Source organism: Seriola dumerili, unplaced genomic scaffold (genome assembly GCF_002260705.1).
Source record: "Seriola dumerili isolate Sdu_G_001 unplaced genomic scaffold, Sdu_1.0 BDQW01000330.1, whole genome shotgun sequence".
Classification (NCBI taxonomy): domain Eukaryota; kingdom Metazoa; phylum Chordata; class Actinopteri; order Carangiformes; family Carangidae; genus Seriola; species Seriola dumerili.
Genome location: NW_019174585.1, coordinates 1271441 through 1406826, shown reverse-complemented (window position 1 = coordinate 1406826; position 135386 = coordinate 1271441). Strand labels below are relative to the sequence as shown.

General features: G+C 40.2%; 8 protein-coding genes across 13 annotated transcripts in view; 2 read left to right on the top strand and 6 right to left on the bottom strand.

The window, feature by feature from the left end:
- Positions 1-13781: 13781 nt before the first annotated feature.
- On the bottom strand, positions 13782-46296 carry rpa1 (replication protein A1). The gene is made up of 17 exons (XM_022759678.1): positions 45434-46296; positions 44981-45028; positions 44338-44416; positions 43759-43867; positions 43478-43566; positions 43223-43297; positions 41897-42011; positions 40633-40735; positions 40447-40515; positions 39934-40126; positions 37769-37905; positions 35832-35980; positions 25546-25675; positions 21257-21433; positions 20219-20326; positions 19780-19866; positions 13782-14605 (listed from the first exon to the last, which is right to left on the bottom strand). The coding sequence occupies exons 1-17, from the start codon at positions 45461-45463 to the stop codon at positions 14501-14503; spliced, it is 1803 nt and encodes a 600-aa protein (XP_022615399.1). The 5' UTR covers positions 45464-46296; the 3' UTR covers positions 13782-14500.
- A 96-nt stretch (positions 46297-46392) lies between these two features.
- Positions 46393-50219, bottom strand: serpinf2 (serpin family F member 2). Of its 2 annotated transcripts, XM_022759680.1 has the most exons (10): positions 49991-50219; positions 49513-49614; positions 49295-49363; positions 49114-49188; positions 48683-48968; positions 48396-48539; positions 48034-48222; positions 47707-47849; positions 47371-47575; positions 46393-47194 (listed from the first exon to the last, which is right to left on the bottom strand). In XM_022759680.1, exons 3-10 carry the CDS (start codon positions 49346-49348, stop codon positions 46839-46841), a joined length of 1452 nt encoding a protein of 483 aa, XP_022615401.1. In that variant the 5' UTR covers positions 49349-49363; positions 49513-49614; positions 49991-50219; the 3' UTR covers positions 46393-46838. The 2 variants fall into 2 exon arrangements, with proteins under 2 accessions (XP_022615401.1, XP_022615400.1); XM_022759679.1 differs by lacking the exon at positions 49513-49614.
- Positions 50220-50710: 491 nt separating this feature from the next.
- On the bottom strand, positions 50711-64343 carry wdr81 (WD repeat domain 81). 4 transcript variants are annotated; one of them, XM_022759685.1, is made up of 12 exons: positions 64127-64343; positions 62827-63342; positions 58331-61905; positions 58139-58246; positions 57774-57973; positions 57403-57584; positions 56935-57100; positions 56432-56597; positions 55472-56305; positions 55213-55358; positions 54864-55046; positions 50711-52580 (listed from the first exon to the last, which is right to left on the bottom strand). In XM_022759685.1, the coding sequence occupies exons 2-12, from the start codon at positions 63186-63188 to the stop codon at positions 52254-52256; spliced, it is 6249 nt and encodes a 2082-aa protein (XP_022615406.1). In that variant the 5' UTR covers positions 63189-63342; positions 64127-64343; the 3' UTR covers positions 50711-52253. The 4 variants fall into 4 exon arrangements, with proteins under 4 accessions (XP_022615406.1, XP_022615407.1, XP_022615408.1 ...); XM_022759686.1 differs by having other exon boundaries at positions 62827-63243; XM_022759687.1 differs by having other exon boundaries at positions 64134-64343.
- A 4558-nt stretch (positions 64344-68901) lies between these two features.
- Positions 68902-77017, top strand: LOC111232330 (solute carrier family 13 member 5-like). Its single transcript, XM_022759789.1, has 12 exons — positions 68902-69130; positions 70225-70353; positions 70448-70584; positions 70842-71062; positions 71186-71366; positions 71458-71580; positions 71717-71929; positions 72051-72157; positions 72271-72392; positions 73434-73595; positions 74704-74841; positions 75300-77017. Exons 1-12 carry the CDS (start codon positions 69032-69034, stop codon positions 75423-75425), a joined length of 1758 nt encoding a protein of 585 aa, XP_022615510.1. The 5' UTR covers positions 68902-69031; the 3' UTR covers positions 75426-77017.
- A 4157-nt stretch (positions 77018-81174) lies between these two features.
- Positions 81175-87336, top strand: LOC111232298 (multidrug and toxin extrusion protein 1-like). Its single transcript, XM_022759746.1, has 17 exons — positions 81175-81406; positions 81534-81635; positions 81731-81799; positions 81919-82067; positions 82148-82190; positions 82716-82760; positions 83304-83401; positions 83497-83594; positions 84280-84393; positions 84481-84548; positions 84644-84752; positions 85104-85179; positions 85570-85639; positions 85761-85893; positions 86060-86154; positions 86244-86286; positions 86832-87336. Exons 1-17 carry the CDS (start codon positions 81275-81277, stop codon positions 87032-87034), a joined length of 1647 nt encoding a protein of 548 aa, XP_022615467.1. The 5' UTR covers positions 81175-81274; the 3' UTR covers positions 87035-87336.
- LOC111232297 (multidrug and toxin extrusion protein 1-like) lies at positions 87334-92715 on the bottom strand. Of its 2 annotated transcripts, XM_022759745.1 has the most exons (17): positions 92119-92715; positions 91636-91737; positions 91369-91437; positions 91114-91262; positions 90159-90201; positions 89983-90027; positions 89737-89834; positions 89550-89647; positions 89305-89418; positions 89143-89210; positions 88867-88975; positions 88683-88758; positions 88503-88572; positions 88217-88349; positions 88015-88109; positions 87808-87915; positions 87334-87658 (listed from the first exon to the last, which is right to left on the bottom strand). In XM_022759745.1, exons 1-17 carry the CDS (start codon positions 92290-92292, stop codon positions 87359-87361), a joined length of 1851 nt encoding a protein of 616 aa, XP_022615466.1. In that variant the 5' UTR covers positions 92293-92715; the 3' UTR covers positions 87334-87358. The 2 variants fall into 2 exon arrangements, with proteins under 2 accessions (XP_022615466.1, XP_022615464.1); XM_022759743.1 differs by having other exon boundaries at positions 87808-88109.
- A 605-nt stretch (positions 92716-93320) lies between these two features.
- Positions 93321-97979, bottom strand: LOC111232300 (multidrug and toxin extrusion protein 1-like). Its single transcript, XM_022759749.1, has 17 exons — positions 97785-97979; positions 97344-97445; positions 97046-97114; positions 96780-96928; positions 96568-96610; positions 96402-96446; positions 96180-96277; positions 95993-96090; positions 95769-95882; positions 95567-95634; positions 95232-95340; positions 95048-95123; positions 94889-94958; positions 94642-94774; positions 94418-94512; positions 94128-94235; positions 93321-93939 (listed from the first exon to the last, which is right to left on the bottom strand). The coding sequence occupies exons 1-17, from the start codon at positions 97950-97952 to the stop codon at positions 93649-93651; spliced, it is 1836 nt and encodes a 611-aa protein (XP_022615470.1). The 5' UTR covers positions 97953-97979; the 3' UTR covers positions 93321-93648.
- A 20025-nt stretch (positions 97980-118004) lies between these two features.
- The window catches only part of pitpnm3 (PITPNM family member 3), an 89185-nt gene continuing 71803 nt past the window's right edge, over positions 118005-135386 (bottom strand). The window contains exons 10-19 of the mRNA XM_022759723.1: positions 134865-135035; positions 128024-128227; positions 127257-127405; positions 122174-122290; positions 119900-120016; positions 119653-119801; positions 119266-119415; positions 118845-119028; positions 118511-118639; positions 118005-118355 (exon numbers count right to left, since the gene is read on the bottom strand). Coding sequence (XP_022615444.1) covers positions 118005-118355; positions 118511-118639; positions 118845-119028; positions 119266-119415; positions 119653-119801; positions 119900-120016; positions 122174-122290; positions 127257-127405; positions 128024-128227; positions 134865-135035 — 1721 coding nt within the window. The remainder of the gene's footprint in view (positions 118356-118510; positions 118640-118844; positions 119029-119265; positions 119416-119652; positions 119802-119899; positions 120017-122173; positions 122291-127256; positions 127406-128023; positions 128228-134864; positions 135036-135386) is intronic.

Here is a 135386-nt window from a genome sequence, read left to right as displayed (position 1 = left end):
GGAGAGGATGGACTGGAATTCTGGTCCTGATACAGACAAACGTGATAGGACAATTAGTTTAGATCATACAAGTTCTTTATATCTAAACATGTTAGGTCTGTTGTGTGTGTATCATAAATAGTAAGGATAGATATTGATATGCTAAAAAAATACAGTAATTAGGCAGTGGATCCTGAACCCGCTGGTTCTGGATCAAACAGTCTCTTTGTCTTACTTTGTATAAGGAAGTTTCTGACGCATCTAGCTGGACAACAGCCACAGGAACTGGCTGTATTCTACTAAATCCCTAAAACGGCTGTCAACATCATTAATTACATTTATGGCAGTTGAAGTGTATGTATGCTATAGATCAGATCAGATGTTTACTCACCAGAGAAGTTGCAGCTCTGCATCAAACGGCATCTCTTTATTCTGCCCGGAGCTATCTCCAGCGGTGGAAAAACACCAAGGATTTACTCGTTTTCTTCTTTTCTTTGCCGTTGAACGTGGTTCCTTGTCGGAGCAGTCCTTCAGGATGGAGATAAAGATTTATAGGCGCTTCAGACATCTGTGCATTTCTGTGATGTTAGTCAGGTTGTTGTGTTGGTTTTTTTTTTTGTTGGGAGCTGTAGCGTAATTTCAGGCTCCGGAGGAAGCTCTTCTTCTTCGTGGGACTGAGGGCAGACTAGACGCTACACTGGCTCACACAGCATCTACTGTCATAAAGTAGTATTACACATGGCCGGGATGCAGCTAGTTGGTTAGCATGCTCATTTCAGTAGATATCTCTGAATACAATAGATGGAGGTCTTGGTCATGACATGATCACTGCGGCTCCTTCCCATACTATTGATAGTGTTAGTTTCATTTTTTGAACATTTTAAACTAAAATTCTGGCCAGATCTTTACACATTACACTTTTAAGCTTTTTTTTTTTTTTTTTTTTTTTTTTTTTACAGCTTTGGTCAATATACAATCTTTGTCTACATAAGGCTGGATTTAGAGCTGTACAAAACCCAACAGGGTTTTCATCTAGGGCTGGGCAAGGGATCGGATGATTTTAATCAATATCACAACTATATATCACATATATGAAATATTTAACATTCCATGAAGGTTGTATGACCACACCTAGGAGGTTAATAGTTCTGTGCAACACCTTGTTCTCTATCTCTCTATCCTGTCCTGATTGGTCACTGTTGTCCATTTATGTCTCTGAAATGACACGGTGTGCAATTGTGCCGACAACGATCCTTGAGATGACCTATTAAAGGCTCATATTCATGTGGCCACATTAAACTATTAGATGTTTCCAGCTAATGTTGCATTCATAATCTCCACTAGGATCCTGATGGGCTACAGTGTCATCATAACCTATAATAGGTACATTTAAAGGACAGTAGCTTGTAAAATATTGAAATTTCCTGAGAGTATTAATAGCCTGGCTCCGGACCTCAGAATGGCTGCCCCAATATTGTCACTTTTTTCCACATATCGACTATAATAAAGTGACACAAAATGGCAATTCAATCTAATTACCAGAATGCAGAGGTTACAGAATGAAGATATCAATGAAAAGAAAACAGTTTGCTTGATAGTAAAGTCCTAGTAATGATTAAAATGAGAAGGAAAAGGTTGTAAAACATTTCCCCCAAACTATCTGTCCTCATTTTTAAACATAACCTTTTTCATAATGTGTTATAACTAAAACTGTTATTACATCTAACCCTGTTCTTCCCTGTAGCAATGTTTGAGGTAAACTACAATGAGAGCGAAATTCATATCGCTACATGAATAAGCCCCTCTCACGCACATGATGGAGATAAAAGGTTACTGAATGCTGGATTACAGGACAGAATTTAAACAAGTAAATAAATAAATAGACATAGACAAAATAGACATGTGCTTTTTCAGTGGAGGGTTGAAGGTACGAAAACAACAAAAGAAAGCACTTGGCTTATTATACAGCCATCTAACAGGGGCAAGTGTTTAACCCAGAGATCAAATCAGGCTGTAAAATATCAAACGATTAGACCTTTTGTAGACATTTTGTACGCTCTTACCTTAACTGTTTGGAGCACAGAAGATTGCAGTGAATAAAAAGTATATTATATCTTTGGACTAGAGATGCTACCCATACTCACAAGGTAGAATTGTTACATAGCAAGTCCATCCTTATTCTAGTGTAGTATAGTAGTTGTGAGGGAGAAACAAAACAAAGAACTGAAAACAGTTCATTGAAATTGAATCAAAGCAAAGTGTGTTTTTCAGGACCTCTAGCTTGCCAATGACAATCAGACACTGCTGAGAAAAATCACAGTACAAAACTCACTAACATGACCTTATAATCTACTGCTTCAGAAGACAAACAGAACTTTATCTATACCCAAATCCAATTCAAGTGGAACAGGATAGGGGCCTGAGACACATTTGTATCTACAGATTCAATCTGTGCTGCTTCTCAAGAAGCAACAATGGATTATCACTTTATTTGATTGCAACAATTATTGTAACAATCAGCTTTTCCACCTGCCAGACATTTTGACTGTCAGTGCAATTTTCCATCCCCCATTTGAAAACGGAGCACAGATCCTGCCAGACACACTTATCCTCACTCTGTCTCACCAGCTATGTTGCATCCACATGGCCAGTGTTTGCTCAACAGGTCCCTCTCCTTGACTTAGCTGCTGCGTATTCAAAACACAAAGTCTTGCATCTGTCTCTTCTTCATACAATTAAGCAAAATACCCTGGCCCAGGAAAAGAACCAGACCCATGAATCTTGAGAAATACACACATTGCTTACTCCCATTCATTACCACATTACCCCAGGGGCCTCTCCTTGCCCATTTGTCTCCATGGTGTCAGGGACACAGACTCCACAATGCATAAAGTCTTCACCATGTTCCACAAGTCCAACGAGAAGCACCAGCAATAAAAACTAAAACAACCAGCAGACTTGCAAGGCCATGGCTAAGGTGCTGCCGACTGCCTCTGATCAAAATAACTCATGATGATTTGCAGATATGCATTAAGAAGACCCTGCAGTGTGCTAATGCATTGTCAGTACCAAGGACTTCATAATGTTAAAGACTATGCTGGTAATTAGTTCTACTCAACCCCCTTGGTGGGACTGGGTCCACATTCAGTTAAGCTGCAATACAGACTGTCACCAACACAGTAACGTCTGTAATGACACCATTAACACTGATGTATGTAAATATCAGTTTGTATGGGATTAGTTTCTTCATTCCCAAATTAACGTGGTGTGTGCTTTAAACAAAGATGACCATTCAGACTAGAGAGAATTTTCTAATGCTGTAAAACAAGTACTATTATGTACATACTCACACACAATAACATTTGCTTAGGCCAACATGGGAAATAAAGGCATATCAACTTAAAATGTACTAAACATTTCCTGTTGAGAACAGCAAGAAACTGATATTGTTAGTTACAATGTCATAAATAGTTCATTAAGTGTTGATACACAGTATGTGTGTTAATATTCAATATTTCAAGTGTCAAAGTATGTGAAATCATTAGCCTAATTTATGTTATCGAGCAATCAAGCTGGCACAAATATATAAGCTGTTGTCTCTAACCACCTCCTGAGAATGAGTTTAAAAATTAAACTTTTTTTTTTTTTTTTTTTTTTTTTTTTAAACAGAAAAGAAACCTGTCATTATGTGAAGCAGAAATGCCAATGTGAAAAGCAGTTGATTAAAATGGAAGGTGTCTATAACCACACAGCATTTGATCTCGAAAAAGACCAAAGCTGAAGACCAAAGCTAAAGATCAACACATCTGGAGGAGGAAGCCGAAACAGGGTGACCGGACCAGGAGCCGTCAAGAATTACAATGTGGCGTTATGTGTTAGTATCTTTGGGCATTGGCAGATGTGTTAAACTTACAAATGATATTTTCCCACACTGAGACAGAAAATGTCAAACCATAAACACCTGAGTAAAACAGATGAGCAAACCAACATAGCAATCACATAGCTCAACAGGCTGGCATCTCTTACTGATACTTCAGCAGCAATGCATTTGGTTTATCAAGTATAGTATGCTTAAATAAGTTTCAGCAGCAAATAAAACTCATACTGGTCAAAACCGATGCCAGTGGTGCATTTGCGTTTAAAAGTTTGATCAAGTCGATAACCTTACTCTGTGTTTGCTGCAGGACTCGTGCTGATGGTCATAACCTGGTATGGTCATGGCAGCCTCTAACATCACATTTTTGGGAAAATTATTCAAATGTCAGAATCATTTTTTAACCAATATATATGGACCAGCCACAGAAATTCAAGTGGCCCAAGCATTGAAGACCTGATTAGTTTAGGGCACGCTAGACAAGCAATCCTTTGAAATCAGGAGCTTTCAACAGGGCAGCTTTTACCTGCATTAATGCCTCTAAATGTTTATCTGTACAAACCCACGTCACATTCTTCTACAGAAATTTTGTCAAGAGGCAGCCACAGAGGCAAAGTTCAGTAATGCAACAATAAAAGCCACACATAGCCTACCAAACATCCTCATTAGCTGTGTGCAAGTAGGAGGGACAGGAAATTCAAGGGATTGACAGGACTTTTGCAGCACTCAGTAGCACATCCTACCACCAAACAAGATGGCCCTGGTAAGTCTCCTGTCTTTTGACAAATTTAGACAGCTCACCATCAGACCAGACTCCGCCAGTCAAACAAACCCTAATTTGCACAACGTGGACTTGCTACAGGTTCACAACATCGTCATGGTTCAGTAAAGAATTCTGCAATCCATTGCTAACAGTGTTTTATTAACCATTGCAAGGTTGTTGGTTAATTCTTCACACAAAAGGAACAACCTTAAAAATGAAGTAGACCTCATGAATGACAAAAGCAGATATCCACCTTGCATGTTCTGGTCAGTGGAACCTGAAAGAAGCCTTTTCAGCAGATGACCTTGGACAAACTTAGCCTAGCAAACCTCGTCAATACAATCCTCTAAGCAAGGGAGTGGAAACAGCATCTTTTGGTTAACATTGTTGACCTTTCCTAAAATCCACACACAATCTATCAGTTTTTCCCCTGCTGAGCCCTGCTGAGACTACAAAGAGCTTCCAGGCACCATCAGATGGATCAGTCACTGGATCTGCAAACATGCACTCTACCCCTACCGTAAACTACCACCTTCTTCTGGGGTGGAAACCAAAATTCAATGCTTAATAGGATCTGCATCCCCCACATCAGCATCATTTACTGCCTTGTGCATCATTTCATTCACACAGACTTCCACAGCACAGAAACTACAGCCTCATGACCCTCATAGGCCTTCGCGAACGTAAAATTACTTTCGTTAGCGTAGCACTGGTAAAGAAACGGCTTACCGTCCACTCTGAAACAAATTATGAGTACATGTAATACAAACAGTATGTTTTTATTTACCTATAAAAATATGAAGGCAAGGGGATACTGATGTGTCATGCAGTGTCAGGCTACAGCAGCATGAGGAAGGGATGATGACATCATCAAAAAATAGTGAAACAGAAAATAAGGTTTATTGCCAGGTAGGTTTTTACTTAAAAGAAATTTAGCTTGGTGTTTAGAACAGTATCCAATAAACATATTAACAGGAAAATACAATAAAAAGGTAAACTACCGCAATAGTCAAAAAGATAAATATACATAGATACACATATTAAAAAAAATAAAACAATGAAAAGAACTATGTACAAAAGTATTGACATAACCTGCTGAGCGGGATGTGCAAAAGATCACAGTACAGACAATATCTGTTATGTGCAGGGATAATGCTCCAAGGTGTTACTGTAATGTGGCTGTTGATGGTTGATGAGGCCAGACGCAGAAGAAAAGGCAGGTGCTGGTCCATCACTGGAGAGGACTGGACTGGAATTCTGGTCCTGATACAGACAAACGTGATAGGACAATTAGTTTAGATCATACAAGTTCTTTATATCTAAACATGTTAGGTCTGTTGTGTGTGTATCATAAATAGTAAGGATAGATATTGATATGCTAAAATAAATACAGTATTAGGCAGTGGATCCTGAACCCGCTGGTTCTGGATCAAACAGTCTCTTTGTCTTACTTGTATAAGAAAAGTTTCTGACGCATCTAGGTGGACAACAGCCACAGGAACAGGCTGTATTCTACTAAATCCCTTTGTCAGTATGGTTTGTCATATTTTTGTCATTTGCACTAATGATACTTTTCGCTATAGATCAGATCAGATGTTACTCACCAGAGAAGTTGCAGCTCTGCATCAAACGGCATCTCTTTATTCGCCCGGAGCTATCTCCAGCGGTGGAAAAACACCAGGATTTACTCATGTTTTCTTCTTTTCTTTGCCGTTGAACGTGGTTCCTTGTCGGAGCGGTCCTTCAGGATGGAGATAAAGATTTATAGGCGCTTCAGACATCTGTGCATTTCTGTGATGTTAGTCAGGAGTTGTTTTGGTTTTTTTTTTTGTTGGGAGCTGTAGCGTAATTTCAGGCTCCAGAGGAAGCTCTTCTTCTTCGTGCGACTGAGGGCAGACTAGACGCTACACTGGCTCACACAGCATCTACTGTCATAAAGTAGTATTACAACATGGCCAGGGATGCAGCTAGTTGGTTAGCATGCTCATTTCAGTAGATATCTCTGAAATACAATAGATGGAGGTCTTGGTCATGACATCATCACTGCGGCTCCTTCCCATACTATTGATAGTGTTAGTTCATTTTTTGAACATTTTAAACTAAAATTCTGGCCAGATTCTTATGCATTACACTTTTAAGCTTTTTTTTTTTTTTTTTTTTTTTTTTTTTTTTTTACAGCTTTGGTCAATATACAATCTTTGTCTACATAAGGCTGGATTTAGAGCTGTACAAAACCCAACAGGGTTTTCATCTAGGGCTGGGCAATAGGACGATGATTTTAATCAATATCACAACTATATATCACATATATGAAATATTTAAATCTCCATGAAGGTTGTATGACCACACCTAGGAGGTTAATAGGTTCCTGTGCAACACCTTGTTCTCTATCCTCTATCCTGTCCTGATTGGTCACTGTTGTCCATTTATGTCTCTGAAATGACACGGTGTGCAAGTTGTGCCGACAACGATCCTTGAATGACCTATTAAAGGCTCATATTCATGTGGCCACATTAAACTATTAGATGTTTCCAGCTAATGTTGCATTCATAATCTCCACTAGGATCCTGATGGCTACAGTGTCATCATAACCTATAATAGGTACATTTAAAGGACAGTAGCTTGTAAAATATTGAAATTTCCTGAGAGTATTATAGCCTGGCTCCGGACCTCAGAATGGCTGCCCAAATATTGTCACTTTTTTCCACTGATGCGCTATAATAAAGTGACACAAAATGGCAATTCAATCTAATTACCAGAATGCAGAGGTTACAGAATGAAGATTCAATGAAAAGAAACAGTTTGCTTGATAGTAAAGTCCTAGTAATGATTAAAATGAGAAGGAAAAGGTTGTAAAACATTTCCCCCAAACTATCTGTCCTCATTTTTAAACATAACCTTTTTCATAATGTGTTAGAACTAAAACTGTTATTACATCTAACCCTGTTCTTCCCTGTAGCAATGTTTGAGGTAAACTACAATGAGAGCGAAATTCATATCGCTACATGAATAAGCCCCTCTCACGCACATGATGGAGATAAAGGTTACTGAATGCTGGATTACAGGACAGAATTTAAACAAGTAAATAAATAAATAGACATAGACAAAATAGACATGTGCTTTTCAGTGGAGGGTTGAAGGTACGAAAACAACAAAAGAAAGCACTTGGCTTATTATACAGCCATCTAACAGGGGCAGTGTTTAACCCAGAGATCAAATCAGGCTGTAAAATATCAAACGATTAGACCTTTTGTAGACATTTTGTACGCTCTTACCTTAACTGTTTGGAGCACAGAAGATTGCAGTGAATAAAAGTATATAATCTTTGGACTAGAGATTGCTACCATACTCACAAGGAGAATTGTACATAGCAAGTCCATCCTTATTCTAGTGATAGTATAGTAGTTGTGAGGGAGAAACAAAACAAAGAACTGAAAACAGTTCATTGAAATTGAATCAAAGCAAAGTGTGTTTTTCAGGACCTCTAGCTCTGCCAATGACAATCAGACACTGCTGAGAAAATCACAGTACAAACTCACTACATGACCTTATAATCTACTGCTTCAGAAGACAAACAGAACTTTATCTATACCCAAATCCAATTCAAGTGGAAACAGGATAGGGGCCTGAGACACATTTGTATCTACAGATTCAATCTGTGCTGCTTCTCAGAAGCAACAATGGATTATCACTTTATTTGATTGCAACAATTATTGTAACAATCAGCTTTCCACCTGCCAGACATTTTGACTGTCAGTGCAATTTTCCATCCCCCATTTGAAAACGGAGCACAGATCCTGCCAGACACACTTATCCTCACTCTGTCTCACCAGCTATGTTGCATCCACATGGCCAGTGTTTGCTCAACAGGTCCCTCTCCTTGACTTAGCTGCTGCGTATTCAAACACAAAGTCTTGCATCTGTCTCTTCTCATACAAATAAGCAAAATACCCCTGGCCCAGGAAAAGAACCAGACCCATGAATCTTGAGAAATACACACATTGCTTACTCCCATTCATTACCACATTACCCCAGGGGCCCTCCTCCTTGCCCATTTGTCTCCATGGTGTCAGGGACACAGACTCCACAATGCATAAAGTCTCACCATGTTCCACAAGTCCAAACGAGAAGCACCAGCAATAAAACTAAAACAACCAGCAGACTTGGCAAGGCCATGGCTAAGGTGCTGCCGACTGCCTCTGATCAAAATAACTCATGATGATTTGCAGATATGCATTAAGAAGACCCTGCAGTGTGCTAATGCATTGTCAGTACCCAAGGACTTCATAATGTTAAAGACTATGCTGGTAATTAGTTCTACTCAACCCCCTTGGTGGGACTGGGTCCACATTCAGTTAGCTGCAATACAGACTGTCACAACACAGTAAACGTCTGTAATGACACCATTACACTGATGTATGAAATTCAGTTTGTATGGGATTAGTTTCTTCATTCCCAAATTAACGTGGTGTGTGCTTTAAACAAAGATGACCATTCAGACTAGGAGAATTTTCTAATGCTGTAAAACAAGTACTATTATGTACATACTCACACACAATAACATTTGCTTAGGCAACATGGGAAATAACAGGCATATCAAACTTAAAATGTACTAAACATTTCCTGTTGAGAACAGCAAGAAACTGATATTGTAGTTACAATGTCATAATAGTTCATTAAGTGTTGATACACAGTATGTGTGTTAATATTCAATATTTCAAGTGTCAAAGTATGTGAAATCATTAGCCTAATTTATGTTATCGAGCAATCAGCTGGCACAAATATATAAGCTGTTGTCTCTAACACCTCCTGAGAATGAGTTTAAAAATTAAACTTTTTTTTTTTTTTTTTTTTTTTTTAAAAAACAGAGAAGGAAAAGAAACCTGTCATTATGTGAAGCAGAATGCCAATGTGAAAAGCAGTTGATTAAAATGGAAGGTGTCTATAACCACACAGCATTTGATCTCGAAAAGACCAAAGCTGAAGACCAAAGCTAAAGATCAACACATCTGGAGAGGAAGCCGAACAGGGTGACGGACCAGGAGCCGTCAAGAATTACAATGTGCGTTATGTGTTCAATCTTATGGGCAATTGGCAGATGTGTAAACTTACAAATGATATTTTCCCACACTGAGACAGAAAATGTCAAACCCATAAACACCTGAGTAAAACAGATGAGCAAACCAACATAGCAATCAATGGCTCAACAGGCTGGCATCTCTTACTGATACTTCAGCAGCAATGCATTTGGTTTATCAAGTATAGTATGCTTAGAATAAGTTTCAGCAGCAATAAAACTCATACTGGTCAAACCGATGCCAGTGGTGCATTTGCTTTAAAAGGTTCTTGATCAAGTCGATAACCTTTACTCTGTGTTTGCTGCAGGACTCGTGCTGATTGGTCATAACCTGGTATGGTCATGGCAGCCTCTAACATCACCATTTTTGGGAAAATTATTCAAATGTCAGAATCATTTTTTAACCAAATATATGGGACCAGCCACAGAAATTCAAGTGGCCCAAGCATTGAAGACCTGATTAGTTTAGGGCACGCTAGACAAGCAATCCTTTGAAATCAGGAGCTTTCAACAGGGCAGCTTTTACCTGCATTAATGCCTCTAAATGTTTATCTGTACAAACCCACGTCACATTCTTCTACAGAAAATTTGTCAAGAGGCAGCCACAGAGGCAAAGTTCAGTAATGCAACAATAAAAGCCACACATAGCCTACCCAACATCCTCATTAGCTGTGTGCAAGTAGGAGGGACAGGAAATTCAAGGATTGACAGGACTTTTGCAGCACTCAGTAGCACATCCCTACCACCAACAAGATGGCCCTGGTAAGTCTCCTGTCTTTTGACAAATTTAGACAGGCTCACCATCAGACCAGACTCCGCCAGTCAAACAAAGCCCTAATTTGCACAACGTGGACTTGCTACAGGTTCACAACATCGTCATGGTCAGTAACAGAATTCTGCAATCCATTGCTAACAGTGTTTTATTAACCATTGCAAGGTTGTTGGTTAATTCTTCACACCAAAAGGAACAACCTTAAAATGAAGTAGACCTCATGAATGACAAAAGCAGATATCCACCTTGCATGTTTGGTCAGTGGAACCTGAAAGAAGCCTTTCAGCAGATGAACCTTGGACAAACTTAGCCTAGCAAACCTCGTCAATACAATCCTCTAAGCAAGGGAGTGGAACAGCATCTTTTGGTTACATTGTTGACCTTCCTAAAATCCACACACAATCTATCAGTTTTCCCCTGCTGAGCCCTGCTGAGACTACAGAAGAGCTCCAGGCACCATCAGATGGATCAGTCACTGGATCTGCAACATGCACTCTACCCCTACCTAAACTACCACCTTCTTCTGGGGTGGAAACCAAATTCAATGCTTAATAGGATCTGCATCCCCCACATCAGCATCATTTACTGCCTTGTGCATCATTTCATTCACACAGACTTCCACAGCACAGACAACTACAGCCTCATGACCCTCATAGGCCTTCAGCGAACGTAAAATACTTTCGTTAGGCGTTAGACTGGTAAAGAAACGGGCTTACCTCCACTTCCGGCTCGACGTGAACCTGTCGCTCTCGGTCTTTTCTTAGCTGTAGACATAATACATCCATGGCCGTCGACTGTTCCAGCTTCTTTGGTGAGTCCTCGGCTTGACATGAGTTCATTTTAGAGATAAAAGAAACAGAAAGAGTTGGCTTCAGTCTTCAGAGTAGCTCCCATCACGCGGCCAAAATCTTACCACCTGTTCACGAACATGCTTTGTAGCCATTCACACACCTGAAACAGCCCGCCCACCAAATCCAACAGCCAATAGCTACAACCTTAAAAATCAAAAGGGCCCCGCCACAGCATAACCCTTTTTATATAGCCTTTGGCATAAACGGAAATAGCACTGGAAATGCCAAAATCCTAGTCACAGGTGTCACATGACAGGATACATTTTTAAAGCATCATGTATGGTCGATAAATAAGTTAAAGAAGATAAATTGTGGTTGTGTGTGTATGTACAACAACCTCCAAGATCCACATACACACAGTGACCTAGAAACCAATGATAACTCTTGTGCTGGAATAAAACTAACTTAGGCTACGCCAGGTTTTCAGTTTATTGGTAAATTGATAAAACAATACTTTCATTAGGAATATGCTCCAAGTTAGACCAATAGCTACAAACTAAAATCCATCAACACCCAGTGAACCAGGATTTGTTGTCCGTGTTTTTAAGTTCGTCATTGCAGTGGATTTGATTGGTCAGGGATCCATGTAGGTCCTTGAATCACTCTTTGTCAAACTCTTTGTCTGGGATCAGTTCACCTTGGTGACCCTACAAAGAGAAGTTGCCCCCTACAACCACACTGAGGCAGCGATTCTCTGAAGAAAAAATAACCTTGTAAATTCTGCAAATTACACTGACTAAACAGACTATACAAATCTAAAAGTCCATATCCCAATGAAAAATGTTTTACAAGATGCAGCAGGTCATCAACATTCTGACTCCAACCAGTCAGGGTCATCATATTGTGAGTTATCACCTAATTCATAGCATGTAAAACAGTAAGATGTTAAAATTAAACTAACTACCTACCAGAAACAGTGAGAGAGAGAGAAAAAGATTATTCGTATTACAAAACAACAAAAACAAGTTAAGCTTCTCACTGCCTGCATTGTTCAGACTCCAAAAAGAAAGGGGTTTTCTAGTCAAACTTCTTAATTACTGCATGACAAATATTTAGTGTAGACATGTCAAAGTTTTAATGCCACAATTTAACTTGTGTTTACTGGTGTCTCACATTTAATAATGGGAAAATGTTATAGTGCAGTTATCCCTTTGATTCCTATTGATTGTTGACATTCAATACAAGTCTTTGGTCATCTGACAACCATAAATTAATATATTTGGTCTAAACTTTTATTAGAGGTGCTTTTAACTAAAGATGTTTTTTTAGTATTTTTCAGTATAGTCTAGATGGTGATAGGATGGAAACAGTCCGATGACCCAGGCAGAGCTTCATCTCACAAATTATAATCACATTTTTAATTCTGACCATGTTGTGTGACAATTTCATTTAGCCATGCTCATCTACTGCTAATAAAACAAACAGCAAACTATTCCTGGGTAACAAATGTAATTCAGTCCAGTTAGTCAGCCAGTCTCATTTTAACAAATGCTAAATCAATTATAAATGCATCACAATCTATTTTTTCCTTACTCAACTGGAACTGTGTAATCAGCTTAATCAGAACTTGAAAACAGCTGTGAGTATTGCATTATTAAGTGACTTCCCTTTAGCTGAGGCTTGAACAGTTAATTTTCCTGTTTCATATAAAAGACTATGGGATGCCAGGTGTAAATAAAGGCAGACTGGTCCTCACTGGACCTGAGTCCCAGGGGAGACTGTTAGATTTACCTTGGCCAGTACAAACCTTTTCTCAGCAGTTCTATGTACATAAGTAAAACATTTCAGTTCAGATGGCCAAAGAGCTACTAGGTCTTATCATCTGTTGTTATTGTATGATTAACTGGGAGTTTGAGGCAGGAGTGGGGTTTGGTATTACTGGCAGGCTTTGACACCATCTACCACAGCATCTGGCTTGTGGTGTTATAAAAGATGTATGTGTATTGGAACATTTAGAAGACTTAAAAGGAAGCACAGTCAGATGTACGGCTGAGATGTAGGGCGATCTCAGGCAAACTCCAATCAGTATCTCCAAACATGGCTGGCAAACTAAAAATAAACAAGAAAAACTTAGCCTTCCTTACCATTAAAGACAAGACTAATCCATCTCAGCACACTACAGGCAACAAATGCAGCACTCAGCAGAAAACAGATGTTATCATAAGTAAAACGGGGAGGTGCAACCTCATTGATGTTCTGCTTTAATACAACATGAAAGGTAACTTTGCAGGGGAATTTGTTGCACATCTGAGCAAACCCTGAGGAGACAGAGGGCATTGTGTGCCAGTCCTTAAATAAATCCCCTAAACGTAGTGTAACTCCTAAAAACAAAATGGCCACCATGTTTTTGTTTGCTTTTAATAGGTACGGGCGAGGATCAGGTGCTGCAAGCCAAACAGATTTCTGCATTACTGTTACACATTTCTGACAGAGAGCCAAGTATCCACTGTTAAACAGACAATAACTTGGCTACAAACACCTTTATTCTCACAATTAATCTTCATGAAAAAAATAACTACAGAATTCACAAAACAGTTACAGGCATTGAAAATACACCTTCTATCTACTTAAATATAACACAGTACATTTCCCCTTTGGTTTGCACTGTGCATGTGTATATGTGCTTATGTTTGCAAGTATGTGAGAGACAGAGCAAAAAAGAGTGGGAGAGTAAACCGTCTTATCAGGGATGTGCAGGTCCAGCTGAGCCATTTTCAGTGCACGTCAGAGGGTGAAAAGAGGGCTAGCTACTGTGCTGGTCGTCTGCTGAAAGCAAGCACCACTCCCACATGACCACAGTATATGCAGGAACAACTGACTGACTTAAGACAGACAGTGATCATTTATTTTGTGGCTTACTGACCCACTCTGCTCTGCTTTGCCACATAGAAAGAAAGAAAAAAAATCCTTGTCTAATATGTTCACCAGAAAAGACAGCTTCCAGAACCAGGCCACCAATCATTATTTCACAAAAGAAAGGTGAACATTCACTCCATTAGTACTCCACTAGTACCTTTGAGGATCAGTCATTTACAAGGGAGGTAAAACAATGACTTAACACAGATACTTTATAAGCAAAAATCTGTAATACACTTAGAGCTTTTTATTGGCTGTACAGTACAGAAACAAAGGAAAGCCTGAAAAAGAAAGCAAAACCAGAAGACTTGGCATAGATTGCAGGTTCCTACTGGGCAGCCAGTTTCCTTATGTTCATGATCAACCTCTTGCTGTAATCCTTGTGGTCAACAGACTTCACATCCATCACTGTTGCCTTGATCCTGGATTCATCCTGTACGAGAAAACAACAATAGTAATTGGTTTGACATTAATTAACTTCTTTCACAGTATACGTATATACTCCGTTGGCATTTATCAAAGGTAATAAAAAGTTGTATTTCACTCGCTTTACAGGCATGAGTTAATGTCAGCCTACTGTTATTTGATGACATCAAACTTTGAGAGCCGAGAACAAGTTTATCTGATTGCTGTTCCCACAATTCACTCCTGTAGAGATGCACCAGATTTGCAATTTTCTTGGCTGATTCTGATTTTTTTTTTTTTTTTTTTTTTTTTTTTTTTTTTAAATCTGACCTGCCAATTCCAATTTCTGATTTTCTTTCATGGTAGTTCCTCTATGTCAGGAAGGTATCCTATAAGCTACAAAATGTAAAAAAAAAAAAAAAAAGAAAAAAAACACATCAGACCTTATAATAAATAAATATATTTAAAAAAATCATGTGCAATATATTAATAATCAGCTGGCAACAGATGCAGACATCTTCCCTTCTCCTATGACAAAGTGGGTTCATGTGAGATGTTTTGCCTTGAGATCTGAATTGTGTTGGCATTCAAATTAAAAGAGACAGCTTTTAAAGCCATAACCATCTCTACAGCTGTCTAGACAGGGGAAGGTCATTTCTACCAGAGCCATTATTTTCTGCATTTAAAAAGAGGTTACACTCATTTTGTCTCCATTAATCCTCCGCTGCTGAAGTGGGTGAAATGTAAATCATATTCCTAGTGCCCACATTCTAAAGAATAACCTGCTCTATAGCCACTTCTCCTGTTTGTATTGTATGATGCAAGAGAAATATGGACATGTTAAACACAAAAATATGAAATAATGGAGAATTACATCATCATAGTTTGACATATTAGAATGAACAAGAATCAACTGTCACATCAATATAGTTTAACAAACCTGCTACTTAAACAGTACATCGTATTGTACATAACAAATGTTTCCTCTGGCCACCTCTTGACAAAAGTGAGGAAATGCTTGCAACATAGGAAACAGGCTAAATACTTCCAGTAGAAGGGACACGTATGGATAGAAGAGCCTTTGAGGATTAGGGAAATATCTTCGCTACAGTGGTTAAAGGTCACCTGTGGAGTTCGTAATGCAGCAAAGCACCAAAGGCAAGAAGAGGATGGCAAGCTAGCAAACCGATACCAATATTGTATGACTTGGAATATTTTAAAGCAATCAGTTTTCCCAAATGTAAGAAATTAAAATGCATTCATCATGTTTGTCAGGTCTCAAGGATGCATGCAGGGCATATTGGTGAGTAACACTGAATGTAAGCAGAAACTTTGTTTACAGGAAAACACCACAGGGCACATTTAAGTGCTGTTAAATGACTGTCTGGGTTTCTAAAAGGTCACTGGGGATTTATCTTTCAGAAACACAGATGCTTAGCTCTGAGACTCGAATGTCATCATCAGTGCAGACGTTTCTTTTGTAATAACTCTTTCATTTAAAAAATAATTTAATAACTTTGAGGGTGAAGCCCTAGTTGAGACCTTTATGCCACTGTCTGGCCAGCTACATTTACACAGTGCAATAAAGTCGATGTTGCAATGTTATTCCAAACATTGATATGTTTTTTTAGTTTAATCAAGTCTAACCATAAGTTCAACAAGGGTATACAGTGCCATGCTAAAAACAAATCTATTCTCCTTTCTGATCAATGTTGTGCAAGCCTTGAAATTAAATATGTGCACTATGGAAATAAAACATCTCCAGAACATTTTTAAATCACAAACCAAATGAATTAAATATTACAGATGTCACTACAATCTCTCAAATTGCTAATATGATAATTTTCTTAACAGATTCCTGTAAACTAAGTTGGTTTTAATCTTTAATAGAATAAAAGCAGGGTTTTCTTCCCCAAACATCAAAATGTGGGAATAACAGTTATAGACTCTCAAGCTACTAAAAATTAAGCACCTCCACTTTACCTTAGACAAAAAATAGTGAATTATGAGTAACGATTATTACTGTGTTTTTCTTGTATCCTACATCCACCATATCCACACACAGTAATGCTGACTGCAGTTGACGAGTGGGTGAGTTTAGACAAGGTGTGTGTGAATCCATAAGCAGCCAACATCACACAGCCAAGTTGGGTGTTGATCAACACTTTGACAACCTGCTGGGCCCCCTACAGCTATCACTGCAGGTGTATATACACATGAGCACAAGCGGAACAACACACATAAATTTGCTCCACTGTGACCTTTTTCTAACAACTTTAAACTTGCCAGGAACACTTGCAGCAAAGAAGAGCCAAAGAAACTAACTATTTCATAAGTGCAAATCAAGGCAAAATTAGCTCCTGCACAGCCTTTTAAAGAGAGCAGCACGAATGAGGAGTCGACTGAAAATTCAGTCAGACACTCAGACACTAGCATCTAATGACTGACTGAAAAATCAGTCAAATTTTCTCTTTAAATCCCTAGCTTACATGTTACCTGTATATTTGATCCTTTTACACAGAGATACACCAGTGGTTATTTCCCAGCCTTGGAAGCTAGTTAAGTTCAATAGATCTTTAGTGGAATAAAAACCCAGCAGTGCTCAGGGGGACAAGTGTTTGGAACCACTTCACTATTCTCGACACTCACACTCTCACCTTGCACCGCAACCTATAAATAGTGTGACACACTCCATCACATAATTAGTGATGGTCACATCTTGTCAGACAGACTGGATTTATGAGGGCAGCATAAGAAATATTAACCACACAGCTATTTGCAAAGGAAACAGAAATGTGGTGGAGATTGGGGCAGCACTGCAATGAAAGGCCTTGAAAGGAGCACAGTATCAATATCCCCTTTTTCCATCAGTGTCACCCTTTCGAGACACTTAAATCACTTACAATGTCTGGATACAGCCTACAGGGACAATGAGACCTTAATAACAGCACAGCAGTTTGAATATTATACCTGCAAGCAGGCAATCCTGATCCCAGTCAAGTTAAAGATTTAAGACAGTCAAACAGTCAAGTAGTGAGTGGTAATATTTAAAAGACTGTGTTTTGACAGGAGCAACACAGGTAAAGTAATAAAGTCATTCATCTGCTGACATATTGAGAGTGCCAACACAATTGCCTATACACATGATCAAAATAATATCATTGTTTTGAATGCCTACATGCAACTTTGATTTTGATTTGTGCAACAGTAATTACAATATGCATCACACCCACATGAACCAACTGCACATCACATTTGTTTTGATAAATAAACTAATTAATCATGGAGTGTTTTGATTTAATAGTGTCAAGTAAAGCACATTAAGTGACATCAAGTGACATAGCTTAACTGACATATTTAGTGTGGCTCTCAATGCTGCCCCGTATTTATCCTTAAAAAGACTTCATGCTCATTTATTGAAGAACTCTGGTGCCAGAATGAGATTAATTATGGCTGGACACACTTGAATGTTTTGACTTTATCCTTAATGGGACACTGGTAGTCTCTGTCAACAGTTTTGCTTAATAAGAATTTCATGTTAATTTGAGTTTTGGATCAGTGTGATGTGGAGCAACAAATGCATCACAATAGTTTAATTTGACGAATACTAATGTCCAATGAATCCTGAGCATTAATTCGACATTAATATTATCTCCTACATAACAGTATACTATATAATAATGATAGTAATCAATTTATTAGCTTTAGTGATATATCATATACTGAATAGGGCTGCGAGATTCTCACTATCAACTTATCTGTGAATCTCATTTTCTTTTTTCAATTAATCACTTAAATCGTTTCGTCTACAAAATGTCAGAATTGTAAAAAAAGGCCCAACACATTTTGACACTTCAAATTGCTTGTTTTGTTTGAACAACAGTCCAAATCCATAAGATTTTTTTCTTTTTAAGATTATTCTTTTGGCATTTCTGTTTTATTTTTATAGAGACAGTAGAGATAGACAGGAAAGTAAGGGGTGGAAGAGTAAATGGCAAGTAGCAATGAGCCTGGGCCAGACTCAAACCCAGGCCACTGCAATTAGGACTCAACCTTGACACACAGTACTCGCCCTACTGGGTGCCCCCCAAAACCCTAAGATTTTAAGACAGAGAAATGTTTTTGCTTAAGAAAGGACTAACAGTTCATCAGTAATCAAAATTGTTGATTTTCTCTAAACTGACTAATTGATATGTTGTGTCAGCTTTAACATAGTAAGCGCATGCATATGGCTAAAAATCTGATGTTTACTTTCCTAACATTAGGTACAGCATGGGTGACCTTTAATGCGCTAACAGTCTATTTTACTGTCGTAATAGCATTACGGCACAGGTGATAACTACATCCTACTATATCATGTGACTGTGGCAGGGTCTTGATTCAGTTATAAATGAGGGTATAATTCTCTTAACTGCTCTGATAAACCTTGTCAGAGAGTTCTTGTCAACACTTTAGTCCCACTGTGACACAACAGGATGGATGGGTGCCATTAACAGTTAAGGACCTGCTTTGTCCCACATCAAGCCTATACAGCACTGTACACATGATAACATGTGAGAGCATGCCACAATGGTTGGCTTGTTGCATTTAGGAGAAAATAAACTGAAAGAGGGGTTGCAGGTGTCTCTGTTGAAGGAATATGGGGTTTGGAGGCAGCAGCCAATACCTGCTTGTAGCAGTGCCATTGGCAGTTAGGATGCTGAGTTGAATGTGACAGACACAGTGGCCTCTTCTGTGTGTTGAAGGCGGATACAGCCTCTGGCTCGGCTCCAGACTTCCTGCTCAGAGTCCCAGCCCAATCAATTCTTTTATGTGCTTCCCTCAAAACAAACCGCTATCTGTGTGGCCTACAGGAAATAGTGACCGCGACTAATCTGTGTGTGCACCCTTCACAAAGCCACTGAAAATGAGCAGCATTCTATGGCAAACACTCAGAGTTTTTTTTAGAGATGTTTCTGTCAATCAAAATGAAAGCTAGGTAGTTTTGTTAATGAATGGGAAAACTATCAGAGGAAAAACATCTAAAACATAAATAACCTGTTTATGTGCTATAAATTTTCAGCTTACAAAAAGGAACAATGGTGGTTTAGGGGATCTTTTTTTCCCTCCTCACACAAGCATATTCTCTACTGCGCATGCTGCGGTGACAACACACCCATTTGCATTTTATTTTAGACTAATTACCATTAATCTTTCACTTACATTATACGTTTCTAGCTTCACTCTGTTCCGGAAGACAAACGTGTTGAAATTGGCTTGTTGGAAGATCTCATCGAAGGCAGTTTCATTCTGAAATTGAGAAAAATATGACTGGCTCAATTCCAATGCTAGAAGTACACATACTCTTTTAATCAAATGTTAGTTTCATCACAGTCTCAAGTGCAAAATAAAGTAGGTGTCTGATAACTGAACACTCAGACACAACTCCTGTGATTTTCTAAGTAATTATGCCTGGAAGGAACAAAGCTCAGTAGGTGTCTTCAACACAAACTTGTCTATGCAAGATATTGTGTGCGTGCTTGCGTGTGTGTGTGTGTGTGTATGTGTGCACATGCACGCATTTTTAGCAGTAACAAAGCCTCTAGCTCTTGCTCTGGCCATTTCCTGAGGCCAGTATTATATTCAGGAAGGGGAGTCTCACCGAGTCCTTGAGCTGCCCCAGGTAAGCTGCATTCTGGCCCAAGATGGCCTCTGCACTCTCCTGGAAGCAAGTCACCCACTGGTTGTCTCCGTGATCTGCAATGTTGGCCTGACAAATCAAACAGATACAGAAGACAAAGAGTAAATAGGAAGAAAAGTGTAATGCATACACAAGTATAAATTAATGTTTAAATTTTGTCCAAGTGTGTCTTGATCTGTTGTTTCCTTGATAGAGTAGTTGTTGGATGCTTAAAGATGGTATGTTGTTAACTAAACACATTTCCGCTCTTAAGAAGTCATTACATCCTCTAATTAGCCTATATCCTGCTGGCAAGCCCGGCAAAACATGCAGAGTCACGGTTCACTCGTGATATATACAGTGAAGACAAATTCGCAGCTTATGCTACAGCTTGTGAAGAATAACAATATGTCGACTGGTAAGTGCTGCACAACAAAAGCTGCTTATTTCAGATGCCTGGCTGCAATTGCTCTGATGTTGACAAAGAATTTTTCTATTTAAGGTTGTTGTTTTTTAAATTGTTTGTTTGCAAATGAGCTGAGAAAGGGAGCTTGTGTTCATCGCTGCACATTCTGTGAAATGAGGTAACACCACAGTATGGAAAACTGCAGCAATTAACCCGACACAGCTCTAACGCAAGTGTAAAGACAATCTAAAATTAAGTCCTCATTACGCTGTGTCACAGAAACAGCAGAATTGGTTTTAAATGTCTCTAATTTAACTTCAAAGAGCAGTCTGGGGCAATGTTGAACCACAAGGGGCTCAGCCATACAGCAAATGAGTGGCTTGTGTCCCGGGAGACAGAAAGATGAATAAGAACAGTAAGTCAGGAGAAAGACAAGGCAATGAGAAGGACAAGAAGGATGACACCTGCCTCAGCAGAAGCATCTGTTCAGGACTACGTGAGAAGAAGAGGGATTAAAGATATGTACATTAGCATATCAGATCTGTGTGCATGTGTGGCACAGCTGAAAAAGATTCAGTTAGAAGTTTTAGGGAACCCATTGCTGAGTCACTTACAGACAGGATGAGGCGGTACTTGAAGTTCGGGAACTCTTTGTCACACTTTTCACAGCGAAACATGCCGTTCTGTTGGTCTACCACTTTCTTGTTGCAGTCTTGGCTCGGGCAGGCCTGGTAAAGGCAGTTTTCCTTGCGCAGGTACACAATGGTAGCAATGCAGGTGTAGTAGTCAGCCTAAAAAGGAATATAAACAAACAAAAATCCATATAAACAAAAGTTCAGTGCCAAATAAAGTTACTGAAATGTTCTTCTTACTAGATGCTCTCACGACCTTTATGTTTTGTATGTTAAATATGTTGACTGTTAGCATGAAATTAACATTAAGATGACATTTTCAGAGGCATGAAGAGTATGTGAACAGTCAGAAAGCAACATTTACGCAGAAGATGCACTGTTTACATTCCCAACCAGAAACCAAATGGCTCTGACACAAATGCAAACTAGTGAGGTAGCTGCTGTTTTTGTGAGGGAGAAGCAAACTTTAGAGACTGTCTGCACATAACAGCCTTCAGGAAACGTTCCTAGTCAGCATGAAAAACACCTAGGTGACATGAATTTCACATCGGACAGAAATAGATGAATGTAGAAAGAAACTCTGGATGTGCTGTAATAAAGAGATGAAGAGTTTCGCAGATGAGTCACATCACCTCTCTTCATCCTCATGCAGAGCAGGCCCTAATGCACTCAACTGATGTCACATCCTAACTGCTGATTGTTTTGGGCAAAGACCTCGGGTCTTACTAACCTCAGAGTCTGCTGTAACAAAAGAGAGGAGACTCGGTCCGTGCACACTTTGATAAACGTGCCTGTTCATGATCAGGGAGCAGAGCAACAGGCCTGCAACCTTGGGGCCTAAATGTCTAAGTGCATCAACCAATTATTAATGCCACTATGGAAATGCAATTATGTTAACTGTGAAAAAACTTATGATGGCCACAACTGTCAGGGAATTTTCTCTTGTCTACCTAATGAATGACTGACTCAGGGTGAAAGGTCAGTGTGAGGCCCTAGGTTGCTGTGCCACTGCTACTGCATTAAATCTTACAGGCCTTGAGACGCTCAGCACCTGTGTAAATCATGCTTCTTTGTTTATGGTTAATGGACCAATAGTCTATTCACACATCCGTCCTTGCCTCTCCTTTTAGATATTTGACCAATTATGGAATGTAAGCTATCTATAGTAATCTTTCTAAGTGTATAAAGACTAACCACAGGGGTTCCTGCTTCAGATTTTTGAGGTGACATCATGCACAGGAGACTATATTGAAGATTCCTCCTTTCTCCTTGGCCAAGCTTCAATAAACATCCTCAACATAAGACATCCTGGGCTCCAGCGCTCTTTCAGCAAAAATACCTTGACCAACGATGATAAGAATTTCTCCCTATCAACAACTATCTGTAATTAGAGTTTCTCCAAAGGAAAGGAAAAAAGAAAACCTGGCATATTCTGAAAAACCAAAATGAATCTTTAAAAATATTTCAGTGATCTGGCCAATTTCCACTGTCAAGAACAGCTTTTTAAAAATATGTACACAGTCAAGAGACACACAATTGTACTGAGGGGCGGGCGATCTGGCAAAAAGATCATATGACAATCTTTTTTTGGGTAGAATCTAAATCCATGATCTTAAGCACCATCTGCATTCTGTTTTTCCTGTTTTGTCTTTCTGCCAATTTTTTCAGATGTTTGTCTGCTCACCGCTACTCTTCACCCACAATGGGGTCTTCTGTTTACAAATTGTGTCACAACTAATCACACTTCTTGCTGTGTGTTTGTTGTTGTCTGCTCGTATGGAGTATTCATTTTGGACACCACTGTTATTTACTAATGAGGTGCTATATGTAAGTGTTTTGATTAGTTTAGTCATTCAGTTGCTGCTGACCAGCTAGTCCTGGCTCCCACCGCGCACCGGTTACCCTGCTTACATGCAGCTCTCTCGTCCCATAGGAGGACTGAAACTCCACCGTCATGGACTGCAGCTGGTGACAGTGGTTCTTGCTCTGATCAGGTGGAGAACTGGTACATGTGCTGCTACACAAAGCTTGCCGAGGCCGCAGAGCAGAGCAAGAACTGCCTTTGCTAGCTGCAGTTAGTGGGCTAGCTGTTTAACAGTTGACTGTTGGCTGGTTAGCAGCGACTGAAGTTTTAAAATTAAATGTCTAAATGTAGCATCTTTTAATGACGGGATCTGTAACATTCATCTGAAAAGTAGATCATATGCCAAAGTAAGATCATCCACGATATAAGATTGTCAGATCACCATGCCTACTTGTACTAATATTTCTAACATTTGTTATTCTTTCCTCTCTGTCTTCTCAAAGTGCAGACCATTAAGTCAGTATAAGAAAAGGCATTAGATCCCAATTAACTTCAAAAACAGGACATCGATATTCCATGTCACTTTGGATAAATAAAACCCCTTACGAGTTGGTAAATATCAGCAAACAAAATAACAGCAACAAAATCATCCCATTCAGATACACAGAGCCACGGGCTATTCTTTTTTAAATTACCATTTTGATTTACCAAAAACAGCCTGTACATCAACCTCAGCTTCTTTTCCTAAAGAGGCTCAATTAATCAAGCAAATAGCTCTTCAATTAGTGTGTGACTGACCAGCTCTTCCACAGAGGGAAGAGGACAGAGGTGTTAGTTTCTCACCTCTGTCATAGGCCTTTACAAATGCAGTGTCAAGCCAACAAGAGGAGGGTGACTACTTTCTGTCAGAGAGGGCACAGGTGCAATGTAGAAACCTGAGATTATGACACAAAGACTTTGCGACAGGGACAATTAATTGCGACAGACTTTGGTTGTGTGTGTGTATGTGTGTGTGGAAGGGGGGGTGGGGGGGTCCTTGAGAGGCCTGACCCTTACACCCCTGTGTATGGGATGTCTCGGAGGGGTTGAGGACAGCCTCAGCTCAGCTACTTTGTCAGTACCAGGCTTCATCATATGTCTTGCTGGGGAGGAGCAAGAGCCTCCATAGCCCAGGGTCAAACCTTTCCTCCTGAACAGCAGGGAGCTGATGCCAGGAGAAGCCTCTCACCTGACAGGGGGCTAGTGGCCACAGTCAGGATTTGGGGTTTGGATTTTAAGAGGAAAAAAAAACTGATGTGACTGCTTAAGCTCCATTGAAGGCCTCCAGATGACAGAACAGCTGAAGTGGCTACATTAAAAGAGGCATAAGGAGGAGCAATAAGCCATTTACTATCTGCGAGTGAGAGTCCTGCAGTGCTGGTCATAGAAGAGAAAATTATGAAGGCACCAGAACTAGGATGGGGTCACTCATAGCCTCAGGCTGACAAGCACACACAGTTAAACCACAAAGTAAAAAACCGGAATGTACTCATTCACCAAAACATATTTTTCACTTAATTGAGGCTTACAGATAACTACTACTCGTTTAATCCGTGTCTTTTTGCATTTCTCTTTGTTTTCTAAGAAACAATGGGCCGTCAATTCTTCTCAGAATTGGCAATACATCCCACACAGCCAGCATCTTAGTCCTGTCTTTTACAGCCAGTGCAAAATTGTGGTTCTTGTGCCTCTTGGTGCCCTATTATAATCACTTACATCTATTAATTGTGTTGGTCTTGATGGGATATTTCCATCACACTGTGATGATTACTAATGTGCAGAGCATGTTAAATTATGTTAAATTACACAAGTTAAGATCTCTGCACAGGTCACATTATCAGCCTTAAGACAAGTCATACACTTCTGTGAGCGCCACGGGGGGAAATTAAAGAACACATATTGCTTTACTTATCTGAGGGCAGTAATTTCATTAAAAAGGGCAAAGAATAGAGCCTATATAATCTTTGTAATCAATACCAGAGATAAATGTGACTTTCACTGAGAGCACACACCAAGAAGGTGAGAGGACGCCCACAATGCAGGGGGATTAATGAGCATGGGGGGGAATCAGGAACCCTTGTGGGGTGTGATTTAAAGTACACATACCTGGTGGTGCAGTGACTTTATGAATAAATGATTATGAAGATTCATCATGTTGACTGTCAACTAAAAGTACCTTTGCAAAGCAGAGCAAGGAGTGACAAGGTTACACTGTAGCTAGACTACATCCACCAGCAATGTGTACTGTGGCTTTTTAATAACAAAGGCGGCTTGACTGTGTGCACGTTCATATTTGTTGTTTGGGATTCAACACCAGCCTTTCAGTTTGTCCTTGAATATCTTCAAAGAGACTTGAATAACAATATGTCTCAGGTTACCATATCTTTAATGTTTGAGTGCGTCAAGGCAAAGCTGAGCATGCGTCTACCTTGTCTCCATGTCCCAGGTGCTCGGTCTTAACGTCAGATAGAGCCTTCCAGTTGGTGTTTCCTCCCCCACTGCCACCTTTCAACTCTGTCAGAGACTGTCCATCCATGGCATGGCCCTCCTTGTCATACCTGTGTGAAATAAAGTGAATACCAGTTACGACTGATTTGAAGCCAGTCACAGTCAATTGAGTATACCTTTAAGATGGGAAGTAACAACAAATATATTCATTACTGATTCATCTGTTGATAACTTCCTCGATTAACTGTTTGATGTATAATAAATACAACAAATGAAAAAAATTGCATCACAATTTCCCAACACCCTAGTTGTCATATTTATATTGTTTATTTTGTCTGACTAACAGCCCAAAGCCAAGGTATTAAGTTTGATATCAAAGAGGGCAGAATCTAACAAAAAATATTCACAAGAGGAAAACAATTGAATATTTGGCCTTTTTTCATTTAAATGGCTACCAATTAATTTTCTGTCAATTGACTAATCTATTAATCAACTTCTCATTTCAGCTCTATATAGTTAAGAGTACTCCACCAATTTAGCATTCGACTCACGAAAGACAGTTTTTTTTTAATCTAAATATCAATTCTTTTTATTCCATGTATACTTCTTTCTTGTCAAAACCTGGCACCTACATTACTCACTATGCAACTGGACTGCCAAAAGCTCCGTCACAGATTTGAGTGTGTCATGCCCACAGCAACTAATGTAGCCTCAGGCCGCTGGCCTCAAGGAGGTCTGGTAAGATCAGTTCTTTCTAACTCTACACACATTTTTATTCATGTACAAACTTCTAGCCTTCAGCCCCAAAAGACTGATGAGATAATTCAGATTTTGTGCAGTTCCCTCTGCAACTTTTTTCTATATACAGTTGTGCACCCACCTGGAAACAGACTTTAGTGTGTGAAATTGGTGGAGTAAGTAAGTAAATTCTACAGTGCATCACCACATTAACTTGAAAAACATAAGTTTAAGATAGCTGTATTTCCACTTGAGAGATTTGGATCGTTGGTATGCAGATGCCCACTTTCGGACTGCAGCACTATTAATTTTAATACATCTGAACTGAAACAGGAGGCACAATACCCTGCTCTTCACATGGCTGTCAACAGACTGCAGGCTATCCAATTAACAGTTAGCTTAAAAAAGGAAAAAAAATCTTGTTCCAGGCAGAGCATCCATTTGTGTTTGTCAAAGCAGGGTGGCTCAGCTGAGAGCAAGGCAGGCTGAGAGGCTTGTGAAATGAATCAACCACAAAGGGACAGATGAGCTGGCCAGGGTCAGGGCTGTTACTGTGATATCAGAAACCCATTTCTGCCCAATGTCCCCGGTAATTCAGGGAAGACAATGGGAAGAGGAAGAGGAAAGGCAGGGTAGAAGGAGAAGAAAGATGGGTGGAGGTAAAATGCAGTTGTGGGGAAAGAAAATAACAGTTTAAAATGGTCACAAAGATCAATAGAGCTTACTAATCTGTTGGCCACAAGGCAAAGTGGCGCACAATGGGGAGGTCGGGTTGTAAATACAGGGAGAGCATGCCTTGCTCCTGGAGGCATGACTAATTGAAAATATCCCCATTAACTGTTCAGGCTGTGGCCTGAGCAATACACAAGCTGCCAGTTTCCCATTCCTACTGACAAATGTGAGCAATTCTCTTCAGTGGCACCAATTTCCTCACTGGTGTACCTGCACTGCTTTGCTTTAATTGTGCCTGCACCCAGTTAGGAGAAAAGGAAAAAAGAAGGATATTCTGAAAAATCAAATCAGACTAAATGTAGATACAATTTTCTGTTATAGCGCAACATATCTCCAAAGACAGATGTTCTACGGAGGGGAAAAATGAAGTGACAATATAGCTGAGATAATTAAAAATGTATCGCACTTTGAAAATAGGACTGTAAACTTGTAGGGCCTCACAGTGTTATATTGCTGCTCTGGACATCTGACTTGACAGATACCCAAAAAGGACTGCTAAACACTCAACAAGATACCACAGTGACAAGCATCCCGTTTTAAAGCTGCTGCTGTCTTCACCATCACAGACAGTGAGGAGCACAGGAAATAGAAATGGCACCGAAGACAGTGATCATGATGATGGAGACAAAAAGAGGACAAATTAGATCTGGCAGAAAATGTGCAACAGTCAACTGAAAGCAGACAGATCCCAGTTTAGAGCAGCATGGCTTCAGTGAGAAAAAACTATCTGCAGGAGCACAGAGATAGACGACTGGAGGCTGGCAGACAAGCATGTGCATGCCAGAGACATGTCAAATGTCGGTGTGTCAATGAACAAGGACAGGACAAGAGCAGGGACATGTCAAAGGAGAAGGTATGAAGGGCTGATGGGAAATTCTCAGTAAGCAGTGTTCTCAGCTCCAGGCTAAGGCTCTAATGCCTCAGCTGACAGTGGCAAACACACCACAAACACGATTACTTCATGCTGTGTGTGACAAGGTGTTAGCCACTTCATCTGCAGTGACTGACATGTGGTCAAATATGGAACTGGCAACAACTTAAAAGAAGCCACAGAGGTAGTTTGTTCAAATGTAAACCTGGATAAAAGGTATGTTTTCCTTTCTTCTCATTTTGGTAGAATCACAGCAAACCGTCTATTTTAAACAGAGCATAAGGGATGCAACTGGAAAACCATGTGTGTAAGAGAATATTGTAGAACAAAATCAAGAATAGAGCAATCAAATGTTTACATGGCATCACTACACCCTGAAACCGTTTTGTATGCATCAGTAGACTCTCAGTGTGTTACAATAGTTGAATTTTAATGAGTTTTTCATATACAGAGCCCCACAGAGAAATTATATCATGGAAAAACAGAACAAGTTATTAAAATGCTACAGTATTTTTATGATTAACAGGGATTTAAATTGTGTAGTCATAATGCAAACTGAACTCCCAGGTTTGACCTCAGCATACGTGTATAAATAAGGGATATGATGTTGGAAAAGTCATCTGTGAGACAGAGTGACAGCTCACATTCTTGTAAACCTACTGAAAGTAAAATGTAGCCTCCATCACAGTAGCTTGAATTAGAAAAGCAAGTAAGTATAAATCAGTATATGTGGTAGAATAAACTGTCTATAGAAAGTCCATCTATAAAAAACTGGGCTGCAACTAACTATTATTATCGTTACGGGTTATTCAGCCAATTATCGCTTAACGAATCAATTATCGCTTTGTCTATAAAATATTAGAAAATCGCCAGAATTCAGCCTGTGGCATTCAAAGTGCTTGTTTGTCCTCTCAATAGTCTAAATCCCAAAGATACAGTTTACAAACAAAAACAGAAACAATGAAAGAAAACTACAAAAAAAACTACAAAAGAAAAGCAACAAATTGATTAAATTTCAAATCGACTAGTCAATGAAGCTACAAAACAATTTAGCTCTCGTCGAGAAACAAAGCATAATATCATATGGTGCTAATTAAATGATAGCTCTGTGTGCCACAAAGCAGATCCAGTGGAGCAAAGGCACTCATAGGCGGACCATGCGGACGCTGTCCGGTCCGAACCTGGACCTTTAACTGCTATATTGTTGAGAATTATTCAATTTTGGTGAGAGCGTCAGCTTTTCTGGCCTTTACGGTACTGGTTTAGCAGCCCAGGAAACTCACAGACCAATTGCATGCATTGCAAATCATCATGATGCTGCTCAGCCAATTGCATTGTAGGGCTTCCCTCTCATAGTTGACCAAACGTTAGTGAATGAGAAGTTTAGAAGTTTTTATTAGTTGATTGGTCACAGGGAAGATACTGTCCCTATACAGCTGTAAGTATAGGGAAAGTAATGTAACCAAGTGTCTTGGGTTCGACAAATTGGCCATATTTAGTAATAAAATAAAAAATGGAAAATTGAGATGTAGTATAACGAACATCAGCTACAACTTCTTTATTTTCTGAACACACGTGTGACAAGCGGGAATGCCAACAACTCCTGCCTTACGGCAGCTTTACAGCAGCCTTACAGCAACTGTTAGGGAACACACTACCTACTATCAAACATACTAAATTCATAACAGTCTTACAGTATTTAAATAGGTTCGGCAGGAAATCCAGTATGGGATCATTTTGAGAGGGTAAAGGACGACCTCAAGACAGTGACATGCAAACTGTGAAGGCAAACATTTGCCTATCATGCATGACCTCAAACATGGCTTATCATTTGACACATGTAAGTAGTCTAACATTAGTCACTAAACATGGCCGCTCGCTGTAACATTCTCCTTGCTGGTTGTTCCGGTTAAGAAACATAACATAACATGTTTTTAAAAGCAGCAATGGGAAGCACCACTGCGAGACAAAGTACAAATCTTTTAAGGAAAACAAACCTACTCAAATCCAAGCTTAAGCAGAGAAAATAAATAAACTAAGAGCCCAATATGATCAATACACCAGAATCCTAACCCATTCATTCACTGCACCACAATGTGCTAACAAATGTTCCCTTAATGTTGCTTGGATTGTAGGTAAACATAAAAAAACAAACATTGACTGATGGAGGGGCTGTCAAGGCATGCATGAGTGCAGTAGATGAAACCTTATTTGAGGGGAAACAATGAGAAGAGCTTTGTGAAAAAAAAGAACAAGCAAACACCAATGTCAACATCAGCCACAAAGAAAATTGAAATATTAACCCAGGGTGTGCTAGCATAGCTGGACAAGGTAATTCATAAGGCACCCTGCATAGGCATAGCTGTAGATGAGTCCACTGAAGTATCTGACAATGCTCAGCTATTAGTTTATGTAAGGTTCTTCAACAAGGAGAAGAGTTCTGTGAAGATCTGTTAGGTGTTATAGTCCTTCAGACCAGTAGAGAGGGAAATAGAGTGAATCAAATGGTTTCAATAACCACAGATGGAGCCCCTGCCATGGAAGGGAGAGAGAGAGGAGCCATGTCAAGAATGAATGTGTAAAAATCCTGAGCTCATCTCTTACATTGCATAATTCATCAATCAGTCCTGTGCTCCACTCAGTCAAGACGAGTATGCTGAGGTGATGAACACAATGATGAGAATGATTAACTTTCTCAGGGCATCCTCTCCTGATCAGCATTGCATGCTCAGGGAATTCCTCAGACAAGTTGATACAAATGCTGATGACCTTCTGCTGCACAACAAGATGGCTCAGCAAAGGTAGGATGTTCAGTTCCTTTGGTCCATCCGGAGGGAAATTGCAGCTGAACAGCCAGAAGGCAACACCATGAAGATAAGAAGATGGATATTGTGACTTTTTTGGCTGGTACCACTTCACAGCTGAATGAACCGCATTGCCACAGGGCAAGGACAATTCAGTTTGTGACCTGATGACAGCTTTCCGCTGCATCCAGAGGAAAACTGGGTGTTAAAAGAAGACCTGCAGGGAGACTGTGGACACCACGCACCATTGTAGGAACAGGTTCAGGGTGTAAGAGATGTATCTTCTTTTGTTGACAAGCTGATTGTAAACTTCAAATGTTTTGATAGCTTCAGTCTTGGACAGCAGCTCAACCTGTTCATTCAGAACCCATTCCTCCTCGCAGATGTCAGTAAGTCCTCAAAGGAAGTCACACAGCATTTCAAGTGGGCAAATGCTGGGCCTCTCCAGATGCAACCGGTCTGTCTCCAAGCAGATGTTGCCCTGAAAGAGCTTTTTGGAGGAACTGACCCTGCCACTTTGTGGTTCCAAATGGTATGAGATAGAGCTTTCACAGGTCTGGGGAAAGTGACCCTGTACACATTGAGGATATTTGGCTGTACAAATACAAAATTCTGAAAATGTGATGCTACATATTTTTCTCAGGTACCATAGTCGTAGGTACTGGAGATGTAATTCTTCCAGGGATGACGAGGGCAGTATAATAACTCTACAAGTGTCCTAGTCTAAAGAAGGCTGGCACAATAAACAGCAACAGCACATGGAATGGCAGCAGCTAGTGCAGGTGTAGCAACAGCTCCAACGCAAGTTGTGAAAAGAGAGAAAAAAAAAAAAGAGTGGTGTATGGAGATATTTTGTATTTGACGCGGATCAGCAGGGACAAGTGTCAGAGCATTTCAAATGGAGGAAAGGAAACAGGAGAAAACACCTCAAACTTATCTAAGCAGCTCCAAGACAGACATCTGGATCTGTACACAGAATTCAGGGTGAGTGAGTTTCAGCTGTTAATTTTATATTAGCAACATGTCGTCAACATGTTCATGTCCTGAAGTGTTAAAGTTATTGCTTGTGCATTGCAACAGCTGGTATCTGTTGTAGCAAAGATCTACTCAGAACATTTACAAAGGCTAACATTACCTTGTTTAGGCTGACACAGGCACAGCTCATAACATACTTATGACATTAGTAGTAGACTACTGTCAAAATATGACACTGACTTTTTTCACACTATTGTCTTGTTAGTCAATTTAAACTACTGCTTGCACACTATGTGTTTGTTTGTGCATGTATACACATACTTGTGTTAGCACAATGTATGCAGCAGCCTCAGTTGTTCTCTGTGGTATTGAATTTGATATTGAAAATCATGGAATTTCATTGGTATCAGAGCAAATTTCTGGGAATGTGACATCCTTAGTTTTCTAAATTGAAACACTTTTGACAAGCACTCACTTACTTTACTTAAAATGAAAAAATAACCACTATTTATTATTAGAGTACTTATCTATAATCCCTCCAGTTCTATGTGAAGACTAATAACAAATATTGTAGAAATATTATTGAACTGTAGTTGTTTTTTTTTTTAATTTGATTTTTGACAGCTGGTTGTTGACTACATACAGATATTGATACAACTACTAGGCTACTTCAATATGCATGGCACTGAATCATAACACGAGTGAGACATTATGATGTTCCAGACCTTTGCTTGAGGAAATTTTCTGACTGGATCTCTTTGAATGTTAATTGAATATCAGTGCAGTCAAGCATCTCGGGACTGAGTGTCTTTGGCTGAAGATTACTTTTACAGTGGTGACTGAAGGGAGATCGACCGCCTTCTGTTATTCACTTACGACCAAATTCTTCACATTGTCAGACACCTCTGTTGCCAAAGTTGGTTCAAAACATTCAGTAAGTCAGTTACTAATTCAATTCTGCTAATAACTCAGTAATTCAATTCAATATAGCACTGTGAAACATTTGGGTAAAATAACAGTCAATTAAATAGTGAGGCATCATGTTCACTAGACGACTGTTAAAGCTTGTTTGCTTTTCGGCTGACATAATTACTTCCCTGACTATGTGCTCTGTGCCCTGTATATGTGGAAACACTGGAGTCATGATAAGAAAGAGAAAATGTAAGCTTGGGCTTGTGTGACTAAATGAATTAATACTCAATGTCTGCAATTGATAGCATCAACAGCTGAGAGTAAACATGACAAAAGTGTAGCTAACAGAAACTTGACTGCCCTGTCTGACAGAATGGAAAAAGGCAGCACAACCATCTCTAAATGTGCTGTTGCCACCTAATGGACAACTGCTTCTGCACAGTTAGATGGATCAAAGTGCAAATGTGAATCCGATTTTTACACTGATTATTTTTACAAAGAACTGTAGTTATTGTTACGCTGGCAGCCTGTGACAGTGATCTCAAAAAAGAGGGTGAGGGCATAGAGCACATGCAAGCTAACAAAGCACTAAGACCCCAGATTAACCCGAGGATCAAGATGATTAGCGCACAGTGCAACATTCTTATTTGAGGAAATTAAAGCTATTTTCACCTCTGCGAGATTAATTAGTGTGACATTAAAGGGATGCTACTCAGCTTTCCATATAAGAACACTGGAAAGTGCTGAGCGGCACCACTAATACTCTGCATGAGTCTGAGTCAAAAGCCCACCAAGGATAGACTATTCATTTGAAGAAGTCCCAAAGGTCTGCGCCAAAACACAATCAAATTAAGACGCCTCCACATAAATAAAACAATGTTGTTTCAGCAGCCTTTGCTGTACAGTAAAGACACATCTTTGTTCAGCAGAGGGAGAAAAAGGTTTGGGTTCTTCTGTGCAAAATTAAAAAATAATCATCAAAAGACTTATTCAGAGTTTAATTGATTTGCTTCCTTGTTCTGTTCTTTCACAATTCACATCTTGGCTGACAGAACAATTATTAAAGAAACATTTTTTGTGGACTACTACCATCCTGAAATTCTGCTTCCTGAAGCTCATCACCAACACAACAAAACACACATTATGTATTCAACAGCTAGCAGTCTTCCAGCGTAAACACACAGTGACAACTTACTTCACTTCACTACGTATCATCTCTGTAATGCAGCCTTAAAATAAAGATAAATTACTAAGAGGACTGCTCTCTCCATTCTCTTCACAGCATGAAGCTGGCTTTGTTAAGGCTCTCCGACATGCTGCATAACTATCTTGTCTTCACCATGGTCCTCACTTGGATTAACTTGGATTGAGAGTAATGAATCAGGTCTGGCCTCCTTTCATCTGTGACTTTAAAATGGTCATTAGTGGATGGTTGCAAACCTGCAGGAACCCATTGTCCATAGAAGACCCACATGGGCCAACCCTTCTTCTTCGGTGTATAAACCAATACAAGGATTTAAGGATCATTATCCCTAGCTGTCCAACTGAGAAGTGAATGGAGAAGGTGCGGAACAACCTTCTGTCATTAAGCAGAAAAGAGCAGAGGAAGTGTGAAAAGCCTATGCTACAGCAGGGATGTGCAAACTGATTCAGGACTTAATGGTGTTCAGGTAGAAGAGGGCAGAAGACCCTGGACTGGTCCTGATAATACAACATTTTCTATCACTACAGAAATATAAAATAATCCCATTACAAAAAAGGTAAGAGCAGTTCAGTTCAGTTGTTGGCATTCTGAGAAATGACATATTTAGATAAGCCAGAGGCTAGTGCTAAAGCTATCATCAGGAAATTACCATAAACCAAGACATCTGATTAAAGAGGCACATTTGAGCGTATTTTGTGATTTGCTTCTTTCTCGCCTGCAAAGTGGAGTCACATTTCACTGCTCTGATTATGCAGATCAGGTTCTCTGATCAAGTATAAATACTCACAGCCACATTTGTCAAAAGGCAGGAGAAAAGACTGCACTGGACTTGTCACAAAATAACTTCTAACTGTTTACCGTCTTTTATTTAGCAGTGCAGAGCAGGCACACTGGTACTGGGAGGTAAATAAATGAAACCCTTTGAATAGAATCAATTAGATCTTCACTCTCAAATACAGACAATCTTGAAAAAGACATTTGCCTTCATGTCAGGGAGGAGGGCTAGACACAGCCTGCCTGAGTAGGCTCTCTAAGGAGGACGGATCAATCAGTGTGCCACATTGCTGGAGTGAGGTTAAGTACACCACACTGTCCAGGTGATGTCTTTGTTAAAATATAGACAAAAGAAATAACAAAAATGCCTTTTACCCACACCTCTGGCACAGAGAAATTCAATACATACTGTGCAAACTTATTTCTGGTCATGCTATACACCAGGGAGAAGAAATAATTGAGGAAATGAAGAATCGAGGAACTGGCAAGGGAGTCAAAAGAAAAGATGAAAGCTTGAGTCTTAAATGTTTCTCTATTCATTTGCAAGAAAAGCCAACGGAAAATCTTCAAGGAATAGAGTCACATGTCTTAATTGTGTTAGTGTACCAAATACAAGTCTGCACGTAGCAGTGGTACTTCTAATAAATTCAACTGTCGTGCAGCACACATGACTACATGTACACAGGTTACCACTCTGATTTTAAAGATAAATATCTTAGTTAATTTCCACATAATCCTTTGTGTTCAAGGGAAAAAAACATGAAATAACATATGTAAACATTGCACAACAACACACACACCAAGATAAAAGAAACGCTACAATCAACATAATCGCGCAGAAATGAGTCTGGATTTCATTTCATCTAGAAAGGCGATTAGAGGAGTAAAAAACGCATTTCCACAGATTAAGTATGATTTCCATTTATATGTAATGCTTCATTGAAGCACCCCCACCCCACATTGTGGCTAATGGGGGAAAGCTAATCTTGATAATGAGAATCAGAGCATGCACTCTCACAACTTGGGAAATGGAAACCCAGGGTTTAAATCCTTTGAGTTCTTCAATTTCCAACATTAATACTTGTGTGTGAGAGGTTGGCTTCCATGGGGTGAAATAAACAAGAAAAAGACCTCTGGCATTAAATGTATACCCATGTTTTATACCTACTGTAAAAGCACTTCGTCATGAGTATACAATTGCTAGGACATAAGCAATTTTCTGCACTGCATTATCTATGAACCTCAGGTTCACTTACCAGCCTCTGAGCTTATATGCCTCAGGGATGTCTGGGTTGATCATCAGGGTGCTGCTGAAGGATGCAGAGAGCGACCGGCCTCCAAAGTCTGAAAGCTTCGCCCCCTTAATGGCTACAATGGGCTGTCCAGAGCCATCAAACTTTTCTGCCTACACAAAGAAACAGATAATGACAAATGGCGCATAATGATTAAAACTTTGTTGTTATTTGTATTTGTCTGGATTGAATTTCTGTTTCTTTGTTTAGCAAGTTATGTGTTGGTACTTTGTATAGGAAAATTAAGAATTTATAGCCATGCTAGTGTTGCTGTTAGGTTGTCCTTAGGCACAGCAGTGCAAAATGCTAACATGTTCATAATGGCAATAACTAACAATAATTAACAGGTATAATGTTAAGCATTCAACCTTTGGGAGGCCTGGGTATCTGCACCAGATTTCATTGGATTTGATCCAACCTCATGAAAAAAAGTCTAAGATTCATCATTTGGGGACACCTGTACAAAGTTTAATCTTGATCCATTTAATAGATATTAAAGGACCAGTATGTACCATTTAGTGGCATCTAGTGGTGAGGTTGCAGATTGCAACCAACTGAATAACCCTCCCTCACCCCTAATTTTTCAAGCATGTATAGAAGAACCTACAGTGGCCTTATAGTAAAGTAAAAACATGAAAGGCCCTCTAAAGAGCCTGTGTCTCATTTGTCTATTCTGGGCTACGGTAGAACAATGCCGGGCTCCATGGGAGGGGACCCACTCCCTATTTCGATAGAAAGGGCTCTTTCTAAAAACACAAAAACACAACGATTCGTAGTTACAGGTGATTATACACTAATGAAAACATAATTTTGAATATTATATTCCACTTCTGCCAATAGATCCCCCTAAATCCTACATACTGACCCTTTAAGATATTTCAGTCTAAAAAAAGCGGTGAACTGCCTGACCAAAAGACAGGCTGACATCCCTAGAACCACAATGTGTTTAAAAAACACTAACTTCTAACAAAGATAAAAGTATGAGCACATTTATTAGTTCAGTTCCAGGATTAGTGTACAATATTTTTTGTTTACTTGATTCTCAGTTTCATAGTTTTTCAGAGCTATTTACTATAATAACCTGAGGACACCAACTGGGGGGGGGGGGGGGGGGCAACAGTAGAGCCTTCAGGGACATGGAAACTATCTCCAACACTTGCTGTTTGGCATTGCCATTGTTCTTTGTAAAATATACATCTTGTGTACCTCAGCATGTCCCTCTGGAAAAGGGGTATCTGTCGAACAAACAAACTGGGAACACTGTGCTTCTTGTCAGGAGGAAAGAAATGGTGGCAAACTCAGCACAGTCCCTCTGAGCCACAGGTAAAAATCAACTGCAGGAGCACAGTTACTTCATCACCCCATGACAGGGAATTTAGTCAACGATATCTGCCTCCATAAAATACTGCACACATTGTTAACAGTCTTTGGTTCTGAAACTGCTGAACAGTGATCAGCAAATGTGTTGAACAACCCTTTTAATTAAAATACCTGTCTGATACAGTATCAACAAAAACTGAAGATAAGTTTCAAACAGGTAGCATTTATTACAGGCCTTTTGTACTGCAGGTGCTCATGTCATTGTGCTCATCCCCTGAATGTATCCTTTAGCTTTAGTTCAGCTTCAACCATTCAAGACTAAATGGCCTTAGAATCTCATACACCAAATGAAAAAGGTCTTAAGGGTCTGACAGTTTCAAAGATTGTCTCGATGGCAGTGACTGTGGTGATTATTAACATTTGAAAAGACAAGTGTTCTGACAAGAAATCTTAACCCTTACAATAGGCATGTCCTTGCATTATAAGGCTGGCATTGATTTCCATTAGCCAATTAAAAAGCTCCAGACACAACACCGCAGCCCCATTATGCATTTTCCTCCCCATCTAATGTCTATACTCACTTCCTCTCCCCACAGCGTGACAGTCACCACCTTCCCAGACATGTCCATCAGGTTGAGTGTCCTCTTTGACACTTCTCTGTTGGTCTTTGTTGTGAGGCGGGTCACCTCTTCAACGCTCTTGCAAACTCCAATCACATCTGTAATGAAAAACAAAACAATGTTCCACATTAGCAGCAGACACTGGCTTGAATGATTCACATTGTAAAGTCACATCTTGTATTTAATATTATCAAAAGAAATACCTGAACCAAATATGATTTAATTTTGCTGGCTAACTGACTGTACCCACATATTCATATCATTAATATTGATTGTGGTGTTTACACCCACAGGTCACTCTAGGTCCCATAGTTTCCAGCACAAATTGGCTCTTGGGAAATAAGTAATTCATTCATTTCATACAGGTCACTGCCCTGTATACCAGGCACTTACATCCATAATGTAGGAGAGAATCTATGAAATAGGCTTTAATTATTTCTACAAACACATTTAATCATGCACACTACATTGACTAATGTAATCAAGCACAATAGATGGGGACGGAACCATCTATTTGGAAAGGTGCAAGAGTGGCATCACCAACAATGCTCATCATGTGGAAACCCCCACCCACACTGAGTAAAGGGACTTTCAATGTATTCAACCGTGAAGAAAAATACTCAAGGTTTGTTGCTGACTGGTGTGCGGGACAGAAATTACTCAAACAGCAGTCTTCATTAAAAGAATTACAAAAGGCTCCTTATTATTACTTCAATTTACCTGTGACAGCAGGTTCTCATTTTGTCATCGGCTCTGCCATAGGGCCCAAAGTCAATCTGCACTACAGGCTATTACTGTCATCAGTATTATTAATACCACTTTTATCTCTCTGCTCCTATACTGTAATTACTTCAACCTCCCAGCACATCCGGCTCTACTTCCCGCTACAAACTCTATCCTCTGCTTATGATAGCTTATTACTGAGTGCTTGGGAACACCTCATTAGGAGGTGGGCTATAACATATCAGTTGGTTGGTTTATGCTTGTAGTTTGATGCACGGTGCATTCACTGACGGGCAATGACGTAATCGCTCCCCTATGCACTGTGCAACAAAACTCTGCTCTCTGTACATTTGTTTAGGGCACAGCATAGATAAGACAACATCAAAACTAATGTCTCATAAAAATGAGTTAGCAAACGTTGCCACCATTCAAACTGAACAAGCAGCTCATATTAAACGGATCATCCCACTACAACAATGCAGCATAGGAACAAACTTAGCCTCAAGCTCTTTCCTGAAAGGGTTTACACGACCTGATTCTGAGTAATAAACATGAGAAAGTCTAGAGTAGGGCTTGGTTGGTTTCTCAATAGCAAAACTCAAATTCTCAAGTAATGCAAATTATTCTCACATATTTGTTGGAAAAACAATGCCAATTCACCACCTTGTCTTTAATTTCTAAGTGCTCTATTAAAAAGGAAATATATCAGAGCTTAGTGCTAACCAGCTTCTCACATACAATATTTTATAGTGTAAGATAAGACTTTGTTAAGGAGGTGGAGCAGGTTTGGAGAAATAACGGGCTACAAACACAAGGAATTAAGGCCCATTAAAAAACAAAAAACTGGCTCAAGAGGCAACAAGCTGAATAGGGACGAACATATCCAATGTTTTTCTTCCTCCACCATATATCTATACTTGGTAGAACTGTAGGCTAGCTTAATTTAACATCTGACATAGGCTGTTTTTAAATGTTTTATTAAGCCATTCTCTTTGTTACATTGTACTTAAAGGATTTAAAGTCTACAGTTTCCCTCATTCATTCCAACCACTAAATATCAACAAGCAGCTGTAATAATTATCAACAGCAAAGAACTTGTGTTGAGAGATCAGCAACCTAAAAAACAAAACAAAACTTGAACTGTGGCGATACTAATTTTCTAATAAAGACATCAGATTTGAGCTTGACTCTGCACATTTTTTGCTGATTAAATTTCAGGGTTTTATTTTTGACAGTATGCCATGTCTATGTATATGCAGTCAGAGCTGAAGGCTGTTTAGTACTTGAATTTCAAAGTACAGTCTGGAAAAGTGAGAAAAAAAATTGTACAGCTGTCTGATGTGATTTAATAACACAGGTTGGGCTCTGAGATGGCTGTGCAGATCATTACTTCTGCTCCTTACCAACGACAGCATCTTTGTCTCTGTTCTCCAGGTCACCAATAGAGATGAAGTCGCACTGCACCATGGGAACATCACTGCTGTCTTCACAGGGGATGACTGAGGACTCTCCATTGAGCGTCATCTCATAGTCATTCTTCACTGATGTGTACTGTTTGTTGGCGATCTTCAGGGAGCATTTGGAGATGTAGTAGACCTGGCCCATACAGATGGATGAACCACGTGTTAATCAGAGATCTGGGGGAGCATTTCACCTGACTGAATGGTGCAAACAAGATACGACTTCAGACAGTCAGAGGGGATCAACAAAGGCTGGCAGATGATCATAAGCCGCTTATTGTATGGGTACAGTGCAGCCAGATGACTCATTCATAGTCTCTGAGGTTTTAACTCACAAAGTACTGGCAGCTGTTGATAGAACAGTCTGCGGCCAAATCTGTCTTTAACAGCACAGTGAAAGAAAGTTTTGGCAGATAATTAGGACACCATAAATCATTATCTGGAGGAACATCTCACCTTGCCAACCTCAATTAGGCTGTAGAACTTGTCCACCTCTTGGTTGAAGCCAGTCACTCGTATCTCTCCCTGTCATCAAATAAAACATTGTGGTTAATATCAAAAGTAGGTCAGGCACAGTACAGGATTTCAAGGATCTCATAGTTTATTTACATAAATAAACAATGGGACCACATTAACACTCACACTCTCATCCACAATCTCCATGGAGAAGAGTTTGCCATCACCACGAGAGTTGCTCCATGTACGGATGGTGCTCTTGTTGGTTACACGAGCACGGATGGTCCACCTACCACGAGACGAGGCTGAATTTAGTCACATCAGTGAATGGACCCAAAGTTAAACCTACACATATGCATCCATTTATTCAATCATTGACTCTTTATTCACAAACTCAGCCTTTAACAATCTGCCCCCTAGCGGCCCTCTGGATGCATGGCAATGTGTAAGGACAATACTAAACCTGTAAACCTTGCCTCCTCTGCAATAGGCTTCTCAGGGACATTTGGATTATTCCAAATGAAATGAAATGAAAATGAGAAAAGCACAGGTGTAGCCAAGGACATTAACAATAGCTGTTACATTTAGGTAGCCAGTAAGTCAGCAGTATGAGTCCTGCACTGGCATTCCTCAATAGAAAATAGTCATTAGTAATGTTATCAGTAATACCTGTGTTTGGCCATTCAACATGTCCTCTGTGAGAAAGGCCTATACAATTGAGCTGGGCAGGGTGGTTCAGGTTGTGACATTTGTGTTTAAAACATAAACAATAGTATCAATTTCACTGTAGATATTCCATTTTAAGGAATTTCACCTTTCAAAAACTCACTATACACAATCTGATAATGATATATCAGAGTTATGACCTTGATCTGTACTAAGCAGGACATTTGCATTTTGTAGGACAGTTTAACTTTGAAAAATAAAATTTCAATGCTCACTAGTTGATTCTAGTAACTAAACTAACAAACTATGTAGGCACAATCTTTCACATTTCTCTTCTGCAATCGCTTTTTACTTATAGGGCAACATATTGACCAATACGGATATGTCAGAAATAAGATAGTACTATCTGATATCAGAGATTTAAAGATGTGGTTTATACAGATTATGTTAATATTTCCACTGCTACTTCCAATATAACAGAATCCCTTATGACAAAACAAACTAAAGCTTTACAAGGGCCAAAGTTGTAACTGTGGCAGGGCTATTGTATAGAACTGCATTCAATTATATAGGTGTTCATGTTATTGTGCCTACCCCGTTATCTTCAACATCTACATTCAACGTTCAACACTTCACATTGTCTTACTGGTGTTAAGTATGTTGTTGCATTTATTTTATTTTATTATACATGTATGCAGTAATGTTTTTACAGTTCCAAAGACGATAAAATATACAACGTTTTGACACGACATTACATTTCCAACTGACTGGAAAACATACTCACTTGGACTGGTAGGGGTTGAGGCTGGCAATGGGCACAACTTTGGCGCTTCCCCCTGGAGTACTGGGGATAGCAGATGGGGGCTTCTTTCCAAAGTCTCTACTGAAACCTCTGTTCACTGTTGGAGGAATGAAGAGAGAAATAAATGATCCATGAAGAGCAGTGATGGAGAGGAGTCAAGAGAGAGGCACATACATTATTCATCAGAGACGAATTACAAAAATCCAATTTCTTTGGATTGCAACTGTGATCACTGTAATTATCTCACTTCATGAGGGAAGTTTCAAAGAAAAACCTAATGACATAAAGTAAATTCATCACCGTCGAGACAAGCAAGAGGAAAGACTCAAACAGGAAACAAAAATCTTGACAAACCAACTTGCTGGAGATGTGTGATCCAGCATTTTGGTAAGAAAGATGATACACATTTCACAGAATCAGGGCAGAGTGTGAAATGCTATAACAAACTGGAGCTGCTCTTCCCCCGGAGAGCGGTGCTGCCTGACTTTGAGATTTTCCGTTTGAACAAGCGCTGCACATTTGATTTGTGTGCGTCTCACGCGGAGGATTAGAGTTCAAAGTGTCCACTTAAGTCCTCCCACTTTGCCAACCACTGCACTTCTGGTAATTAAGCCCCCAGATCAAGCGGCACACACAGAGAAATGAACAATGACTGTGCTGATGAGGAGGGTGCTTGCCACAACCTCAATTCCCACACGGCAGATTAGAGGGATGAATACCTGCTATGACAGACACAAGAAGACAGCAAAACCCTTCTGACAGCCGGATTGCACATCTCTTCTGGTCCAAGTTATTTGCTATGCCGAGATCCACTGTTTATCTCTGACATGAACAAGTGCCAGTGTTTCAAAAAATAATCTGTTTGTAATATACAATCTCCTCGTAGCCTGTGTTGCTCTGTATTTGCTCATTTGTGTATTTTACTGTGCATCCAAAAAAAAAGATAAAAAATGATCGCCATGCACAGGCAGAGAAAGCCACCTATCAACACAGGCTCATAGTTGTTACAGTTTATGATCTCAAGCATTCACATGTAAAGGACGAGCTCTGAAGAATTGTGAGGGTCAATAATGCAGAGAAAAAAACTCTTGAGAAAGGCATGAGAAAGCTAAAAATGAACGTGTTTCTCAACAGGGATGTCAAAATTACTTGTGTCCTGTAAATCTGAGGGTCACCTAAATGGTAAAAAAGCAGTAGGGAAATGCTGCCATCTGGTGGAGTTTTTATGTACTTTTTCTGTATAGTGTTTTTCCACAAAAATGTGAATTCTGAACATTTTCACCCATTTTAATTCAAATAAAAACTCACCTTCATTTCTATTCTGCGGGTGCAATGGAGGGCGGCTTTCGGGGTTTGGAGCTGACTGCGGGCCTTTAGTGTGACCTACAAGAAAGATTTGACATTAGTATTGGCCTGCAAAGACACTAAAACCTAACGTGTATGACTGATGTATATCTAAATACCAATATCACCTCATAAACCTATTCACTGAGCACTACCTCAAGACAAACATCAATTATTGTGCAAGTAGCAAATATTACAAACTGTGCTTTGAAGCCTTACCCTCAGTGTAAGCAGTAGGGTCGCCTATTTTCCCAGCAACTTCTTCAGCAGGCTTGATGACATCAATTTCCAAAATGATTACCACCCGACTGTAATGAGTCATCTCCATTAACAACAGAAAATAGCCTCATATGCATCTTTGATATCTCCTCATGTTTAGCTGTCCAAAACACTTTTCAAGCTTACAGTAAATACAAATATTGTATTAGCACAATCTTTTGACACTTTAGTCTCTCCAGTCTAGTTCATGAAGTAAAGAAATGTACAGACAAACCACATACCGTCCATCCTTCAGTATGTTGGTCACATGCCTCTTCAGAACACAGATGCAGTTGGGGGCCAGTCTGTTCTCCTCTGCCAGGCAGTTCAGCTGAGTGGAAAGCATGAAGGCTGCAGAGATCCAGAGAGATGAGGAGAGAATGAGACAGGATCCCACCCAGCATGATTCAAATAAGTGGCTCTTGAGAATAACCACTCCTATAAGCAGCCATTGTCTTTAACCCAACCATGCCCGTCCAACATTCAGTGTTAAATAGAAAAAAAAAAAAGTACAGAAAAATATTAACTTACTGTCTTAATTTTCACAATCAAGTAAATAGTGGTTAATAAATCATACAGTGAGGTCTTTATCCGTCCCAACAAACACTACACTCTGCTTGCTCTCTGCAATGACCTGTTGTTCATATGTTTTTGTTTGTTGTGGATCCAAACTTGCTCTTCTGTATTTATATAACAGTTTTGTGTGTAAAAATTAAGATGTACTATTTTGAATCTTTAGAGTGGATGGGACAATTTGGCCAGAGGACACATAAGGCACTCTACTATATTTATATATTTAAAAAAAAAAAACAACAACTTACAGGACAGAGTGTGGCGTCCATCACTCATCATCACCCGAAAGCGAGCCGGGCCGTTTCCCCCATCAATCTTGCGAATGTTCTGAAAGGTTGTATACAAGTGCCACTGTTCAACATATTTAAAGAACAATGTTTGTCTGATCATGTGATTCTGCATCTTATGACAGCATTCCTTTAATTAGTTTTTTGTATGGTATGAACAAAAATTGGACAAAAAGTTATCACCTGCATTATTATTTTCTTTAGTAAATAAAACTCAACACAAGCTCTGCTACTCACACATCTGAGCAGCATCATGTTAAAAACCATTTCCTGGAATCACCCTGTTGAATATGTGCAGTGTAGCACCCACCCTTAACCAGCTGCTCACTATCACATATTGTAGTATTTTGATGTAAAAGTTGTATGTCACGACCTGAAATGCATCAGAAGCTGTTCTACCCTGAAGAAAATAAGTAATGCGGCTTTGTTTTGCGGAATGCTTACTAAATCCGATTCACACAATTCAATTATTTGTGCACTTTATATAATTGTTACCAAATACAGGAACAGTTAGGTCACTTGGTCAGCAGTGATGAAACCAAGTGGCTAACCGTTGAAGAAAGACAGTGTGATGCTGTTTTTTTTCTCTTTGTTAATTACTCACCACCAACTGAAGCACTGCGTCGTTGCCACCGGTGCCATTTGAAAGAGACTGTTGACACACATCGTTAGTTAGCGTCAAACCATTTGTTGTCAAATTTGATATTTTGCATAATGTTTCACGTGTAAACATTTTGCAAATTACTCTTTTACCCCAAAGCTAAATTAACATTCATGTCTCAAGTTAACGCTGGAGTTCAATTTCGACCGTGTCAGACCACACACTGTTTGCTAAAGTTACTATTTTTTTTAAAAAAGACATAGAAGTGAACGACACAGCTGCTGTTTCGTCTTTATATTACATAAAGTAGGGAAGTAAACAAATTGGCTTGACTGTTGGCTACTCCAGCTAAACAAAGACTGTACATCAAAAGTGCAACAAACCATCTTTATTTTTTGTTTTTCGTCATAAAAAAATCACGTTTTAGCTCATTAGTCTTACTGCAGATAACCTTACCTCTATCGCACCCTCTGAGAGCTTCGTCATGTCTGTGAAAAGATTATTCAGTGCCAAAAGGAAAAGTTTACTGAAATATTCAACTAGCTCCTTCCAGCTACAGCACTCTATGAATTGTGTCAGTGGCGCCAACAGCTTGGACAAACGCGCCAAGCGACGTAAGTGCTACTCCAGTTTCCGTTTCCGTTCACGGATCTGACGTCAGTTTGTATTCTGTTAGCACCGTTGGTCTAATGGCCTGATTAAGCCTGTAAAACTGACCGGAGACCAGCTGCACGAAAGTCAGCGCCAAACATTACGTGACGTCAGGGATAATACTACGATGCGTTCAAAGCCACAGGGAAAAGATTTTAGACTCCACTCGAGCTCATTTTGGAAAGAATATAAACAAAACCATAGATGTCTGTGTATTGTAAAATATACATAAAATATACAATTATTGAGTTACTTTTCCTGAAGTTATGAAATATTGGATGCCTTTTCAGTGTAGCAATTGAACTAATACACACCCAATGACTATTCATAGACATGCTCCTTAATTTTTATATATCACAAATAAAACTTCTTTTGTTTCAGTGTGGAAACAGGAATTTAGTGGTTATGAGCAATAGATTGATAACAATCATAAAAGATATATCATAATTACTACAGAAAAGGAATTTGGTTACTTTGCAGTCAGTCATTATGAGCCAAAGACAAGGAGAAAACCAAATACCACTTAGTCACTTGCAAAAGTAGAGACAAAGGCAAACTTATTAGTTACAACCACAGATAACTGGCATTTGACTGGAATTACCCATCTAAAAACGTTAGATTACAAATTGTTCTCTACAGTTGACCTTTGTATTATCTTTTCCCAGTTTTTGTGAATGTGTTAATTTGCGTGCTTTAGCTAGCAGCTACAGCCAATTTTTCCATTCAAGTTATTTTACAGTAAAACTCATAACCGTCACAAGTGATCCAGATCGATTCAGTTTATTATGCCATTAGATAACATCTTTCAAATTCAAACTACATACACACTGATGCTGTAATGCTCTGACATTACACCAGATTAGTTTGGCTTTACATGTTGACACCTTGAAAAATGTATGTATTATCAAATAAAAGATGAACAGATGTTTTACTATGGGTATAAACCATTTCTTGTATCTAATTGTAGTTTTAATAATTACTTGACCAGGATGACATGTCATCTAATGCAGCAACACTATAATTATTTTTAATAGAGTATTTGACTTTTAAAGGGGATACTGAGGTCCTCAGTATGTTTATTGTGTAATGAAATAAAGAAACAAACATTTTTTCACACAGATCCAGCTAAGTGATAATGTACATTTAATCTGTACAATCATAAAGGTCTTGGTCTGAGTTTCCTTGGGACAGCCGGGCAGGTTATTAGTCCCTACTTAGGTGGGCCTCCAAATGTGCCATCATGGTTCTTGTCAATTGGAAATCCCACTTTATCTTTGCTTCCAAGATCTCCCCCCCTCTGCATGATAGGAGCTCCTGGATTAGGGTTGGTGATGATACCCATGAAGATTGGTACTTGAGTCATATCATCCATTAGGGCAAAGAAGAAGGGTTGGCTGAGGTGGAAAACAGGGTTGGATGCACGTGAGATGACCACAGCGGTGGCTGCAGCAGCCTCTGCACCCTCCTCATTTATCTCCATGCTGGACTTATGTATCACACTGGACACCACCAGGGGGCCATCTGCTATATTAGCCAAGTTGGGATTGGAAAACATTTGTCCCAGGCCTAACAAAGAGAAGAAAGCAGAGGCTTACCTCACAGGATTAATTTGATTTTTAGTCTGTGGCAGGCTGAACATTTTTGATCAGTGGTTAAGAAAACAAACAAACAAACAAACAAACAAAACAAAACAAAACAAAAAACACTGCAACAGAGCCCGCCTGAAAAAAAAAAAGTCTTACCCAATTTGATAAAAACATCCTTTAACTCTTGAGCATACTCCAGGTTGAATTTGGGGACTTTAACTTGAACAGCCCTCTCCTTGGGAAGACGATTATACAGGTCCGAGATATTCAGCTTTTCAGAAAGTGAAGACACATTTACCTGGCCGGACAAAGGCATGACCACCAACAAGCTCATGGCATTCTGGAATGGGAAGCTCGCCACCTGCACAGGGAGAAGAAATGCAGTTCTGTCAGGGATTAAAGTGTCCTTCTAAACTACATGTTCGATAAGATACTGATATATTTTGGGAACAGTGGTGAAACCTTTTAAGACTAATAGGAACTGTATTTCACCTGAGCCTCCAGGTCACTGTCAATAAATAAACTCAAGGGATGTTTGGCATCTTCCATCACTTCAACATCAACCATGTGCTTGTCGTCAAGGTAGAAGACACCTCTGGAGGTAAAGCGTGGGTCAAATCGAGCTTTCCATTCTCCTGTGGGAAGCATTGAAAAGGGGTCTCAGTTTTAATCAGCAACTTAACTCAAACACACAGAAGCTTATGACAAAAGAACAGAGGAATTTATTGATTATTTTGAAATTAATATTCCCTACAACCATAATATCTTAGAAAAGAGGCAGAATCATATGAATATGATAAAATTTCACTTCTCATTCACCTTTGAAATGGACAGCATTAATAAGCATGAGGAGCAGATTGGGTGGCAAAGCAGACAGGAAGTCAGTCATCTTTCCTTGCGTTGCCTTCTCTACCCAGTCATTTATCTGCTGCAAACTCTCCAACACTGCTGGTTCTGAGTCATATAACCGCTGGGACTCATTGACAAAGTCTTGCTTTGGCTCAAACCCTACAACACACAATAAACACACACTTTCTCAGACCCTGTTTCTCTTAAACCTACTCTTTTGGTCAGCACAAATAAGTAAAAAGATAGTTTCTGAAAGCAGGAGCTATGCAGTCTCAACTTTTAGTATAGTTAAAAATAGTTTTGACAAAAGCTATGTTCTTTTCAGGAGTAACCTTGGCGCAGGAAGATACGTGTGGCAATTTGCAAGTCATTGTTTTGGAGCAGCTCTAAGACATTATGCAGAGACTTGTGGTAGCAGGGGAGAGTGTTTTCATGGAGATGATGCATCAGCAGCTCCTCTGTCTCATTTACTGCACCTGTAAAGAAGAGGGGGGCAATAATTGGATGAGAACAGTGACAGTCTCAAGACGGCTATAAACAAGGGCAAGTTGCTGACACAATTCATCAGGTGTGGTAATTACACGCATGTAGTACACAAGCTGAAGCAGAACATCCATACCCAAAGCCAGCTGGGAGAGGGCTAGTGATATGCTGAACGGAGATATGATGACATTTGGCTGCTCTGTCGTTGTCTCCAGGTTCTGCAGCAGCTGCACACCCAGTTTCTGAATACCAGCAGCAATGGCCTCCCTTGACTCTGGGTTTCGGTTGGTAGACAGACAACCCTCATCTTGCTCTTCCTCTGATGAACCCCCACTGGGCCTGCTAGTTATGGTTGTTGCAATTACAGTTGCTTGTGTGGGATCTGCAATTTCTGCTTGTGTTGCACTTTCATTTTCTACTTTCTAAAGGCAGAAATAGGAGAAAATGTTCAGCACAAGGACCCATTCTCCAAACTGTGAATTAAATATGACCAGAACACTGCTGTGATGCAACAAGCACAATGAGAGAAAACTCCTTCCATTCAAACTTTTCTAATTTGGCTCTAACCTCTCTGGGGTGGCTGGGCATCAATGGAATAAGAGGCACCAAGGGGACTAACTCATCTTCTGCCACCTCAGCATTCTGTTGAGCAGAAAGGTAGTGTAAAACCATCTATACAGCCATTATATAATCAGCACAGATTATAATCATCAGGTATAATCTGAAAAGTGATTTATTAGTGCTTTACAGTGACTCCTTGGCTGCAGAGACAGATCAACAGGAGTGTCAGACGGAGGTCCATGTCCTTACAACGTAACTGTAGAAAAGAGAAATTATGTTGTCTGAAAAAAGTCTGACCTGCTCGCTCTTGTGAAGCAATAAATATACCTTTCGTTTGAAATCTTTAGCCTATTGTGCAATAAATCAATGTCCCCCTTTAGACCACATAAAACATAACATTCTCACCTTTATTTTAAAAATTGTCCCTTTACTATATAGTCTGCAGGTCTTAAACACTTTCTCTTTACTTAGTCGCCCTCTCTGTTAAAGGATCATCTGGAAAGGTGCCTAAAACATAAAAGATACTTATTGTAGACCATGTACCAAGAATGTCACAGTTAAAGTGTGAGATTTCAGCAGTTACCCAGGCTGTCTTGAAGCACATCGTAATATTGGAGATTTATAATTTAATAAAACAGACAGAAAGTCCACCTGTCTTGGTTGAGACAACTTTTAGTACCAGTGCATTGTGGTGTCTGCCTGCCTGTGGTGTCTCAAGATAAAATGTCTAAGTATTAACTGATACAGTGTCAAAGCCCCTTTTGCAGACTTCACTCAAACATGAAAATACATGAATAACTTAGCAATATTGAGTATATTCCACCAAACTATTCAAATGTATAATAGTACCCCAATAATTTTATTCAAGTAAATTTGATCTTACCTTAAATTTAAATAGAAAAAAAAACTTGCTGCCTTGTCCAAAAAAGGAGCGACTGACTGTGGATGGCAGAATTCCTGAGAGAAAAAGATTGGCACTTGCTCAGCAAACAGTTAAATATCAACTTACATTGATTGGGGCCTCATTTAAACCACTATTTGTTTGTAAATGTAGCTACTGAGACTCTTCCAGGGTTAAATATTGAAGCCTGACACGCTTAACTATTTTGCATGTCAATGGGCAGGTGATAAAATCATGACATAACTAAATCTTTGACAGGAAACATGACAGATTAATTGCAAAACTGTGGTTAATCCAGATGTCTGTGGGTAAACAAACACAACTTGCTGACTCCAGAGTTATTGATGTCAGACAACACAAGCCAACATTTCCCAGAAACCCCTGGCTTTGATATACTACAATTTCAACAAAACTGACAGCAACACTTGACTGCTTGTTCTAAAAATCAGTTATATGTTGTGACCAATAATATTTTTAAGAGACTCAAAAAAATAGAGAAGAAAGGAAACTTATTCAGCTGATTCGCTCACATTTCACCGCTAAGCAAAGGAGATCTTCTAGATCACATGAGTCATTTGCAAACATAAGAGGGGACTTTGTCCAATCTGAACGCAAGTGACTCAGTGAAGATTATAAGGCAGGGGAGTCATGATGAATCCAGGTGAATCACACAGAACAACTGGAACACAGAGACCATGGAAGTAATTTTTATTAATCCAGTTAATAAATAAGCTTTTTCATGGACTTCTCTTAAAATGTTCGCAGAGATTCTGGATCAGGTGTTTCAACATCAGTCGTGCAATTACAAATGTTCTTTTTTAAAACCAAGTTTTTTTTTTTTTTAGGATTGAACTTTCGCTCCAGGTTTACAAAAAACAAAAAATATCAAAAAGTGTAGCACACTTGTCAGAGCATTTTGAGCTTTGGGCAAATAATTAGAAAAGTAGGCAAAGTGTTTTACAGCATGACAGTGATAAAATCATACAAAGAGCAAAGCTTTGATTGGTGGATAATACTGGGCTTTGAAAACATGTTTAGATCCATTAAGAGTTTAATGCAAAGTGGGCTTGATTTAAGGAAAAAAAATCTCTACTATACATTAATTTGCATTACACAATAAGTAGCGAGTTAAATCACATTTTTATTGATGTATAACTTTCATATGCAGTAACATATAAATGTTAAAATACAAAAACTGTTTATCTTGGCATTGACTATGACTATGTTAGCTTTTGTAGTCACAGATTAGAAAGTTGTGAGTCTACTAACTGGCAAACCCAGTCAAAGTGGTGTCTGCCAAGATACACTCCCAGTATAATGCTGCTACAGGTTCTAACTGCTAAATCAAGAATCCCTAAACACGGTTTAGAAAATCCCAAAGCAACTTCAAGTAATTTATTCATGGATAAAAACATTCAGTCTTTAAAATCTGAGTGAGAATCTAAATGTTACAATTCAGGCCATACTTGTGCAGTAGAATAAAGGCTGTGCATCGGTAACTGACATTTGTGTGTGACGACTGAACTGAAGTGTCTCCACTCTGAGAAGATGTACCAAGATGGTCGCCGAAACAGCGAGTGTACTTTTATTGTTAATGATGTATAAACAACCCACTCTGAAACAACTCTGATGGAATATGGAGAAATGCTAACAAAAACAAATGATTTGATCCACAAATACTGCATAGTTTAATCAGTGCATTTGGATATGCATGTATTCTGTTGTCAAGGGAAATGAAAGGTGAGGTCAATGTATTTTTGGTGTTGTTATGCATCTATTTGGAAAGTGTAAACACTACATAAGAACCAGGTTTGGTTCCACCTTCCTGAGCACGTCTTCTGATTCATTCTTTTGAACAGAATAACTGACCTAGTCAAAAGAATAAATGACCTTGTCAAGAATTTCCCATTATATATTATCTATACATCTATAGTCTTTAAAAAAAAAAAAATCATGGGATTTACTGTACATGATAAATGTCAATAGTGTGGCACACATTTCCTGTCCATCAAATTCAGTGCAGCCAGAGTGTAAGGATTCAGTAGACATGAAGCTTATACAATGCCTCTACTTGTGCTGCTTCATTCAAAGAACCATTGAGAGGAACTGACAACCTGCTCTACCAGGACAATTGACCTCCAGCACAGGAGAAGGGACAGAGAGAGCTCAGACACCTGGTGTATTCACAAATAAGACACTTTGACGGTCAGCGTAAGAGTGTTTAGTGTAGCTGGGAACCACTGATTTAAGCTAGTAACCGAATGGCACCATTCTCAGAGCCCAGCAGCAGAAGCCTCTTGGTGGGCAGGACTGCCAGGCTGGTCAGAGTGCCACGAAAGTTCTCTGAGCTCAGCTTTGTGCTGCTAACGGGGCTCAGGGAAATATCTGCCATGGAGTACACCCCAATCTTGTTAGCCACTGTTCCGGTTACAATCTCCGAACCGTAAAGGTCAAAGGCGTGGATGGGGTCAGACTGTGACTTGTACTGGCGTATGGGCTTGTTCTCCAGATCTTTCCACACAGTGAGTGTGTAGTCAGTGGAGGAGCTGATGACCAAGTTTCCCTCTGCAGCCTGAAGGGAAAACACAAGAAAGGAAGTCACTGACTGCTGATGTCATATCCCAGTAAATATGCCAGTAAAAGCTTTGTCAGGATTTGTGATTAGATGCAAAACAATGCAATTAAAATGTCCTTATAAGTACCCTAAAACTAAAGAATATGTGAAGGGAAAAATCAGGCAAGATTACAGTGTCCTTTTTGATTATATAAATTTCTCACTTTTTATGTCTACAGGTATTGACTGACTGCTGCTCTAAAGCACTTGAGATTTAATTAAAAACATTAAAACCATCTGACTAGCACTGTTCCTGTAGCCACAAACTTAAAACTTTCAGTTGGGAGTAAGCTCAAAGTGTTTGATCATCTTTATTTACAACAAAATTTATTTTGAATAAAATAAGATAATGATCAGAATTTGTTTTTAATTTCCCAGTTTAATATGAAAACAGCCACTGGTTGACACATGTAAAACCTGAGGGGATGTCTGAGTAATATGTGCCAATGAGAACCACTGTGGTCTTTATAATGAGTAACCTGTGTCCATATTTGCCTAAACTTGTGCTTTTAAAACTAGAGCTACAATCCTTGACCTAATTTGGGGTTAAATAAAGTTTGCTCATCCTTGCGCTTTGTTGACAACAGATTTGCTGGGTACAACTTTCACCATCTCTGCACCACTACCTTTGGGGAATGTCAAAATAAAAGCCACTTGGCTGATTGTCTTTTTGAATACTTATCACATGACTGCTGAAAAGTAGAGCCACACCTTCTAGCTTGAGTACGTGATGTGGTCCAGATATACAGTGTAACAATTTTCTGGTGGATTTTTGGGGATGGTACTGGTGTCATGCAATAGCTCAGGTTTTTACATAAATTGGATGGTCCTAAATGTGAACTAAGTTAACAATACACCTATTAAATTACAGGCTGAATGCACATAAAAAGCAATGGTCCTCTTCCTGATGATAGCAAACTCAATGCATTTAATAGAACACTTTTTTTCATTTTCATTGGGAGCAGGCAGCTCTCAAACCTTCATCGAAAATCAGCTCAATCAGTATAGTATAGTATAGTATCAGTATAAAATTATTCAACACCCCATGTAGACAACCCACCAAGAGGTCGTATGTTAGACATACACATGTATTGTTAAGTATTGTTAAGTCACTCAGATAAAGAGAGTCAACACAATTGACAAGTGATTAACCGGCTGATGTGCACTGCGTGGGTTTTGATTTCCACAGTTATGGTCTTCTTAGAGTTTCCACTGTTTCTCAGAAGGACTCATTGGGATTTCATACCCACTGGATTTTGCTGGTTGATGCACCAAAACATAGAATTGGCAGCTGAAAACACAATAGTCTCCTCTTGTTACCCTCCTGTCCATCAGAAACACAATAAACACTTTAAGTATTACTGGGAAATAAATAACAAATAAGGAAAAGTTTATCTGGCAGAATACAAAGTTTAACCACAGCATAGAGAGTGACTGCCAATTTATGACACACTGCATGGCCCACGACCTCTGTAAACAACTTGACTGTTAAAAAGTCCCATACGTCAGCCCAGTGTTGAGAAATTCATTGAATATGGGTCCTTAATGAGGGTTCAAGTTAGTGTGGGCCCACACTGTAAACCTTTCATGCTGTGTGGACATACAAAGCATACAGAAAGCATTCAGTATTTATCCACTTGAAGGATTTTATATTCTATTGCATTACAACATTAAATTGTTGTAGAGGTAATTTTTTTTTTTACTGATCGACAGAAAAAGCTTCTTTAATGTCAAATGCATGATACATTATCATGATGTATTACGACAACACAAAGGAGCTGTTACATATACATGTACATTTAAAGACACCCCTAAGTAAATGTTGACTGCCAAACTGCACCATTTTCAAAGACAAAAATTTTCATTCAGGTTTTTTGCATCTTCTTTTCCCTGTTCTTTAAAGATAGTTGGGCATCCAGCAGTGATTTTAATACAGAGCCTGAGAACTATGTTTCTACTATTCTAAAAGCACTAATTTATTAATGCATTCAACATATCTACTGATACTAAAACCAACTATCCTAATCCGTCATTGTTGTAATTTGTTATGTATATTTATTGTTATATTTATGCATTGTGCTCCCAAATTATAGAAATAATATATAAATAATAATAAAAATAACTATTTTTATTTATTGAACACCACTAACTAAGATGTTACCCAGAGGCAGCTCTATTCAGTAATTCAGACGTATGGTAAAGAAAACCACACACACAAATGCACACACACTCCAAGTATACCTTCATTTGGAGGATATCTCCCTCATGAGCCGGCCAGCCCTTCAGAACAAGCCCTGTACGTGCGTCTAGTAGAACAATGAAGCCAGATGAGAAACCTGCAGCCACTGTGCGCCCTGAAGGGCTCACTGCCAGGTAGCGGATGAGCCCAGCACTGAGATTGTTGTATGCCAGACGAAATTCATGCTGGGGATATGAGGGAAGTTTTGTCACTGCCAAGTCTGAAATAACTCTATAGTGGAGAAGTGTAAAAAGCACTAGCATTTATTAAAACACTGCAACAGCTGATTAATTGCTGAATGTTTTATGGCACAGGTCTTGACAGAGTGAGCTTGCTTAGTGAAATTGCTACCTGCAATCCTGGTTTGCGAGGATCAATGAAGCGGAGAACAGAATCTGCACTGCCAAACACAACACTGCAGTGTGGAGCTGGCATTGAAGTCACAGCTGTAATGGGATTCTTTCCATCCACGGCTTCATACGAGCGGATCTGCTTGCCTAAGGACAAAAGATAGACTGTAGTTGCATAGCAAAGTACTTGAACAACATTATCAGCTCCAGATGCACAGTAATAATCATGAGAAGATATGCGATGTGATTGATATTTCTACCTGTATACTGGTCCCACAGGTGCACAGTACCATCACAGCTGACTACCTCTTGTGAAGCCTCCAGTTGTCCAACATAGAAGACTGACTTTCGATGGTCGTTATAAGTCAGCCGAGGCTCCACCTCCTGTGTCCCATCGCCATGGTTATAAAGAGGCCAAAGCTTCACAGTCTTGTCTTTACTTCCGGAAAGGAAGTAATCCTCTCCTGCCAGTGGTGCCAAACACTTTGTGGTGCCAGAGTGACCTAGGAAGCTCTGCAGTCGGATCTGGTGGAAGTGAAAATGTGGATCCTGTTGGTTGAGACCAATCTCATACTGCCAGTAGGCCAGCCAGTTGCCCTGCAGGGAGCGGCCACTGCGAGGGAGCTCTTGCTTCAGGGCACTGTCCTCCAGGTTGGGGCCTGTCACCCAGGTGGAGGAGAATGAAGCCAACGTGCTGACAGATGGAGTGGTGAAGGTGGAGGCAGTGGTGATGATGGGGGTGGTATGGCTGGAGCGTCCCCAGGAGTTGGCCAAGCCCAGATTGGGGCTACCACCATAATCGGTGTCTCGGGAGACTTGGATACGGTTTCCGACTAGGTGGCTCCCAAATGTGCCAGACTCAGGGAGGGAGTCTCCCAGCGGGGTGGAGCTACTTGAGGGTGCAGGGAAGGGGCTGCAACCCACTCGTCTGCCGAAACCACAAGAGAGACCCATGGAGGATGGAGGCAGCTCTGCCCTGGACGCTGCTGTGAGGTTTGTCTCTGGACTCCCCTGGCTCACACTCTGATGGTAGGACTGGACCAACTGCCACACCACTTCGTGGTTGGGAATCAGCTTCCGAATTGCCACGTCACCTACAGAAATCAGAGTATAACACTGATTTATACCACTGAAGTGTAAAAGTACAGTATATACGGTTTACTGCCTTGTTTCTGATGGATAGGGTTTTCTTATTTGACACAAGCCAGGGTATTTCCTACCAATAAGACAGTAGAAGGGGATATAAGAGGCGTGGGCCATCTCAGGGTTGAAGACAGCCTGCAGCTCCTCCAAGACCCCTAACTCATATGTCACGTTCGACTCTTCGGTTGTACAGACATCCACCACTGTGACTTCTCCCACAACTCTGCGAGGGGCACTGTCCAGCTACAGCATAACAGAGACAGCGCACCACATCTGAGTATTTTACAATTCCATTTTTACAGAGAAAGAGATGGAAGTCCATGGATAAACATTTAAATGATCTGCAACAACCATCCAGCCACACTCACAAATGCATGTACTTTCTCTCTCTCCGTCTGTCATACAGTTCATATTCCAAGTTTCTGTCTTCTGTTTTTATTTTTATCCATATTTCCATCTGCCTTTGTGTCATTTGTTTTACATAAAGCTCTCTGTGAGAGATGTACTTGCTGAAAGTACTCTAGAAATAAACTTGAGATCAGTCAGTCCTTCTGTATTTTGTGTCTCTGTGTGTACATACCTGGGGCTGCAGAGAATGCAGCAGAGAGAAAACAGCAAAGAATCGACGCAGAGTGTCAGCCATATGCTGTTGCACCATCTCCTTCCCAATGCGCAGACAGATGAGAGCCATCAGGCTGAGTGTCTTGAGACAGACGGCAGTGCGAGTCTGCACCCCGCTGGGGAACCTGAGTACAGCAGAGTGAGTACAACCAAGGATGAATGGCAGATCTATTGAAGCACATTTTATGATTATTTTTCAACACAAACATGAAAAAGATATAGCACTTCAAAATGTATGAACACTTCAAAGTGTGTGACAAATGCTGAGGGGGAAAAAAAGCAAAAAGCAAACAATCTGCAATATCTTACAACAATGCTGCTGTTTGACAATCTGTCTTTGAATTATAGAACCTTCAGGCACCATTGTGTGTGATGCCTCAACATACATGTATGTATGTTTGTGTACATGGATATGTTTGTTATTTACCCCATAGTCGGGGTGGTGAGCAGGTCCAGTAGTGGCAGAAGCACATCCTGATTGATCTTCATCAGCATGTCCATTAGAGTGGTATCAGAGAGAAAGACAACAATCTTCTGTGTAAGTGCAACAGCTCCAAGCAGACTTGCCTCCTTACGTGTGTTAAGACGCTGTGAAGAAGGTGGAGACACCTGGAAACCATGCACATTGGTAAAATTAAAAGTACATTTTGGCAGTATTTCAGAACAAAGAAATTACCTTAAAATGTTACAAACAGTTTCCCCATGAAAAAGCATACTAGCTTAATAAGGCAAAAAGGGGTGTGGTGGTGATGGTTATCTACATTCATTCTCTAATTGGTATATTTGTTGTCCTCTTACAAGATATCCTATATAAGGCAGGTACTGGTAGGTGAGGACAGGCTCTCCATAAAGTTGAGCTATGTAGATGAGACAGTCCAACACGGGCCCTGCAGTCTGATCGCCAACCACAGGTTTCTTCTCATACACGCTGCCCATTCCCACACTGTCCAGACTGCTCTCCTCAGATGCAGGGGCCACAAATTGGTGGTTCTCAGACCCTACAGGCAGAGAACATGAGAGGGAAAAGGGAGTGAAGAAAACACATGCAGTAAAGCATAACATTAATTAGAAAACACAAAGCCCCAGAGGATGGTTTTGTCAATGTTGCTAAATATAAATGTATAAAGGGGGAAATGAAACTTTTATGTTGTAAATTTGCTTACCAATATAACAATTTGTGAGCAGTCGCAGCAAATTTCTGGCGACGTATCGAGACGTCACTGTTGGTCCGAGCTTCGCTGACAGCCATCGAACTGTTTTGCAGACTGTGTCTGTGTGTGGGAGACATGTTTAAAACATTAGTCATTATCCCTTAATAAACAAGAGCATTACATAAACATCGACCAATCACTCACCTAGAAGAATCTTTTGCTCTTTCTCCTCAGAGTCTTCTGCTGGATCATGGTCATCCTCCTCCTCCTGCTCTCCCACAATGCCTTTCTCAGTCTCTTCCAGTGCCATTCCATTCACAAACTCACCCTCTAAAGTGGCAACTGTGGCTCCTGAAGCTTCTGTGCAACCAGAGAGAGTGAGCTCCAGGTTGGGTAGAGTAGCGTCATCTGTCCCCTCTTTACCCTCAGTCTCAGTCACCTCGTCTTCCTCCAGCTCTCCTCCCTCTTCTCCCTCACTCGTGTGTTTCAGGTCCTGGCTGCTGTCAGCTGATTTGAGACTGGTTCGATCCCGCATTGAGTCTCCATCACCCAGTGAGAGTTCACTTGTGCTGCTTTTGTCGCTTAGCTTCCCCACACTTAGAGACTCCTGGTCTTGATCCTTGGCTGCAGAGTTCTGGCTCTGCTGTTTCCCAGCAGCCATACCTGCTCCACTGTTGACATAGAACCCATTCTGAAAGTCCTCTGCCTCTGCAAGAAACACTTGGTCGTTGAGACTGATGCCAGAGGAGTAGTCAACCAGCCCTGTATCTCCCACCACCCCAACTCCTACACTGGTTCCACTGGTACCAGGCATATTCCCATTAACAGACCCTGATGGTGGCCGCACCTCACCATACTGACAGTCCTCTTCCTCTTCCTCTCCTAGATTACATGTGCCAGCCCTCAGCCCTTTACATGCTTCCCCACCAGAGCCTGAGAAGGAGCTTTCAAAGCCGGTGATGACCTGCAGCATATGGGGCAGTAGGCTGGAGAGAAAGGCCTGCAGGCCGAGCCTCACAATCAGCTGCAGAATGAAACAGTCAGTGTAGAGATAGAAACGTCCTCGCAGACAATGAGGGTTTTCATATACATTGATCAGTGGCTTCAGTAAGTACTTGTTTGCATTTCTGGGACCCAGTACTTTTGAGATGGGCTCAAAAAGGTACCAAGCAGCATAGACAGCAGTGGACTCCTCAAGCATGAGGGTTAGAATGAAGGGCAAGAGAATCTCAAGACCCTCAGCTGTGATGTTACCACGCAGCAGCGTCTCAAGCTGCTGCCACAGGTGAAAGACAACATCTCTTCCTTGAAGGCTGCATGTAGTCGCCATCTTAGTGTGGTAGGAAAAGATAAAATCATGAAGTGCTGCGAAATAGGAAGGGAAAGGAAAGGGAGTGATGACTGAGTTCAATAACTGGCAGGGATTTGGAGGAGGGAGCCCATCGCCGATGGGGTCATATTTGAAGAGGAGTGGAAGTGGGCAATCTGGTACTTCTCTATGTGCTTTCCCAGAGTGTTTCTCGATTAGCAGCAGTGTCTCAAGGGCATGGTGCAAAGACAGTGGCACATCACGGAGGCTGGCAGAGCATAGCTTCATAACAGCTTGGAAACGCTGTCTGAGGGGGGTGCCTGGTTTCAGTCCTCTCAGTTTAAAGGAGAGGAATATCTCAGCAATGACAACACCAAGGGCCTGCATGTCTCTTTGGTAGAGCTGTGTAAGAGAGGGTAGAGATTCAATTATCACACCATTTCTTGTGCATTCACTAGATCCTGCAGGATGCCATACTTCAGCGTGTAGACTCTTCACCAGGAAATTGTTCAATTTCTCCAACTCTTCCAAAGGCTGCAATGGGCTGAAGCCTTCGGGGAGGATGATCTTGATTTCCTCTGCACTGCTGGCAGTTACACTTCCCTCACCATGTTTCTTGTTCATTGGCCCACCTCTTTGTAACATGGCACTGCGTAAACCAGGGCCTAAGCTGCTTGTAAAATCACCAGGGAATGTACTTGGGGACTGAGATACAATAAGTGCTGTGTGCTCTCCTCCTATTTTTCCTCCTGCTGTACTGACACTTTGCAGTGGCACAGAGCAGGATACTGAACTGGATGAGACAGCGGATGCTAATGAGTCCAGAGCCTCTGTGCCTTGTTCAAGTTCTTCATCTCTGTCTACCATGGTCCAGCCACTGGACTCACACCCTGTGGACTCTGGTACCATTCCATCCACAGTGTCAGCCATGGTGTCGATTTGAGGGATGTGTAGAGAAGGCACATTAAGAGCAGCAAGGCCAAGGAGAGGAGGTTCTGCTGGGGCATACTGGGAGGGAGACAAGCGGGGAGGGTGGGGTTGGTCAAACAGCTGAACTACACCAAAGGTAGTCAGATTGGTGTGGTTGTCCACGAGGTGCAGGCACACATTCTTGGCTTTGACAGCTTCTTTACCAGACAGCTTATAGCCAAATGTGAGGTCTATCCAGTGATGCAAATGCTGGGACACCTCTCTGCTCTCCAGAAGGCGCCGGTGGACCTCAATGAACTCCTCACAAGACTTGCACCAAGAAGGCACATCCAGGTCTGGCATGTCGGGGTGGATAGAGCGAAAAATGGAGGGATCTGTGTAGAACTCTGGAATGCACTCATCAGGGGTCCAGCTCTGCATGCGCTCCATACTTGCTGGGTATTCATTAGGCTCCCACTGGGATCTAACATGGCTGCACAACACTGACTTGGGCGTCTGCCGGGCTTTGTAGACATAGTAGGTAATGTCTGAGAGCACATCAGATATGTGATGAGGTACATGGAGGTGGTCGGAATGTCCTGTGCCACCAGCACCTACAGAGCCACTGAGGTCTCCACCTACACCGCCCCCACCAACACCGTTACCTGCTGCAGCTGCCAAAGCCTCTTTGGTCATCTCATATGTAAAGTCCAGCTGTTTATCCCCCTTATTGAGCCTGAACTTTGACCTCCTGAGGTCCCGGAATTTTCCAAATGGCACAGTGAAATCCACCACCCATGGCAGCACTGGGTGATAATTAGGGTCTCCTTCTCGCCGTCCTGCTAACCTGTTCAGTTCCATCAAGTAGCGAAAGTTACTGACTCGTCCATGAACCCAGTCCAGAACCAACGTCTTGAGCTCATCAAAGCAGTCTTTGCAGAGCCTTTTGTTCTCTTGGCTGACACATACACTGTCCCCTGGCAGGACTCTTTTTGGCATTTGTCTGCCAGTAACACCACTGTTTGCATCCTCCACCATCCCTAGTTCTTCATAATGGGCTAGGTTGAGCTTGAGACGGCTGCAAAGCTGCTCATCGACTGCTATGTCCTGCAGAGAGAGCTCGCCGCAAGACAGACCTGCTGCATGACATGCCTGTAGAGCTATTAGTAGCTGGTAGAGAATGAACAACACTTTGGCATGGCTGTTAGCGAGCTTGGCTGGGCTGAAAGAGACAATATCTTGGAGTGAATACTGAGTATATGGTAGAATCACGTACAGCATTTCTACCGTCTCCAGCAGACACTCTGCGGGCAGAACATTAGGACACAGATGGTCTGACTGGGACTTGGAAAAGCAAGATGAACTGGATGGCAAGTAGCTTTCTTTCTCCTTCTCTCTGGCTGGAGAGAGGGATGGTGACACTCTGTCAGATGAGATGAATGTGGAATTGAAAAGCTTCTGTAGCGCATGGCGCACTGCATCTACGGCTGCAATATTCATCTGCTCACTGGCTCCTGCATATGGCTGCACAAGTTTGTAATGAACTTCACGCCACAGATTCCTGAAAAAGGAAGGAAAGACAAAAAGCTGATACATTACTATCTCAAACATGTTCTACTCAATGACTGCATTTAGTTATTTAGTTTAGGTATTTTAAACTTGCTCATAAATCTCACATAAGTAAGCCTTAAATTCACTGTATGCAAGACATTCACCTGACATCTATCTTTAGAATTAAGCTGTCTAACAAGACAAACAGTGAAGTCTGACTACAGAAACCTTTCAAAAGCTACAACCAAGCAAGAGCTAAATGCTGAATGTTATTAAGAGTGCACGATTAAGGAACCTCATGCAACAGTGAATGAGAAGCCCTGTCCTTACCATTGCAGGTAGAGATGCAACTGAATAAATGAACACTAGAGTGGCATAGAAAGTTCTAGTTAATTTTAAGTGAAGCACCAGGTACCCTGATATTGGAGCTGTAACAGTTATTTTCATTATCAATTGATATAACCATTATTTTATCAATTGTTCTCTATAAATAGAAAATAGTGCAAAATAAAAATGCCCCATACTAATTATTTCATATAACCAACTGTCCAAAATCCATAGTAAATAAATCAATTAAAACAAATACAAAATGGAAAAAAGAACAAAAAAAACTCACTTTCCAAAGGGCAGAGAAAGTTTGGCATGTTTGCTAGACAAATGACTTGAACAAGTACTCAATTATGAAAAATTGTTTCAGACTTATTTTCTAACGATCGACTTGTTGATAAATTGTTTGAGCGCTAACTGATATTAACACAGAGAAACTTTTTATTAAAATCTTTGGAGAAGAGTAACTTATGTTCACAAATAGTAACTCAACAGTGAACTGACAGATCATCTTTTAAGAGAGACTTTTACATTGTCTGAGCTTTAGCACAAGCATAAGGTGACAAGCACATTTTCCAGTAGAACATCAAAATATATACAGTACCTGACATTATGCTGCGAAACACACTGCATGGTTTTGACGTAAGAATCCTGTGACATGAATTCCATTTGTTGATCACATGGGTCTCTAGCCAATCTGTAGCTCAGTTTGCTTTTCCTCAGACCCTGAATGCATACTCGTGTCCAGCCAGGAGGCAACTTTGCCTGGGAACACTGAAGGTAAGTGCGAATTTCAGCCTCATTGATGCTGTCAAAGCGAGCACAGCGCATAACCCTCCTTTCCCTCAGGCCCATCACCCAGCGGGTAGGAACAAGGGCTATGAGCTCCCGGGGACGAGGTCCAAGGCCTTGCTGTCGTCGGTCAATCCCCAAGTCTTTCTCGACAGCATGCATCAGCCAATCCATGGTGAGTCTCCAATGCTTGTCCAGAGTTGCACACTGATCAGCTGTGTTCACCTTGCTGTCTCCCACCGGGGATGATTTTCAGACATCCATGGAGAAAGAAATCACAGTCATCAAGGGCAGACCTAATCTCTTCTGCCTGTCCCACTGAGAATTTCTATGAAAGGTATAAATTAGATTAAAAAAATTATAAAGGAACAACTCCTTTTGTCGTGCTTTAAAAATAATACTGCTGTGTAGTGCTGAAATGAAAGACTGTTTTCTGCAGAGGAGAAAAGCAGGCAGTGATGTGATGTTGCTGAATGCACATGACTACTTGTCCTACAGGTCCCTGAATTTTGAGCTCAACTCACATGACTGAACTATTTCTGCTTCATCAACAAATCTAGTCTACCCTGGTGTCAAGTTTCCAATGAAGTTTCATATTTTACTGTTAGTGATTTCACCTGTGCCTTTACTACCAGCAAACTATTGCTCAGTGCTTCTTATCAAGTGCACAACTCTCATAAACGCTCATGTAGCACAAGTAGTTAAAAGTTTTAAGAATGCATCTCGTATAGCATTAGCTAGGTTGCTAGCTGGCTGGCAGAGATAACATCCAAGAAATAACAAAGCCCAACTTAAAACCAAGATTGGATATTGTAAGTCTTAAATAAAGCATGTAAATGTCATTTAGCTAATGACACCATCCTCTACGTTATAAACATCGGAAACAAAGCTTTAAGAAGCTCAAAGACAATTGGGGAAGTAACGTCAACTTGACGCTAACAGTTAGCTTAAAGAAGGGGCTAACGTTACGAAACCTAACTGAAGCAAACAGAAAGCCAGCACACAGTCACTAGAATCATTGACACAAAATAAACAGGCGCAGCTATGCATGTTAAATGTAACTCCGCTGTAATTACAGAACAACAGCGCTTACTGTTTAATGCTTAGCTCACCTCTTACCACTTTTAGCAGTTGGCAGCTAGCTGGCGTCAGGCTAACGGTGCACCGCCGGTTTCACGCATCATGAGTTCGTACCACATTAACTTCACAGAACGAGGACATGCTGCTGGGCGGCATGTACTTGCTACGTTTTCTGGTGTTTATAGATGCGTGTCAGCAGACAGAGGACAGTCGGTCACAACGGCGGTGTTTTGCTCTGTGCTAGTCGGAGCCATGTTTCAGAGGCAACATCTCACGTGACACAACACCAGCCTCATCTCATGTGACTGCTGGTGCAAAACAGGAGCACTTCCATATCGTCAGTGACCTGCAAGATCATTTGATCAACACCAGACAGTAGTGAAATCAAAATTCAAATAAATATTATATTTATTGATTAATCTATATATATAAGATAAAACAGCCTTAAAATCAATTCTGTAGCTAACTGGTAACCAGTGAAGAGAGGCCCATATATGTGTGGTTACTTAAGACAATAAAATATTCAATAAATTTAGTTTTTTGTAGAACGCAGAATGCATACTGGGCACATTGTTTAAACCTTTTTTTAATGCCTTTTCTCTTTACAATGAACATTCTGTTTTTGTTGTCTTTTGCACAGTCATCTCTGCAACATGTTACTTTACATTTCACTGTAAATCCTGTTGTGTGCATGTGACAAATAAAAAGCTTGAATCCTTAATTTAAAGTGACACCAGCAAACTACTATAGTACTGTGCAAAAGTTTTTGCCACTTTAGATGTTTAGATTCCTATTCAGTTGTGAATGATAATGTTGCCACAATTCCACATTTTGCTGGTAGATTTCTGGCCAGGAAATGATCTTCATCTCATTTCAGGGGCCACCACATCACAGACTACAGCCCAAACTGACAGTTCCTCCAGTTCAGTGTCTACTGCTGGGATGTAGGGAGAGTTATCCCCACAAGGTGGCATTATGTCTGTAATTTCACAGACAAATCCATCAGCAGACAGAGTATACAGTCTGTGCATTTTCAGTCATTTGATTTTTTATTCTATTTGTTTTAGTGGCTCCAACTTTGTCTCAATCTGGGATAATATTCCAAAAAGATAACAGCATCAGGTCATCTGTCTACCACAGCTGTATTTTGATACAACATGGTGCTGTCATGTGCATAACTGATGGCTGGTAGCCAAATGGGATCACAGTTTGACTAGTGCAACACTGTAATGAGGATTTCTACCACATTACGTTTATTTTGCATGCCTGGTTCCCCTTTGACATCCCCCTTACACTGCATTATATTTTTTTCATGAACTCAAGCTATGGCTATTTGTGATTTGTAGTTGGACCCCTTTATTAAACATAAATGTCAAAATGGAATCAAAGAAAAGTAAAATTAATTTGTTTCTAGAAGAGTACATTGTCATACAGAGGATATTAAAAATACATAATTTCTTATTTATACATAAAATGTTATGTTGCTACAGTATTTAATTCAATATTTATATTTAAATAAATTCTCTGAGATGGTTATGAATGAGTATAACTTGTGAGGATATGCTTCATGTTGGATTCTACACTGCAGACTGCAGTTGTAAACTTTATATGGATGCAATTTGATAAACCACTGAAGATTATCAAGACATGTCTCTCAAAGTTCAATGATCTACTTTTGTTTTTATTGCAGTATGAAGGGAACATACTCCTCTGAATGCTGTGCACAAAGGACACTTTAAATGGCATTTAAATACGCATGATTTTATGTATGGATGTTGTGCAATCATATTTTGGCTGCCATTCATTTTTTGGAAGGAAGTCAATTGTAGTGGACAAAACAAATTTAAAAAAAAAAGCACAACTGATCAAGCGATGTGGCAGAGTGGAAGCAGTTTTTGTCACAGCTCAGCTCAACAAATTGACTCTTAAAATTGTAACAAATTTTGCATGTCCTCAAGATTGGTAAAAAATGAGTGAATGTTGAAATCCCACACTGGGTTGTCGACTCAGAATTACAGGGAGACAAATTAAAAGCTTCTCTCATCTCAGCATACCACCAATGCAGCATAATTACTGTCAGCACTTTTACATAGAAGCTACAGCCAAAGAACATGACATTCCTTGGCTCAGCATATCATGTTCTTCTCTCAGTAGTTTTATAGAACTGCCAGGCAGAATGTGTTTTATGTCCCAAAGCACAGTGTTGGTTTTGGTTGAAAGCATTCCCTGCAAATATCCTGAACTTACAGTACATAAAAAGGGGGTGGACACATAGAAGCATACTGCGCATTATATTTCAATGCATGACAGATGCCTTGCAACAAATACAATTTGTGCTGCTGCAGTTATCATCTTACAAATTCAATAGAAAAAGGGTTGCATGTTTCTCTGTAGGCTGAGGAATAACCTGAGGTGACCTTTGGTCCCCCTTCATAACAAGAAAAGCAAATTCATATAATTAAAGCAAAAGCTACAGATGTTAGTCATACAAAAAAAAGGAACACATTTTGTCAATGGTGAAAACATAATTCTCATAAGCACATTGCTTTAATCCAAGGAGATAAAAGTTGTTCCCTCTGCCATCTTTACCTGTGCCTGCAAGGTGATGTTTTGTGGTGGAAAGTTGGGACATGTTATCTCTCACAACACAGCAACCCTTTTCTCCTCTCCTTAAGCAAGTTAAATCCAGTAGTCACCATTTTTATACAAACACACTCAGATGATCCTAAAAAAATGCTAGCTAACAAATTGTTGTGTGTATGGGCAGATTCTCTATTTGGCTTGTAATAAAAACAAACAAAGGTTTTAGATCTTTTTTAAAAGCAGTAAAGTTAAGATGGCAGAAATAGTTTTTTTTTTATACGAGTAACACCTCCAAGATTACAGCATAAAGAAAACAACTACAACCACATTTTACGTTGGTTTTCCTCCTATACTTTTTTTCCGTTGTGTATCGAAAATCATCTCACCCACTGACAGTAATTTGAACAAAAGAACAAAATGTAACATGTGCCATGAAATAAGAGGTTAAAACAAGAAAACTTGGTACAAAATTTAACCAAACACACACTATAGAGTTACATTTAAAACCAGAACAGTCGTGTGTCTTACACAATGCAGTAAAGGAAAATCCACATTACTGTTATGTCGAAATATCAAGCCTGCTGGTAAAGAAATGTATTTATATAGAATTTAGTAGACGACATTTGAGGAAGACACACTTCACTCTGGCATGAGGGGAACATATCTTGATTGGTACCAAATACACTGTTCCCAAATACACACAATTATCAGTTCAAGTCATTCGGCTGGGCATTCATGTAGCCTGTCGGTTTCTTATAGAATCTTTTAACTATCATGCAAATAAATCAATGCACACACTGATTCATACACACAAATAAAGTCAGTTGAAGTTGCTGAAATGCTCATATTTTTGAGGAAGTGGTGGGGGTTTTGCCTTCATGCCCAAAATAGTTGGGCAATTTCCCAGTTATCACTGTATTGTGAACCTATTACAGTGCAATGTGAAAATCCCTTTTGGAGTTTAATGACCTGTTCTTAAATCTGATTGAAACTGACAAACTCACAATGATAGTTTGTGTGTTCTGGGAGTTATAGACATTTGAAAGGCTGTAGAGGCAGAGAGGTGTTTTTTGGTGAAGTGTAAATGGGCTGAAGTATTCAGGTCAGCAGAAACACACAGAGGAAAGAGGTGAAAATCCACTGAAATAACTGTGACATGTAATTTATTTAATTAGGGTGCATAATACACAATTCTTGGAACAGCAGCTTTTTGCTTGCAACATGTTTTTAAGGTTGTTGCTCTCACTCAGGCAACAACATGCTGCCACAGACAGAGACATTGTTAGATTATTTCCCAATATGCACTGCATTTGAATAAAACCCCAGAAACTCAGCTGTTATAGTGTCATTAAAGTTACATGATGGAGAGTTGTTATATATGTACAGCAGAACTTTTTTGTCAAACATATTTAGATTTAAAGGAAATTTATTATTTGCATGCTGCAATGTGTAGCAACAGCATTTAGACCATCAAGGGAGATCAAATTCATGGGAAATTGAAAAGAATTCAATTAAAAAACAATGATAATAATATAATAGTGATGGCAGGTTAAAGGTTTCTTTCGTGAGTGATGTCACACTATGAAGATCTGGACATATCACTACACTATTTTTAAAAACCAGGCTAAGGCTTTAATGGACCATTATTCGTCATTTTTTAAGAAATAAAGCGCTAGAGTAATAATGATCCAAATGACTGCATCTCTGTAGTGTGTCATAGGAGTGACCTTAATGTGGAACTCTACTCCTTGTGGAAAAAAAACAGTGTCAGAGCAAGTTTTCACTGAGCGTCACAAGACAAAGTGATCTGTATATCTTGTTCTTTGCAGATGAAAAGTTACTTTACACATAGTTGTATCACAGACCCAAAACTCGTGTATCATTAAAAGGAGGATACCAAAAGGAGTAAACCGACCGAGGTTACTGGTGACAGAAGTCCCCTCACTGCAGCCTACTAAGGAAGTTAATGAAGTAATGGCTTGGACTGATAAGCACCTGTCAATTTGACCGTGCGACTGCAGGATCCTCAGGCTCCCTAACATTTAATGAAGTTTGCTCAATAGCAGTGTAGCCAGTGTTTTTATTTATTTATTTATTTATTTATTTGTTGATTCCTTGAATAATCAATCCGTCACTTCTTTTGTTTTGGTGTAAGTAGTGCCCCAGCACATCTCTATCGCTCTCTCTCTCTCTCTCTCTCTCTCTCTCTCTCTCTCTCGCTCTCTGTCTCTCTCTCTCCTTATTGTGATTCGCCTCTCCTTTATCTGCTGTGGGACTCCCCCTCCTCCTCTCCGCTGCGCCTCAAAAGCGCGATCCATGGTGCAAAAGCCTCCTTTTCTCCGTTTTCCCGCAGGATGGCATTCTTCAAATATCTTCGCTCTGTTAAGAATGGGCTTATCCTCTTCACAACTCCATTTCTTCTTCTTCCACTGCCTTTAGTGATCGGGACATCGGTATGTAGCTGATTTGGATGAAACAATATTGATTTAAATGAAAGTTCGTCACATTGATAAAATTGGAGAAATACCAATGATTTTGGCATAAAATAATTCAAGTGATGGATCTAGAGGCTAATTATTTAGTAACATATACTCAACACAAAATTTCTTTTATTATTTTTTACTTACTTTAAATGGAGAAAAATGTAACTCTTTTTGATTGCATTTTTTCAGTTTTAACACACTGAGGAACTGAACTCATGCGCAAATTCAGCGCAGTATACTTTATTTTTTTGTCTATAAATGGCTTTTAAATGAATGAGTCTGCACTGGGTTCGCTTGTGCACCTGTTGATGCGGCTCACAAGTGCGCCACAGCGCACTCGGAGCAAAATGCATGAGAACTGTCCTTTGTTGCCTGAGGCTGGTGCACTCTGAAGTCCTGTTGTTTTAATTCCTTGTTGTTAGCATGAGGGGTCATGTCCAGCGTGGGAACACAGAGGAGTCAAAGGGCTCTGTCCACGTTGCTACCACTACATGTGACATACAGACATGCACACAGGCTGTAAGCATGTTATGATAAGCACAGACAAGGACAGAAAGGAGAGGCATGCCTAAGTCCACTGTGAACAGAAGTGCTCTTTGGAGGGATGAAGACTCAGACTGATGTCGGACAAACTTTAGGATTATTGGCTTCTTTGCAAAAATGGAAGAATTTTTGATAAGAGTCAGTTTACAAGCAATCAAGGCATTCTCTATCAACTGGTAAAACGTTGTGAAAAGTCTTAATTACACAGCCTGCAAGGCAATAAAACATGACAAATGATTTGGTTATGTCATAAAATGACATAAGGGCTGTTCCATAGTATTGTCTAGGCAAATGTACAAACAGGTGACCTGAAACAATAATAACAAAAAGTGCACTTATCTTTACCCTTTGAACAATCATAACATCCCACTAAAAATTATGTAATACTTATTGATCTCAGAAGCTGTTTTTAAACCTCACATGGCATCTTTTCAAAAAGGGATCTTAACTCAATCATTTGAAAAAAAAAGGTTTTTGATTGTGTGTGTGCATTTGTTGTTTTTTTAATGCTTTTTATGCAGGAGGCAGAATGTGCCTATGTGATAATCCTGATGGCAGTGTACTGGTGCACAGAGGTGCTACCACTGGCCATAACAGCCCTCCTCCCAGCCCTCCTTTTCCCCTTGTTTGGCATCTTGGAATCCAAGGATGTGAGTAAAATAGTAAAATAATGTGAGTAAAATAAAACAGAACTTGGTCAGCAACGATGAATGTCTGTTCACATATGTCGCCCTGCTGTTTCAGGTGTGTATGCAGTACCTGAAGGACACAAACTTGCTGTTTGTGGGGGGGCTGATGGTTGCGGTTGCTGTGGAGCACTGGAATCTGCACAAACGCATCGCCTTGAGGGTGCTGCTCTTTGTCGGTGTGCGCCCAGCGCTGTGAGTGGCTCAGTTACATGCCTTCATGGCAAATTCTCTTGTTTGGCTTGCCATATTTAAGACCGACATTTTCAAAGCATATCTAATCAGCTCAGAAATCAGAAACATCTGATATAGATAAGGAAACGGTTTAAGATGTTCATTGCCATCATAAATGTCCATCTTTGTCTTTGTTTGTTGTTGGTTGTTGTGAAACACTTACTGCCCCCTCTTTCAGTGCAAGGCCACCAACATGTTTTCTTTTTTAATTCTGGCAGTTTGATGTTGGGTTTCATGGGTGTGACAGCCTTCTTGTCCATGTGGATCAGTAACACGGCTACCACAGCCATGATGGTGCCTATTGTCCAAGCAGTGCTGGAACAGCTCAACAACAGTGAGGCAGAAATGCCTCAGATCCTCAGCTCAGAGGAACAGGTCCAGACATCAGAGAGTGACAGCAAACAGCCTCCACAGACAGAGAAACACAGTGAGGCCCAAGGTGATGCACACCCAGCTCCAAAGTTCTGTCTGTTTGGCCAAGAAAAAACTTTTTATAACATGCACAGCATCATTGACTTTTTCCACTCATAAAACTTTGCTGCTCCTTGTTCTTTGTTTGAAGGCCCAGTGGTGGTGACTTTCTTAGATGCCACAGTGGAGGCTGCCAGGCATAAGGAGGCAGCGGAAAGGCGGAGAATGTGTAAAGGGATGACCCTATGTGTTTGCTACGCTGCCAGCATCGGAGGCACCGCCACACTTACAGGAACTGGTCCCAATCTGGTGCTCAAGGGCCAGATGAACCAGTGAGTGTTTTCTTGCCATTTCTAAATAGTACTCCAATATTTACAATCTTGTTAACTAAAATATTTTATTCCCTTTTGTTGTTTTCCTTAGACTCTTTCCTGAGAATGGAGATGTGATTAACTTTGCCTCCTGGTTTGGCTTTGCCTTCCCTAACATGATCCTCATGCTCACGCTGGCCTGGCTTTGGCTGCAGTTTGTCTTCATGGGATTCAAGTGAGTTTGGTGATAGTTAAAGCCTAATTATACTGACAGAGTCTTGAATCAACATCAAGAAACTTGTACCGCATAAAGAGTGTGACTGAGTGTAGAGATGATACAAAAATTTTTTTCCCCCGTGTGATCTCTCCAGCTTTAAGAAGACGTGGGGCTGTGGGGCTGTGAAGACAGAGAAGGAGATTGCTGCCTATAATGTGATCCGTGAGCAGCATCGTATGCTGGGGTCCATGTCCTTTGGAGAGATCAATGTCCTTGGTCTCTTCATTCTGCTGGTGGTGATGTGGTTCACAAGGGATCCAGGATTTGTTGATGGCTGGGCGACTCATGTCTTCAACTCCAAAGCAGAGTTTGTATACAAGAATTTTCCATTTCTGAGTCTACACTTAACTGTCACTCACATACTGATCCAGAGGATAAAACCTTCATATAATTGGGTTTGTTCACTCTCTCATCCCTCCACCTCTCAGGTATGTGACAGATGCCACCGTGGCAATCTTCATTGCTGTCCTTCTCTTTGTTCTGCCTTCTAAACCCCCACATTTCTGTTCATGGAGGACTCAAAGTTTTGACACAGGTGAGCCATCTTTCTCCAAGTATATAGCTTATGTGTCATATTTCTATCCAAGTTTTTAGAGATGGGGACTGTGCAACAATTCCACACTGACATTGAATTTATTGGATCTGTAGTACCCCATCAAACTGTTGGCCCAACTCCACCTCTGCTCACCTGGAAAGTTGCCCAGAAGAAGTTACCATGGGGCATCGTGCTTCTTCTTGGAGGAGGTTTTGCTCTGGCCAAGGGCAGTGAAGTAAGTGGCAATGACAGACATATGTTATTGGGAAAATTCGCCAAGAGCTCACACAAATTATGATAAGAATAATAATGTTTCGGGAGGGGGGAGTGGCTTGATGGTGTCATGGCTGGCTGTGTTTAAAATTGAAATCCTTAAAGTTGCCATATGCAAATTTTCTTTCCCACTGAATGTGGTTTTGTGTGGTGGAGGTGGTGATGGTCGCTTGCCAAGGGCTTCAGCCATCGTTTCGTTTACAAAACAAGAACTTAGAATATGCCCTCTGAGCAGCGCTACTTCTTCATTCTCTTATGCTGAACTGTGAATGAACTGTGAGACTGGACACTACAGTGACTCACTATCGCAAAGTAGCATTATGAGACAGGACGGGCTGGGGCTAGCTGATTAGTATGCTAACCTCAGTGGTGATAGGAATTGTAGCAAAAAAGAGTTAACATTGGCTCATGGCGAGTAAAGGTATGGAGTTTGCATTTCTTTTGGATTGGTGAGTAAACAGCCGTTAATAAAAAACTTGGATATAGCACCTCTCAAATTTTAATGAAGTCAAACCCTCTTTGTTATACTATTTTTTGCCGACATTTTTCCGAAATGGTCATTTGATGTATTACCATTTTGTAATTACCATATTGTAATTTTTATTTTTAGTAGTCATCCATTCCCTCACTGGATTCAAATTGCCAACTTATACACATGCAAATTGTGCATCTTTCATATTATTTCGATTTAATTTGAGAGAGAGATAACTATGACCTGGACGAATGAGAACATTCACAGACATCTTTCATATGCAAATTGCAACATGAAGATTTCCTACCATTGCTAGTTCAAACGTGCCTCTGAATGTGTTGCTTTTGTTTTATATTAATGTTGTATTTTTGTGACCACTATTTGAGAGGACACTGTATCTTGTGCACAAACCTGAAGTGAGTGTACTCAAAGTAGATGACCAAATGTTATCTCAGCTCTATAGATAAAGATTGTGTATGTTCAGAAAAGAGTTTAACATACTTTATGTATATGTTATATATGTCCCTTTAGGAATCAGGACTCTCAAAGTGGATGGGTGATCAAATGACTCCCCTTCAAAATATCCCTCCCTGGGCTATTGCCATCGTTTTGTGCCTACTGATTGCTACCTTCACTGAATGCACTAGTAATGTGGCCACTGCCACCCTCTTCCTACCTGTCTTGGCCTCAATGGTAAGTTCTCAGAGAGAGAGAGTGAAATGTAATCGATGGAAGAAAAGCAGAGGCAGTATCTCAGACTGCAGGAGACAGACAATCATGTTTATTAGCCGTGGTTCAGTGAGGTAAAGAGCTTCCTAGTGTAACTTCTTTTGTAACCAATTTCCCCAATTGGAGACCAGCTCTGAAACCACTCCCAGTGGGAACCGGCCTATTTTCCCTTGTTTGGTCACCCATCTAGTTGGTCATTCAGGCTGAATATGTTTGGTCCCCTGCTCCGGGCCCCTCCTCCCATTAATAACTTGCCAAACACACCAATTCAACCCAGTGCCTTGTGATGCTGCCCACCCTGCTGCTGCTGAAGAATGGCATTACTGTGTATGCTAGTCGAGCTCTCAAGAGAACACCAAAGCTGGGTTGTGAAAGACAGTGCCAAGCAGGGGTATTCACATAGATATTCATTGAGGGCAAAGCCAAGTGGATGCACAAGGGTTCAAACCCTCATGTGAAAATAGCAATAGAAAGAAAACTGGGAAATAAAAGAGCATCTGATCAGTTACTTGCAGCTGAAAGTGGGGAGATGACACTTTGTGGTGATCATGGCTTGTGGCATGTCACTTGTGTCATCCTGTCAAATGAATCTTTATCATTTGATTTAAAGAAAAAACATCTGACGATACAGAACACTGTCATTGTGGGGACCAGATGACAGTTTAAGGAAGACTAACTATAAAGTTGAAGTCTTTTCACCCTTTTTATTTTTAGAACCAGAAATTACTGTGCACGTGTAAACTACTGTGCTGCGGGATATGTAATTCAGAAGCAAATTCCACAGAGTGATGTTTTCTGCATCTCAGTAGTCTGCCATTATCGCTACATATGTAGTGCTTTTCTGTTTCAGATATCATGACTCAGCCCCAAGCTTGCACGAATTACATCTTAATTACACCCACCTAATGAGAGTTTTCACTCCGCATTGAATTGCACACATTTCACTCTGAATCATGAGTCAGTGATTACGGTGGCAGAAAAATAGCCAGTTGGAGGAGTGGAGGATTTTGTGATCAAGGTTGGCTGTCATCCCTGTCTCAGACTGTTGAAGCTCTCTGTGTTATTATTGCAGTCTCAGTCCATTGGGATCAATCCATTGTACGTCATGGTGCCTTGTACTCTGAGTGCCTCATTCGCCTTCATGCTGCCTGTTGCTACGCCTCCAAATGCCATCGTCTTTTCTTATGGGTACCTCAAGGTTGCTGACATGGTGAGTGTGGCAGTGGTTTGTTATGTTTATTCAGTGAATTACATGTTGAAGATGTTGTTCCTTTATGGCCCCAGTTCCACTGTCAAATATCCGACATATACAGTGCTATTTCCTGGCCACGAGCAATAACTTCACATAACTTGTTTTTTTCTCCATGTTTCTAGTCTTTATGCTAAGCTAAGCTAATTGCCTGCTGGCTGTACCTTCATATTTACTGGATAGAGATGAGAGTGGCATACACTTATAAAAACAATGTGGAGTGCATACTTCCAAAAAACTTTTACAGCCACTGGAGCAAAAACCAAACTGAAAGTAATTTAACTGAGCAACATTTCGATCTAAGAGAGATCTTCATCAGGTATTGATAATGACTTCAGGGGTATCAATCTTTTCATCTAACTCATGAAAATGAATAAGAATATTTCTCAAAATCTTGAAATACTCTTCTTCTCCACCAGGCCAGAACAGGAATAGTCATGAACATCATCGGCATCCTATGTATTACACTGGCCATTAACAGCTGGGGCAAGGCCATGTTTAACCTGGACTCCTTCCCTGTCTGGGCCAATGTCACTGGGGTGTGAGCCTGGTTCCGCCACAGGAGATGATCTATGCACACCCTGCCCTCCCTATCCACATGTGCCACACAAAGATCTCTGGTCAGAGCAGCAGCACAGGACCACACGGTGGACTGCATGTGTCCGATTGCTGTTAGGACACAAGCTCCACAAGGCTTGTTTTCACCTGAGTATTGCCTGTGAAAGAAAGTGGTGAAGAATATGATTGGGAATGGAAGAAGAGTGGTCTAAGAATGAAATTAAAATCTTTTATTTTCAACTTACATTTCATCATAATGAAGCTACAGACCCCTTATGCTCATAAAGCAGTATGACAGAATTCATATGCGTAGCCTATACGTATTCATATCCTTAAATAGACACACCGTTATCCTACTGAGCAGTCACTTCTAGAGATACCATTCAATTCAACTCTTTTTTTAAATCAAGGGAATATAACCAAAAGGAAGAGCTCATGAGATCAAAGATGTTTTACATAGTCACATCTTAATAGCAATAAGCCATACTGTATAACATAAGAACATACTTTCGCACATTTACCCAAGTCCAGAACTTAAGTATGTATATACTTAAGTTTAACATTTTATGCCACTTCTGCTTTTACTTAACTACATTTAAGAGGAAACATTTTTTAAATATCTGACAGCTGTAGTTACTAGTTACTTTTCATATGAAGATTTTATATTGAAAACATATAATGTTTTTGTAAAATGTGGTTAATTGTTACGTTGTTAAACGACCCAACTGCATACAGAGTTGTTATAATTAGCCCCACCTCAACCACATACAACATTAAAACTCTGTGTATATGTTAATACATTACTAACAATCCAGTAAAATGACAAATAATAATATGAAAAAGGCAGTCCTACTGCCTACCTGTATGCTTTACTTTTGATACATTTTTGTGTCAGTATTTCTGTATGTTTCACTAAAGTAAAACATTGAATGCAAGACTTTTTCTTGCAAAGGAGAAATTTTACCATTATAGTTTTACTACTTTTACTTAAGTAAAGTACTTCTTTCACCACCAACTCTATAAGCACTGAGTTTTACATACACATCTCCCAAAACCAATAGATAATTGGCTAATATGTACATTACAGCAGAAATCTGACTACAAGTAAACACTTACGTTTGCCTCTTTGCATCGAAATCAACCTCCATTGACTTTTATATATCTGTATATATATATATATATATATATATATTTATATATATAGTATATGAGGGGATGTGATACTTCCAGCATCAGCTGAACTTTGAAACCTGTCATCACTGCAGAAGTAAGAAATCCATATCTGCCTTGTACAAACATACTGACTTGTTGTACTGTAAACACATTTTCAGTATTTCAGTCAATACAGTATGTGCTGACACTGTGAAATGTCTCACTGCAATAATGAATTCTGTCTGAATTGCAATAAAGTGGTATTTAATAATCACTGTATATATTTTTTCTTAAAATTCAAGACTTTTGCACATGTGAAATGATGAATGAAGAATCTTCTCTGCCTAGATGACCAGTGGACTGAAGAAATCAATATTTCACTGACTTGTGGCAAACTATAAAAATAAAAGAGTTTTGATATAATGAGAATGTTTCTTTCTTAACATTACGTAACATTCCCTTTACCTATAGTGATTTAATAATACTGGAAGAACACATACAACATACACGAGTAATTCATACATTTTCCATATAGTGGTATTTAACAAACAAGACATGCATACAATATTTTTGAATATTACAAAAATTACAAGTTTCAAAATTTAAGCAGCAGATTTTACAGACAGATCCTTACAGTCTGTCCTATTATAAGCTTTCAACCAACTCAGAGGCTTTAATAAAGCAGATGGACAGAAACCGCAGTTTTAGCTGAAAAAACAGTATTGTCATCCCTTACTGTCATCCAAAACAAAAACATTCATCATCAGCCCATTATTTCTCAACTTAATATGACGATTACCTGTGTTTTAAAGTGCACACGTGTTTTTCTGCCTCTCGCTTAGTGACCTCTTGTCTCATGCACAAAGCTGATATAATCCTGTAAACACAGTGCAGCGAGTCACAGTAATCCTGCACTGAGAGGCCACACCTAATGTTTGTAGGCAAGAGCTCTGTGTCATTTCCTTTGGCCGAGACCTTGTGTTAGCCAGGGGTCAAGGCAGTTATATTGTCCAGCGTCGCCTTGCGTCATAAACGTTTCACATCTCTGTTGAAAGACCCCAGAGAATGTATTCAATAATCCACATCACAACCCAACGACTATGTGGTGAATATCTATCACCACAATGAGCATCATGTTTTACAGGCAAGACAGAGGATTGTCATCAATCATAAGCTACGTATATGTTCCATGTTGGCGGTAAGGTGAGACAGTGGAAAACGTTACACTGCAGCAAAGGTAGCGAGGAGAGAGAAATGAAAGGATCACATCAATGTTCTGCTGCCGGTTCTGTTGGACAATTAAAATGTTAGACGGTTTAAAAGTGGTTAACAAGCAGTTGGCTGCATAGAGCAGTTGAGATCACTATGATCTTGGGGCCCACTGGGGAAAAAAAAAAACGTATGTAATTACAGTGCCCTTCTCTCCCTTTGTAGCCTCTCAGCCACCCACTCATTATCCAATTGAAACACATCCTCATGTATCATAGCCTCCATTATTGGCTATATATATACGTAAGGCTTCAGAAGGAACCTGCAAATTGTTCTTTGCTGGGGTTTCATGCGACTGACTGCACACACAAGAAAAACCTCTGGCGAACCCAAAAGCACGTATAAACTAGGCCTTGTTGTTGCAGAGTAAGCAAGTGGCAAGCTTAATAAATGACTCCCAGACAAATATAAAGTAATTCGGGATTCGAGAAAGTCTTCCAGGCTGTCTCATCCACCTGTTGCATTGGAGAGTGTTCTGTGGATGGGAAGAGTTTTTAAAGCCACACTGGCCTTCCGCCTCTTCTGTATCAGTTACATATGAGCACAATATGCAGCCTGTCTGATACAATCAATCCACCTTGGCACATAAAGACTTGTGTGTAGAGATGGTTTCAGTTAGCCATCCGAATATCCAATTAAGTTGTGAACAAGAGGCCAGAAGCTAAAACATCCAGAGGAGGACAGAGGGCCTTTCTTTGCACTCTTCAGGCCAAAGTACATTCATACTGACCAGGCTAAACTAAAAGCACCCACCCCTTACAAACATTTCCTTGGTGCAATTATACGTAAATCATTAAACTTTTATGAACTGAAAGTCACCAAAAATGTCCTCTGTTTCCACAATACCAGAAACACAGATGCAATGAAACAAAAAGGATGAATGAAATAGCGATGAACCAGATGTGATAACACAGCCAGAGAAAAAGCTTGCCACAATATTAGCGCTTACATAATCTTCTTTACGTCCAAAGAATGAGTCTTCGTCTGCATGATCTTCATGAGAGTGCAGGTCAAATATAAATTTTCTCCAGCTTTCAGGAATGGGAAGAGAGTTGATTGGATTATCACAAGGAATGATTCAGATTTTTAGCCACACTGTCATCGTTGCTCTTTGGTGTGTCAGTCAGTCTACCAGCCTCACGGAGCAGCCTCATGTACACAGCTTTTTGTGATCCTGTACTGTGTATACAAGGCTGGATAACCAACTGGGCAAAGCAGGCACCTGATAAAAAGCCAGAACCCCCATGAAGCCACAGTTTTGTGGTTTGTAGGAATTTGATTAACTATAACTTCAGTTGGGAATATGAGAACATAACATGTACTATCAAAGCACAATATCCACTGACATCATGAAGGAGTTCAGGTGGGTCCTATGTCATTACCTGTCATAGGCCATAATCTAATTTAAGATCTTCATTACTTCGGGTGATATTGTGCTTACATCATGCATGTTCCTCAATTGCATCAAACTACCACATGGACAAGGAGTCATGTCATATTCCAGCATAAGAAGAAGTACTGCACACAGTGCTCAGACAGGAGAGGATTTGAGTCTTATTGGGACGCAGCTCATTCTTAACCCAGGGCTTTTGTGGGTTAATCCAGCCATGCATATCAAATAAATTTCATTTTATCTGATCATTTAGTGACCAGTCAACATCCTGGCAGACTGGAAGCACCATCATTCACAAAGGCTCCACTCCTTTCAAAGGAGAGATGCTTCATTTAAAAATCATATGCTCTCTTTTACAGTCACTGCCTGTTTACTGGTGCTTTCCAAGGGATGCCATGGATTTACCTCTTGCCAGGAAATGCACCCAGAACTCTGCACCTTAGGGACAGTTCCCCTTTTAGACACTTGATTTGCGTGGGCCGCACATGTGCTCAGAGAGAGAGTGGAGGATGACTCATCGGACTGTATGACCACAGTTCATGTGTTCTTTGCACCGCTTCACTCTCAAAAAGGGCATTTTTAGGTGTAATAAGAGGTTTAGGCAGTGCAACCCTACTATTCTGTCCCTCCCTTTGAAGTTTTCAATTTACTGTTTTGATGAAACTGCCGGGTCAATTGAGTCCCGCACTGACATATACAAAGTTGTCTGTTTTTCTCTTGCATGTCAAAACTAAGCACAGACATTTTGGTGACCAAAGAGCGTGCACCTCCACTCCAAACTGATGACGTCTTCTCTTTAGACCTACAGGAGAGAATCACCTGATGCTGAGGTTGTTCCTTGTAACAAACATGATGAGCAGTTTCCCTCATCGAGCCTCTTGTGAAAGAGATCAGAGTGATTGTTTTTATGTCCTGATCTAGCCAGCACATGATCTAGTGGTGAAGGTACAGAATTTGTCATAGGGATCAAACCTGTGTGAAACCACTTACCTACAATGTACTTTGTTATCCTAATTACCAGTACAGTACAGCACTGTACAGCAAACTTCAGGATAAATTGCTGAGATGAGCATGTTCTCTTACAGAACTCTACAAACCACATCATTAATTTTAATAATCCTGCATTTGCCTTTATATTCCCTTCAATAATGTCACATCCTTCTGAAATTAGTTAAGAAAATCAACGATGACAACGGAGTCAGGATTCCCTTTTAAGACCACTTTAAACAACTCTTGTTGGCTACATTATAATATAGATAAACAAGACAGGAAAGCCTTAATCCCAATACACCTTATTTCTCAGAGTAAGGGTACATTAAGAACCTCTTGGTCTTCACAGTTATGCTAAAAAAGTCCTAATTACATCAAATTAAATAAAATGAGAAAAAAAACTACTAAAAGTGACAGGTTCAGATGGTCAGGGGTTATCAAATGGACTTTGTCATAAATAGGTCTAATAACACTGATCAATAACCATGTAATCATTAACAAAGGGGTATTCAAAATTACTAGCGGCTTCAGAATCAATCCATTAATAATTATAAAGACATGGCTCTTAACTAAGTTTTAGACTATGGTACTTTTCATAAATAATTAATGTTGATTTTTTGGCAAAATTAAGGACAGGGATAACTAAGTTGTTTCAACAGACTTACTTACTTACTCATCTCTTAAGTATAAGGTCAGCAGTTAATGATTAATTTAATTCCATTTGTGATGTGCTGCTCATTATGAAAATCTTGAAACTAATTGTGACTCTTCACATCAAGAATGAGGTCAGTTAATAGAGAAATGGCTCCATCTGTTGGGACAATGCTGCATCAAAAGGGAACTTTTCAGCTAGTGTTTCCTCACACAGTGACCTATGGACATACCAGCTGACTTCACGTGACTTATATGAAAGCAGGATTACATAGGTTTTAATCATCACACACGCTGACAGAGATCCTCCACTGACTTGAACGCAGAGGGGCCTAAAAGCAACATACACCGGTGAAAAGAGCAACACGTACCTACTGGATCATGGAGAGCAGCACACAGAGCTCCCCTCTTTCTTCCTGGAGTGACTGTTTCGTATTGAAGCGGATCCGCATGTTGGTCCCTGTTGGTTTCAAGACAGAAGTCAAAGAGTTGTCTAAACTGGCCGGACCAGTGGTAAGTAGTGTCCATTTACTGTACAGTCACTGTCCAATTAGTCAATCATACTACAACAATGATAATAATGATGATAATAATGGCGGTGTCCAAACTAATTTTGATTCATTTGAATTTTTCTCATAAGATTATATCCCAGTTCATGGCTTTTGCAGTGGGTTTAGTCAGCACTATTTTCTGTGGCCATCTGGGGAAGACAGAGCTGGCATCAGTGTCTTTGGCCATAGCAGTAAGTAATGTACAGTACAGTATAATAATGTCCTCTCAAGTTAAACCAATATAGCAACAAAACCTAATCCACCAATATTTCTGTTATATCCTCAGGTTATTAATGTTACAGGTATATCTATTGGCTATGGGTTGTCATCAGCATGTACTACTCTGATTTCTCAGGTATGAGTCTCAGCCTGTCACACACATTTTTTTAATCAGATACGAAAAGCGTTGTCAAGAGTTTGAAAAGAAGATTATAGGGATAATAGGGAAAAAAAATACATACCCTCTGGTTTTAGACCTTTGGGAGTGGTAACTTCCTGAGAGTTGGGGTCATTATGCAGCGGGCGATCCTCATCTTGATACTGGCGTGTTTCCCCTGCTGGGCGATCCTCATCAACACAGAGCCCATTCTCTTGGCGGTCAGACAGGAACCAGAGGTGGCCAGGTCAGCTGTCTTTAAAAAACCTCTCCCTCTCCCTCTGCTTGTTCTTTTCTTGTTGGATCTGATGAAGTATCTCTCTCTAGGTTGGCTCAGATGTATGTGAAGATTTTCATGCCAGCACTTCCTGTGAGTATGTCTTATTATTATACAACTAATATTTAAGGTGTTCATCAGTCCAGAACTCTAACTTTATAGATGCACTGTGGGTAAATAGTGAACTTGAAAAAAATTGATCTCAGAGCTTTGGCACCATAAAAATTGGGACTGGAACTGGAACAGCACATCTCACATGATGATTTTAATCTTTGGACCCATTTAGTGATATCTGTGATCATTGCTGTTTGTGTGTTTAGGGTTTTATGTGACTGACTATATTTGTGCTATTTCTTCTTCTGTAGTCTGAAGACTATCTCATTAAACAAAGGCTATATACTGTACATTGACATTGCAGTATGAAGCCCAGCCTCCTTTGAAGGATCACATCTTGTGCAAGTGGCCTGCACAAGATGTGATCCTGTCCTTTGTCCAGTACATTCTGGGATAGAAAACAGCCTCTGCCCTTGATCCTGAGTAGGAATTAATGCTTCTTGATGAATAGATGAATAGCAATGTAGTAGCTTTATTGATATTTTTATTGTTTTGTCTTCACAGGCTACATTCATGTATTCATTAGAAACAAAATATCTGCAAAACCAGGTAAGGTCCATTATTACTCAACATTAAGTAATAAGACAGTTTGATTATATAAAAGAGGGGTCACAGAGCCAATGATTTGCTTCCTTTTATCCACAAAAGGATAGCGTGGATCCAATATACAGAAAAATTCTATTAGCCAGCTTTCTATTCATTTGGCTACAGTGTAGATCCAGGCTGCATACTGATGTGACATTAGGGATTAATGCTGTCCCAATTCAAATGGTAATGAGGTCAGGGCTGCCTGAACTTCTCCATGTCAAGGGACTTAAAACAAATGTGCATGAAACCACAAACCTCCAAGTGCTGAGTCCCAAACTGTACAGTAATTTCTACTTTCTCAAGGTCTCGCAACACTGTTCTCAACAGTGCTCCCTTTTAAGTTTTTAAATTGGCTCCTCATCGTGTGCAGATGTATCCATGAATTGTTGAATTATACATCTTCTGCCTGTTAATGGGAGGGAGACCAAGTGGTGAAAAACCCTTAAGGAGCTCCTACATTTTGCATGTGTCTGATAAGAATAATATGTGACACTTTTCTTTTAGGGCATCATATGGCCACAGGTAATCACAGGCTTTGTGGTCAATCTTCTGAACGCTCTCATCAACTACGTCGTTCTCCACGCATTAAAACTGGGAGTAGCGTGAGTATCGTTTACTGGACTGCACATGGCTCATTCAGGATCATCATTACTGGTGGCATCACATAGCCAGTCATACTATAAAATACTCTTTGCAGTGGTTCTGCTGTTGCCAACACCATTTCTCAGTTCGCCATGGCTGGAATTCTATATGCTTATATCATGTGGCGAGGTCTTCATAAGGCCACCTGGGGAGGTGAGTACATTTGCTTTGGAAGATAGTGATCCTGCATATAATCAGGGACTCCAGTAGTTTCCCTCAGCATGCGTTATAATGAGTTATTATAGCAATGAATAAAAGAGGATCAAGCTGTAGCTTAAGAGGCAAAAATACTCCAATTTTGAAGAGTCAACACAAATCAGGATTTTGATATATGAAATATTTAGAATCTTAGTTACAGGTCATGTATAGGTGATCAGAAAATACACTAGTTAGTTGTTAAAGGCACTTAAAGAAAACATAACACCTATCTTAAAAGATAGAGTAATAATAATAGTATTACAAAAAACTGTGAGTGCAACTGTGTCAGAAAAAGCAATATCTGCACCTCTTCCTACAGTTTAAGGTGAATAATACTGTTTTGATCAGAAATGTGTGAGCAATATCTACAACAAACGCAACACAGTGAAGCTTTTGTGTGGTACTTTGGAGTAAATTTCTATTTTTGCATGCAGTACTTGTCTGTGGAGAACATTTCTTCTTCTACAACAGCATAAAATGTCTTATATCTGACATCCTGAGGGCATAAACTACGGTGTAGTTTTATACCCTTGTGTGCAAGCAGCAGTACTTCAGGAAGAGTCTTCACTGAACAATGAGCTTTCATTCTTAACTGACTGAGTAAATGAGTAACATACTCATTCACTGTTTGACTACACAGGCTGGTCAAAAGAGTGCATGCAGAACTGGGGCTCATTCATTCACTTGGCCATCCCCGGCATGGTGATGCTTTGTGTTGAGTGGTGGACGTATGAAATTGGAGCTTTTCTGGCAGGTACTGTCACAAGGTCACACTGCGGTTTTAAAGCATCTGTGTGAAGTAAAGTTGGTCTGAAATCTAACTGCTGTTTGTTGTTGACAGGTCTAATAAGTGAGGTGGAACTTGGAGCTCAGTCAGTCGTATACCAGCTGGCAAATATTGCATACATGGTGACTTCGCTCATGTGAAATAATCTCTCCTCTACCAAACACTGAATATACATCAAATTGTTGACAGCATATTAACATTGTATGTTTGTCATTAGTTCCCTATTGGTTTTAGTGTAGCAGGCAGTGTAAGAGTTGGAAATGCCTTGGGAGCTGGAGAAACAGAGCAGGCCAAGCTGTCTGCTAAAATGTCAATGTTCTGCTCAGGTCAGTGTGCACTTACACACTATTTAATCCTTTTTGTCCACATGTCATTAAAATGGCATGTATTTTAAGTTGACATAATACTTGAATTGTTCAAATTTCACTCTGTCACTGAAATTACATGCTGGAGTAGCTTAGAGTTATAGAACAAGTTCTCTTGACTGAAAACATAAAGTGAGTCATCGAGTCATCGACTTATGAGGTGCCCTAGAGCAGGGCATAAACTGCTCCAGCAGAAAAGGCTGACCAATGAGGTTAGGTTGTGTGAATAAATGTCAGCGTGTTACAGAAAAAAATGAATGATTCTGAATGATGCAACTGGTGGATAATCGAGTCTGTCACTCTTTACCACAGGGTCAGTGTCTATATGTTTGGCAGTTCTCATTGCGAGTCTAAAGGGCCATATCTCCTACATTTTTACGTACGATGAGTGAGTACATCTTATCATGTGTTTTTATAACTACAAATCTCATTGCTTTGTAAAAACACTCTTTTCCCAGGGAGTGTTACATTAACACATGCTGAGTCAAGTCTGCCGGCGATAGCAGGTCTCTTATATGAACTTTCCCCATTATGAGAGTCATTGCTTGCAACAAAAACAGTGAACTCTGCATAGATATTCTTTTACACATTAACTTGAGGCAAATGTTTTGACAGGCCCACTCAAGCTGTGTAGCATCATAGCAAAGACAATTCACTTATTTCTCTTTTGTCAGAGATACTAGAATAGTATAAAATTGCACTGTGCTCCAAAATACACACAAATGTAATATTCTTGTCATTTTCTCTCTTAAATTTTGAGTCTTTTCTTTCCTAACAGACAAATCAGGGAAAGGGTTGCTGATGTTATAAGTTTCTATGCTCCAGTCATCCTCCTAGATGCAATATCAGTAAGTATATCCCTTCCATTATGTCAAGATCTCATGATATACCCACAGATTGTTGTATTTGTGAAGAATTACAGGCGTTTTTGGCAAGTCTAATGACATATTTATTTTTGTGTGTGACTAGGGTGCCACAAGTGGCATTATACAAGGAGCAGGTAAACAGAGAGTTGGGGCTATTTGCAACACTTTGGGATATTATGGCATTGGTTTCCCTATTGGAGTGCCATTGATGTTTGCTGCCAAATTAGGAATCAAGGGTAAGATTCACAGCAGAGATGTTCTCTTTAGCCTTTAGCTGTTTTGTACCACATTGTTGACTGGTAATTTTCAAGTTTTATCCCCAGCATCTTTTTTTTAGTAGGAGCTCACCACAGCATCAACATTTGCTTGTTACTGTTTCCAAACAACTCAATTCTTTTACAGGTCTGTGGATGGGCTTGTTTACCTGTGTGTTTCTACAATGCTCATTTCTGATTTTCTACCTGGCAAGAATGAACTGGAATAAAGTTACAGTCGAGGTTAGTATTCAGAGGTAAATCTTCCCATTATACATGGCCTAAGGCTACTTCTGTATGAATATAATGTTTGAACATTGTTTTTCCTCCAGGCTCAAATAAGAGCGGGCATGCGTGGGAGCTCCACAGACACAAGTAAGAAAGATAATGCAGCAACTAAAGTATTTTATACTGTTAGAAAGAAAGACAACATTTATCCTATTCAGCACAGAAAAAAATCATCTTTGTATCTTTGCTGAAGTTACAAGCTAAACTGACACAACCCCTGCCTTTCTAGCTAAGTAGAAACTAGAATTAACCACAAATTATTTCATTCTAAAATTGTAGCCATAACCACTGCCATCTCTAATGTAGTCCCAGTTGAGTTAAAAATACCATTTATTATTGCTAATAAACATCAGCATGTTGTGTAATTGACATTAGCAAACTAGTAGTCTAGCTAATGGTAGAAAAAAAACAAACAAACAAAAAAAAACAAAAAGAAAAAAAACATGGCATTCATAATATTATTTACAATTTCAATTATTGAGCTATTAATGCATAAAACCAAAAATAAACCGATCACCTTCAAGGAATAGTTTCATGCGAATGACAAATTTTTCGCAAAATTGCAGATAGAATCTTTTAATTTGAAGTTCCTAGTTGAAGTGAAAATGTGACATTTGCATATTTATGTCCAGGTCCGCAGCCAGATGTTCCAGGTAACTCACATGGCCAAACAGACAACATGGACCTGGTTGACACTGAGGAGGAACCAACAGTGAAGGAGGAGCTGGATCACAGGACTCTGGTTCTGCGGAGAGGGTTGGCTCTGGCTGCCATGCTATTCATCCTGGCTGCTGGAATCATTATTAACCTACTGATCACTAACTTGGTTACATGAACATGAACAAAGTCTGTTGTATTCAGTGGAGTAACTCATGAGTAACTCATCAACTCATGATGCTGCTGCTTCCATCGCAGGAAGTCAGAGCAGCACAGTAGAGAGGCAGAAGTGCAGATAAGCAGGAAGGAGGAGGTATGAGCAATGAATTAATCTCTGAAGCAAAATATTACTCTTAAACCATTATTTCACAGGATTTTCCAGTGAATCTGAAGGCATTTGGTTCACAACCACATTCTGGCAAACTACAGAGAGGTCGACAACCTCTGTATTTATAAGATTAAACAGAAACATTGTGATTATGTTGAACTCTTGAAGTCAATCTCACTCTTCATTTGGGACCAGAACAGTGGATAAAATTTGATCAGGAGTGTACGTAGTATTGATCCAGGCCTTCGTAAAGTTGGCCTCTGAAGAAAAGGTCTGTGGAAAGGGTGCAAGGAAGTGCACACTTGCTCCCACAGCCAGAAGTCCGACAGCCAAAAACATAGTGAGGCCTCGCCTGAGTATCAGCTGGGTGGTGGAGAGACGACCTCCCTTCACCTGCTGGACCACATGTCCATCTTGTGTCTCTGTATTTCCATCATGGCACTCAGTTCTCACAGATATATAGCCATCCACTGACTGCCAGAAAATATCATATTCATCATTACTTTATTTAGTTAAATCATATGTAGACACAGTAAAACTCAAAGGATGTCAAAAACTTAATGACAAGAGGAGACAAGTGAGGAAAAATAATATAGGTTTTGAAAGTTTAGCAGGACACTTACGTTTCCATTACCTGCTGTCCGGTCAGCAGTATTGTTACCATCAGTGTCCGACAGTGCAGCTGTGCTTATTAATATCATGTGAGTGTTCTTCTGAGCTCGTTTCAGCGCCTGCAAGCAAGCAGAGACCTTTACGTGTAACAAATACAGTAGGTTTTGAAGGCACAGTTTGATACTGAAGTCCAAACTCAGAGGCGCTGAAAAGCCTACCTCCTCTGTCATTTTCTCCCAGTTCAGCTTGAAGATGACAATGATGTAGAAGGTGGATTGTAAAATGACACAAACAAGCAGTCCCAGCCAAAAACCTGCAGAGAAACAGACCACTTCGTCAGTTATGTGCACGGCCGACTTCATTTAAAAAATGTAAAAAATATTTTGGAAATCACAAAAGAAGGTCTCTTTATGCAATTACCTAAAACTCTCAGCTTTGCTACAAATATTAAAGTAACACTCAGTGAAAGTCCTATGCAGTAGTAGCCAATGAAATTAGCCACAGCTGGTATCTTCTGTTTGCCCGTGCCCAAGAAGATGCCTGTGCACACACACTAGGATGTAAAGAGACAAATCTCTAATTATTATGCATTCTCACTCGGTAACATCCAGATAGATAAACATTTTATATTTGACTTAATTTACATGTTTTTGATAATAATGCAAATATATTTGTTTTGCTAACCAAAAAAAACGGTAAGGCTCACCACAAGACCATCGAAGAACTGGAGGAAACAGTAGGCATTCATCAAGTGCGAAACCAGACCTATGATCTTCCTGAAATATGGTTAGTAAGATCTATATTTATCACACCTGGTCTTTATGTGTAGCACTAGTACTCGAACAATCACATTTGGTGAAATGTGAGTGCAGCTGTGGAGACTCACTCATCAGAGGTAAAGATGGAGCCAATCACTGTTTTAGTAGAGCCAAGCACCAGACCTTCAACAACCGCCATGCTGCCTGTAAAAGAGGAGCTGTGAAGTCTGTCCAACAGTAAAACATGTTGATGAAACCAAACATCAGATGCTGATTTCTTAATAAAGGCAACAGAAAATGTTTATTGCTGACCTGCAAGAGTGAGTGACATCTTGCTGGTGAGGATTGCCCTGGCAGTGTCTCCTGCCCCGAGAGCATTACCCACACGGGCACACGCTGCAGCTTGAACACCGAGAGGAAACTATGGAGTCATCATTTTTGAACAAGCATGAAAAAGAGTTTGCTCCTGAGAGTGTTCAGAAGTTAACTGAATCTGACTAAAGGTAAACAAACTTTCAACCTCAAATTCAAACGTGTTGGGAGAAAAGTTTTAAAATAAGAATGTAGCGCTCTGACTATATTCAGTACCATGTAGGTTATGAATGCCACCATTATCACAGCATGTTGAGCTGCCAGCTCGTCTTCACTCAGCATCCCTGATCGTTAGAGAAGAAATCACAGTCATGACTTGGAGTTTGTATCGGGTTGAATGAAATCAAATGAATTACAAATATCTATTATTTAGATTACCTGCAAAAAATCCTCCAAACTCATAAACCCACCACTCAAAGCACTTCATCAGTGTACTGGGGATGGCCAGCTTCATGTAGGAACCCCACTCCTGCAGTGATTCTACGGACCAACCTGCAGGGGGAGAGATAAACTTATTTATGTAGAGATAGAAAACCTTTGGCTGGCTTCTTGGAAAATGAACAAAGTAATCCACAAGGTCATAAGGACACAACAAATATCTACTAAATATAACTGTCCCTCACCTCCCCATGTTTTCACATGGAGCTTCTTCCACCAAATGTAAGCAAACAGAAAAGCACAGATGTAAATCTGAGACAGAGTATTGGCTGCTGCAGATCCACTGTAAGACACGCACACAGACACAGTGATATCAGTGTGAGCAACAGTTTTATTCACATTTAAAATGTTGTCGAGAACACCTACACCTACCTAACCCCCAGATCCAGCCAGTGAAGAAAGACGTAGTTCGTCACCACATTTGCAATGTTTGCCATGGCGGCAGTGTACATTTGAGGCAGTATTATACCCTGTACACAAGGCAGGCAGTGTTATTACCACCACTCATACCTTTTCCATCAGAAATTCAATTAGATTAAGATTTACAACATTTTTATACGCTGCAATAATATGATACAGAACTGGATCAACACAGAATTAGTTCAGGACAGTGTGTACCTGGTTCTGCAGGTAAGACACCTGAAGGTTATGTAGAAACATTGCCTGCACAGAAAGAAGATTTTGATATGTTGTTTAAATATATAACATCTTATTGTTCAGAAAAAACTGCAAAATAATAACTGAAAATGTTTTTTAAATGTTGGATAAAAGGCGAGAGAAAAGTCAGGACTCACTGGTACAGCAGGGAGGAAGGCTGTAATATACAGCTGGGCTATTCTGAAATCAATGCACTACATTCAGTTCAAATTAAAGACAAACAAGCATTATACTATTATATAATAAAATATTCACTGTTGAGCATCATTAGTTTTCTGCCATCATTAGTTTCACTGCCAGAAAGCTAAGTTTGGAAAATGTCCTATTTCCTAACAAGTTAAAGCTGCCGAAATCACTAGCACCTTGTTCTGATTTTACGCCCCTCACATCTTACTGCTCTTGTCAACCATGAACCCCTACGGTAGCAGCAGCAGGCAGCTAGCATTCACATTCACTGTGAAAACCCCATCGAGTCAACCTTACCAGAAGCAAACAGCTGACAAGTTCGTGAGTAGCTGCTGAACTTGGATATCTAGCAAGCTAAAGAGTCAGATATCTTTCAGGACCGTAACCCACTTATAATGGTCCGGTGAACAGAGTCATACCACCAGTAGGATGATAGTGTTGCTCTGTGTCTGCAACATTTGTAAGTTAGCCCTACTATCTTCATAAGGCGATGATGGCTGTGTGTCTGTTAGCTTTTTTGAGAGTTACTTTGCCAATGGGTGACCGAAATCTAATAATGCAGCTTTAAAGAAATATTATACAGGCTATATATATTTAAATACAGGTAAAGCACAGTGTGTCTAATGGTTAAAAGATTAGGAGCAAGATTTGTGCAATAAAACCAAGATATCTTTACTTTATACAATTGGTGAATGTCATGTGGTGAATATCTGGAATACAGATTGTCTGTTTATGCTGAAACTGTTCAGTGAATCTGTGGAGACCACATCTGATTTTAATGCTGAGATGGTGTTTGTTAAAACGTGAGAGGTTGTCTCAAGCTCTGACTCATTACTATTCAAAATTGTCCGCATCACTGGAAGGGGTTGCAATAGGATTACATGCAGGTGAGGTGCTGTTAGTTACCTGGCCACCTCAGGGTCCTGACCCACACATAACAGGATGGCCTGGGCATTAATGAGCAGACCCCAGCAAGGCAGACAGAACAGCAGCAGGATGATGATGCCCCGCTGAAGGATCACTCCCACCCGCAGCAGGTTCCTACCACCAAATGTCTGCACGACATAATTAACAATTTAGAGGGGACGGCAGTGATAAACACAAGGGGGTCAATAAAAATTCCAGTGTCTTATGTCATCTTTTCAAAAGGGATTTCCAAACCTGAGACACCAGCGTATCACATGCCAGCCCCAGACCATATCCAGTTGCTGCAGTGGTGACATTAATTGTCTGAAATGAACATGAAACATGCTTGAATGGGTTTGACCTAAACTAGTGATCATCAGGTTTGTGAGAGAATTGTAAAAGCTATCTTGGGAAGGTGAGTTTACATTTGTACATTTTTACATTTCATTTTCCCTCTGCCAACTCTCATTTTCTCGTGTTAGCCTCCACATAGCTCTGTCAAGCATACAGATGACCACTTACAGCAGAAGCCAATCCGTAGCCAGCCATCACGTCATTTCCCAGACGTCCACAGAACATTGTGACCACAAATGGAAGCAGGTAATTGAGGATTCGAGAGAGCAGCTGGAAAGACAAACACCAACAACGGCGCAGTTGATACAGCTACCAGCTCACAGATTGTAAAATACAGTAAACACAAGTTGCAATTACTTATCATGACACTCAGACTATGACTAGGCAAATAAGCTACCACACTGTCGTCACTTTTGGCAGGTTGCCGCCACTGTTCAGCCACTGTCTGAAACCTGCCAAACACTGTTCTATTGGATTCTTCTCCTAAGTCTCAGAAATAGAATCTTGTTTTCCAGACATCTTAACCTTCTTTGGCAAAGAAAGAATATCATCAATCTTCAGTTGTCTAAATCAGCTTTTCAGCAAAGGTAGCCTCAGTCCACAAAGTGCCTTACAGACAGAGGAAGGTATATAAACAGTGCCAATCCTTACCAGAGGCCCCGTCATCCTCAGGATGTGGTACAGCTCCTCTCTGTGGGCCAGGGGAACCTTGTTGCGCACCCACCTGCAGCAGAAAAGCTTGTCACTGGATGCCTCCATGTCTATAGCACGATAAGATGCCAATGCAGGTCCCTCTGATGCCGAAGTGTCCGTCTTTTCTCCCATGTACTTATCTTAGTTGCTCTCCAGGGTGTTGGACAGAATGGAAATCTTGCTGTGGTCACAACTTCCCTGGAACTAAGCCAAGACCAGCTGAAACAACGCAGACAGGAAAAAGGCCTGCAATCACAACAAAGACAAAGATGTGGGACTTGGAGGCAAGACAGTTTTGATTTGAGTGGTTAAAATACAATTTACTGCCTCTAGTTCCTCTAATTTTCCTCCAAGAACATTTTTTCTGTTATTATCTAGCCACTAAATATGAAAAGGCTTCATGGAGTTAAATTGTCTCCAAATGATGTTCTGGTCTACCATTCTGTAAATGTTTTATCTTTGGTATGATGAAAAATCTGTTAATAGTGAACCTTTATATGTTAGTCAACAAAAACAGAGGTGGACAAAGTGCACAACTCCATTACTTAAGTCAAAGTAGAGATACTCCTGGTCAAATATCACTCCAATACGAGTAGAAGTACTGGAGGACTTGCTTTTAAAAATACACAAGTATTCAAAAGGTAAATTTTTTATGTCAGCACATTGTTGTATTTTTCCACAGTGCATTTACAGAACCTAATGACTTGAAAACAACCTACTGAATGAACTGACTTACTGTTGAACATGTGGAATAAAAAGCTTCTATAATACAAACCCTATAGAAATGGCCATAAAATGACAATTGAATAAACAAAAGGGCCGCCATTGTCATTCTAGTTTCTTTTTTTTTTTTTCCTCTCTTTTTTTTTATTTAACACAGAACAACCCTCACAAAACAGCATGGCAGTGTACTGAAACAGCTTTGGCAGTGTGTGTGTGTGTGTGTGTGTGTGTGTGTGTGTGTGTGTGTGTGTGTAGTTGAATAAAAGTCTTAAGTTTCCAAATAAATAATAAAGTAAAGTACAAATACTGGAAAAATATCCTTAAGTACAGTACTGAAGTAATGTGCTTTGTTACTGTCCAGCCCTGAATGAAAAACAGTTTACTTTGTCTCTTTTTAGTCCCAAGGGTAAACAACCACTGAATACAAAAGCACAAAATTCAACCCACGAAACTTCACTACTTTTTTTATTCAATAAAATAGAAAGTCTATTCACATTTCTACAAACACCATTATTTTTTCTGTCCCAAGACTAGAGATGAGTTTTGAAATAGGATCTGTAGAGCTCCTAAAAACAGCTTTCATTACAGGTAGAAATGACATGAAAGTCAATGAGAAGAAGAAGAGAAGGGGAATGAAACTTTCAATGAATTCATCTCTTAAATTCATTCATGTCACTTTTCAGCCAATCTGCCACAGTTTAACCCCGAGCTTCTCACAGCTATTGAGTCCCACAAACAATGATTTCATGATCAAAGTTCTCAAGGTTACGCTGTCTCTTCTATTGGGACCGGCACAGTGGAGAAAATTTGATCAGGAGTGTATGTAGTATTGATCCAGTCCTCTGAAGAAAGGATCTCTGGCAAGGGCACAAGAAAGTGCACACTTGTTCCCACAGCCAGAAGTGCAACGGTTGCAAACATAGTGATGCCTCGCCTGAGGATCAGCTGGGTGGTGGAGAGACGACCTCCCTTCACCTGCTGGACCACATGTCCACCTTGCATCTCAGTGTTGCCATCATGGCATTCACTTCTTACAGACATGTAGCCATCCACTGACTGGAAAGGAAAAAACATCATATGTCCAACTAGGAAAGCTATCAGATATTGAGTATCTTATAGAAACGTATTACATCAAAACCAAAATAGAAAAGTTCATTGATTACAGTGTGAAATGAGATATGAAAAGCCGTTTAGGTTGTTAGCGTTCAGAATAAACAAGCCTCTCAGAATAACTGGCCACTTACGTTCCCATTACTCTCTGTCTGGCCGATAGTGTTGTTACCCGGAGCGTCTGACAGAGCAGCTGCACTTAATAATGTCATGTGTATCTTTTTCTGAGCTCTTTTCACAGCCTGCAAACAAGCAGAGATAAAAACTTAACTGCCAATTTCAGCACACGTTTAACAAAAAGCTGTTGAAATTTGCCAGATTTGTCTCAGAGACCAGTGCTGTAGAAATAAAACTAATTCTGTCATTGCATATGAACAGATGAGGCCCTGCGTGATTCTGATTGTTAGATTAACCAGTGGCCTACCTCCTCTGTCATCCTCTTCCAGTTCAGGTTGAAGATCACAATGATGTAGAAGGTGGATTGTAAGACGACACAAATGAGCTGTCCCAGCCAAAAACCTCCAGATAAAAAGACAAATTAGTCTGTCAAGGGCACAGCAGGCTTCACTTATGATAAACTGCTCTTAGTACGCAGCCATGTACTTGTCTTGAATGTCAATGAAAACAACAAAACATTCATTTAATTACCCAAAACTCTCAGCTTTGCGACAAACATTAAAGTAACACTCAGTGAAAGTCCTATGCAGTAGTATCCAATGAAATTAGCCACAGCTGGTATCTTCTGTTTGCCCGTGCCCAAGAAGATGCCCGTGCACACACACTAGGAGGGGGAAAAAGAAATTTCACGTTTGATATATACAGTATATGACTTGCTTTTGGCATCATACCGCAAATATATTTTGTTGTTGACCACGACACAAGCTGGTAGACTCACCACAAGACCATCAAAGAACTGAAGGAAGCAGTAAGCATTCATCAAATGGGAGACGAGACTTATGATCTTCCTGAAATGATAATTAACATGGTGTCTAGTTGTACTCTTACAACTTTGTCATACAGTTGGTGAAATGTGAGTGCAGCTGTGGAGACTCACTCATCAGAGGTAAAGATGGAGCCAATCACTGTTTTAGTAGAGCCAAGCACCAGACCTTCAACAACCGCCATGCTGCCTGTAAAAGAGGAGCTGTGAAGTCTGTCCAACAGTAAAACATGTTGATGAAACCAAACATCAGATGCTGATTTCTTAATAAAGGCAACAGAAAATGTTTATTGCTGACCTGCAAGAGTGAGTGACATCTTGCTGGTGAGGATTGCCCTGGCAGTGTCTCCTGCCCCGAGAGCATTACCCACACGGGCACACGCTGCAGCTTGAACACCGAGAGGAAACTATGGAGTCATCATTTTGAAAAAAATAAAAAAATCAATATATTAAAAAAAACAATCATCATCAAATCATCAATCATGTCATGCAAAAAAGCCTGCTCCTGAGAGTGGTTCAGAAGCGAAACAACTATAATTTGTGACAGTTATTTTTTTAACCGGTCTAAATCTGAGGAATTGTCACTTTTAAAGGGATAATGAAAAGTTTTGATTTGCAGTCACTACAAATTACCATGTAGGTTATGAATGCCACCATTATCACAGCATGTTGAGCTGCCAGCTCGTCTTCACTCAGCATCCCTGATCATTAGAGACAAAGGAGAAATCACGACTTAAAATTTGGTTTAATGGCTTACAGACAGTATTAGATAGCATAATTAAATGTATGTCTGTAAGAATGGACTCCAAGTAATCATAAAAAATATTTGGATTACCTGCAAAAAATCCCCCAAATTCATAAACCCACCACTCAAAACAGGTCATCAATGTACTTGGGATGGCCAGTTTCATGTAGGAACCCCACTCCTGCAGTGATTCCACAGACCAGCCTGCAGGGGGAGAGAGAAACTCATTTATGTCGTCTAAAAAAAGATGGAGGCTGAACAGTGTCATGTACTGTAAGTAATCACAGAGAGAGCATAAGAATGAAATCCCTCACCTCCCCATGTTTTCACATGGAGCTTCTTCCACCAAATGTAAGCAAACAGAAAAGCACAGATGTAAATCTGAGACAGAGTATTGGCTGCTGCAGATCCACTGTAAGACACGCACACAGACACAGTGATATCAGTGTGAGCAACAGTTTTATTCACATTTAAAATGTTGTCGAGAACACCTACACCTACCTAACCCCCAGATCCAGCCAGTGAAGAAAGACGTAGTTCGTCACCACATTTGCAATGTTTGCCATGGCGGCAGTGTACATTTGAGGCAGTATTATACCCTGAGTACACAAACAGATGATGAGATGATGATGCAACGAGTACCACTTAGCTATACCTCCCCACATAGCATATTTAGACTCTGTGCAATAAGAGGACAGAACTGTGTAAAAGACATTAACACACCTGGTTCTGCAGATAAGACACCTGAAGCTGATGTAGAAACATTGCCTAAAAGACAAAGACGGATGAAAACTGTTGACTTTAAGGTGTGTGGGAAAGTAGTTTCTCTATTCATCACTAATAATGTATTGAATTAGTACATAAATGCGAGAGAAAAGCCACAACTCACTGGCACTGCTGGAAGAAAGGCTGTAATATACCGCTGGGCTATTCTGAAATCAAGAAGCTGTATTCAGATCCAGTTAAAGGTAAGGAAATGATCGTTTAACATACATCAACTGATATCAATTTTATCAGTTTAAGCACAGATATTTCCACTCCTGCTCAGAAATGTTAAGCTATTGTATAAGGACTTCAGAACCCTGGAGGCAGGTTTGTTACCTGGCCACCTCAGGGTCCTGGCCCAGACATAACAGGATGGCCTGGGCATTGATGAGCAGACCCCAGCAAGGCAGACAGAACAGCAGCAGGATGATGATGCCCCGCTGAAGGATCACTCCCACCCGCAGCAGGTTCCTACCGCCAAATGTCTGCACGACAGTGCACAAACAATGTTAATCATTACATGGAAGAGCGTAATGAACAGTTGGGTTCTGGAGTCAGTGGAATTGCGGGCAAATTTGTTTTGGACAAAGAGCTTTACAAACCTGAGACACCAGCGTATCACATGCGAGTCCCAGACCACATCCTGTTGCTGCAGTGGTGACGTTAATAGTCTGAAATGAACATGAAACATACTTAAAGGGGTTTGCCATATTTCTATGACTCATGAGTGTAAATGTACTATACACTGATTAAATCATCAGGTTGGTGAGAGGACTGTAAAAGCTATCCATGGGAAGGTTCGCTTTCATTCCACCAACTCCCTTGAAATTACATCTTCACCTCTCATTTTCTCATGTTAATCTCCACGTAGCTCTGTGGAGCACACAGATGACCACTTACAGCAGAAGCCAATCCGTAGCCAGCCATCACGTCATTTCCCAGACGTCCACAGAACATTGTGACCACAAATGGAAGCAGGTAATTGAGGATTCGAGAGAGCAGCTGGAATGACAAACACCAACAACGCTGCAGTTGATACACCTACCAGTTCACAGGTGATGTTACAATAAAGGTTACAATGAATTTGCATGGCCATCTTTGTAAATGAGCTACCACACTGTCAGTGCTTTGGCAGCTTGTAACCACTGCAGCATGTAACCATTGGCTTAGGTTGACCGATTGCTGCCTCTACAATAGAGACAAAGTCAATTCTTTTTACAGTTCAAACAAAACACTCTCGTCCATCTTCCAGTGTATAAATCAACTCACTATGGAGGACACCGTTGATGCACACAACTACATACAGACAGAACAGGGTATTTAAACAGTGCAAGTCCTTACCAGAGGCCCCGTCATCCTCAGGATGTGGTACAGCTCCTCTCTGTGAGCCAGGGGAACCTTGCTGCGCACCCACTTGCAGCAGAAAAGCTTGTCACTGGACGCCTCCATGCCTGCAGGATCAGAAGCTAATGCAAGTTTTCCCACTGAAGCGACTTTCCTTTCTGTCATGTACGTATCTTAGTTGCTCTCCAGAGACGGAATTCACCACTGTTGTGTTAAGTATTTCAACATCTTAAAGGGTTACTAATTCACATATTCCATCACAGGTTGGACACCGTGGGCAAAACTATGACAAAAAGAAAAAATCTTATTACGTAAAAGAAATATTATGGAGTACTAGTAACGTGGTACAGAGTTCATCTTATGAGTGACTGTTTAATTATTTTCGAGGTGGATACCAGAGTTGCATTTAAATGACAATTTAATTTAAAATTCAATTACAGTTAAATTTTAATTTAGCATTTCATTACATTCACAGAGTAAATGATTATATGGCCAATAGAGGCCACTGTGGATGGTATACTAAATAACCATAACCTGCCGTTGTTCTCCCTCTGTGTTGTCAGATATGATATGTGAGCAGGCAGAAGGTGTGAAGCCATGATTATTCATGAACATCTTTTGGTTTTTTAATGACTGCACAGGTTTCCTTTGAAGAAAAGGAATCAGTCCAATCAGTCTCCATCACTTCAGGAAGACATGTTCATTAAAGTGTTTGGGAATATTAAACATTAAAGTGTCATATGGTTCAGCGTCCTACTGGAGAGCGGTAAAGGTGAACCAGTTACTGCTCAGGCAACATCCAGAATGAGATGGAGCCCTCTGCTGCTATCGGGCAGAAAACCCATTCAGCTGGCCATCTGTGGCAGAGCGATAGCATACATCAGTAGTAAACCTCCTGTTTCATGGATAGAAAACATATTTTGTGGGGAGACGCGGCGCCTCAAATATTGCTGTATAAATTTGTGTAGACATAAAATTACATACTCAGAGTCAGTTGATATATAAGAAAGATATTTTTATCAGCTTTTCCAGAATAGCTCTCCCTCAGAAATGATTCAGCACAAACTCATGAGCAAATATGTACTCGGGAAATTTTGTTTTGTTTTGGTGCATCATGTGTGTTTCTGTAAACTGAAGTGAATCACTCTGATTATTTGTCTCATTGAAAATCTGAAAAGGATGAAGCCTTCCACTGAGGAAATATTGTATCCACTTTAGAGAGTACAAACACACTCGTATAATTTGTTAGCATCATTGCCCATTTGGGAAAGTTGTAGCATTCCTCTTTTGTCTCGGAACCCCTCAACTCAGCAAAAGCAGAATTGGTCATTTGAGTATGAGACTAAAAGTGCCCAAATTCATCCCAGCCAGCATGCAAATGCCATGCTGAAAGTGACATCTCACATCTAGAATGACTACTATTTGAATTTTGTGTGCAATTTTCAAGGTCTCTCAGATATTGCTTGTTTTATCTTTGAAAGTACAGGCATGGAAATCAGATTTAGTACACACTGTGAACAACCCATATGTATGAATATGAGTTAAAGCCTCATAGTAGAGAGCAAACTCTACAGGATTTCTACCCACTCCTCACTCAGAACATGCTTAAGATAGGCTCACCCAACATTGACACCCTGAAGACAATGAAGCAGATAGTGTAAATGAAAAAGATATATATTACGCATAATAAGACTGTAGCAATACCGTGAGAGACAGTGCAATATAAGGTAACTTTTTGCACACTGACTTGGATGAGGGGGAGCTCATGTAGTATTCTTAAAGAGACAGATTTTTTTTGCGAGGCAGGGATAAGAGGGAAGCAAAAGAGAAACAGCTTGATAACACCTTATTTGAAATCACACAGAGTTTGAAAAGATTAAACAATGTGTGAATTTTAGCTGTGGATTCGTGTCTGGTAAGAGAGAAGGATGAGAAAAACGTTGCATTTCTCTTCACCCTGCGTGTCCTTTTAGAGGCTTTCAGTCTCACTTTGAGCTACCCTTAGTGTGACAACCCAAAGCCCTCTAGGCTTTATGTTGGCTAAATCAATCAGTCTGGTGGAATGAGTGCCACGGATACCATGTGCTGCAGTGCCAGTGATTTGTATCTGTCACTTGTTATTTTCCCTAACACTGCTCTTCCCTTTGTGGTTGCTGAGTCCTGAGTCTTTATCTCTGCCTCTGGTCGTTTCTATTCTGCCTCCCTTCCTCTTCCTCTCTCCCATTCAGACTTTTTTCTTTTCTTTTTAAATCAAGTAAACTTTTTTTCTGTTTTTTGAATAAGCCAAGGTCATTCTATCTTGATATGACATTTTCACTGGTGCTCCCTGACAGTTGTGTGTCACACCGTAAGGTAAATCTTACTGAACCCACTCAGTGAAAACCACAACAGCTCATTATGTAAATATGGAACAACAGCAGGTTGGTTTGGGCTTTCAACACGAAGCTGTCTAAATTTTGTAAAGCATGCAGTTACAAAAAGCAAAGCAGAAAGAACTGAGAGACTAGGAGTCCACAGCCTTGCTAGTGGCTCTGTGAGGCTGTTTTAGGGCACAGTGATGCTTTGAGATAAGTGCTAATGTCAGCATGCTAACATGCTCAAATTGAGAAAATACAAATATTTAGATTTTTAGAAGGTATTTCCATGTTCACTATTTTAGCTTAGCATGTTAAAATGCCAAATTTTGGTAATTAGAACTAAAGACTAAAGCTGAAGCTAATGGAAATGTTTTGCAGGTCAAAACTGGTACAATTTAATTTTAACCTGGTGATGATGCTATAGGAAAAATAAAGAGATCACCAACATTATGTAAAGCAAGGGCTCAATACGTGCTGGTTTGGATCATTCTTAATAAAATAAACAGCTGGATGGAGACAGCTTAACTTTTTTAAGCAGCACCTTTACTTTTCCCCACACTTTGACCACTTCACAACAACACTTCCCGTCTCTAAGTCACACGTTGCTACACTAACCAATCAGAGGTGAGGGGGACTTAAACTGAGGTAAATAAGACAAAACCTATAGAGATGGATTAGGAGGGTACTCTAACTGTTTTTGAAGAAGCACATGTAAAAATATAATCTTGTAAATATGTAAATAATAACAGTATAAACACTGTACATATTTGTAGTAAAATACACAGTATGAATTAACATCTAAACCATTATTACAACACATCCTGAGAGATGTGTTCAAGGTTCCCATGACAGAGCCTTCAGCTCTCACCAGGGTCAGCTCTGACTTCTACCCCAAGCTGTCCAAATGCAGTAACACAGCTATGAAAATCAGAAAGACTTGGGACCGTAAACTAAAATTTGCAAAACCCCTTACAAATCAACATAGTCATGTGTTCAATCATATAAATGTGATGAATTCAAAAATGAGTATTTTGGTGACTTCTTCTGTTAAAATACACCAGGACCTGTGGGGCTGTGTGGCCTGCAGGGTAAAGGTCACAGAACATCAAGTTTTGTGTTCAGGAAAAGGACGACGTGGTGTCTTAAAGTGATGTGCAGTCTTCTTACTAATCCTCTGATGGAACTTACTGCACATAAATATGATAATGAACAATGAAAGAAGCCTTTTTGGTTGTGTTTGCACAGGGTTTTGAACTCTAGTAGCAGAGTGGAGCAGTTTTTCATGAGGCGGTTCCTGGTTCTTGCTCATGTATGAGGATACAGATCCTGCCAATGTTTCCACACTATTCCACTGATCACCAAGTGATGTGCCAAGAAATGAAGCAAAGCGCAAGCTAAGGCAGTGAAGACGACGGCGGCTAACACTTAACCATGGATGTAAACAGTGCTGGTTGGAAAATATTCAAGAAGGAAATGCACTCAACATCAAGGACGCTCATAATGTGTTTGTTGAGTAACATTCATTGTAAATATGGCTTTTTGTTTGTTTACAAAACAACTCTACAGGGCACCTTTAAGGAGGTCAAGGTAATCAGGTTCACGTGTACTCACATTTCACCTGTAAATGAGATAGAGCTTCATCTCAATTTGACTTCCTGATTACAGTTTTTTGCAAATGTTACACTCTTATTGCACAATTTGGCTCATTGTGTCAAAACTCCACACACAAGCCAAATAAGACAAAACACTTGGAGCGGAACATCTCACTTCTATGTCAAAATTAAACACTGCAAACAAAACCTGACAATCCTTTTTCAAAAGAGCATTTCTTTAACACTGCTGTCTTTACACCTTTGTATATGTTGTTAATTTTGTCATACAGGCCTCACGCAACACAAAAAAAGAAAAGATTCAGAAAACAGCCCATTGTGTCAACTCGGGTTTAAGAGAAAAGTTGGATTTACAGGATGTGCAGCTGCATCAAAGTCCAGGACTCTGTAACAGAAAATACATCCACTGTACTGTGAACATGGTGTAAAGTCACTCTGGTGTAAAAAACACGTCTACATTCTCACACAAGGATAGGGCGGGGGGTGGGCTTTGACAAATGGGCAGATACCCCACAGACACCCCCCAGAATGGAGGCATTAGTGCCCATAGGTCACAAACTAATGCATTGGCAACACAATCTACTGCCACTACTCCACAGTACTGTGGTACTTGCACACATTCACAGAGAAGGTCGTCGTCAGGCCATGATTTACAGTATGACAGCGTCCACCAAAGTCACCCTAGTGTCATCTGAAATATGTCTGTCTATTGCCTGGTCATCTTTGTTCTTGTCCTCGTCCTCCATCTGTCTGTCTAGAAAAAGGAAAATTTACAGTTTCTTGCAGTTGCTTACACACTTCAAGTGAATGCTTAGACCAATGCGTCAAAACCTTAACTTTTGAAACCATGCCTTAAACAAAGCAACCAAAACTACAAACACATTTGCTACCTTACAGTTTGTTTTCAATTCTACAACACATACACACACTTTCAAAAACACTACACACTTTTTCTTACATTAGACACTTTGCGCACGCACGCACACGCAGAAACTGAACACCACTTAGACTGAGTCTGAGTGCTACAGAGACCTCAGGTGAGCTTCTGTGAGAACTTTGAAAAGCAGTGAAAGTGAGGAGAAGAGGAAGAGGCAGAGGAAGACAGAGAGGAGGTGGAGGATGAGGGCCAGAACAAAAAAGAGGAATAGACAACCAAATATTTCAGATGACATCAGGGCCACTTTTTTGGACCATGTTATAAATCATGGCCTGACACTGAGGGAGGCTGAGCAGAGAGTCCAGACCAACCACAGCCATTATAGCAGAGATAATATGGACATCGAGACTGGAGAAAAGGTCTTCGACTTTCAAAACTGTACCTTTACATCAACACTCTGTCACATCTTGAGTCAACACCACCTTATGATGAAGCAGCTGCACAGGCTTCTATTTGAGAGGAACAGTGTTGGAACCAAAGACCTTCTCTATGAATATGTGGAAGTATCACTGTACTCTAGAGTAATGGAGTAGTGGCAGCAGATTGTGTTGTGTTGTCAATGTAGACATTCAGACAAAGCAGGATGTGACCTGCACTGGTGGCCCCATCCTGGGTGTGGTGTCTGTGGGGGTATCTGCCTATCTGTCACAACAAATGCCCTTTTGAAAAAAGGATTGTCAGGTTTGATTGCAGTGTTTCATTTTGTCACAGAAGTGAGATGTTCAGCTCCAAGTGTTCTGTCTTATTTGGCTTGTGTGTGGAGTTTTGACACAATTAGCTAAATTCTGAAATAAGCAATCGCAAGAAACTGTTATCAAATATTATCAAAATTGCAATATGGCCATCAAAATCACAAAAGATACAATTTTTTTAAATAAAAAAAGAAGAAAAAAAAAAGGTAAAATGTGTCATAACAGACCATAAATGAACCATTGTGGTGCGACAGAGATGCCCCAGCCTTCAAATCAAATTCTCAAGATGTGAGAGATCGTGGCATCATTCTCTTTGTGAAGATGGCCTTTCTATGCACAGAGCTAAAAACTGTTTTGTGAACTTAAAAGACAATTATGTCTATGGTTTCCTAGAAACAAGGAGTGGCTCAACTTCCCCACAGGCTCAAATCACCCAGGTCTCCCCTTCAGTGTCCCACAGTAAAAACTGTAGGAAATAGATCCCAAAAAGGGTTAAGGGTCAAGAATAATAAAGTATGAGCAATAACAGTAGAGTGCTCTGCATGCTCCAAGCACAGAAGTAATAATAACTTTTAATATATTATAACAACAGAAAATAGAACTAATGTAATGTATACTGAATAGGCCCACTGTTGTTTGAGACACCTTGCTTTGGTCGGCCCTGTGGTTTGAAGAAGATTACATTTTAAATAAAGGAATGACAATCACATGGTACAGTTCAGTGGAATAATTTAAAGAAATATCAAACCTGAACATCGTCCACATCAAAAGCCCCTCAAGGTCAAAGAGACAAGATCTGAGCAAAGTTTCTGTGAACACAGTGAAAGTAAAGAAGAAGAACAATCCAACAGCTTTCTATACTCCAATGTGCATAAGAGCTCTGAACACAGTTGGAGCTGAAACTGCTTCCATGATAAATGTCATTGATGGTTCTGTTTCCATTTGTTTAATGCACCAATGGTTAATTATGTACCATATATGTAAACGCATACAGAGGGGGCTGTGGCTCAGGTGGTAGAGCAGGTTGGCTGTTGATCCATGGGTTCAACCTCCAGCTCCTTGAACCCATGGTTGCCTCAGGACGGGCATCCGGCATAAAACCCTCCACCAAATCAACGATGGTGGACGGTGTTCCACTGCGGCGATCCCCAACGGGAGCAGCCGCAAGATAACAACTTGTAACTAAATACATATTTCACATATTACATACTTTACTTATGATATAACAGACAGTCATGATTCAATTTACTTATCACCATGTAACACAAGAGTAATGCACTGGTCAGCTTGGTCCATAAGGAGATGTACGTCTTTAACAATGTGAGCCTGGGATGTGTAAGTATACAGTAACATGAGATACTGATTGGGGGTCAGACCAGGAAACACTGTGTCATCTCCACTTTGCCTTAAACTTTCAAGAGAAAAAACTCCATGAAGAGCTTTTGTTAGAACCTTGATGGTCTAGAACTCTCAATGATAATGTTCTGTGACATCATGACTGTAGAACTGACATCAGAATGTTCAATGGAACCTGCACCTGCAGAGACTCTTCATTTCCACCCTGCACACTGAACTGAGCACCGTCTCTTGCTTCAACACAAACCCTTTGTAAACCATTTGTAAAACATATCTACTGTATATCTTTGTCTCCTTGTTATATCGTGAACTGTTTCATCAGAAACGCCTTCAGCTCTACAGCACAGTTTCAAGTCCAACTTCATCTGTGAAACACAAACTGCTCTTTGTCACTGTTAAGGCTCTTCTCAGAATTGAGATGAACCGACAAAGACACCAGGTAAGATTTTCTCATTTCACCTGGAGAAACATTTTGTCTAAAGCTTCAACAGTTTGTTGAGTTAATGCATCAGTTTTAACAGTTTCTCATTTCCAGAAAGGCCCATTAAGAAAGACAGTATTTTTGCTGTCTGTTGTCCTGTCCTTAGACTAAAGTAGATTCAACTGTATAAGTAAGTGTAGAGGTTGTGTTAAGGTGGAACTGGAGTTTTAAACATGAACTACATGTATGTTTCTATTTTTCAGTCCTTTGGGATGCAGCAGTTTGGTGCTGCCCTGTACCTCCCCGCTCACTACAGGCCGGCTACAGCGCCGCTGTTCCCTGAGCAGCAAAATGCTGTGGTACAGGGCCTCAGAGACGCCCTGCTCTCTGCTATCAACGAGATCAAGTCTCTAAAGGAGGAGAACAAGTCTCTGAAGGACAAAATGGACCTTCAGCAAAGCGAATGGAGGCAGGTGGAGAGCCAGCTCCAAGAGGAGATCCGTCAGAAAGACCAGCTCCTCAAAAGAACCATCAAGAAGAGGCAGGCTCGCACAAAGGCCCACATTGACGTCCTGGCCCTGCTCGCTCAGAGGGAGGCTGAGCTGGAGAGCAGAGAGGTGGGGTGGAAGGCCAGGTGTGGAGCACTGGAGGTGAGCCTGCAGGAGCTGGTTCAGAGAGAGGAGGACTGGAGCAGGAGAGTCGAGGAGAAACTGGCTCAGAAGGAGCTGGAGGAGACAAACATTAAAAACAAGGAGGAGGAGGACAAGAGTCAGGAGGAACAGGAGGAGACAAAGATTAAAAATAAGGAGGAGAACAAGACTCAGAAGGACAAAATGAACATGCAGCAAAGTGAATGGAGGCAGGTGGAGAGCCAGCTCCGAGAGGAGGTCCGTCAGAAAGACCGGCTGCTCAAAAGAACCATCAAGAAGAGGCAGGCTCGCACAAAGGCCCACATTGACGTCCTGGCCCTGCTCGCTCAGAGGGAGGCTGAGCTGGAGAGCAGAGAGGAGGGGTGGAAGGCCAGGTGTGGAGCACTGGAGGTGAGCCTGCAGGAGCTGGTTCAGAGAGAGGAGGACTGGAGCAGGAGAGTGGAGGAGGCAGAGCTGGAGGAGAAACTGGCTCAGAAGGAGCTGGAGGAGACAAACATTAAACACAAGTAGGAGGAAGAACAGGGGTTCGCTACAGCACAACATCCCTCTTCCTGATACCCCCAACCCATTTCCTTCTCCCCCTCCTTACCTTACCCCCGCCCCCCCCCATTCCCTTTTTCCACCCCTCACCCCTTGTGCATGTATTATTTTTTGTAAATTTGTAAATACAGTTTTGTGTGAGTTCATTTCATCTGCCTGTGTTCTTCTTTCTGAATACAGATACAGGATTCATGGCTCTAGTACTACTAGTACCAGTAATCGAGTACTTCAGTATTACAGTATTTGTTTAGGAGGGACAGATCAGATTACATTTTTAAGATGTTGATGATGGTGATAATGCTGTGTAATGATAATGCTGATGTTGATTGACAATAGGAGTCAACATGTCTTTGTGAATCTTTCTCTCAAGTCTGTTGGAGACTCATTTTGATTATTAGTCTTAATCCACTGAAAGAGCACTGGGTTGGCACAGTTTACTCTCACAACAACAGAGAAGGAGATTTGGATGATCTGATTAAAACAGACCCGTCTCTAATGGTAACACTCCTGAATTAACTGTTCTACCTATTCTAAAAATAAACAATCCAATCTCCCAATATATCACATAATACAGTAAATAAAGTATATCTATTAAATCTCATAGTAGCATCCCCTTTGTGTAGCAAGACATTTCTAAAATCACATCTATCATGTCAGCATCTATGAATATTGATCGGTTGGTATTAAAAAAAAAAAAAAAAACATATGAAAAGGTTTCAATGAATTCCCTCATCCCTTGTGACTGTGACTCAGTGACATTGTGCTGTCATGCCCTATGCATGCAAATCCATCTGTGACATTAACACAGAAGAAGGGGAGGAAAACCACAGTGTTTGCTGACCTCTGCACTGTCACATTCTGTCCATTTACAAATGTAAAATTCATCTGAGCCATCTGGAGAGAGGACAACATCACTCAATTCTAAGTATTAAAATTAAGATATACGAGTGGATCTCAACAAGAATCATTTTTATTCTCTTTTTGTTTTGTTTTTATGATGCAGCATGAGAAACTCTTGCTCCTTATCGCTGAGCGAAGTTACACAGTAACAAAATATGCTTTCCTAAACTCAACCAACTCATTTCAAAGTTAAAAATTAATCATCCAAATTTCTCCGCTTATCTTGGCTGAACATTATTTGAGTTACAGCATCTCATTTTAATCCTGCTTCTTCCAAAAAAGCTGTTACACTTAATAAGAACTGTACACAGCTTCACTTCCTGTGGTTTACAGGTAGAAAAATGATCAAAGAGCCAAATCTTTCTTTGAAAGTTTGTTTCACTGATGATACATATTCAAATGAACAAATTCTACCTCTGAGGGGACACATATTGCTTATTCATTAGGTTCTCCTTCAATTATTCACACATTGTGTCTTTCACAGTGCTGGAAGTAACACAGATCTTATGATAATGAGCTACTGAGTTGACAACACTCTGGTAGCTTAAATAAAAGATGCCTGTGTTTACCATTGTGGATTTGAATTGAAATACCACAGCAGAGAAAGACAAATTAAATAAGTTAGTAAAAAGCAACAGTCCAGTGTTTTACAATTGTGAGAATCTTATTTGTACCCCCCCCCCCCCCCAAAAAAAAAAAAACACTGATGATACTACTTGTTTAGTAAAAGTTCCTAAACATAAAGAGCAGAAAAGGCTCCAAACCGTTTTTTCCCAGAGCAGTCAGACCATTGCTTCAAGTTAAATATTGATGTCTCTGGTTAATGATGGCAGTGAAAGATGTGAGCTCTGCTACGAAGAGACACAGCCTGTCACATCTGATGCCACTGTGAGCAGTGATATGTGGCTCCAGCATCTGACCCTCTCTTCCTGGAGGCATTTTAGATAATTGCTTTTTCAAATGCAATCTACAGATTGTTTTTTTTCCCCCTGAAAGTATTCTAAGACAGCGGGTTTCCAAATTCTTTCTAATTTCTCGTGACCCAGAACTGAATTCAGAGGCTGTGTTGCAGGCTAATGTAACAGTACGCATCCAAGCGACTAAGCTTCTACCCAATGATGTGCCCTCCAGAATCATTTTGAGACCTATTTTTAACCTTGCTGCAGTGCATCCCGTTGGAAACAGAAAGTCATTTACTAGACTTTCACCAAACAGCTAAACCATTTATTCCAGTGTCACCATGGCTACACGCAACTAAGGTCAAATGATAATCTACATTAAGTGTCCTAAGCAATCGCATGGCGACTGTAAAGCTGCAGCAAATACTCATTCAAAGTTATTTTTAATGTAAAATTAATTCAAATGACCACATACAGAATATAAAATAAGATTGATTTCAATATATTAAGAAGTTGTATAAAACCAAGCTGGCGCTAAACACTAAAGTGTTTCCATGGCAGCTTGCCAGAGGTAGGAAAGTTTATCTCCGTTTCTCCTTGCTGACCCCAGGAATGTGCTTTGGTTATGAATGTGTGCAGTGGTCTTATTTACACTATCTGAGGCTTTTTCTTGTTGTCTAGAAACAAGACTTCCTGGCTTTAAGAAATATCTCTCCCTGTATCTCTTCCTCTCCGTCTCTGGGCTGCTCTGGACTGTTGATCTATTCAGATATTAATGCATTCCTCATTACTGCCCTGGCATCCAGAAATCACCTGCTAGATCACAGGACAAATTAAACCCTAGTCTGCTGTTTTTGGAATAACAATAAGGGTGATTCAGAGCTGCTGCTGCTGCTGCTGCTGCTGCTGCTGCTGCTGCTGCTGCTGCTGCTGCTGCTGCTGAACAGAGCTAGAGGTCATGGCAAGTGTTAAATTGCTGCTAGGTAACTGATTTTTTGTGCGTTGAAAAGAGCATAAACTGTGTGAACTCAGGTACGTTAGGATGACAGCTCCTATCTTATGCAAGCATTACATTGTACTGTTTGAACAGTGTTCCAGATTCTACATGTGTTATGTTGAACGGGCTCAATGCAAAGAGGCCACTCTGTGCAATGCAGCATGTCCTATGAGCCAAGTGTTATCAGTGATCCTCAGAATATCCTCAAGTTACACAGTATAGCTGCAGTGTGCTACTCTTTGCACACTTGCACCCTGTGGCTGCACCACAGTGAGTAGGGCCTACTCTTTGCTCACAGTAAAAGCATCAGTCTCACTGAGTCCCACTTACAAAGACAAAAATGCCTGCAACAAAGACACTCATTGATTCACAAATCAGGTCCATCCGTCTTCAACAAGATTCAGATCTTGTCGCCAGAAAAAGTCTCAGATGCACAGAAGCACTACAAAAGCATGAGTGATGATCGGCGATGGACCAATCCAATCTCACGGGATCAGCGTCAGTGACACTGACCTTGTTACTTGATTAATTTGCAGAATTTGTTCGTTTACTTAACAGGGACAACACAGATAAGCATTGTTACATAGAGAAGCAATGGAACAGATCTCGCTGAACCAAATTTAAATTCAGGGTTAAAACAATTAAACAAACTATTTGCTACAACATAGGATTAAAAACAGCAGCAGAGATCAAACATGCTGTGTGTCTGCATGTGTGTATATATTGTGCATGATTGAGTACACTTCTCAAGCACTTTATTAGAAACACCACACTAATAGTGGGTAGTTCCACCCTTTACTCTGAAAAACAACCTCAGTTCTTCTCTCATCGACAAAGTGTTTTCTTCCACAGAACTGCTGCTCGCTGGATGTTTTCTTTGTTTTTCGCACCACCCTGTGAGAGAGTCGTCTGCCTTTCCTATTATCAGCACAAATGATAATGAAGTCCCTGTACCCAAACACTTTGGTTGAATAAAGTGCAAGTGCTTCAAGTAAGCAGTTTGTGATGTAGTCTTTTGTTTTTCTCTCATGTTCCTTTCTTGTTTCTTGAGGACCTAGTTGATTTGTAAAGTAGCGCCAGTGGAGTCTTACTAAAGAGTCGCAAAGGAAAATTTCCTTGATTTAAGATATTGATCAGCAGAGGTGACTTATGGGAAAACAAGGTGCATTTTTAATACTGATTTCCTCCGGACAAATGAGCATAACAGCAGGAAGAATAGCGACACAAATTAAGAGGACTGTGAGCCGGAGACGGTGGCTCAGTTTTCATTATTTGTATCACAGATTTGACTGTGGTTGACTAACAATCTTTCATGTGAATCATGACGCTTGTAGTATGAGAAACCAACAGTCTTTCCTTTCACAGAGGAACAATTTCTTGCCTGTTTTCCCAGACCATATGTTACTAATGGTGTTTAAATGTGGCTTGGAGACAGCGCCAGCTCACAGCCACAGCTCATTATATCAGATGCCTGGGGTAGGATAAAACACTTTATACAGATCCGGGGTAGAGGTCATTGTCCTCGCCACCTTGAAGGCAGTTCATCAATTTGATAAAATTAGCCATATTTTCAGGATCCGTCAGTGGACTGTGAAATGGAGCGCATATTTCTGGGAAAATGTAGATAATTTAAACAGCTCCACGTTCAACATACTTCTGACACTAGTATGGTATATTGCATTATAGTAACTCTTTAGGCCTGTATAACAAATATCAAAGCAGTTGAAAAAATAATCTCACCACAAGATCCAGTAGCTGTTTGGAACTTTTCCATCACAAGATCTTCATTAGCAGATGGAGTAAGCTCAGGTGTCATGGATCGGTAGATGTTTATATTTCCGTTTTTAGCTGCTAGCGCCACGGTCTCTCACTTGTCTTACCTACTGGTCCAGACTGAAACAATTATTGAATATATATTAGATAGGTATAATTATTGGACAGTTAATTTCCATTATCTTATGTACAGACATTCATGGTCCCCAGAGGATTAATCATGCTGACTTCAGTGAGCCATGGACAATTTCCTCTAGTACCACCAGCAGTTTGACATTTGTGTTTTAGTGAAATTTCATTTCAACTACTGGATAGTTTGCCATGCAATTTTCTTCATGTTCCCCTCAGTTTGAATCATAATACCTTTGGTGTTCCCATAGTTTTCTGTTGAGACTGTCAAAGGTTGTATTTGTTCAGTTCTTTGGTTTAGGTTGGTTTATTTTCCAACAACCTCAGCTGTACTTTGTGTTTAGTGCTAATTTGCAACTGTTGACATGTTGACACGCTAAACTAAGACAGCCAACATGAAAAAAATCAAACCTGCTAAATATTAGCAATGGCATGTGTTGGCATATAGCATGCTGACATAAACATTAGCTCAAAGCACCGCTGTCCGCGCAGCCTCACAGAGCTGCTATCATGGCTGTAGACTGGTCTCGTTTCTGAGCAGAGCTCAAGTTCATTCTCGACCGTGCAAAGAAAGAGTCAACAAAATAATCTCAACACTTTCCAAAGTCAAGAATGAATTGTCAGTAACTCAACAACTCAAGCAGCCAAGATTTGTGCATGAAATCAATGACTCCTTTTAACACTGCAGTCTGTGGTAGAGCACTATGCAGTGAATGGATGACTGGTTTGATTTCCAGCAATCAGAACAGGCTTGTATCCATTTATCTGCTAAGGAGAAGTGCTGCTCTTATGATTGTGTGGGGCAGAGTAAGGCCTCCCGCTGCAGGCTACTTCTTTAACAGCCCCTAATGTTAATATCAAACCAGCTGATTTATAGGTCAGATAGTTTAATATGTGAATGGTGAAAAGGTAATGTCAAAGTTCACTGATTTCTGGACCTAAATGCAGACACGCACAAAGGCAGATAGATGCAGTGAAGGTACTTTAATAAATGAACAAAAACTAACTTACAGGCAGGCAGGCAGGGAACACAGGGTAAAACTCAGGAACATGAACAAAAAACAGACAAACTGACAAGGGGTGAAGGGAACACAGACACTTAAATAAACAAGGGAGGTAGGGGTAATAAGAAACAGGTGAAACACATCAGGGCGGGGCAGACAATCAGAGCGAGGGGAAAAACAAAGACAGGAAGTAGAACAACCAACAGACACACAAGGTAGTAATTCCCTGGTAAAATGAAATAGTCCAAAGAGTCACTCAGAGGGGCACATGCAACAAGTAAGCCTCACAATATCTAAATAAGAGGACATTGGAATCTAATTTGATGCCTCACAGTAAAACTCCTGACCTTGAAGTAAAAAAACAGCTTATAGCAGGTCATCAAGCTTCCATCTCTGTATATGAGGAGTATGTGGAAGGAATAATAAGACATTCCTGGAGCAAAACTAAGTAATTCAACTGTGAAATATCTTTATTTATGCAATAAATATGGACTGAGTCCAATAAACACAATAACATGTTCATCATCACAGGAGATCTGTACAAAACAATACACTTTGCAGCAGTGAAACCAGGTGTTTTTTCTTCATTGGTCAAAAGGCCAGTGTCAAATACTCATAAGACCAAAAATAAGATCACAAAAAATAAATAAAATCAACAATTAAAAAACAAACAAACTGTCATACTATGTTATTTAACATACAAAAGCTTACTTTATAAGTCATAAGAACTGTTAATAAATGGCAAATTAGGTCAATACCCAATAGTTAAGTCATGATTTGGTGAATACTAATCATTTGACAACATTAATTCGTACTTAGTGAGAGGTTAATCATTTGTATTTGAAGACAATAATTGTGTAACACTTAAATCTCTCAATAAATACAATAATTTCACATGATATAATAGATCCTGCTGTTCTTTTATTATTAAGGATTATTTACCTTTATTGTCTAAGAATAAAATTAAAATGGATTATCTAATTACAGACAGGCGTCGAATTAAAGGAAAAACCTGAATAATTCAGTATACAAATACAGATGCTTTCACATAGGGGCACTGCTTGGTGCAATTAAGAAATTAACATCCAATCATGCTCTGTTGCATTTATAAAAATGCTGGGCAGGCTCAGCTGATTCTGATTCTATACCGAGATGGCAACAGGAAAAGATCTAAGTGAAAGAGGGTTCATTGTCGGGGGAATGGAAAGGAGGAGCATCAGTCACAGACTGTTCAACTGGCTGGTGTTTCTATCGGAACAGCGAGTGAAGTGACACCTGCATTTGGATCTAGCGGAAAGACGTCAGTAGATATGGCCAGAAATTGTAGTTGCAAACTTGATGACCATGAGGTTCATGCATTCGAGCGATATGTAAGGAAAAAGCTAGCAACTCTGCCTGTTGAGAATGTGTCAATTCTCAGTCACCACTCTTGACACCTGTAGTGAGGAGATCTGGTGGCTCTGTTATGCTGTAGGGGGCGTTTGTTGCTGTTATGGTTTGGGTCCAATTATCCCCTTAAAGGAAGGGGTCACTGCAAATTAACACAAAGTTGTTTTGAATAATCATCTTTATCTTGTAATGAAACATTTCTATCCTGATGGGAGTGGTCTCTTCCAGGACAACAATGCTGCCATCCGCAGGGCGCAAGGGGTCAGTGAATGGTTTGGTGAGTATGAAAATGATGTGAATCATGTGTTATGGCCTTCACAGTCACCAGATCTCAACTCAATTGAACATCTATGTGAGATTTTGGACCAACATTTTAGAGAGCGCTCTCCACCACTGCCGCCATCAAAACAACAAATGGGGGAATATATTTTGGAAGAATGGTGTTCATCCCTACAGTAAAGTTTGAGAGACCTGTAGAATCAATGCCAAGGAGAGCACTGAAGCTAGTCTGGTGGGATGTGGTGGCCCAACACTTTCCTAAGACACTTTATGTTGCTTTTTCCTTTAATTGGTCACCATTAAGGTTTCCATTAATCACATGAAATGAGTGAAAGTCTGAGGTAAAAGTAAGAGGTAACGTCAGTCTTTGCCATGCCTCATTTACACTTACAGAGTATTTTTACTGTTCAAAAAAAAACTCAGTTATTTATCATAATTGAAGTGCTGATTTTCATTTTATTCAGCATGTGGTGATTGAATTTATGTTCATGAATAATTATTCACCACTTACTTACAAATAACTACTCCATTATTAAAGAGTGCCACAAACATGACATCTGATAGCCACTTAACAATATCAAATAATTAACATGCACATCACCATTTAACCATTAGATCATTATTTGCCATTTACTAACATTGGTGTACTAAAATGCCGCCCAGATTAAATATTTCACTTCTCCAGTGTCTCATCATGGCAGGAAAATATCACTATGTGTTATACAGATATATACACACTGATGGAGTCACTTTGATTATTGTGTGTAAATTGATGGGAATGATCATTTTTTTGCTCGGATAACAAAGTTTCTGTATTAACAATTTAAATGGAAAAACAAAATCGAGTTAAGTATTTCAGTATTGTTTCTACAATATTATACAATTACCAGGTAATGCTAATTGGTGCACTACAATTACAGGGGCGACACTACAGGGAGTCATACATACTTAGTAGTAATCAAATAGCTAATCACTGGACCACCTATGATGTACAGGAGGTGAGAGAAAAGGAGTCTCCCTCTTGGCTTGCATGTTCCACTCCGTTCAGTTAAACCAAGACACCCTAAGAACTCATAAGCCCTTTTTCTTTCATAGCAGGTATAAAAACCTGGACCAAGTAATCCTTTGACACATTGCTTCAATCCACACCTACAAAAATACACAGTCAGTTCTGAAAAATAGTGAGCTGCAGTGAGAACATGCAGGTATGTTAACACTGGCCTCCCTGTGTCCACTGATTCCTCTGCAGAGGATCTCTACATGTCATGGTCATCACTGTCTTCATATTCACAGGAAATACAACTCCACAACAACTATGTAGACACACACACACACTCGCACACATACACACACACACACACACACACATATACAGTATCCAAAAAGCAAAAATATCAACTAGATAAAATGCACTTTGTCATGATGTAACAGTGAAACTCAATACTTTGGTCAAAGAAATAAAAATAATTTTGTATCTCTAAACAACATCAAATACAATTTAAGGCAAAAATCAACCATTCAACAAGTCAAACAACAAAAGGTTCAAAAACATACATTGAAAATATTTCTATTTACAATATTTCCTCATAGAAAAATATGTTTGACTTGCACAGAGTTTTAAACATGGCCACAATAAGACTCAATTCAACCTCGAGTGCACAAGACAGCATCAGATTTCATCACAAATCTATTGGCTCCAGTGCAGCTGTAATAAATGGATGCTATAGCATCCTGATGGAGTTTCAACTGGCATGGGGTTTATTGTACAATATCCTGCAAGCTGCTGCAACTACTAAGCAATTAAACTGACATTGCCTATAATGATAATTACACTGTCATTGTAATTATATAGATGAACAAGAGTTGACCCCTTTTTACAGCGGTGTCTGTCAATCTGTAAACATTTTTTTGGTCAAATCAACACTTTCCTACAAACTATTTGTGTTTAATCCTCCAGTAGTTACAGTAACCAACAGACAGCGACAGAGCACAATCTGCAGGAGAGACAAAAACTACAAGTACAATAAAATACAAATACAACTCTTTGTTTCTTAAGCTAGTGCCGCAGCTAAATCGAAAACAACTGTGGCGTACTTTGATAGTGCAAAAGCGACCTCGGGGACCGAGTCGTGCACAGCACAGCGCGTTCAGCAGCTGTGGACCTGGTCTGAGACGGCTGTCGAAAGGCATGTTCTGCCTGACTGGTTGAGGGGGAAGGATGGTGGGCGGGTGGGTGCAGGGGGGTGGGGGGATTGGCAGCCTCAACGCGAGGGAGACATCTGACAGGAAGAGTGAAATGGGAGGTCGGCTGATTTGGGCTCCAGATCGCAGAGCTCGTGTACAGATTGAACCTAAATGTCACAGTGCTCCTGTGTCCACAAGCCCACGCAGGGATGATGTGAGTTGAGTATTTACATCAGTGCAGGAGTCAGTCAACATGACCACCTGTCAGCACAGCAGTCTGAATGGGATCAGAGTGTGGTACAGCATCTTGTAATCTGCTTCTTCGGTGTCACCGTGTTCAAAGTCACCTCAGGCGCCGCATTTTTCATCCTCTGAAGCACACGAATGTGCACATGAATTTGTGTGTATGTTTACCATCTTAAGTACATTCTTCTGATTTAACAATTAGACACAATTTGAGCTTGAGACAGACATTCCCAAAAATCATTGCCATCCCCAGCATTTTCTTCCAATTTCAGGCACAGAGACTAAGAGACATTATCCACGAGCAGGGCAGGAAAAAAGGCCGAACAGGTGTCAAAGTGTAGAGGGCCAAGCAAGGAGGTAAAGCTGAGCCGTGAGCGATACCGGCAGAGGATCCAATGTACAGGTACAGTAGGTAGAAGTGACACTGTCAAGTGAGAGAGGGAAATTAGGTGTCTCACATTCAAGGAAAAGTTAACACGTTGATTAGTGTTTGCACAATCTCTGTCAGCATATTTGTTCCTACAGCTCTCACAGTTTTACAGCTCCAATCTCCATAATTGCACAGACAATATTTCCAAAACTAAAAATGAGTGGATTTCAAGCATGGGAGGACATTGCAGTTGTAGCTCATCAGTACTTACATAATCATAATGATGGGAAAATTTACATCCAGTCCTACTGGGGTGCTGCTGCTAATAATAGCACATCTTACTCAGGCTGCCACAAGAATAATGTTTCCCTTCTGTTGTTTTTCTCCTTTTTTCTTTTGGCCTCTTAGACCTAAGTTTATTTACAAAAATAATAATGCCTCTGTGACTAAAAGTGTAAAGACTGTAATGTATCACGTACAACCAAGAACATAATCTAATCAAGGTGGACGTTTATTGACTTTGCTGGAAGTCAACATTAGCAAGCAAAATCAATCTGTGTTTGCGTCACTGCTTTGTGGAGCCATAGGCTCTTAACGGCTTAACAAGCAATGCAGTAAAGTGAAGTGAGAGGTGAAAGGCTGCATTATTCAGCGAGGATTTATTAATGTCATGTTAATGTTTGCTGCTGTTAATTTGACAGCCATTGTTATTCTTAAGTGGGAAACAATAAAACAGAAACATGAGGACACACACATTCTGACAGTCCTCACCGCTTTGATGCTCTCAACTAAAGTTTGGATACTTTTGTCTTTTGGTACAGTTTTTTTCACACCTGATACAAACCATACCTGAGTACACCTGAACTGTACTCGCAAACCACTCAACAGTTTTTTTTTTTCTTTTTTTTCTCTACAAAACTAAATAATGTGACTTATTGCTCTATTCTTGAATTTGAAACAGTGCGGTACAGTACAGCCTCATGTTGCTCTGTCCCAAGAAAAACCTGCATCATTTGTGAAGGACATCTTGTCCAGATGGACGAGAAACAAGTGGTCAGACAGGTTGTTATTGACACCTGAAATGTCAGTAATAGTCCCTCTCTGCACAAGAAGACTGTGTGTGTGCACAACTACAGCAAGGTCATAAGTGAATCTTAAACTAAGTCTGTGAAGACTTTGATTTGCAAACTGCAATGATTTTTAGGTAATATCTTTTCTGTTCACCTTCATTTTCTCAGCCTAAAGCTTGAGAACAATCGTCTGACTGCTAGTGTTTCCTGTCTTGTTTGAAGGTAACAATACCAATAAGAAAGCTGGAAAATAAAGAATGCCTCAAAAATAAGATACATGTTGTTATAATCTGCAATTATACTTTAAATCTCCCACATTTAAACAATAAGATCTCACCTTGGCTCTAGACACTAAGACCCCTTTGTTCTCCTCTTCTTCTGTCCTCCTGCAATCCTTCCATCTCTTTTTTGACGTCAGGGAGTCGTGTCTCCACGATGTATGGAGGCCCGTCCCCATGCACCTTGTCCTCCTCCGCCGCCACCACCTCCTCCTCCTGCTCCTCCTCCTCCTCCCCCGTGGTCCTTATCAGACTCCGGCTGGCTCTGGGCTCGTTCAGGCTTCGGGTTGGGTGTGCACGGCGGGTCGGGCTGTTGTACCGACATGGTCCTACGCAGGTGGGTGCGCTTACACAGGAAGTCAGGCTTCGCTGAGAGACCAAATGAGCCTTTCCTTAGGACCATACGAACCGAAGGGGATTTCTTGGGTCTGGCTCTGTGCCCGAACTGAAGGGTGGAGAGGTGCGCTGCGTAGCCTTCACTCAGGAACTAGACACAATGCACAGAGAAAGAGTTAGAAAATCAGAAAGACTGAAGTAAGAAGATGAGAGTAAATGAGAAAACACAAGAGGAAGACCAAAAAGTTCAACCCATGAAAAGCTAGTAAAGAAAGAGATAAAAGCAACAAAAGGAAATTGAACCACCTGGCACTGATTCTGGTATTTCTTCGAAGGTCTGCCAACAATATAAATCTGTGAGGGGCTGAGGCCGAGCATGTTGTAAACAGAAATGTCCTTCATGGAGCCATAAGCAGAGTTGATCTTAATGTGACACTGGTGAGAGAGAAAATAATCGGTCAGAGATGTATTTGGCATTTCAGTGCAGTATAACCCATGGCTGTGAGCTTGCAAAAGAGTGACACGGAGGAGAAATATAGAAAGATCACTGTTGGAGGGAGAGTAAAATGTTTCATATGCTTTATAAGAAAGATTAAATGCCTGATTAATGTCAAAACACTGGTTTGTCTCAGAGGTCTACCTCCTGTATTAGGTTCCTGAGGAAGATGGTCTTTTGCCGCAGGGGATCATGAACCAGGCCTTCAGAGAAGAAGATCATCCCATGGGGAAAATTGTGCTGTGAGAGCCAGGACACCACACGCTGTTTCTGCATATCAGGGCGTCCTGTGATGTAGATGATCAGATATCCCAGGTCCTGCCAGTGCCTGCATGTGAATACATAACATCAAAGATGTTTCAAAAGCTACTCATTTCAAAGCTATTCAGTAGTGGCATTAACACTGAAAGGACATGCTTAAATGTGTAAAATGGTTGGCATGCTCACAAGAGGACATAGCCACTTCTGAATTTTTACATTCCTCTGAACCTTTTTGTTAACGTGGATTTCATTTACATGCACACACACACTCACCCACACACATTCAGAGGCTGCTGCCAGTTACCTGACGACGTCAACAGCTCCGGGGCGAACCTTGGGGTCACTGCCCATGATTGACACACTGGCAGCAAAAGAACCATCGATGCTGAAGACCACACACTCCATGCCCCGTGGCAACACAGTCAGGTAGGCCTCTGCACTCGTTTGATCTCCCCTTGGGATAGAAAAAGAGAGAGATTGCATAAGAAATGAGAAACTGCATTTGCTACTACATGGTTGTTAGACAGTTCAAGGACGCCCGTTATACTGCGCTCTGCAGCTAGAAGCTCATACACCTATACAGAGCACGGGCATAGGATCTAATTCAATAAATCTCTCCTTTTTCTATGTATTGCTACATCTTATTAGATAATGCAGCACTCTGTAAAGGGCATGCTACATGGATGCTTACTTGACCACCATTTTAATCGGATAGACTCCCAGGCTGAGCTTCTTGCTCTTGGGTATGGTATATGTGACTCTGCCGCTGCTGTTGGTCACCTCTGTGTCAAAGTGCACCCAGCGGCCAGACTGAGGTTGTGTCATCAGCAGGATGTCCACCTGACAGGGACAAAGTGAGTCACCGCGTAGAGATTAAAGTCAGTCTTTCACACACAAACCTTGTATCAGTAGCAATCAATCACGTTGCTCTTTTTCACCTTTTCTCCAGTCAGAGTGACCATGTCCAAGGGGCCGTACATGAAGCGACCAACCAGAGTTTGAGGTCCGTCCTCGGTGGCGATGATATCATTCACCCTGTGGTTGGCTGTGACGTTCTATGGCAGACAACAAGATGGAGCATTAAACACTTTGTTCAGGACAATAACATCACAGTGTTAACCCTTTGCAACTTTGTGTGGCTCTGCTCATGTGATGCTCTGAAATAAAGATCATGAGATGTTGGTGAAAGCTTTGAAAAAAGATAGTAAGCGGACTCTGAGCTGAGATTATATTTTCACACATAATGCTCCCAATGTCAAGAATTAACTTCCATGCTCAAACGTTAGTAAACTTGACGTGGGCCGACATCATATGTGGACATCCAGCATGATTAGACAGTATGGTGTCTGCCTGAGCCACCAGCCAGCTCCACTAACATCACAACTGGAGTTTGTCCTTGAATGACTTGTTTTTACAAGCCTTGGTGACATGCAACATGACAGAAAATAGCTGAAGTTTTCTCCGCTTTGATGTGTTGCATTTCCAGATTTCAATGCCTCAGAAGAACATACTGTGCGACCTTAGAGAAAAGAGTGTTAACTCTCGATTAAGCTTTCTCGTCTTGTTCTTTTCTCCATATTTCACCATGCAGTGAGTACCTCCGAGTGAGCCAACAGAAAAACACTAATCCCTAAATCTCTTCTTGCAGAGATGGTTGCATTTTAATAGCATATTATGAGCACTCTAATGTCTAATTCTCAGACTATGTTGTGGGTCAGCATGACAGTAATTTTCCTACTGACTTCTCTGCCATTTCTGTAATCTTTACTTTGTCCTGGAGAACTTTGCTCAGCATCCATGCTCTTTTCCAACACCTTGCAGTCACCCTGAAACATGGTTGTTGCCCTGTAGATAAAGAATAGCATCTGCACAAGTGGAGCATCTGCACATAATAAATATTGCTAAGTGCTAATGTGATCGACCATGTTGTGGTTGTATTTTACAACCACACCAGCTAATGATAACTGATTTAAAGGATGTGACATCTAACAAGGAAGTTCAACATTTCCAGCTGTTATCCTGCATTAGTTTTGTCAAATGGTAATTGTCTGCCAGCGCAACATCTCACTTCCTCTCACTTACTCACTGATGGCAAGCATGCCGAAAAAGCAAACATGTATGTGCACACGCACAAACACAGAGTGCATATTACATCATAGCCGTATGTGATATGAGGAGGCCTGACAAGGTTCAATATCGACTTAGATTTCCCAGACACAGTTCACTAAGAACTTTCTGTGTGTTCTTATGTGACAACAGGAAAGCAACATGTGCCTCAGTATCACCAGACAAAAGTGTGGAAGAGATGAGTCTGAGATTTAGACCCCTGCCTGCGAAAGAGCAGTATGTACAAAAAAACAACAGCCATACTTGTGGTCTCTCTCCAGCTGTGACAAGGACCTCTTACCAAGCAGAGGAAGATCAGAAATGGATGCCAAGCCTCTTGAATAGTATCACTCTGCAGCAGATGAGCTGGCCGAGCCCACATTGAATCAGCACAGAGCAGTTCTAAATCTCCACACAATGAATTGCATTCAGGACACAGCAACTTGTCAGAGCTGCTTTCCTTTAAGCACTTACATCAGAGACACATCACTTGGCAGAGGTGAGGCATGAACAAGATGACACTGGAAAAAGAAAACCATCACAGACCCAAATATAGATATGTTTCCATGGTACTCTACTTACACAGTTCTTGTTCTATTGCCTCATGAAAAGCAAGCAGTCACTAAATTCTTAAGTCTTTAGAAAATAGCAGATAAAAGGAGCATTTGGTGGATAGCAATGTGAACCTGATTGTTCCACTCTGCACGGCTCAGAATCATCAGGTAAGTGTGTGTCTGCCTAATTCAGTGATTCAAGGTGAAAGTGTACGAGTATTTTAAGAAAGTCAGCTACCAAACAGACCACATGGCTAAAGCACTGCAACCTCAGGAGTTATTGATAACATTATTTTTAGTTTGAATGAATGCAAGGCCATTGCAGCAGAAAAGACTATTTATGCTGGTGTGTGTGTGTTGTGTAATATCTCGCATCCAAGCCAAAGTTTTTTTTTAAATATTCATGAATTTGTTCACATAAAATTTGAATATGAGCTTCTAAAAATTAATTGAGTGGTCATAAATTCATATTTCTGTTAGCGATTTTGCAACCTGAGCACACTGGGACAAAACTATATTCATAAAAAAAAAAAACACTGACTAATTTATTACCCTTAGTTTGACATGTGTCCTTCTTCTGAGCCATTTTTCGCGTGGGCTGGAGGGAGAGAATGGAGCCGAGTCCAAATGGTCCGCTTCCTGGGTCTTCACACAGTCACATCGCATGAGCTGCCAATAAACACAGATGTATATGGGAGCAGGCATATGCACAAACAAGCCTTTCAAATCACAAAACATAATAACAATGAACAGCACCATTACAATAGTACAGCCAAAAAGGAGAATTCAATGTGGACTCTTCAACATTAGATCATCTGAAGCTGTATTAACAAACAATGTAATATCAGATCATCATATTGACTTAATTTTTACCTGAGTTTCTATTAAGTTTAGTCCTTAGTACAGATAAAGTATAGTAGGTGATTTTAATATTCATCTCGATGTCAATAATGATAGACTTCGCACTGCTGTTTTTTCTTATTATTAGACTAAATTGCCTTGTTAACACACCCTGGACTTTGCTCTGTCATATGGCATCGGAATTGAACATTTAATAGTCTTTCCACAGAATCCTCAGATATCAGACCACTATCTAATTACGTGTAGTGCATTACATACCATTAAGCAAAATGTCTTCACTAGATGTCTATCTGATGGTGCTGTATCTTAACTGATGGAAGTGATTCCATCAGCACTAAATTCAATGCCATTTCAATATAAAAGAGGTCTCCTATGCTAACTTTAGTCCCTCCCAATTGACCATTTTATTGATAGTCCTGCAGAGTCAGTGGGAATGACTTTTGACTCTTTTGCTCCTCTAAAAAAGAAGGTAATAAGACAAAAGAGTTTCCACCAAACTGGAAGAATCTCACTTAGTCTGGTAAGATAGTCTTATAACATACAGGAAGGCCTTTCTCTCTAAGATCCTCAAGACAGTAGTTGGCAATCACATCCTATTACAAAGACTGGAACATTCGATTAGCATTAAAAGAACCGCACTAAGCTGGTTTAAGTCCTATTTACCAGATAGTTTCAGCATGTACACATTAACAATAAATCCTCCATGCACACAAAAGTTAGACACAGAGTTCCACAAGGTTTTATGCTTGGACCACTTCCTTATATATGCTTCCTTTAGGCACTATTATGAAGAAACCCTCCATTAACGTTCATTGCTATACAGATGATACAAAAATATATTTATCAATGAAGCCTGATGAAACCATTCTGTTGGCTAAACTTCAAGCCTGCTTTAAGGACAAAGACTTAGATCTCCTGCAATTTTCTGCTATCAAAGTCAGACAAAACTGAAGTTATTGTACTTGGCTCCAAACGCCTCAGCAACAATAATGCTATGGTTACCCTGGATGGCATTGCTCTGGCCTCCAGCTTTAATCTTTGGTCAGGGTATGTCCCTTAAACTCCCACATAAAGCAAATTGCAAAAGGAGTGCCCTTTTTCACCTACATAAAATGGCAAAAGTCAGGCACATCCTTTCTGTACAAGACACAGAAAAACTGGTCAATGCTTTTGTTACTTCTAGGCTGGATAATTGGAATTCCTGACTATCAGGCTACCCAGACAACTCTCTAAAGGCTCTCCAGTTGATGCAAATTGCTGACAAGAACTAGGATAAGAGATCATATCTCTTCCATGTTAGCTTCTTTGCACTGGCTCTCTGTAAAATCCAGAATAGAATTTAAAATCCTCCTTAAAGCCCGTTATGGTCAGGCACCATCATATAGCTAGAGTCTCCAAAAGTAGTATGGGAGCCAGAGCATTCAGCTATCAGGCTCCTCTCCTGTGGAACCATCTTCCAGTTTGGGTGCTGGCGGCAGAGACCCTCTCTAAGTTTAAGCGTAGCCTTAAAACTTTCGTTTTTGAGAAATCCTAGAGTTATGGCTGGCTCAGGCTTGCCTTGATCCATCCCCTAGTTTTGCTGCTATAGTCCTGCCAGGGGATGTCCCATGATGCACTGAGCTCCTGTCTTGTCCTCTATACCTCTCCCTCTGTATATATTGATTTCCCCTTGGTACATGTTACTAACTCAGCTTCTTCTCTCTCCCAGAGGTTTGTGCTTTCTTGTCCTCCTGTCTCTTTCTGCAAGTATTTATGCCTCCTGATTGAAAGCCAGATGAGGGGCAGCCCCAAGATCCTGCTCAACACCCACTGCTATAATTGTTATTTATTTGAATTATTAATTATTATTATTATGTGTTATGATTTGGCACTATATATAAATAAAATTGACTTGACTAGTCTCACATGAACACTTCCTGCACATTGAGATGGCGAAGAATACACAATCACTTGGAAGATTTACCACCTGAAGCCTTGAAATTAAATCTGCAGTTATGTTTAGGGATCATAAGTCACAATTCTTATGGAAAGCCATTGTGACAAGAGAAACGCTGACACAGACTAAGGGCTAAGGAGTGATTTGGAATACTCGAAAGAAAGTGACTGCTCCCTACTTGAAAGAGGCCATGCATATAATTCCTGAGTCAGTCACTGGGTGGCTTGGACGTCTAGACACTCCATGTTTTTAAACAGTGGAAGACATTCTCTCAATAGACACACTGAAAAAAGCTTGGTTTAGAAATTACTTTCTGCACAGCCCTTAAATTCCACGACATTCCTTTAATACAACTAAGCATCGAGTGGAGCTGAAAACCACTGAACCAAAATAATGATCTTCATGTTTATTAGCTTCCTGATGGCGTTGATAGCACCTCTTATTTCCTACATGCTCTCCTTATTCCCCTCACGTTTTCTCCCAAAGAAGACATGCTGCAGCAGACAGTGGCGGGATGAAGAAATCTTTCTTTTTTTCTCCTCTGGGAGCTCTGCTTTCTAATGATCAAGTTCAAAGACTGCCTGTGTTTCCAGTGACTTTTAATAGGACCTGACATGGTGCACTTTTTCTTTTTGCTCTTTGTTGGTGTCTGAGGATTCGGTGACATCCCAGTCATTATCACAGATGAACAAATACAAGCTACATGTGAATGCAATCACTGTTAAAAATGGGATATATTCATGGGCAGCCCAGTGGGTAAATGGTTTAATTCTAGAAATATGTGCACTGGTGGCACCAAAAGACCTCTGATCAAAGGTTGGGTCCTTATGAATTAAGAAAGTTGGTGAAAGAAATATGGAAATGACTGGAGACTTAATTTAAGCTGAGAACATATTTGCAGACAAATCCAAACTAACCCTAAGAAGAGTTTACACAATTAATTTTTGTAGATTAAAGTCATGCACTTTTTAGTGCATGACTACAGAATTCTAGTCAGATTTGTTCAGATTTCAAAATCAACTGGAGTCATCCTTGCTATGGGATCACATCAGCCGTGATGCCCATCAACATGTTGACGTATCAACCCACAGGTACTGAGTAGTCATTACTACATTATTACTGCATTGTTAAATGAGTAGTCAGTATTCACACTCTTCAAACTCAGCCTTCATTATGATCTCAACTACACAACCATAAATTGTTTTGTCTGTATCTTGCACTGTTGTCGCGCTGACAAAATTCTTCTACAGACAGACAGACAGACAGACATATTAACACCTGCCAAAATACTCAGAACTGCCTCTGTGGTACTTCCCAATACAATAGATGTCTCCAGGACCACATTTTGCCATAATGACACACCCACACCCACACCCACACCCACACACACACTCAGAAGGTGAAAACAATACAAGCCTAACGCTGTTGCAGCTGGTACACGTTTGATAAAATAGCCTCCACTTGTCTGAGGCTCAACTGTGAGGTGTGAGATGAATCCCAACCATTTCCACACAAGATAAAGTGTGCTGACCTTCTCTTCGCTTTGCAGAACATCACAAAATCTTGAATCACTCATCAAGGCTAAATCAAGGTAAAAAATGGGCCTTTACATCATGTATTGTGCTTTCAGCTATAAATCCACGCGTCATGACTCACCAAGGATGGTACCATGAAATTACTTTACTACATGATATTCATTGTTAAAATGCGTCAGTAAATATCTGTATACATTGTTTAATTCTTAACTGACTCTGTCCACTGCTACAAGTGTTGATGGCATTACTGGCTCACTGCCAGACCTTTTGTAAAAACATATTCAGTGAGTCATGTGTGCAGAAGGAGCCCTTGGAGAACTAAGCAGCATCTTTCTCCTGCGCTGTGTTGTTTGTGAAACAAGAAGACACAGACATTAAATAAAAAAATTAAAACAGCTGCTCCACAGGTCGCAGCATTGGGTTCAAAGAAATGGCAAAAGAGAAAAGTCACTGAGGATCTAAAACATGTTGAACATATACTGTGTATAATTACAAAACGTATTACTAAAAATATTCCTGCATGTCAAGACCAGTTGATTTAAAATATTCACAATAGGACTGTTGATTCTGGCCACTTCCTTGCCAGAAATGCTATAAGTTTCAAAAAATTGGCAGATTTATATTAACACAACAGAAACGGTTGGTGTTTCCAACTGAACACCTCTGTCCAGTGCCTTCACTTCCCACCTCCTTCAAGTTTCTCACTGATGGTTTTGTTGTGCTTTACAGTATTACACAGTTCAAAGCAGTTGAAACAGAGCTAAATGGATGATGCAGTGATGTGAAGTGGCTTCCTGCTACTCTCATTTGGTTATAACGACATGTAACACACTCACAAACAAACAAACCTGGAGGCTGTGGGCTTGGAGCAGACCACAACTGATACATCAAGGAAGACGGAGTACACATTCAAACTTATAGCCTGAAAAAGAGACTGGGGTTGTTCTGTCCTTTGTTACTTTGTTTTAATCTATTTTCAGAGCAACGTGCCCAGAAAACCTCTCCACTTTTGATTTGAGTCAGCAGTTTCTTTCCCCACAAATAGCTTTGTCTTGCTGTGAAATGTCATTATGAAATGGCCTTTAGATGATGTTGGACTACACTTGCTTGAAGTAAAGTATACTTATAATTCACACAAATCAACTCAAAACTTCATATATAGTGTGTTCTATGCTAAAAAAAAACATTTAAAATGTAAATGTGTAGTATGTGTAGTTGTGTGCTGAGTATTTAGACAGTACTTCTCCCTGAGTGTGAAACCTGCTGAGGAAGAACAGTAAGGCTGTCAATAAGGCTCTCCTACCTGTCGGAGAACAAAAGCTGCTACGTCCGTGGACTCCCAGTAGGAGGCGTGAAAAAGGTGAGGCAGGGCCACTGTTGGGAAGGCGGTCAGCACATCAGGGCAATACAGAGCAAAGTCCAGTCTTTTGGAGCCCCACCAGCTACTGGAAACTGACACACACACACACACACACACACACACACACACACACACACACACACACACACACACAAAATTTCAGTTTTGAAGTACTTCAATCCTTAGTCGTCCAGTTCATGGTATTTCTAAGAGCTTCTAAGAGCAGTACCAAGGCAACTGGACTTGCTTGAGGTTCTTAAGACCCTTCATATCTCATCCAAGAGGCTTCTTAGAACTGAAGAAGCAGGACAAATTATAACTTGTCCTGCGGCAAAGCTGACAGAGGAGCTCCTGAAGTCCACAAAGAATGATCTTACGTGCACACGTTTAAAAAAAACAAAAAAAAAACATCTTTCTGGACCTTGGGGCTATTCATTATTCATAATGAATGCTTTTACTTTTGATACTTACTAAGGATATTTTACCAGTAATACTCACATTCTGCTTTATTTGCATCAGAGTACTTTGAACACTGTGGTATTGCTGCATTTACTTAAATAAAGGATCTAAATAGTTCTTCCACCACTGAATGAGAAAATTAGAAGTCAACTTAAGAGCTGTGAAACCTTATAAACCTGAATTCATCTACAGGAGATAATTTAATAAATGAGACAAGAGTCTTTCCTTTACTCTCCTTCCCTCCCACTCACTGTTAGTGATGGTGTTTCCCAGCTGGCCCATGGAGCACATTGACGTTTCACTTTCCACACTGGTCATGCTGGCTCTGCGACCTCCCTCTTCTCCTCCTCCTCCTCCTCCTTCAGTCTTTGTCTCAGAGGACTCCTGTGAAGCTGGACTTCCAGGGGTTTGCTCACCTTCCAAAAATACATTTGGATGGCCTTGGATACTTTCCTCTAGAGAGGCAGGAGGGAAAGAAAAAAAGACAAGGACAAACAGGGAGGGAAGAAGGAGGGAGATGCTTTGATCACACAACAACTGACTGGCCTCAATCTTTAAAATCAATGCTGTTATTTTGCCTAATAAGACAGCTTCTTGCCGTGTTTCGACTTGCTTCTTGTTTCAAGGAGGAAAACCAAAGACGAGCACTAAGTAGGCGTACAATGTCAGATACTGCTTTTACTCTTCGTGGGGTTGAATCCAATTGTATTGGCTTTGGAAGTCCCAAACAGCGTCTTGCTCTGGGCTCCTGCTGACAAGCAGAATGATTTATCAGGTTTGGTTCTTCTCTCCCACTGGCACATCTCTGCGTGGCTCTTTCTTATTTGTTCGGTGATAATACTGTATAATAAGAAAATTAGAATTTTCCCCGGAGACCTGGTTCTACCAGACATCGTGGATCTACTTGCTATTCCCTAAGACGCAGAGCACAGAAGAAACACATTTCATCAATAATTCAATCATTAGAGAAGCAAGTGTCTACCAGCTCAGCTCAATAGCACATTTATGTTAAATTCTACAACATCCTGGAGACAAAAGGAGACTCACATTGAATGAAATTCAACTTCTACCTAACAGTATCGCCTAAGATAGCTGAGGAACAGGAAGCTGAACAACACAGCTATAAGGGCTGCCTCTTTCTTTGAAAACACTCTCACAACATGTTCCTCTCCTACCTGCATTATGAGACTCAAAAAGTTTTTTCAACCTGATTCAGGAGAGTAATCATTATCCTGTCAGCTAGGCCTTGTGTGTTGCTGTGAATCTATTATGACACTGAAAATGGCTTGACTCACCTCTACACCACCGCTGCGCTGCACAGTGCGCAACAGATGAAATGTTGATGATCTGTAAAGCTACCCATGTTGTGTCAAACAACTGAATGGGATGTGATACATATACAGTATGTATGTATGTCACATAGAAAGCCAAGAGTCAAAGTGCAGATGACCCCACTTGGGTATCATGTCATCTACTCGCTCCTGTTTACTGTAATACATTTCAATCCCCTGTGATGTCTTTTGATGTGATGGAGTGGACTTAAGGTGAATACTGAGAGCTTGAACGGGGAGCAGCATGGTTTAGGAGAGCTGACATGAAATGAGAGAAGTGTGCCTGCTTGCCTGCAAATGTTGGCCAGACCGCATCTTCTATGGGAGCTGCATCTCTGGAAAGAACACATTCTGCTAACAGCTTCCTCTGACACAATTTTCTGTGTTTACATGACTTCCACTCACATTAATCACAAACGGCGTGGGTGCACGTATCAAACTTATCACCTAAAATGGACAGTTTGGCTCATGAAGCGGCGCCAGTTGTTGGCAAGTTAACCCGTTCTCTGCTGACTGCTTGGTGTGGTTCTAAATAAGGCGTCAGACACAGACACATGTTGCATGTGTTGTCAGTGAAGGATCGACGTCTGCAGCAAAATACAGATGAACAGTCACTCTCTCAGACGTGATGGGGAATCAGGTGTGGTTAATACATCCCCACAGTCAAGGCAAAGAAAAGTCTACATTTGGACTATTAGGATGAGGAAGATGATAGAATCTGACAGGTACTGTGTAAGTATCAGTGCTGCCAGACTGGATCCTAGATTTTCTGTCTAATGGCCGCGGTTTTGAATAAATACGGGCAGAGAACATGTTTTTGTATGAAAAGACAAATAGACAGAAGACAAACGACAGATTAAGGATTGTTTGGCTGGTTTAAATTAATTATCATCTTTCAAATATTACTGATAAAAAAGCAGTATATTAACTGTAATAAACACACAAACTGGGTTCATATTGTTGAAGCAGGCATCTGTTGCTACTGAATCACACAATATGCGGAACATAGTGTGATACTCAGGTACAGCTGAAAAAAAATGTCAATCAATCACCATGTATAAAGAAAAAAATGCCAGAATATTTGCCAGTTACATTCACTGTTTTATATTATTGCAAACTGAATTTTTTTCTGACTTTTTTTAAAATTTATATTGTATATATATATTATTTATATCCCTTGATTCAAGGTGAAAGGAAATATTGTGATTGAATGTTAGAGGGTCTACCTTGTACTTTAGTAGCCTTGGACATAGAGAGATGAGTTCATATGAAGTGCATCCCACTGAGAAGTTATTCCATGCGGTGCAGTGATCAAATCTTTGAATTTTTACAAGTTTGGGGATTTTTACAAGACGAAGCAGCTTTTCAGAGATTACTAAGATGGAAACTGACGGTGAATGATTGGTATCCACAGCTGAATACAGATCAGCTGCCTCTCTCTCTGCTGTTAGATAGAATCAGTGATCAATATCGCCAAGCTAAAATCACCTGTTTAGACCGTTATGATGACAATTTAATGTAACACAAATCTCATCACATATTCTCTAACCAATGTGTTATAAATGTTTTCACTGAAGACAGGGCCGTTGTATATATTGTATACTTTGCAATGATTTTCTGTCAATTACACCTGCTCTAAGGTTTTCAAGAAATCGGAGGGAATGCATGCTCACACACATTCATGTCCTTACACACACAAACACACACACACGCTCACACACTACAATCTGTTATCATTAATAAGCCCTGCCTGCCACATACCTCTCAGTGGAGCCTTATTCTCAGTCTCTGGAATATTAGCACGACTCTGTCTTTCTTTCAACACGATGAGCAGAGGGGAGAGGCAGGGAGGGAGAGAGAGAGAGAGAGAGAGAGAAAGACAGAGAGAGAAAGAGAACAGTGACTGATGCATTTTACATAAAATCTCAAAAGATATGTGGTGGGGAAGAAGCAGAAAGAGAGGAGCATCAAAAAACTGTAAGGGCTAGCAGGAAAGATGGAGCTGCGTGGTGACTGACACAAAAAGGGAAAAAAGGACGAGCACATGCATGCAAGTATGTTTGAAAATGAGGATGAAGCAAATATGGTGCAGTTGTTGGTGCGATTGAACGACGGAAGGATTATGATTGAAGCACGAGGCAGGGGAGAGTGAAACAGCTGATGACAGTGGTAAAAAAGAAGGACACACAGAGAATTCACAAGGTGACAGAGGATGATTGCACTGTGGCCTTGAAACGTCTTTGTAACAAAAAGAGACAGAAAGAGACTTTTAACTCTGCACCCTCCCCTCCAGTCGTTGCCACGCTCTCAGCCTCCACACACAAGCATTCTGTTAACTAATAATTTCATGGGGAGAAAAAAAAAAAAAAACACAACCATTTTTGCATTAAAGCACCGTCAGTCATGTGATCAGTACTGACTATAATTTGCTTTCTTGCATGATCATATTTCCCATTGGACCATAGCTGGAAATCAATAGGAAGAGGACTCATTCTCTCTATATTAGCAACATTCATCATAATAAAAGCTCCACTGTTGATGGGTGTTGATGTCAAAGTCATCCCCAAAGGAGCCTGATTTGATTGGCTTTCCATGCCTTCATAACAACTGATTACCATATTACAGAGCAGGAAATGGGTGAGGTGTGCCACTGTTTTTTCTGTGTGTCTGTGTGAGCAAGTGTGTTCGTGTGTCTGCCGATGCCCATGTGCATCTGTCTATGGTTTTTAATTTAACACATAATTTGACAGCATCCAAGCCCGATCAATGGAACCGGGATGCAGACCCATAATTAAAACCCAGTGTAGCTGCTAGCCTGCGCTTGTGTCTGCTTTTACACTCCATCACCTTTATCAGCACCACTGGCTCTAAGAGGCGCTCTTTGACTGGCTGAACATGATTAAATTAATAAATCACAGATTGGGCATCCAGTATCCAGTTTACACCCGTTATTTACTAACATGCACCAGACATTCCTTTTGTTGTACACAAGTCACATATGAGCAGCAGAGGAGGGATTGGGTCTTGTGGTGGGGAAGTGAGCTCAGTCCCAGACCACCATACACGTGGCACGCTCTCATGTTCACCAGAATGACAGGCACACATAGAGGGCCGGTAATGAGACTGACAGAACAGGATCTGTAAAAAAGGATGTGGCTATCAAACATAACAGAAGCATTAAGAAAAAATCCATAATGCTTGTGCAATATTTGGCAACTAGTGCAAAAGCAGGAGTGGTGGCACCGTGGTGGGTTGAAAGATAATCTAACTATAAATGCAAAAATTCTTGTCTGTCTCTCCGTCTGTCTGTCCTTCTGTTTTCTCAACAACCGCTCATCCGATCGACTTCAAACTTTACATGGGTATTGCTCAATACCCAAGGAAGTGCTGTGTTGACTGTGAAGTTTTTTGGATGAGTAGTTCTCGAGAAACATTAACAAAATTAAATGACAGTCGCTTAGGGCTGGGGCGTTTAATTTTCATCCCAACCCATGCATGACATATTAGCATTATTAATAGACGGAACAAGTCATTTATGCACTGCTGCTGTTATGGTAACATAACATTGCACCATGCATCTTGGAATGTTATTATTAACGTTATTCAGCCATTGTATGTTTTCTCTTTTCCTTTAACGGCCGCTGGTGTTGAAACTATTGTTCCAGTATGGCAGCGATTTTCTTAACTGCACATTATTCCCATGATGATATAAATCCAGTCAATTTCTAGTCATTCTCCAGTTCAGAGAAAAGGTTGTTATGACACACTTTTTTGCTGAACTATCAGTATATATAATACTCAGTTTTTATTGAATCTGTCTGAGAGGTATTGATTTGTTTTAATGGTCATTTTATATTACTGGCTCTAATTTCTGGAGCTGTTGAACTGTGCTGGGTTGTACTGAGATGTGTTCCTAATATTTTGTCAATTTCAATTCATATAAATGGGATGAACAAATGATGATAATTAGATGATTCTATGAAATATCTAACTATTACTGACATAACAAGCAGGTTATGAATGGTCACTACACCAGTGTTATTAAGAAGAGTGTTTTCTGTTCCCTCACAGGCTGCATCAATGATCTATTTAAAACTGATTTTTCTGTTAAAGCCTAAATTTATGACCATGATGAGCACAAGGGAGGCGCGCTCTTGCTTCTCACACTGAACCCCCTGTTAAATTTTCTCATCAATTTCATCATTAGACAGAGAGTTCTGTAGCTGATTTTATAATATCCAACAGCGCCAAAGCAAAAGGATTGACATATGCTAAATTAGGACTATCTATTTGCTGACATGCTGCAGCGTTTTTCTGGATATTCATACTTTATATTAACACAAATTTTGGGGAGGGAGATAGCAAATCTGATGATCATCATGTTGTTTTTTTTATCATAAACTGATCTGACATGAGAAATATCTCTTATTAGGTGAAACCATTTTTACAGTGATCTTAACAAGGCAAAACACCTCATGCATTTCATCTCGCTTTGTGCACATGTAACTGTACTGCTGCTGTGGCCTTTATGTTCAGATGTGACAGAAATGTTACTATTACAGGTTGTATGATAATTATCAATTTTTTATGATAATTTTGCCTTTTGCATGATATACAACTGATTATTCTAAACACCACTGGATGTAAAATAATTTTCCATATTAGTAAAATGATATGGGACTAATCTTTAACCAGGCTGATTTAAAAAAAAAGAAAAAATCAAACACAGGAAAACTGACCCTTGATCTGTCTTAATGATCCAATCAGATTTCTCCTGGGATCTTGAATGAGTTGTCACCACTCACAACCACTTACAAACTCTTTATTACTGTATTTTACAAAGATAGTTTGGTTTAAGTGTCAAACTGTCAAATTGCATGGTTGTCCTCAAGTTGTATTTAGTATGGTTTATGAAATATGAAAATCCCTGACAAAAGGGACCTGCAGTGCTCCAAGCAAAAAGGATAACTGAAACCAAGATAGAAACTAATTTTCCATTTCACTGAGATGGCACATTTGACAAATCTGCTTTGAGTTATACATCTTTTTAATGATTGCATGTTGAGTAGAAAGGTTCAAAATTTCTTAAAGTGTTGCACCAAACGACAAAGCCTTATCTTCATATCAGGATTCATGCTCACAGGCTGTTAGCACAAGCGATCAGTCCTTGTCCTACTTTCTCTCAGTGAGGTAGGTGGATAGAGAGGCAGGAACCAGGCGATGCATCACAACTGCTGTGACTGTTTAGGGTGAGTCTCTATGTCCCAAAAGTGGGCTAAAACATGCTTCAAATAAATCAGTGGCTCATTAAGGACTCAGTCTCTACAACCAAGCCCTCCAGTGGGATTACAGCAGGACTGTGCTAGCAGATTCATATCTCACGTACTGTGCCTGAACCTCAGAGAGCTAAGGGAGGCTAAAGGTACTGCATCACAAGAATATGAAGTATAATTACTTCAGACTTCAGGCTTTGGGGGTCAGGATATACCTCACACAGATGGGATCGAGGATCTATGTGCCTTCTGCATCCGTGAAAATTCACATTACTCTCTCTGCTGCTGTAATCCAGTCTCACTAAAAGAATTCCTCAAAAGGTCTAATGCCAGCTTTGAAATGCAAAATCCAAAAGGTTATTAATATGGCAATACAATTACACCAGAAGATAGATTAACCAATGAAATATTCAGGTGCGGCGTTGCTGCTCGCGTTTATCTCGCCACACTGGTAAATTGATTTCCAGGTTTCAAATCACCTGTCGTACCTATGAGCATTGAGCGTCCGTCTCCTAGAGGGTAGCGCTGGTAGCGCGGCACAGCGAACGGTGGCAACTTGTGGAAGAGAGGCTGTAGCAGTGGCTCCAGTCGGGAGGCTGAAGGGTCCGAGGGGTAGAACAGGTTGAAAATCTGAGAGCAGGCTGGATGGAGCTGACTCACTGAGGGTTAAAGAACACAATGGACAGGCACAGCTATTAGACAGAGGGATTTTTGGAATGAGGTGTAGCTGTGTCAGACAAAGAGCGATGTTTGACAGACTGAGTGGAGGCATATTCTGAGCTGTGCTCACCATCACAGGACCTTTGTTGTAGTGAACTACAGTGAAGAGTAGAGCATGAAAAAAATACTTGTCTTTTTGTCTGTGGAACAGAGAACGCAGCAGATTTCAATGAGTGGAGAGGTCAAATCCAGGAGTTTAAGCTGATTTGATCCTTTTAAAAAATGTGAGTATTTATTACAGAAAATCAGTAAAATGTGAAAATGGTGAAACCATCCAACTATGACATTGC

What these genes read in the sequence shown, in the direction of transcription:
- rpa1 (XM_022759678.1), bottom strand. Translation starts at nt 45,463, where the DNA reads ATGACGAAGCTCTCAGAGGGTGCGATAGAG. An exon ending in TCTCAGAGGGTGCGATAGAG is followed by an intron (nt 45,029 to 45,433) that starts GTAAGGTTATCT and finishes GTGTGTCAACAG; the next exon opens with TCTCTTTCAAATGGCACCGG. An exon ending in CTCAACCCCTACCAGTCCAA is followed by an intron (nt 40,736 to 41,896) that starts GTGAGTATGTTT and finishes GTCTCGTGGTAG; the next exon opens with GTGGACCATCCGTGCTCGTG.
- LOC111232330 (XM_022759789.1), top strand. Translation starts at nt 69,032, where the DNA reads ATGGCATTCTTCAAATATCTTCGCTCTGTTAAGAATGGGCTTATCCTC. An exon ending in CTCTGGCCAAGGGCAGTGAA is followed by an intron (nt 72,393 to 73,433) that starts GTAAGTGGCAAT and finishes ATGTCCCTTTAG; the next exon opens with GAATCAGGACTCTCAAAGTG. An exon ending in ACCTCAAGGTTGCTGACATG is followed by an intron (nt 74,842 to 75,299) that starts GTGAGTGTGGCA and finishes CTTCTCCACCAG; the next exon opens with GCCAGAACAGGAATAGTCAT.
- serpinf2 (XM_022759680.1), bottom strand. Translation starts at nt 49,348, where the DNA reads ATGGACCTCCGTCTGACACTCCTGTTGATCTGTCTCTGCAGCCAAGGA. An exon ending in TCTGCAGCCAAGGAGTCACT is followed by an intron (nt 49,189 to 49,294) that starts GTAAAGCACTAA and finishes TCTGCTCAACAG; the next exon opens with AATGCTGAGGTGGCAGAAGA. An exon ending in GGATGTTTTTATCAAATTGG is followed by an intron (nt 47,195 to 47,370) that starts GTAAGACTTTTT and finishes TCTCTTTGTTAG; the next exon opens with GCCTGGGACAAATGTTTTCC.
- LOC111232298 (XM_022759746.1), top strand. Translation starts at nt 81,275, where the DNA reads ATGGAGAGCAGCACACAGAGCTCCCCTCTTTCTTCCTGGAGTGACTGT. An exon ending in TTTTCATGCCAGCACTTCCT is followed by an intron (nt 82,191 to 82,715) that starts GTGAGTATGTCT and finishes TTGTCTTCACAG; the next exon opens with GCTACATTCATGTATTCATT. An exon ending in AATTGGAGCTTTTCTGGCAG is followed by an intron (nt 84,394 to 84,480) that starts GTACTGTCACAA and finishes TGTTGTTGACAG; the next exon opens with GTCTAATAAGTGAGGTGGAA.
- wdr81 (XM_022759685.1), bottom strand. Translation starts at nt 63,188, where the DNA reads ATGGATTGGCTGATGCATGCTGTCGAGAAAGACTTGGGGATTGACCGA. An exon ending in CTCACCACCCCGACTATGGG is followed by an intron (nt 57,101 to 57,402) that starts GTAAATAACAAA and finishes TGCTGTACTCAG; the next exon opens with GTTCCCCAGCGGGGTGCAGA. An exon ending in GAGATATCCTCCAAATGAAG is followed by an intron (nt 52,581 to 54,863) that starts GTATACTTGGAG and finishes TTTTCCCTTCAG; the next exon opens with GCTGCAGAGGGAAACTTGGT.
- LOC111232300 (XM_022759749.1), bottom strand. Translation starts at nt 97,952, where the DNA reads ATGACAGAAAGGAAAGTCGCTTCAGTGGGAAAACTTGCATTAGCTTCT. An exon ending in GCTACGGATTGGCTTCTGCT is followed by an intron (nt 97,115 to 97,343) that starts GTAAGTGGTCAT and finishes TGTTCATTTCAG; the next exon opens with ACTATTAACGTCACCACTGC. An exon ending in CCATGTGAAAACATGGGGAG is followed by an intron (nt 95,883 to 95,992) that starts GTGAGGGATTTC and finishes CTCCCCCTGCAG; the next exon opens with GCTGGTCTGTGGAATCACTG.
- LOC111232297 (XM_022759743.1), bottom strand. Translation starts at nt 92,292, where the DNA reads ATGGGAGAAAAGACGGACACTTCGGCATCAGAGGGACCTGCATTGGCA. An exon ending in GCTACGGATTGGCTTCTGCT is followed by an intron (nt 91,438 to 91,635) that starts GTAAGTGGTCAT and finishes TGTTCATTTCAG; the next exon opens with ACAATTAATGTCACCACTGC. An exon ending in AGCAAAGCTGAGAGTTTTAG is followed by an intron (nt 88,110 to 88,216) that starts GTAATTGCATAA and finishes GTTTCTCTGCAG; the next exon opens with GTTTTTGGCTGGGACTGCTT.